Below are 113,126 nucleotides of genomic sequence, written 5' to 3' on the forward strand. Positions count from 1 at the left end.
AAATATTCCATGCTCATGGATTGGAAGAACAAATATTGTTAAAATATCTGTGGTACCCAAAGCAATCTATACATTCAATGCAATCCTTATCCAAATACCACCAGTATTTTTCACAGAGCTAGAACAAATAATCCTAAGATTTGTACAGAACCATAGAAGACTTTGAATAGCCAAAATAATCCTGAAAAAGAAAAGCAAAGCAGGAGGCATCACAATGCCAGACTTCAAGCCATATTACAAAGCTATAGTCATCAAGACAGTATGGTACTGGCACAAAAACAGACACATAAATCATTAGAAGAGAAGAGAAACCCAGAAATGGACCCACAACTATATGGTCAACTAATCTTTGACAAAGCAGGAAAGAATATCCAATTGAAAAAAGACAGTCTCTTCAACAGATGGTGTGGTGAAAACTGGACAGTGACATGCAGAAGAATGGAAATGGACCACTTTCTTACACCATACACAAATATAAATTTGAAATGGATGAAAGACCAAGATGTGAGACAGGAAATCAAATCAAAATCCTAGAGGAGAACACAGGCAGCAACCTCTATAACCTCAGCTGCAGGAACTTCTTGCTAGACACGTTGCCAGAGGCATGGGAGACAAAAGCAAAAACGAACTACTGGGACTTCATCAAGAGAAAAACTTCTGCGCAGCAAAGGAAACAACCAACAAAACTAAAAGGCAGCCTACGGAATGGGAGAAGATCTTTGCAATGACATATCTGATGAAGGGCTAGTATCCAAAATCTGAAAGGAACTTATCAAACTCAACACCCAAAATAACAAATAATCCAGTCAAGAAATGGACAGAAGACATGAACAGACACTTCTCCGAAGAAGACATACGAATGACTAACAGACACATGAAAAAGCTCTCAACACCACTGACCAGCAGGGAAATACAAATCAAAACCACAATGAGATACCACCTTACACCAGTTAGAACTGCTAAAATTAACTAGTCAGGAAACAACAAATGTTGGTGAGAATGTGGAAAAAGAGGAACCCTCTTACACTGTTGGTGGGAATGCAAGCTGGTACAGCCACTCTGGAAAACAATATGGAGGTTCTTCAAGTTAAAAATATAACTATCCTATAACCAGCAATTGCACTACTAGGTATTTATCCAAAGGATACACTCACAATGATTCAAAGGGGCACGTGAACCCCAGCGCTTATAGCAGTAATGTCCAGAATAACCAAAATGTGGAAGGAGCCTAGATGTCCATCAACAGGTGAATGGATAAAGAAGAGGTGATGTATACACACACACACACACACACACACACAGAGGAATATTACTCAGCCATGAAAAAGTAATGAAATTTTGCCCTTTGTGGATGGAGCTAGAGGGAATTATACTAAGCAAAAAAAGTCCGAGAAAGACAAATACCATACGATTTCACTCATATTGGGAATTTAAGAAACAAAACAGATGAAAATAGGGGCAGGGAAGGAAAAATAAAATAAGAGGAAAACAGAGGAGGCAAACCATAAGAGACTCTTAACTATAGGAAACAAACTGAGGGTTACTGGAGGGAGGGTGGGTGGGGAGAAGGGATAATTGGGTGATGAGCATTAAGGAGGGCACCTGATGTTATATGCAATTGATGAATCACTAAATTCCATCCCTGAAACTAATAATACACTATATATTAACAAAACTGAATTTAAATTAAAAAAATAAAAGAAACGTTGATAAAACCATAAGCTGTTCAACAGGCTAAATGGAAAACTATAGCCATTGGCTAGGCATACTTGCCACCTCATCTCTCTTATAGAGAAAATGAGTGATGTTGGTCTGGGGCACCTTCTTTCTGATAAGTCTTCCTTGGGTCCTCATAGCCACATCATTAGCTGGACTCAGGTAATGTGGTCCTTTTGTCCACTGGCACTCTATCCTAAGTGTGGAATCTACTCCACCCTCCCCCCTTTTTGTTTCTCACTGTGTATTTTAAATTTATTTAATAAACCATATGATTTGAGTATCTTAACTTGGTCTGTGAACCTTTCCAAGACATTTGGGATATCTTGCTGACAGTGTATTTAGAGGCCAACATTGCATCGAAGTAATTTCCCATACAAGATGCTGCAAAATATTAAAGTATTAACTACATAGCACAGAGCTTAGTAGTACAGGCTTTGGAACTCTGCCCTAGGGGTTAAATCCTGGATGTACCACTCACTGCTGTGTCACCTTGGACAAGTTACCTAGATTCATTCTGCCTCAGTTCCTAAATCTGTAGAACAGGAATAAGAGTACTAGCTCATAATTTACGAGGATGATAAACGAATACCACGAGTTTAGAACTGTGTCTGTCACGGTGTATGCTGTCATTGCAAATTGCAAATTGGATCTGGTTAGACAAAGCAATGGAATAAAATACAGAATCCAAAACCAGACACAAGTGTATATGATAATTGAGTATACAATAAGGATCTTCTCAAACTGGTGAAGGAAAATTATATGTGAGAGTAATCTGCTAAATGAAAGATTAATTCATACTGAAAACATATTAAATTTTTTGATGAACTAAAGAATTAAATGAAAAACCAAACTACAGAAACATTAGGAGAAAACGTAGGCATCATGGAGTAATCTACAGAATTATTGACATACCAACATATTCAGATTTTAAATAGCAAGACTGTAATAAGACCTACACTCAATATCAAGGGCATGGATAATTAATACATCAATCCACACAAGCAACAATACATGTTTCGGAGGAACACAGACAAATCCAAGGAAATACGCACGTGAAAAAACCCCCAGAATGACTGACCATAGAAAGTGCAGGAAAATTAAATCAAGGTAAAGGGGTGCTGAAAATGATCTATTAAAATTAAAAGGAAAATACACATTCAAATACTAAATATAAAAATTATTTAAATATAGTTATTTTAGTTTAATTTTTAAATATCTTTTTAACTTTCAGTAACTTTCAGTAAATATTTTTAAAATAAAAATTATTCATAATTACGGTGTTCAATATGTTTGCCAATGTAAATAATCAGTATTACCCTTCACATATGTAACGTGTAGATCAAGAAATATACAAATATAAGGGTCACATGAATTGTTTAATATTATATAATGCTCCTCAGCTGCCATGTGCAACAGATGTAAATATCACATGGAGCTATGAATGAAACATGAAGAAAAGTCAATGAATAGATGCTCAGCATTACCAGAAAAACTTCGTTATGTAAGCATCTTGCGCAGTTATTATACTTGGTGGAAGGATTGGACAGGTAACTTGTTTTCTTCTTTAAGCTAAGCACTTCCACCATTCATATTCTCCTACACATTGAAGATTTCATTACCTGTTTCCAGTCTTGGCAACAGCCCACTCACAGCCCTTCAGCAGAGTCAGATACAGTCATCTTTTGTTTTGAAGACAAATAGCAACCATAGTTCCATAGAAACTTGAAAGGTGTTAGCTGAGAGAGTGATGTTTAGAATTTAGGGCTAATGCGTTATTTTTTTTTAAGATTTTATTTATTTATTTTATTTATTATTTTTTATTTTGACTTATTATTATTTTGACAGTGATAGAGACAGCCAGAGAAAGGGGGAACACAAGCAGGAGGAGTGGGAGAGGAAGAAGCAGGCTCCCAGCAGAGGAGCCCGATGTGGGGCTCGATCCCAGAATGCCAGGATCACACCCTGAGCCAAAGGCAGACGCTTAAAGACTGAGCCACCCAGGCGCCCCTAATGGGTTATGTTTGCCAGCAATGAGCACTGGATCTTAAGATACAAAGCATCCATATACTTCTTAAAATGTGTATATATGTGTAATATATAATGTATTATATATGTATGTATGTATATATATTATGTAGGGTTATTCTATATATAAATATAGAATTGCCTATAATAGAAAACCTTACTGCCTGGGCTAAGTAAGTTTGGTTTTATGACCTTTCACCTCATCAGCTCAGGGCAGAGGAAAGAGAAAGATTGGTTACCAAAGAATGAGGCTTGGCTAAGTAGGAATGTATCAGGTTAAGGAAATAATAATTTCTGACAAGAAAGAAGGTATGTATTTGAGATAGCAGAACACAGTGTGAAGCCAGAAGGAGTGTGATAAACTGTGAAAGAAAAGAGACTGGAACGTCAGCAGGGAAACCCACTTCCGGTCCTTGGTTCTTGAATTTGGCCAAGAAAGAATTCAGAGCAAAACTCTCAGTAACCAAGAGTTTATTAGCAGCCAAAACAAATGGACACTTGAAAGGAAAGGAAGGAGGAACAGGCTATGAGACAGAGAGAGAGAGAGAGAGAGAGAAAGAGTGTGCAGAAGCCCCAAGTGTTGGCACTTCCACCTTCTTAGCTTCAGTTTCTTTCTTGTTCCATTTGTCCCACCCTTCCCTCCACCCCCTGTTTCTGTGTTTAGTCTCCTTGGGGTGCGCCATTTTGGATATGTCCCATCATACATTGTGAAGACAGGGGTGGAGGGCTGAGGGGTGGGGGGGTTGAAACTGCAATGTAAATGTATTATAAGGAAGCCATGGGTCCTTTGAGGACAGTGGGTACAGGGAGTGTGCTTAGGGATTTCTCTAGCTATTTGTGCTCTGGAGGTGGTTGGTGGGTTCCAGCTTTTTCATCATTTGGAAAAGCCCCTTTCCTGCTCATGTCTGGCTAGCTGCCTACTCTATCAAGAAGACTGGCAATTCAAAGACTGATGAAGAGCAAGTTTGGGAGATACTTTGGAAAAAAAAATGACTGTAGCCAGAAAGCAGAATTTTAAAATCTTACTTCTTGATGATGAAATAAATTTTATTGCAAATGAAGCTATATAATTTGGTAGGTGAAACAGTGTGGAAAATAATATGAAAATGTTGGGGTTCAGGAGCAAATGGTCCAGAAAGAATTCTTGAGGCATCTTTGGTGCAAAAAAAGGTGGTTTTATTGAAGCACAGGGACAAACCTGTGGGCAGAAAGAGCTGCACTGGGGTTACGAGGACTGGCTGATTATATACTTTCAAGTTGGGAGGGGGTTAGGGATAGCGTAAGTCTCTAAGGAATTTGGAAGCAAGGTTTCCAGGGCCTTGAGGGGCTAGCTATTGTTAGGAAAAGGTCATTTACTGCTGTCTAATAAAACCTTAGTCATGAGACCCTTCAAGTGTATATTGGTGGGCATATGCTTAGGGATGATTACCAACATATATCTTGGGGGGTAGGGATAAAAGAAGTTTCCAAAGGAATTTTTATATGTTAAAGTAGACTTACAGGGTCCTGGGAGGGGGGGCTAAGATTGTCTTTTGCCCTTAGCAAACTATTAACATTGAGGGCCACCTGGGTGCCTCAGTCGGTTAAGCATCTGCCTTTCGCTCAGCCCTGGGATTGCCCCGTATTGGGCTCCCTGCTCAGCAGGGAGCCTGCTTCTCCCTCTCCCTCTGCTGCTCCCTCTGCTTGTACTCTCTCACACTCTCTCTGTCAAATAAATAAATAAATAAATGAAATCTTTAAAAAAAAAAAAAGTATTAACATCGAGGCAGTTGAGTCCCTAGAGGAAGGTCACTCTGCCTTTTTCAAGGACTTGCAGTCCACTTGTGGTGTTCTCTTTTCAGTTCCAGATAAATATGCTATAAAAAGAAGAGTTTACTCTAGTAGCCTGGATCTGGATTATATATAGACCCAGCTGAGGATTTTTTTAAAATTTAAATTCAATTAGCCAACATACAGTATGTCATTAGTTTCAGATGTAGAGTTCAGTAATTCATCAGTTGCATATAACACCCAGTGCTCATCACATCTCCTGCCCTCCTTAATGCCCATCACCTGGCTACCCCATCCCCCTACCCACCTCCCCTCCACCAACCCTCAGTTTGTATCCTATAGTAAAGAGTCTCTAGTGGTTTGTCTTCCTGATTCTTCCCAGTTTTCCTGCCCTTCCCCCATGATCCTTGTGCTGTTTCTTACATTCCACATATGAGTGAAACCATATGATAATTGTCTTTCTCTGATTGACTTATTTCACTTAGCATAATATCCTCCAGTTCCATCCACGTCGATGTAAATGGTAAATATTCATCCTTTCTGATGGCTGAGTAATATTCCACTGTGTGTGTGTGTGTGTGTGTGTGTGTGTGTGTGTATATGGAGAGAGATATATACATATCTCTCTCTATATATATCTCACATCTATCTATCTATATCAAATCTTCAAAGCAGGAAATAATATCCAATGGAATGAAGACAGTCTCTTCAACAAATGGTGTTGGGAAAATTGGACAGCCACATGTAGAAGAATGAAACTGGACCATTTTCTTACACCATACACAAAGATAAATTTAAAAATGGATAAAAGACCTAGATGTGAAATAGGAATCCATCAAAATCCTAGAGGACAACATAGGAAGCAACCTTTTTGACCTCGGCCACAGGAATTTCTTGCTAGATATATCTCCAAAGGCAAAGGAAACAAAAGCAAAAATGAACTCTTAGGACTTCATCAAGATAAAAAGCTTCTGCACAGCAAAGAAAACAGTCAACAAAACTAAAAGACAACCTTTGGAATGGGAGAAGATATTGCAAATGACATATCAAATAAAGGGCTAGAATCCAAGGTCTATAAAGAACTTATCAAACTCAACACCCAGAAAACAAATAATCCAGTCAAGAAATGGGCAGAAGACATGAGCAGACATTTCTCCAAAGAAGACATACAAATGAACAACAGACACATGCAAAAATGCTCCACATCACTTGGCATCAGGGAATTACAGATCAAAACCACAATGAGATACCACCTCACGCCAGTTAGAATGGCTAAAATTAACAAGTCAGGAAGCAGCAACAAATGTTGGTGAGGATGTGGAGAAAGGGCAACCCTCTGACACTGTTGGTGGGAATGCAAGCTGGTAGTCCAGCCACTCTGGAAAACAGTATGGCGGTTCCTCTAGAAGTTAAAAATAGAGCTACCCTGCAAGCCAGCAATGGCACTACTAGTTATGCCCCCCAAAGTAACAAATGCAGTGACCAGAAGGGGCACCTGCACCCCAATGTTTATAATAGCAATATCCACAACAGCTGAGAATTTTAAACGGCGCTTGATCTCCCATCCAGAGGGAGCCTGGTTGCTCACCCCAAAAGCTGAAAAAGGGCCATCATAACCACACAGGTGCAGCTGCGCTGGTAGAAATTAATTTAGACGCCTCTCCACCTCTCCTTCCTACCCCCCACCTACTTTGCCTCAGGTGCCTCTCAGGGCTGTCCTGTGGAGACAAGGGGAGGGGTGGAGAGGGAAGCTGTAGACCCGTAGCCCCAACTTCAGTGTGCATTAGAATTGCCTGCTCAAACACGGAACGTGGGCCCCCAGAGTTTTAGATTCTGTAGGTCCGAAATGGGACAGAACATCTGCGTGTTGGTAAGGTTCACCTCCTCCACACTTCGTGGGCCACGGCTCCCAGCTGAGCGAAGTTTCTAGCTGTAGGGTAGGTAGGGTAACGGAAAATGGTCCTCCTCCAGGGTGTAGATTGGCCTTGGGAGGCATTCTCTACAGGGGGAAAGGGCAATTCCGTAGCTGTATCCTCAGCACCTGGGGGGGGGGGCTGCGGTTTGTGAACACGTGCTGAAGCGCCCAGACAGAGGAGCTGTGGTCGCTGTGGAGAGGAGGACACCCCTGCCCAATCCGGACCCTCGGGGATGAATCCCCTGCGGTGGCCCAGCGAGTGTGCCAGCGGCTGTGCTTCCCCCGCGCAGCGCCGGGCCTGGGAAGCGCGTCTGAGTGGGTGCCAGCCAAAGTAGAGGGGCGGAGGGGCAGGCGGCCCCGAGTCAGCCCTGGGGGTTAGCTGCGCAGGACGGCGGGGGCACGGATGGAAAGCTGTCCGCACGCTACTAACGGCACAACTGTCAGCCATCACGACTGATGGAGTCCCCGAAGGCCCGAGCCAGCCTCTGGATGACCAGACGGGAAGAGAGCGCCGCCCGAGTTCACTGCAACGCCCGCACTCGGCTCCGCGGTGCCGGGCTGCGGCCGCATAGGGGCCCCGCGGGGGCTGCGAGTCTGCGCACGGGGTGGGGGCTGGGGGTGGATCAGCGGAGGGGAGGGAGGGCGCAGGGGGAAGGATGGGCTTGGCTGGGGGTGGAGGCCGTTCTGCTGCGGAGGGGGGGCGGGTGTGGGGGAGGATTTTCCCCGGGCAAGGTGGGGAGCAGATCGGAGTGAGGCTGACCCGGGCGGGCTGTCTGCGGAGGGGGGCCGGGTGCGGGGGAGGATTTGCCCCGGGCGAGGTGGGGAGCAGGTCAGCGGAGAGTGAGGCTGACGGGGGTGGGGGAAGGGGGGTGGCCCACTGGGCGGGGGGCGGGCTGTCTGCAGTGGGGGCGGGCGCGGGGAGGTGGGAGGTTATGGCCTGCAGAGGCTACCCCGGGGCGGAGCGCAGAGCCGGCATGTTCCCGCTCTGTCCCCCGCCTGGCGGCGGCTCCCGGCCTAAGACTGCGAAGTTGGCGGAGGAGCAGTCCGGCGCAGGGTAAGGCGGGCTCTGGCCCGGGCGCCCGCCGGAGCCCCCATGCCCGCGACAGCCCCGGGACCTCTCCGCACCTCCCGCACTCCGGCCTCTCCCTGCTCTGGGCCCTCCCGGCAGCCCCGCGCCGTGTCAGCACAGAAGACCCCTCGGGTTTCCTCACTTTCTGGAATTTTTCTCTAGGCCCTTCGTTCAGGTTCCCCCGAGGTTCTGCTTTGTCCCTTCTGTCTTCTCCCCGGAAATCTCTGAGCGTCCTCTGATCTCAGTCGGTCTCCCAGGACTCTTCACGCCCACAGTGGGGAGCCGAGTGGTGCCCAGGGGGTCTGTCTGCTCTAATCCCTGGGCCCCATTCTGTTTTCCATCCTATTTCCCTACAGAAAACAGTTGCATTCTACCCTCCCAACTCTGCCTAAGGGGAATACTCATGAAGCCCACGGTAAAGCTGCAGCTTATGAAGGCGACGCAGGTGTTTTACTGATTTTGACAACTCCTGTATTCAGAAAACATTAGTTGAGCACTTGCTGTGATTCAGACGCTGCCCTGGGTAGCGAGGACACAGCTGGGCCCCCTGCAGAGTGCTTCCCCATCCCAGAAGCTGTGCAGCCCCGGGACTGTGCTAGGCCGCTCTGGTTCTGCCTACCTCAGACTCAGAACTTTTGATACAGGAAGGAAGGAGCACTTGCCTCCGGGTGAGCCGCATAAAGGAGATCACTGGCCATACAAACGCCGAGTGTGTTCTGGAAGCTAATTCGATGGTATCCTACAGTAGCAGAGAAGTAGAAAATTGGGGTGGGCATAGAAATTGGGACCGGGCTACAGAGAAAGTCCTTCTACATTCTAGCGAGTGTTCTCTGCTAAGCCGCAAATTATTAGGGCTCATTCCTTAGTAGTAAAAGGTCTCCCAAAAATTTCCCAGAGATTATTTTTTATTCTGTGAAATTTACTCGACTGAGTCTTGATCTTCTCTAACATGTAACTGGTGTCAGAAAACCGGGTTAACCAGCAAGTGGTTCTTCAGGGCAGCTGCCCTCCCTCCAATCTGTTGTGAATCCGGGTGGTGCGGAAGGCAAGGGACAGCTATGCCGAATCCTGCCACCAGGGAGGTCACCTCTCTGCTCCTCGCCCACCTCCACAGGCAAGGCCTCGCTCAGCTCCCACCTCCTTCTCTGCCTCCGGGGAGACTTTGGTTCTGTCTTCTTTGTTTAGCATGGTGACCTTCTTGCTGAGACCTGTGGGCATCCTGTACCTGTCTTCAGGGTTATTGGGAACAGCTCAGTTTGGAGGAGACCTCAAACCCAGGTATGTTTGGGAAGGGTTGAGAAGTTTATCTCTGCACTGGAGGTGTGCCTAGCGCCCCTGAAGGAAAGGCCTTTCTGATTTGCCCAAACTGTGTGCCACGTGGCTAATAACCTCTTTTCGACTTCCCACACCTTCTTTGCCCTTGCAGGATGAATCAAGTTTTCCTGACTCCCTCCCACATGATGAATCGCAAAGTGGGTCTGAATGTTGAAGGCTCAAGCTTCACACTAGATGGCTCTCCTTTCCTGATCATAGCAGGTACTATTCACTATTTCCGGGTGCCCAGGGAGTACTGGAGGGACCGCTTGATGAAGCTGAAGGCCTGTGGCTTCAACACTGTTACCACGTGAGTGCTGGCACCTAAGTAATTAGTTCAAGAATTTATCGTCTGAATTTCTAGCTCTGAGACTTTATTAGACCAGTCTACGGGTGACCCTTTTAGTACTTTCTTCATCATTCTTAGGACGTCTAAGATATCTCCAGAATATCCATCCTGTGAATAGAGCCTGCTCGATTGCTCTGAAAGGCCTCCCTCTAAACAGGGTCACTGTGGCCTGCATGCAAAAGTCTAGCTTTCAGAGGCAGTGGCCAGTACAGATGGTTGTAGGTCAGTGGTCCCCAAGTACTGAAGGAGTTCAGGCACAGCAAGCCTCTCTCCTCCTTGGAGATCCTCACTTGGCCATAGGAGTCATAACCCCAGATACTGTTCCAGAAAATTTTGTCCTTGGAGATAGCTTTCATTGAGAACCAGGCCTGGCAAGTAATAAAATTATCCTCTTCTACAAGCTGAAATTAACAAAAATTAGTAATTTCTTTTTAGGCTTCAAGGCTTGGAAAGTGCTTATCCATTACTGTTTTGATAATCAGTTTTAGCCGTGTTCTCTTTTTCAGTGGTTTGATTTTTAAAATATAGGTTTAGAAGAAATACATTTAATTGGAATTTGATTTGGTGAATGATGGGAGTGATATTTAAAAGCATTTACCCTCTAAACTGTCCTAATGCCCTTTACACATCACATTATTTCCCCCCTTTTTTCCTCTTTATTTTGTTCCCTTATATAGCAGTGACTCACACACATTGAAACGACAGTTGTGGCCTAAATAAGACAGCCACATTTTTGTTTGTTTTTAGCACTGTTGCTTAGAAAAGTAAAAAGTGTCACCCTTATTTCATAAACTATAAGACATTCTAAGTCTCTCAAAGAGGAAGACAACATTGTCTCAGAATGCGGGCAGCCTTATACATTGAATACATTTAGCATATAAAGACTACATTGTCTTTTAAAAAATTTTTATTTGAATTCAATTAGCCAACATATGGGACATCATAGTTTCAGATGTAGTGTTCAGTAATTCATCAGTTGCATATAACACCCAGTGCTCATCTCATCACGTGCCCTCCTTACTGCCCATTACCTGGCTACCCCATCACCCCACCCACCTGCCCTTCCACAACCCTCAGTTTGTTTCCCAGAGTTAAGAGTCTCTCATGGTTTGTCTTCCTCTCTGATTTCTTCCCATTCAGTTTTCCCTCCTTTCCCTTATGATCCTCTGCACTGTTTCTTATATTTCACATATGAGTGAAACCATATGATACTTGTCTTTCTCTGATTGGCTTACTTCACTTAGCATAATACCCTCAGTTCCATCCATGTCGATGTAAATGGTAAATATTCATCCTTTCTGATGACTGAGTAATATTCCATTGTATATATGAACCACATCTTCTTTATCCATTCTTCTGTTGAAGGACATCTCGGCTCCTTCCACAGTTCGACTATGCTGATATGAGCACTGGGGTGCAGGTGCCCCTTCGTTTCACTACATCTGTATCTTTGGGGTAAATACCTAGTAGTGCCATTGCTGGCTTGCAGGGTAGCTCTATTTTTAACTTCTAGAGAACCGCCATACTGTTTTCCAGAGTGGCTGGACATACCAGCTTGCATTCCCACCAACAGTGTCAGAGGGCTGCCCTTTCTCCACATCCTCACCAACATTTGTTGCTGCCTCCTGACTTGCTAATTTTAGCCATTCTAACTGGCATGAGGTGGTATCTCATTGTGGTTTTGATCTGTATTTCCCTGATGCCAAGTGATGTGGAGCATTTTTGCATGTGTCTGTCGTTCATTTGTATGTCTTCTTTGGAGAAATGTCTGCTCATGTCTTCTGCCCATTTCTTGACTGGATTATTTGTTTTCTGGGTGTTGAGTTTGATAAGTTCTTTATAAACCTTGGATTCTAGCCCTTTATTTGATATGTCATTTGCAAATATCTTCTCCCATTCCAAAGGTTGTCTTTTAGTTTTGTTGACTGTTTTCTTTGCTGTGCAGAAGCTTTTTATCTTGATGAAGTCCTAAGAGTTCATTTTTGCTTTTGTTTCCTTTGTCTTTGGAGACGTGTCTAGCAAGAAGTTCCTGCGGCTGAGGTTGAAGAGGTTGCTGCCTATGTTGTCCTCTAGGATTTTGATGGATTCCTATTTCACATCTAGGTCTTTCATCCATGTTTGAATTTATCTTTGTGTATGGTGTAGGAGAATGGCTCAGTTTCATTGACTGCATTGTCTTTTTTAAAAAAAAGTTACTAGAAACGAATCAGCTAGAGTCTTGCAGGGACAAACCTAGAGTCTGACAAAATCAGGTCTGCTGACTTTCAGGGAGGGGGTGAGCTCTACAGGAATGATGGAGGAGGAGAAGAGACTTTGCAAGGTTAGGCCCCAGGTGAAGGATTCGGAGGGAGTCTAAGAAAAGCAGGGACAACTTCTGGATAGCTTGTTGTTTCCAATGCAAGATTAGAAGAAGTGGGTTTAGCCAGGGTGGGGTGCTGGCATGAGGTGAAGGTAGTTTGGCAGTTAGGCCTCCCTAGAAGTAAATGGGTACAACTGAGAGGATCTGGGGGTGTCATCAGTGAGAAAGCAATAGTCACTCAAAGAGGTGACATTTTATAACTGCTACACTGCCTTGGGAGCAACAGTGTCTCTTATTAACTTTTCAGGTGGTTTTATTATTTTTTTTTTATTATCAATAATGATTTTTTATTATATTATGTTAGTCACCATACAGTACATCCCCGGTTTTCGATGTAAGGCTCGATGATTCATTAGTTGTGTATAACACCCAGTGCACCATGCAATATGTGCCCTCCTTACTACCCATCACCGGTCTATCCCATTCCCCCACCCCCCTCCCCTCTGTAGCCCTCAGTTTGTTTCTCAGAGTCCATAGTCTCTCATGTTTCATTCCCCCTTCTGATTACCCCCCCTTTCTTTATCCCTTTCTTCCCCTACTGATCATTCTAGTTCTTATGTTCCATAGATGAGAGAAATCATATGATAGTTGTCTTTCTCTGCTTGACTTATTTCACTAAGCATTATCTCCTCCAGTGCCGTCCATGTTGTAGCAAATGTTGAGAACTCATTCTTTCTGATTGCTGAGTAATATTCCATTGTATATATGGACCACAACTTCTTAATCCAGTCATCTGTTGCAGGGCATCTCGGCTCCTTCCACGATTTAGCTATTGTGGACATTGCTGCTATGAACATTGGGGTGCATATGGCCCTTCTCTTCACTACGTCTGTATCTTTGGGGTAAACACCCAGTAGTGCAATGGCTGGATCATAGGGTAGCTCAATTTTTAACTTTTTAAGGGACCTCCACACGGTTTTCCAGAGTGGCTGTACCAACTTGCATTCCCACCAACAATGTAGGAGGGATCCCCTTTCTCCACATCCTCTCCAACAATTGTTGTTTCTTGCCTTGTCTATTTTTGCCATTCTAACTGGCGTAAGGTGGTATCTCAGTGTGGTTTTGATTTGAATTTCCTTGATGGCTAATGATTTTGAACATTTTTTCATGTGTCTGTTAGCCATTTGTATGTCTTCATTGGAAAAGTGTCTGTTCATATCTTCTGCCCATTTTTTGATTTGTTTATTTGTTTCTCGTGTATTGAGTTTGAGAAGTTCTTTGTAGATCTTGGATACCAGTCCTTTATCTGTAGTGTCATTTGCAAATATCTTCTCCCATTCCGTGGGCTGCCTCTTAGTTTTTCTGACTGTTTCCTTGGCTGTGCAGAAACTTTTAATCTTGATGAAGTCCCATAAATTCATTTTATCTTTTGTTTCTCTTGCCTTTGGGGATGTGTCATGAAAAAGGTTGCTTTGGCTGATGTCGTAGAGGTTGCTGCCTATGTTCTCCTCTAGAATTTTGATGGATTCCTGTCTCACATCGAGGTCTTTCATCCATTTGGAGTTTATTTTTGTGTATGGTGTGAGATAGTGGTCAAGTTTCATTCTTTTGCATGTAGCTGTCCAATTTTCCCAGCACCATTTATTGAAGAGACTGTCTTTTTCCCACCGGATGTTTTTTCCTGCTTTATCAAATATTAGTTGCCCAAAGAGCTGAGGGTCCATTTCTGGGCTCTCTATTCTGTTCCATTGGTCTATGTGTCTGTTTTTGCGCCAGTACCATGCTGTCTTTGTGATCACAGCTTTGTAGTACAGCTCGAAATCCGGCATTGTGATGCCCCCAGCTTTGTTTTTCCTTTTCAACAGTTCCTTGGAGATTCGGGGTCTTTTCTGGTTCCATACAAATTTAAGGACTATTTGTTCCAGTTCTTTGAAAAACGTTCTCGGTATTTTGATCGGGATAGCATTGAAAGTGTAGATTGCTCTGGGTAGCATGGACATTTTAACTATGTTAATTCTTCCGATCCATGAGCATGGAATATCTTTCCATCTTTTTATGTCTTCCTCAATGTCTTTTAAGAGTGATTTATAGTTTCTAGAATAAAGGTCCTTTACGTCTCTGGTTAAGTTAATTCCAAGGTAACGTATGGTTTTTGGTGCTATTGTAAATGGGATGGATTCCCTGATTTCTCTTTCTTCGTTCTCGTTATTTGTGTACAGAAATGCGACTGATTTCTGAGCATTGATTTTGTATCCCGCCACGTTACTGAATTGCTCTATAACTTCTAATAGTTTGGGAGTGGCTTCTTTTGGGTTTTCCATATAGAGTATCATGTCGTCTGCGAAGAGAGACATTTTGACTTCTTCTTTGCCGATTTGAATACCTTTGATCCCTTTTTGTTGTCTGATTGCTGTTGCAAGGACTTCTAGTACTATGTTGAATAATAGTGGCGAGAGTGGGCATCCTTGTCGTGTTCCTGATCTTAAGGGAAAGGCTTCCAGCTTTTCCCCATTGAGAATAATATTTGCAGTAGGCTTTTCATAGATGGCTTTTATGAGATTGAGAAATGTACCTTCTATTCCTACACTCTGAAGGGTTTTAATCAGGAAAGGATGCTGTATTTTGTCAAATGCTTTTTTGGCATCGATTGAGAGGATCATATGGTTCCTGAGTCTTTTCTTGTTGATATGATCTATCACGCTGATTGATTTGCGAATATTGAACCACGCTTGCATCCCAGGTATGAATCCCACTTGATCGTGGTGGATAATCCTTTTAATGAACTGTTGGATTCTATTAGGAAGTATCTTGTTGAGGATTTTGGCGTCCATATTCATTAGGGAAATCGGTCTGTAATTCTCCTTTTTGAGGGGGTCTTTGCCTGGTTTGGGGATCAAGGTAATATTGGCCTCATAGAATGAGTTTGGTAGCTTTCCTTCTGTTTCTATTTTTTGAAATAGCTTTAGGAGAATAGGTATTATTTCTTCTTTGAATGTTTGGTAGAATTCCCCAGGAAAACCGTCCGGGCCTGGAGTTTTGTTATTTGGAAGGTTGTTTATCACTGACTCAATTTCTTCATAATTAATTGGCCTGTTTAAGGAATCAATTTCTTCCGGTTTCAATCTTGGTAGTTTATAGGTTTCCAGGAAGGATTCCATCTCTTCCAGATTGCTTAGTTTATTGGCATATAGCTGTTGATAAAAATTTCTAATAATCCTTCCAATTTCAATGGTGTTCGTCGTGACCTCTCCTTTTTCATTCATAATTTTAATAATCTGGGTCCTTTCTCTTTTCTTTTGGATAAGTCTTGCCAGTGGTCTGTCAATTTTATTGATTCTCTCCAAGAACCAGCTTCTAGTCCTGTTGATCTGCTCTACTGTACTTCTGGTTTCTGCTTGATTGATTTCAGCTTTAATTTTGGTCAACTGCTTCCTTGTGCGTGGATTAGGCCTGTCCCTCTGTTGCTGTTCCAGCTTCTTGAGGTGAGAATATAAAAACTGCATTTTAGATTTTTCTATTCTTTTGAGTGAGGCTTGGATGGCTATGTATTTCCCCCTTAGGACTGCCTTTGCAGTATCCCATAGGTTTTGGACTATTGTATTTTCATTCTCATTGGTCTCCATAAATTGTTTAATTTGATTTTTGATTTCCTGGTTTATCGAGTCATTCCTGAGCAGGATGGTTCTTAGTCTCCAAGTGTTTGAGTTTCTTCCAAATTTTTCCTTGTGGTTGAGTTCCAATTTCAGAGCGTTGTGGTCTGAGAATATGCAGGGGATAATTTCAATCTTTTGGTATCGGCTGAGACCTGTTTTGTGTCCCAGAACATGGTCTATTCTTGAAAATGTTCCATGGGCATTAGAATAGAATGAGTATTCTTTGGTTCTGGGGTGTAGTGTTCTATATATATCTAAGAGGTCCAACTCGTCGAGTATGGCATTCAAAGCCTTTGATTCTTTGCTTAGTTTTTGCCAGGGTGTTCTGTCTATTTCTGAGAGTGGAGTGTTGAGGTCCCCTACTATTAATGTATTTTTATCTATATGTCTCTTTATTCTGGTTAAGAGTTGGCTTGTGTATCTTGCTGCTCCCCTGTTGGGGGCATATATATTTATAATTGTCATATCCACTTGTTGAATACTTCCCTTAAGAATAATATAGTGCCCTTCTGCATCTCTAACTATAGTCTGTAGTTTAAAATCCAATTTATCTGATATGAGAATTGCTACCCCAGCTTTCTTTTGAGGTCCATTTGCGTGAAAGATGGTACTCCATCCCCTTACTCTCAGTCTGAATGCATCTTTGGGTTCGAAATGAGTCTCTTGTAGACAGCAAATGGATGGGTCATTTCTTTTTATCCAATCTGCAACCCTGTGGCGTTTGAAACCAGAATTTAAACCATTAATGTTCAGGCTGAGTACTGAGAGATATGCTTTTAATTCTGCCATGTTGTCAGTAAAGTCTTTGTTTGTATTGGCTGTGACTTTCTGTTTTGTATCACCCTTGGGGCCTTTTTACTTTTATAGAACCCCCCGTAATACCTCCTGTAGGGCTGGTTTCGTGGTTATGAAATTGGCTAGTGACTGTCGATTCTGAAATGTCTTTATTTCTCCATCAATTCTGAATGACAGCCTTGCTGGATAAAGGATCCTTGGCTGCATGTTTTTCTCTGAAAGAGCTTTAAAAATGCTCCCCCAACCCTTTCTCTCATTCCAGGTCTGTATAGACAGGTCTGATGTAATTCTGATGCCTTTGCCTTGGTACGTGAGAAATTTCTTTGCCCTGGCCGCTTTCAATACTGTTTCCTTGGATCTCATATTTGCGAATTGCACTATGACGTGACGTGGTGTAGGTCTGTCATGGTTGAGCTTGGGAGGGGTCCTCTCTGCCTCTTGGACACGAATTTTTGTTTCCCTTGCTAGATTAGGGAAGTTTTCAGCTACAATTTGTTCAAATATCTCTTCTAGACCTCTGTTTTTCTCCACCCCCTCGGGGATGCCGATGATTCTAACATTGGATTGTTTCGTTGAGTCAGTAATCTCCCGTAGCCAACATTCGTGGGCGTGGATTTTTTTAAGACCATCTTCTATTTTTATTTTTTCCTCTATTAACCCATCCTCCAATTCACTAACCCTTTCCTCCGCTTCCGTGACCCTGGCCGTCAGAGCCTCTAGTTTTGCCTGCATTTGGCTCATAGAATTTTTAATTTCTGTCAAATTCGCTCTCATTTCCGTCCTTAGGGATTGTATATTCTCAGTAATATTTTCCTGAATACTTTTTTCAAGTCTACTCATTATCTTGACCATTGTTACTCTGAATTCCATTTCTGATAATTTGGTTACATCCATATCCGTTACTTCTGTGGCAGAGGCCACTGACTCACTGTCTTTTCTTTGCTGGGGGGGGCTTCTCCTTCTTGTCATTCTGATGAAGAGAGGTTGCGGGGTTTCCAGAGCCCAAAATTATTGACTGGGTCCCAGGCCGTGCCCCTTGTTTTATAGGGATCTTAGAGATGTGGGCTTCTTCTTTAAAGATTTTATTTATTTACTTATCTGAGAGAGGGAGACAGACAGTCAGCAAGAACGAAACAGAAGCAGGGGAGTGAGAGAGGAAGAAGCAGGCTCCCAGTGGAGGAGCCCGATGAGGGACTCCTTTCCGGAACGCTGGGATCACGCCCTAAGCCGGAGACAGGCGCTCAATGACGGCGCCACCCAGGCGCCTCGGGTTGTGGGCTTCTTGATTTTTCAGCCTGCCTTCTGTGTTCTGGGGGAGGGGCCTGCCGCGCCGATACTCAGGCAACCCTGTTTGGTTAGAGTCTCCGTGTCCCCTGCGAGGGGGGATGGGGATGGGCACTCTCTGAGCCGGTATTTCCAGGCTTTTGTTCTCTGGCAGCTTTCCCTGGCGGCCGGCTATGCCTCTTCTGAGGGTCAGAGCAGCAGAGGCTGCATTGTCGCAGAACAGAGGGATTGCGGCCCGTTCTCCACTGATGTTCTGGCCACTTTAACTCTGTTACTGTTGGTGCTGCTCAACCCTGCGGCGTCCCGGGATGTGCGCACCAACTCGGCGACCCTGCCCTCACTTCCAGGGCCGGCGCGTCTCTGTCCTTTGTGTTTCTAATGCCGCCAGCCACCGGCCGCCCCGTCTCTGTCCTTTGTGTTTCTAATGCCGCCAGCCGCCAGCCGCCCCGCGCGCTCCCGGGTCTCCCGGTCTCAGTCTATGCCCGGTGAGCACACCTCGATTCCGGAGTTTCGTGAGAAGCCTGGTGGCGCGCGCACCCGGTTCAGGGTCTCAGTCTGCTGTTTCGCGGGTGCCGACCGGGAGTCCGCCCGCTCCCCCGTGCAGGTGGCCCGCCAGCCGCCAGCCGCCCCGCTCAAGCTCCGGGAGATCCCGGTCTCAGTCTGGATCCCGTGAGCACACCGGGATTCCGGTGTTCCGGGAGATGCCTGGTGGCGCGCGTTCACGGCTCACCGGTCTCAGTCCGCTCTCTCGCGGGTGCCCTCTGTGTGTCCGCCCGCTCCCTCGTGCAGGTGGCTGCCGCTTCCCGGCGCCCAAACGCGGCGGCTCCCTCCCCCTTCCGTTTATCTTCCGATATCCGTGCACGGTTTACAGCTCCCCTCTTGGTACCTCAATACTCAGCGCTGGAGATGTTCATTTGTAGAGACCCAGATGCATCATCCTGCGTCTCAGGCTGATTCCGTGGTTATATAGGCTGGTCTGGTACCTATCCAGCTCGACTCAGGGGACCGGCTGAAAAAGGGGTCCCCTACTCCTCCGCCATCTTAACTCCTCTCTCTCAGGTGGTTTTAATCTGTATTTACTTCCCAGTCTGAAAATGGCAGGACTGGTTTTTTGTTTTTTTTTTTTTCAATCAAGCTAATTTCCATCCTTGAAATCTTAAACAGGTTTTCAGTCATTACATATTTTCACTATGGATTCACAAAAACTTCACCTCAGTATCAGTAGATCTTGCCCAATGTTGGAGAATGCAATGATGAGTTTTATTTTCAGGTTATTATTGGTTACATTGTGTTATCCATTCATTCTTGTACTATTGTAACACATAATTATTTTAGCTTTCTGTTTTAGTTGTGTTTGTTTCCCCTTTTTCCAAATATGATAGTGGGTTTCTAGTTTTTTATTCTGTTTTAGTATCGGTTAGGCTAGGTTGCTTTCTCAGCCTTTTATTGCCTGTGTTAAAGAATTATTTGCTTTGCTATTTGTAAGCAATATTGCCTTCTTTTGGAATGATGGAGTGTCTATTTCCTTTCTTCTATTAGCTTGAGAGATACACACTTTTACTGGATGTTCAAGAGTTTATAACATTCATCTGTGATTTTTCAACAACTAATTCTTTCTTGTACTTTTACCCACTTTATAATGTAAAGACATTTGAATGTGTTGTCTCTAGTTATTTCTCTCTTAATGTGTATGCTATTATTATGTATTTTAATTCTAAATAACGAGACTCTCATTGCTGTTCTGGAACCTTTATTTCTGCATGAAGAACACACTTTTGAATTTTCTGTAGTGTAGATTTGCTGGTGACAAGGTTCTCAGCTTTTGTTTGTCTGAAAATGTCTTCATTTTCCGTTTGTTTGTGAGGACTGTTTTCACTAGTATAGAAATTATCAAACTTGGGGGGGGTCATAGGAACCCCTGATTTGTAGCTTGTTGATCAGAAATACAGGTGACAACCTGGGACTGGTATGTTAAACAGAGAAGTGAGGGAGACATCATGTGGGACTGAGCCCTTAACCTGTGGGGGCTGTGCTAACTGTAGGCAATTAGTGTTAGAATTGAATTAAATTGTAGGATACCTGGTTGGTATCTGCTGGGAATTGGAGAATTGCTTGGAGTGGAAAAACCTACGTATCTGGTGTCAGACTATTGTGGGACTAAAGTGAGACAAATTTTCCTTGATATTGACAATTCTTTTTTTCGCAGCACTTAAAAAATATTGTGCTACTTCCTTCTGGCCTCCATGGAATAGGGTTATCTTCCATGTCTCATAATTGACTGTAATTCCAGGTGGGGTTCCTCTATAAGTAATGCATCATTTCTCTCTGGCTGCTTTCAAGTTTTTTCTTTTATTTTTAGTTGTGGGTTTGTGTGTGTGTGTGTGTGTGTGTGTGTTTCAATAAAAAAAAAGACTTTAATTTTTAGAGTAAGTAGTTTTAGGTTCTTAACAAAATTAAGAGGAAGGCACAGAGATTTCCCATATAACACCACCCCCAACCCATGCCAGGACCTCCCTATCAATATCCCCCATCAGAATGGTTCATAAATTATAGTCAACAAACCTACATTGACACATCATTAATCACCCAAAGTCCATAGTTTACATTGCAGTTCACCCTTGGTGTTATATATTGTATGGGTTTGGACATGTATAATGACACATATCCAGCATTAATGACACCATGGAAAACTGTTTTACTGTCCTAAAAATCCTGCTCCACCTGTTTATCCTCGTTCTCCACTAACTCCTGGCCACCATTGATCTTTTTACTGTCTCCATAGTTTTGCCCTTTTCCAAAATGTCACGTAGTTGGAATCATATAGTATGTGGCCTTTTCAGATGGATTTCTTTCATTTAGTAATATGCATTTAATTTTCCTCTTACATATACTTTCAGGTTACCTTTTCAGTGCTGAATGATTTTCCATTGTATGGATGTACCATGTTTACTTATCCATGCACCTACCGAAGGACATCTTGGTTGCTTCTGCACTTGGGCAATTATGAATAAAGCTGCTGTACGTAATCTATGTGCAGGTTTTTGTGTGACCATGTTTTCAACTCATTTGGTAAATACTGAAGATTATAGGATAAAAATATGTTTAGTTTTGTAAGAAACTGCCAAACGGTCTTCTATTTTTTTTTTTTTATTTTAGTTATTTATTAGAGAGAGAGAGCACAAGCAGGGGAAGCCACAGGGAGACGGCGAGGGGAAGCAGGCTCCCTGCTCGGCAGGGAGCCCGATGTGGGGCTCGATCCCAGGACCCTGGGATCATGACCTGTGCGGAAAGCAGACTCAACCAACTGAGCCACCCAGGCGCCCGCATATTGTCTTCTAAACTGGCTATATCATTTTGCATTCCTACTATAAATGACAGAATGCATCAAAAAGAGAGTTCCTATTGCCTCATAGCCTTGACAGCATTTAAATTGCATTGTTATTCTCTTTTTGTTGAGGTTCAAGAGTTTTTGTATATTTTGGATAATAGTCCTTAATGAGACAAATCTTTTGCAAGGATTTTTCTCCCAGTCTGTGGCTTGTCTTCTTATTTTCTTGACAATGTCTTTTGCGCAGCATATGTTTTTGATTTTAATGAAGTTCAGCTTAATTATGCCATGCAATGTGCTTTTAGTGTTGTGCCTAAAATGTCATTGCCAAACCCAACGTTATCTAGATTTTCTTCTATGTTATCTTCTAGGAGGTTTATAGTTTTACACTTTACATTTAAGTTCATTTTTGTAAAGGGTGTCTAATCTATGTCTACATCATTTTGTGTATGTGTGTGTGTGTGTGTGTGTATGTCCTGTTGTTGCAGCACCATTTTTTAAAAAGACTATTTTTTTTTTTTACTGTATTGCCTTTGCTCCTTTGTCAAAAATAAGTGGACTGTATTTGTGTGCATATATTTCTATGCTCACTATTCTGTTTCCTTGATATACTTGTCTATTCTTTCATCAGAGCCACACTGTCTTGATTGCTGTAGCTTCATGGTGAATTTTGAAGTTGGAATGTGTTTGTCCAATTGTTCATTGCTCTTCTGTAGGAAAATGATTGACTTTTGTATATTAACCTTGTTTTCTGAAACCTCGCTATTGACCACTTAGTAGTTCCAAGAGGGTTTTTTTTTTTTTTTTTTGTCCTTTGAATTTTTTTTCAAAGATTTTATTTATCATTTATTTGTCAGAGAGAGAGAGAGAGAATGCACTCAAGCAGGGGGAGTGGCAGGCAGAGGGAGAAGCAGGCTCCCTGCTGACAAGGAGCCCACTACAGGACTTGATCCTAGGATCCTGGGATCACGACCTGAGCCAAAGGCAGCTGCTTAACCGACTAAACGCCCTGGTGTCCCTCTTCAATTTTTAAATAGACAAATAATGTCATCAGTGAACAAAGAAGGTTTTATGTTTTTCTTCCCAATCTGTATACTCTTTATTTAATTTCTTGTTTTATTGCATTAACTAGGCTTTCTGGTACAATGTTGAAAAGAGCTGAGATAAGGGACAACTTGCCTTGTCCCTAATCTTAGCAGGGAAGCTTCTGGTTTCTTATGATTAAGTTCCTTGGTATCTGTGGGTTTTCTATAGCTATTCTTTATGAAGTTGAGGCAGTTCTCTTTTCCTAGTTTACTGAGAATTTTTTATTATGAACGGGTGTTGGATTTTCTCAAATGCTTTTTATGCATCTATTGATAAAATTATGTGATTTTCTTTTTTAGCCAGTTGATGTGATTTATTATATGAATAATTATTCTATTCGGGTCTTCAATTGACTGGATGGGGCCTATCCCATTAGGGAGGGCAATCCACGTTACTCAGTCTACCAGTTCAAATGTTAATATTTTCCAGAAACACTCATATACTGTTTGACCAAGTGTCAGAGCACCTGATTGCCTGGTCAAGTCAACATGTAGAATTAACCATTACATTAGCTGTCTTTCACTCTAGGTTTTGGGGCAGCAGTTTTCGCTGTGACCTTTCTTCTCTGATGTATAAGAAGAGTTGTTGCTTTTCTTTTTTTTTTTTTTTTTAAGATTTTATTTATTTATTCGACAGAGATAGAGACAGCCAGCGAGAGAGGGAACACAAGCAGGGGGAGTGGGAGAGGAAGAAGCAGGCTCATAGCAGAAGAGCCTGATGTGGGGCTCGATCCCACAACGCCGGGATCACGCCCCGAGCCGAAGGCAGACGCTTAACCACTGTGCCACCCAGGCGCCCCGAGTTGTTGCTTTTCAATGGCTTCCAGCTTATCAGCTTTGTTCTTGTCGTGAGGATGGGAATGACAACTTCGAAGCTCTTTACCCCTTGGATCAGAAAGTGGAAGTCTGTGCATTAATGAAAAATTTGCTCACTTTTTCTTTTCCTCATTAAGAGGTTTGGCCCAAATTACCTACTACCTTTCTGGTAGTAAATATTCTCAATTCCTTTTTTCCCTGTTCTTCATCTTAGTTTTATTTTAAAGTAATATTTGATTAGAGTTTAACATGTGTTTAGTATATAAGGCTTTAGCTCGATAAATTTTGATAAAGTGAACATACTCCTGCAACCAACCCCCTAAACCTTGTAGTACACTGACATCTCAAAGGCTCCCCATCCCCCTTACAGTCCTGACCTCCCTCCAAAAGATAACTACCACTCATTGCTCTAACACATAGATTACCTTGGCCTGTTTGTGAACTTTATGTGAATGGAATCACACAATATGTACTCTGTTGTGTCTGATATCTTTTGTTCAAGATTATGTTTAGGGTCTTCATCCTTATTATCACATATTTTAGCTTGTTCATTCTCATAGCTGTATGGAATTCCATTGATAATCATACCAAAATGTATTTGTTTTGTCAGTAGACATTTAGATATTTTCAGTTTTTAGCTATTAGAGATAGTGAGGACATGAACAATCTTTTTCTTTTTAAAGATTTTATTTATTTGTTCGATAGAGAAAGACAGCCAGCGAGAGAGGGAACACAAGCAGGGGGAGTGGGAGAGGACGAAGCAGGCTCCCAGTGGAGGAGCCTGATGTGGGGCTTGATCCCAGAACGCCGGGATCACACCCTGAGCCGAAGGCAGACGCTTAACGACTGAGCCACCCAGGCGCCCCCAGGACGTGAACAATCTTGTACTTGTCTTTTGGTGAGAATATGTAAACATCTGTGTTGGATATACATCTAGGAATGAATATGATGGATAATAGTAAGTGCTCAAAAATTTCTGGATGACTTCTGTATATTTCTCTTTTTTTCAGTTATTATATTAACTAGAAAATGAGTTTACTTTGATTTGACATATATTACACAGCAGGCATCTAGGTGTATGTTTAGTTTTAGTAAATAATGTAAACTCATCTTCCATGGATTCCAAAGACATTCCAAAGTCAGTGGCATTATGTAAATACACCTTGTTTTGCAACCATCTCCTCTGTCAATATCCAGAACCTTTTCATTATCCTCTATTAAAAAATAACTTCTCATTCTTTTCTCCCTTCATTCCCTGGTAACACTGTTCTACTTTCTATCTCTGTGAATTTGACTTTTTTAGGTACCTCATCTACATGGAATCATATAATATTTGTTCTCTTATGTCTGGCTTATTTCACTTAGCGCAATGTGCAAGGTTCATTTATGTTATAGCATGTGTCAGATATCATTCCTTTCTAAGGTTGAATAATATTCCAGGGTACGTATACCCTATATTTTGTTTATCCATTCATCTATGGATAGGCATTTGGGTTATTTCTGCCTTTTGGCTATTGTGAACAGTGCTGCTATGAACATCGGTGTATAAGTATCTACTTTGGTTCCTGATTTCAGTTCTTTTGTGTATGTACCCAGAAGTGGAATTGCTGGCTCAAATTGTAATTCTATTTTAGATTATTTGAGTATTGCTCATGTTTTTTACGGGATCTGCACTGTTTTACATTCCTACCAGCAATGCACAGCATTCCATCCCAGTGATGTGGAATGGAATGATTTGGATTTGCATTTTCCCTAAAGACTAATGGTGCTGAGCATCTTTTCATGTATTTATTGGCCCTTTACATATCTTTTTTGAAGAAATAGCTATTCACATACTTATCTTTTGCCCCTTTTTGAATTGGGTAGTTACTGTTGAGTTGTAGAAATTCTTCATATATTCTGAATAGTTATACCTTATCAGCTATGTGATTGCAAATATTTTCTTCTGTGAATTATACTCTGTTGAAAGTGTCCTTTGATGCACAAAAGTTTTAAATTTTTGTGAATTTCAATTTGTCTATTTTTCTTTTTCTTGCCTGTATCTTCATTGTCATATCCAAGAAATTATTGCCATATCCGATGTCATGAAGCTTTCCCCCAAAGATTTTTTTCTCAGATTTTTATAGTTTTAGTTCCCAGACTGTGAATTTTTTGAGAGTAGGAATTTTTTTCTGTCTGTTTTGATGATCTTTGGTGCTCATAATAGTACCTGGAACATAGTAAGTGCTCAAAAATTTCTGGATGACTTCTGTATATTTCTCTTTTTCAGTTATTATATTAACTAGAAAATGAGTTTACTTTGATTTGACATATATTACACAGCAGGCATCTTGGAATTTTATTCTTACATTTGAGAAAATAATGCACTAAAACCATCATGATTCCAACCTATAATCCAGTTAATTAACACGTCCATCACCTCACATATTTATCTTGTTTTGTTTTGGTGAGAACACTTACTTCCTACTCCCTTAACAAATTTCAGTTACACAATATTATCAACTATCGTTACCATGTTATACATAGACTTTGTTCATCTTATAATTGAAAGTTTGTATCCTTCTACCAGTCTCTCCCCATTTCTCCCACCCCTCATGCCCTGGAAGCCACCATTGTATTCTGTTTCTATGAGCTCATTTTTTTTTTTTTAAGATTTTATTTATTTATTTGAGAGAGAGAGATTGAGAGAATGAGTGGGAGGAGGGGCAGAGGGAGAAGCAGACTCCCTGTGGAACAGGGAGCCCAATGTGGGACTTGATCCCAGGACCCTGGGATCATGACTTGAGCTGAAGGCAGTTGCTTAACCGACCGAGCCACCCAGGTGCCCCATTCTTTTTTAATATGCCACATATAAGTGATACCATATGGTATTTGTCTTTTGCTGTCTGGCTTACTTCACTTAGCATAATGCCCTCCAGATTCATTGATGTTGTCACAAATGACAGGATTTCTTTCTTTTTTTTTAAGGCTAAAAATTGTTCCTGTGTATGTGAGTATGTGTGTATATCACATTTTCTCAATCCATTTATCTGTCATCAGACACTCCTTGGTTATTGTGAATAATGCTACTATGAACATGGGAGTACAGATATTTCTTTGAGGTAATGATTTCATTTCCTTTGGATGTATACCCAGAATAGGATTGCTGAATCATAGAGTAGCTCTATTTTTAATTTCTGGAGGAACCTGCATACTGTTTTCCGTGGTGGCTGAACCAACTTATATTTCCACCAACAGTGCCACAAGTATTCCTTTTTTTTCCACATTCTTGTCTTTTTGGTGATAGACACCCTAACAGCTGTGAGGCAGTATCTCGTTGTGGTTTTGATTTGCATTTTTCTGATGATTGAGGATACTGAGTACCCTTTCATGTACCTCTTGTACATTTGTACATCTTCTTTGGAAAAAATGTTTGTACAGGTTCTTCGCCTATTTTTTAATTGGATTATTTGTTTTTTTGCTCTCGAGTTGTATGAGTTCCTTGTATATTTTGGATGTTAATCCCTAATCATATTTGCAAATTTCATTAGATTTGCAGGTTTGCAAATATATTCTTCCATTCCACAGGTTGTCTTTTCATCATGTTGCTGGTTTCGATAACTATGTAGACCTTTTAAGTTGAAGTAGTCCCTCTTGTTTATTTTTTTTGCTTTTGTTGCCTTGGCTTTTGGTGTCAAATTCAAAAAATTATTGCCAAGGTTGATGTCAAGGAACTTACCCTTGTTTTTTCCTAGGACCTCTATGGTTTCACATCTTAACATTTATGTCTTTCATCTATTTTGAGTTGATTTTTGTGTGGTGTAAGATAGAGGGCAAGTTCATTCATTTGCATATGGCTGTCTAGCTTTCCCGACAGCATTTATTGCAGAGACTTTCCTTACCTCATTGTATATTCTTGACTATTTTGTCTAAGTTAATTGACTATATGGGCATGCGTTTATTTCTGGGCTCTCTATACTGTTCCATTGACCCTTATGACTGTTCTTGTTCCAATTCTATTCTGCTGTGATTGCTACAACTTTGTAGTAGTTTGACATCAGGAATTGTGATGCCTCCAGCTTTGTTCTTTCTCAAGATTACTTTGGCTATTCAATGTCTTTTGTAGTTTCATACAAATTTTAGGATTTTTTTTTTTTTTTCTGGAAAAATGCCATTGTAGCTTTGATAGAGATTGCACTGAATCTGTAGATTGCTTTGGTTGGTGTGGGCATTTTAACAATATTAATTCTTCCAGTCCTAGAGTATGGAATATCTTTTCATTTATTTATGTTGTTTAATTTCTACATGTTTGTGAATTTTCCAGTTTTTTTTTTAATCGATTTCTAGTTTTGTACCATTGTGATCAGAAAAGATGCTTGGTATGATTTCATTCTTCTTAAATTTATTAAGACTTGTTTTGTGGCCTAACATGTGATCTATCCTGGAGAATGCTCCACGTGCACCTGAGAAGAATGCGTTTCTGCTGCTGTTGGATGGAATGTCCTATATATGTCTAATAGCCTCATCTGGTCTAATGTGTGGTTCAAGTCCAGTATTTCCGTATTGGTTTTATGTTTGGATGATCTATCCATTGTTGAAAGTGTGGTATTGAATTAAATCATTTTTTAAGGATCCTGGATTTGTTTCCAAAGTTTTTATGTAAAATTCTATATCTAAATTCTTAAATTCCTAATTTGCTCCCTTTTTTCTAGACATGTAAAGCTATCACTATGGAGTTTTACAACGGTATACTTCCGTTTCACCCTTCTCATCCTTTGTGCTGTGCTGTGTCATGTGCTTTGTTTTGTATAAGCTACAAAATTCATAATACATTGTTATTTTTCTGCTTTGAACATCTAGTTATATTTGAAAGGAAATTGAAGTGATAAAATATGTTTTTTATTTACCACGTATTTACCATTTTTAGTACTCTTCAGTTCCTTTGTATAGATTGTAATTTCCACGTGGTATTTCCTTCTGTGAAAGAACTTCCTTTAACATTTCTTATAGTGGAAGTCTGTTAGTAATGAATTCTCTTAGCTTTTGTTTTTTTGAAAAGTTGATTTTTTCATCTTCTGTTTTGAGGGATAATTTCCCTGAGTGTAGGTAGAATTCTAGGTTGACATGGTTTAATTGTGTTTTTGTTTTTTAATTTCAGTATCTAAAAATGTTTCTTCATTGTTTTTGTTTTTTAATTTCAGTATCTAAAAACGTTTCTTCATTGTCTCCTGACCTGCACATTATCTGATGACAAATCTGCTGTACTTCTTATCATCCCCCCCCCCGCCCCCCCCCCCGCCCCCGCAACCCCTGGCTTTTTTTACTTGTAAGATTTTTCTCTCTTTCATGGGTTTTCAGCAATCTGATTCCAATGTGCTATGGTGTAGATCTTGTTTTAAAATTCTACTTGAGGTTCATTGAAAGTCTTGAATCTGTAGGTTTATAGTTTTCATTGAATTTGGTAAAACTGTGACTCTATTTCTACTACTATTTTTGCCTCCCCCTTTTTTTTCCCCAGGAGTCCAATTCCACATATGGTAGACTTCTTGATAAGAAACCATGTATCACTGATCCTGTGTTCATTTTTATTTTTAGTTGTCTTTTCTGTTTTCCATTTTGGATAGTTTCTTTTGTTCTGACCATTTATTCTGTTGTGTATACTCTGCTGTTAGTCTCAGCCAATATATTTTTCATTTGCTGCTGTTAATAGTATCCAGAGTATTTTTTATTGCAGATGCTATATTTTTAAAATTGAGAAGTTCCATTTGAGTCTTTTTTATATCTTCTACTTTCCTCACCACAGTTATGCATTCCTTTACTTATTAAAGATATGGTAAATATTTGTTATACCTTTTTAGTATTTTTTTTCCTGCTAGTTTCATCCTAGATGTCATTTCTGAGTTTGTTTCTTTTGCTTGATTTTTTTTTTCTGCTTTGTGTCACATTTTCCTGTGTTTTGCCTGCCTAGGAATTTTCTTAATGGATCCTGGGTGTTGTGAATCTTGTATTGTTGATTGCTGGATTTCATTTTATTCATCTAAAGGGAACTGTATAATCTAGTTCTATAAACTTTTCAGCTCTTTCTGGTTTCTGTTTTATGGCTAATGGTTTTTCTTTTTTGCCATTATAGATATGGATTTACATTTTTCATATGTTCTCAGTAGTATTTCAGAAAAGAAATTTGTGGTTGACCCCAGAGGGTGTTACATATGTATCTGTCTTATCTGAAGTTCAGCATCAAGGAACAATATTATCTGGTTGGATCCGCCCTGGGCATTTGAAGGAGGAAATTTTTAAGCTAATACAAAGTTCACTCACACACAGAGGCTTGGCTATTGAAATCTTCAATTTCCTTCACAGTCGAGATAGCCCAGGTGCTATATTAAAACTGGAGGAATCAATATGGAATAAGGGCAAATAAGGGAAAAGATTTTTATATTTCTCTTTTTTCCATTGCAGGCATATTCCCTGGAACCTTCATGAGCCAAGAAAAGGCTGGTTTTATTTTACTGCAAACCTGGATTTCATGTATGTCTTAATGCTGAAGTTGCTTTTTTCTATGGCTTGAAGACAGGGTTTAGACTCTGTGGGATCAGATGAACAAAGGCCCATTACCTTCTGTTTGGGAAATCGTCAAGAAGCTCTGATCTTCTGTTCCCTGGATTGAAGCCCCCTTGAGCAGTGTATCTGTTATTTGCAATAGAGCCTAGACCTTAGTATCTATGGTGCATTTTACTTACAGTGTGGTTTAGGAAGTCTGCATCTTGAGTGCTGCGGTTTTAATCTATTGTGAAAAACCATGCTGTCTCAGTTATAAGAGGACATTTCTGGGCTATAGTTTACAAGGTTTCTAAGGTATGGCACAGACTATAGATGGTCCCCAACTTACAACGTTTTGACTTACAGTGTTTTAACTTTATGATGGTGTAAAAGTGATATGCATTGAGTAGAAACTGTACTTCAAATTTTGAAGTTTGGTCTTTTTTTTAAGGCTAACAATATGTTGTACTATACACTCTTATGATACAGGACAGCAGCAGCTAGCTGTAGTTCCCAGTCAGCCTTGCAATCATGAGGGTAAATAGTGAAATACTTACAACCATTCTGTACGTATACAACCATTCTGTTTTTCATTTGGAGTGTAGTAGTCAATAAATTACATGAGATATTCAACACATTATTATAAAATCGGCTTTGTGTTAGATGATTTTGCCCAGGTGCAGGCTGATGTAAGTGTTCCGAGCACATTGTAGGTTAAGCTAAGCTATGATGTTCAGCAGGTTATGTGTACTAAATGCATTTTTTACTTACAATATTTTCAACTTATGATGGGTTTATTGGGATGTAACCCCATCTTAAGCTCAGGAAGATCTATAATTGTTTATTCAAAAATATATATTAACTATCTGCTAGAGTTCAGAAATTGTCTTTGGTGCAGGAGATGGACAGATAATATACTTCATACTGTCAAGACTTAAGGATTCTCTATAGAGAGGGAGACAAAAAAGATACTCCCTAAAACACACAACTCAAACTATGGGAACAGATCAGGGAAGACAACAGTGAAGTTATAGCTGAAGGAAATTAAAATGTTGAGCAGGAGTTTGCTTGAGGAGGCTGAGTGGTATTTTAGGCAGAGGGTCCAGCAAGGGCAAAGTCAGAGATGTGAGAGAACAATTTTAATTTAGTTTAGGTGATGTTAGCTGCTGTAACAAGTAAGCCTCAATGTCTTTAGCAATAAAGGTTTATTTTCATTTAAATAAAATTTAAAATAGGTATTCCTGGTAAGCATTATGTCTCTCTTCCAAGAAATAATTGAGAGATTCAGGGTCTTTCTATCTGTGGCTTCACCATCTTCATCACACAGCTTCCAGGCTGCTACTCTTATCTGCATCAAGTCAGCAAGTGGAAGAGAGAGCAGGGAGAATCTTTTTAGGAAATTGGAACACATTGCCCCTGTTCACATTCTGTTGGCTTGAAGTCAGTCACATAGCAACGCCTCAATGTGTGGGAGGCTGGGAAATGTAGTCCAGCTGTGTGCCCAGGAAGAAAAGGCAATGGTCTTGGTGATTGACTTTCTGTCATACGTTATATATTCTAGGAACTTCAAATAATGCTGTCTGGTTCTCCTATTAGTTTAAGTAGAGAAAATGCCAAAAAATAAAGCTGAATAGATAGTAGACCACGTCTTGCCTTTGTATTTACTGTGTTTCACAATTTGGAATCTTTTCTGAAGTCATTGGGAGTCATTTGAAGAATTTTAATTTGGCAAGTTTGTGCATTTAGAAAGATTGTTCCAGCAGTATTTTAAAGAGGCAGAATAATATAGGAGTTGATATTTCATTTCTGGAAGCTCTCTGCCTGATTGTACTTTTAGTTCTTCCATTTACTGAAAATATGACCTTTAGGAAGCTCTGACTTGTTTAAGCTTTTATTTCCTTATCAGTAAAATGGACACAATATTGATACTTATCTCACTGAATTGTCAAATAAAGTAATAGTCTTAAAGAAGACTGTAGTGCTTGATGCTGATACAAGGTAAAAATTAACTCCTATTTTTGCTGTTGATAATGATTATTGATGTGACTGGAGAAGCACTGGAAGGAGGTAAGAAGAAGGAAGGAAAGCAGTCAGAAAACCACTGTAATAACTCCAGTGTGAAATGATGAGTTCTATAATAAATGTGGTAGAACTAGAAATTAAGAGGAGTTTCATGTTTGAAAACATTAAGTCGGAGGAATAAGCATGATTTGGTGACGACTAAAAGTAGGAGACACAGAAGAAGGAGGAACAAGATTTGTAAGAGTCTGCCTTAGCACGGCTTTCTGGCACAGTGGTGCCCGTTACATGGGGAGGAATGGGCTTCTGGACTTTCTCTTCCTGTCTTGTTTTCTAGCACCTTGAATGAGCCCCTTCGTTATTGAGTGTAGGGCTCCTTGTGCCCCTGGTTCATGTCACCTACGAGGACTTTTGTGGACCAGGCTGGGAGTTCTACCCATTCTAACCTCAGAAGAGACCTCAGGGAGCTGAAGAGTAGTGATTCCAGTTCTCAGCCTGAATAATAAATGTTCCTTATTGCTTCACTTCCCAGGGCTTTTATAGCCATGGCTTCGGATGTGGGGCTGTGGGTCATTCTGTGTCCAGGCCCCTATATCGGTAGCGACTTAGACCTTGGAGGCTTACCCAGGTAAGTTGTTATCTGAGGCCCCTGGCCATGACTCCATATGGGCCCCTAGCACATTCAAATGCAAGTTAGAGCAAAGGGTTTTGCTGGTTTTCTGTGTACATTTTTAAACTATACTGCTTTCCCATTTAATGACATAGAAAATGAACTTTGGTTATTATATAGTATGTGTTTGTTTTACATAAACCTCCATCTCATTTCTGCAGTGTAAATAATATAGAGTACTTTTTTTTATTTTAGTAAAAGCTTGTGGCTGCCACTTAAACAATACCTTTGTAAGTTCTAGTTTTTGTGATGGAGGTACAAATAGTAAGAAATTGGGTCAATTATCTCTTTTTGAAGAGGGGTTTTCCCTTTTTAGCTTCCAGTCATTTTTTACTATAGTAAAATACACATAACATATTTACCATTTGGAAGTGTACAGTTTTGTGGCAATTAAGTACATCAAAAATGCTGAACAACCATCACCATTCTCTAGCGCCAGACTTTTTTGCCACCCAAAAAGGAAGTCCTATGCCCAGTCTTCTCCCATTATTCCTTCCCCCAGCCCCTGGCAACCACCAGTTTGCTTTCGGACCCTGTTGGTGTGCCTATTCTGTATATTTCACATGAATGGAATTATAGAATATGTGACCTTTCGTAACTGGCTTCTTTGCTTAGCATTATGTTTTCAAAGTTCACCCATGTTGTAGCATACAGTTCTTCATTCCCCTTTTATGGCTAAATAATACTCCGTCAAAGAGGATTTTTTAAAAACTTTAAAACAGCTTTATAAAAGTCTCACTCCAGACTAGGGGTTGGCAAACCTTTTCTGTAAAAGGCCAGATAATATTTTCAGCTTTGAGAGCCACGTACACTGTCTGTTGTGACTACTCAATCCTGCTCTTGTAGCATGAACACAGCTGCGACAATATGTAAATAAATGGGCGTGGCTGTGTTCCAATAGAACTTTATTTACAGAAACGGACAATGGCTCTGATTTGGCCTGTGGGCTGCAGTTTGATGACTCTGCTCCGGCTCATTTCCTCATTACACAACTCTGATGTGTATTTTGAGGAAAGAGGTGGTGGCTAAGGTGCTGAGCTATTTGCAACTAGAATGCAGATTGCTTTTTTTAGAGATGGATTAAGATCTCACAATATACTGTTCCAGTGTGGCTGTCCTTGTTTTCCAGCCTCATGCTTGAGTATTTCTTATTGCTGTTTCCTACCCCAAGAATGATTCCTACCTTTTCAATCCTAGCTGGTTACTCCGGGATCCAAAAATGAAGCTGCGAACAACTTACAGGGGCTTCACTAAAGCAGTGAATCTCTATTTTGATAAGATAATTCCCAAGATAGTTCAACTCCAGGTAAATCCAAATTCCCCATTCCTATGACCAAGGGAAGTCATTGCCTCAATTGATTTCCTGGTTAGGGCTAGCCTATTTTCTATCACACAGAAGCAGGAAGTGTATATAGCAGCTCGTTCCAATTCCTTATTTAAGAAATATTAGGTTTTTATTACCTTGCTTTTGTGCCTGTTTCCTACTTGCTGCCCACCAGGAAGCCTTTTCTCTGGCAGCGGACTGAAAATTGCACTCTGTATATTTTTGTTTTCTCTTCTCCGTTGTATCTTTGCCCTCAGTCACCATAAATGGGAAATTAATGATAGTCCTTAAAATGTCTTAATTTGGCTGCTAAAGGTAGCTACTTGTCAGCCCTTCACACATAATAGATTAGATGGGTGACCTTAGGTCAGCGATTTTGTAGAAGTTGCAATTTATTTGTTTTTTAACATCCCTCCACCATAATAAAACCATGGTGCCAAATATAATCATTGTTTAGTGCTACTATATTTCAAAAATGGTTGGAAAATATTTAAAGGACTATATAATAGATAGAAAATGAGCAGAAGGAGTGAACACAAATATAACATCTATTAGGTATCAAGCTTTCTGTGAAGCAATCAGCATTTACCTAGCATATTTCACTGCCATAGTAATCATTTGAAGGAGATGTTATCATAGATTGAATGGAGGCAATGGCAAACTTGTCTGTGGGTAGGAGAGGGCTTCACAGAGTGTGAATTTGAATTTACTAAGGAGAGTTGGTTCCTAACATTGTGAGTATCTCAGAGTTAATCAGACTCAGGAAAGCTGTTAAAACCACTAAGTGACTGAAGAGTGTGAATCAGTGTGTCATTTGGGGGATGTAGTGATTATCCTTTACAAAGATTAGAGCTGTGCTGTCCAGTATAGTAGCCATAGCCACATGTGGTTATTTAAACTTAAATAAATCAAAGAAAATTAAAAATTTGTTTCTTCCTTTACAGTAGACACATTTTTAGTGCTCAGTAGGCATGTGTGGATGGTTGCTACCATATTGAACAATGCAAACACAGAATATTTTCATCATCAGAAAGTTCCGCTTGACAGCATTGAATTAGAGTACTCAGCCCACTCCAGATCAGACCTGTCAGTCTTGAAACTCCTGGAAAACTAAATTAATAATCAGAACCTTGCTTAGCGAGCAGAAAAACAGGGTCTGAGGAGGTTGGGAGGCCTCAAAAGCATTTTATCATGGCGTTATGAATCAGTACTTGCAACTGAGTAGCTGCTTTTTAGAACTTTCAGTTGTATCAGTCTGGTTCTGAGTCTCTTGCTAACCCCAGTACTGTCAATTTCTGGATCTTCCCTCTTTGCATATATATTCTCTAATCTGCTAGATTCATAATTGGATGGATGGGAAAGGGAAAGAGAGAAGCAGGTTTTGAATAAGTTTTTCAATGTCAGCAGAGGGTGACATTTAAAGGTTTGAGAAACACTTTTTTGGGCCTTTTGTCCTCTTTTTTCCCTATCAGGATACAATGCAGTCAGTTATTCCTTGCTTGCTAAAAATTCTCCCATTTCAACTCTTTCCACCCAGTTGCTCCTGAGCCACGTTGAACACAGGTTTTGATGTGCAAACACTTCAGTGGCACTTAGACATAGTCCTGAGTGTTGTCCAGATTCTTACTTGCATGGTTGGTACGGAGTTTAATTCTTAGAAGTCAACACTATTTCTGTTTCTATATGCTGGGAGTAGTACCTCGTGCTTGCCCACGTATCTCCAAGATTAGGTTGAGGAGGTGCCAAAGTGGCACGATGAAGCTTGACTAGGGTGTGGTAGGTGCAAGATATGAAGAGGAAATATATTGGCTGGACTGGAGAGAATTTTAAAGATAGGAGATGACTGAGCATGTTACCATCAATAGATAGGAGTCAGTAGGGATGGGAAATGTGAAGATATTTGCAAGAGGGCATAATTAGGAGAGCAGAAGGGGATGTGATTCAGCACAAAGTTGGGATTAATAGAGAACTATGAGAAACATCAACATTTAAAAGGTGGGTAGGGCAAGAGGAGCTCACAAAAGAAACTGAAGAGTAGTGACCAGGGAGGCAGGCTAGAAACTAGGAGACAGCAATAGGAGACCACAGAAGAGAGGTTTTCAAGAAGGAGAAGGTAGCCAAGGATGTCAAATCTTGCTCAGAGAGGCAGTAAATTTGGATTGAAATTTATCATTTGAACTTAACAGAAGGTAATGTTAATCATGTAGGTGGAATGGAAAGAATAGAAATGAGTAAAAGAGTAAATGAGAGAATAAGAAGTCAAGTGTTAGTACAGGAATATTTCAGAGTTTGTCCATGAAGGTGAAGAGGGCAAGACAGTGGAAGGGGAAGTGGTCCAGGCAAGTTATTTTTAACAGAGGACTTTGAGTCAATTTAAATGATGATGGGGAGGGTTTAGTAAAGAAGGAGATGATGATACAGAAGACAGAAGGGTAGTCCAAAAAGAGTGAAGTTCCTGAGAAGTGGGAAGGAGGTGAGACGACTCTTAGGATGAGAGACACTTGACTCATTTAACTGGTGCTAAGGTAGAAAGGATGGAAGTGGAGGTTTGAAGCGTCATGCTTAATGCATTGAATCAGGAGGGAAAAAGGTAGGAGTCCATTAATAAGGAGTACTAGAAAAGGTAGGATTCTAGAAGAAATTGACTGCTGACTGTAGAGTGAGAGAAATTGTCTGAACTATAGTGTAACTTGGAGGTGAGTTTTGGAATATGTTATTTTTATGGCACTCTAAATATGTATGTACAACAGCAAATAGAGAAAATACAGCCTTTCCCATCAGTAACTTCACTCTCAAACTCTGGTCTCCTTGATCCTCAGTATGGAAAGGGAGGCCCCATCATTGCTCTGCAGGTTGAGAATGAATATGGTTCATATCATCAGGATAAAAGATACATGCCATATATTAAAAAGGTAAGTGCTCCTTTAACTTTCCTCCATATTTACATATTTATTTTCTCAGTTTGTTAGTTTGTGGAGCAAACATATCCCAAATAGCTGTAGCTTGCATGATACCATGGGATATAAAGATAAATTAGGTCCAGTTTAATTTTTTCATGCATTTGCATCCTAGAGAGGAGACAAGAAACTACCTACACAACTCTCATGTAAGGCAAAGAATGATGTTAAAATATTTTTCCTTTCTGTGAACATCACAGCTCTCTTTTGGTTGGTGTTTGTATAATACATCTTTTCTATCCTTTTACTTTCAGTTATTCTGGATTCATATGCTTAAGGAACATACCTTGTAAGCAGTATATAATTAGAGTTTGTTTTTGTTAATTCGTTATGAAGATTCTTGTCTTTTAAATGAGGTATTTGGCTTATTTACATTTAATATAATTACTGACAGTGGCATTTAAATCTACCATCCTGTTACTTTCTTTCTATTTGTCCTACTTGTCCTATGGTCCTTTTTCTTTTCTTTTTTTTTTCTTCTTTTGGATTGACTATTTTTCTTTTTTTTATTATTCCATTTTCTCCTGTGTTAGCTTGTTAAACAGTTTTTACTTCTCTTTTAGTATTGGCCATAGAGACTACTATTCGTCCGGGAACTATTAATGTCTAATATAAATTAGTGTGTTTGCCAGTTCCAAGGCAAAGAAAGCACCTGAGAATAGTTTAATTGCCTTTTCCTCTTTTCTTTTCTCAGTACTGTTGTTATTTCTTTTAATGCTATGTGTATTTTCGACCCACAAGATATTATTTTTATTATTGTATGGAGTCATTTAGATTTATGCACATAATTCACTTTTTGTTGCTCTTCTCTCCTCTCTAAGCATTCTCTCTCTTATCATTTCCTCTGCCTAAAGAACACCTATTTGTATTTTCTTTGTTGCAGGTATGCTATTAACAAATTCTCTCACCTTTTGTTTGCCTGAAAATGTGCCTAGCTCATCATCATTTTGAAGGATATTTGTACTTTATTTAGAATTCTAGGTTGGCAATCATTTTCTTTGCTGATTCTCTAGTGTACATTGTTTTTATGAAGAAGTTAAGTATTGATAAGATTATTGTTCCTTTGAAGGTAAAATGTATTTTTCTTCTTGTTCCTTTTAAGATTTATTTTTTGGTTTTCTCAACTTCACGAAGATTTGGCTAGGTGTGGTTTTCTTTCTGCTCTTATTCTGCTTACATTTGTTTGCACCCTTTATTATGTGGCTTGAAGTCTTCATTGGTTTTGGAAAATCTTCAGCAACTGTCAGCACCATTTTTTTCTCTCCTCTCCTCTAGGACTTCTGTTATACAAAATTAGATATTTTCATCATATCTGTTTTGCTCTTTTCTGGATGATTTTTTCTAAGATATCTTGTAATCTATGAATTTTCTCTGCAGCTTTGTCTAATTTGATGTTAAACCTAGGTTTAGTTTCAGATATAGTGATTTTTAGCTCTAGAATTTTCATTTGATTCTTTTCTATGGTTTCCTTTTTTTGGCCAAAATTTTTCCATTTAAAAAAAATTCCTTGAACATATTAATTATAATTATTTCAAAGCTATGTTTAAGAAACCTAATGTCTAATTTCCTATGTATCTGTTCTGTTGTTTGTTTTTCTCATGGTTTCAGTAAAGTAATATCTTTTGGTATACCTAATAATTTTTCAATCCAATTTATTTATGAAAACATGACTGAAATCATTTGAAGCTATTCATATGGGTTTATTTTTGCTTCCAGAAGGTAGTTGAAATGATTTGGAGCTGGGCTTTAATTATTATGAGAGCAAGTCGGATTCTTGTTCACCTTCTCTCCTAGGGGATAGCGCTTTGGGTCCCAGCTGAAAGCCTAGAATTGTTATGGCCCCTCCTCTACTTTGGCAGTCTATGAACTGCAATTTCTTTCCCCACATCTCATAAATTGCTGGGTAATCTACTCAGCTTTTCAGCCTCTCAGCTGATGCTTGGGGAATCAGACAATGTCTCAAGGAAAAATATGAGGCGTGCTGTATTCACCTCTCTAGGCTGCCTACCTCTCTGAAACCTGACTCCTCAAGTCCTGCCTTGATATATCTAGTATCTTCAAGTTAAAAAAAATTTTTTTTTGTCCAGTTCATCTAGTTGCTATTAGCAGGATGGTTAGTCTGAAACAAAATAGCCCACTGTCCTGGAAGTGGAACCTATTGCTATCCCTGTGAGTAGTGGTCCATGAATCCCGGTTAACACCCTTTTCATTATCAAGTGTTCTAATTTAGATGAAAAGTTATATGGTCACCTACCAATAGGCCCTATTGCTTGCTGGGACTAAAGGGGTGAAACATTGTGTCTCATTGGACCTATGGTAGTGGAAGATTGACTGTAATTAATATATGACATGCTGTCTCCTCTCACTCGTTCTGTTCACCTCTCAGCCTTCGCTGTTTTACAGAAGAGTTCAGGAGAAGCAAACCACCTTCTCATACCCAACAAGCAGCCCTAGGATAATTGCAGGAATAGTTTCACCTTCAGGATATTGTCACCCACAGACCCTGGAAGGCATACCTTTGGCTTTTCTCAGTATTCATGGTCATAGTCTCAGTATTTGACCTTTCAAGTAGATAAGTTTCTTAGCCTCTTCTGTCTTTCTTTGATTTAGACTCTCTTGGATTTATTTTTATTTAGAGACATTAAAGTCTCATGCAGCAACAAGTGTGACCATAAGGATGGACTAAACAAAAATTTACCTGCGCTTGCCATAGACCAAAGGAAAACCAGCAGTGTGTGTGTTTCCTAGTCCATCCTGTGAATTAGGTCCACGGCATGTGGTTAATTCGAGCATGAGTGTGGAGGACGGGGTTTGTCTTAAATTCTTTGATGCACTAGACAAAATCTGGGATTCAGGCCCTTAGGGGAAAGCACTTGTATTAAGGTGAATGCAAACAGTCCCACTGCCTCTTCCTTTAGGTCTGATATTTTAATTGTCAGTCTGGCCTTTCTGAGTGTGGCTGAGGCAGGGATGATGTTTTTTGTTCTAATTTACTAACTTACAAGTAGTTGGATGGGGGAATTAGAGCTTTTTCTCCATTCCTCAGCTTCATTCCAGTGTTTTTATCACCATCATTTTTTTCTAGAGAGAAGCCATTCCATGGGACCAGGGACAGTTCATTTACCTTACCAAATTTCTCCATAGGCCCTGATCACAAGAGGAATCAAGGTGCTGCTTATGACTGCTGATGATGGAGCAGAACTGACAAGAGGCCACTTAAAACGGGGTACAATTTCTCTTTATTTCCTGTACTAGTGAAGTCTGAAACAGAACAGTAGTCCTTCTGATGCTTTATTTTTCCCCATAGTTTTCTTTGTAAAGATTTTATTTATTTGAGAGAGAGAGAGAGCATGAGAGCATGCACACCCACAAATGGGGGATGGGCAGAAGAGGGAGTGGGAGAAGCAGGTTCCCCACTGAGCACGGAGCCTGACAGGGGGCCTGATCCCTGGGACCCCGAGATCACAACCTGAGCTGAAGTCGGATGCTTAACAGACTGAGCCACCCAGGTGCCCTGAGGCCCCATAGTTTTTAGGAAAAAGTGGTGGGGCTGAGTTAAGGAACCGGTCCTTACCTTGCTACCCCACCAGCTGTTACCCTAGAGCACCAACAATGCTGAACGCTTGCTCCATCCTTTCCAGTCCTCTGGGCCTGGCTGGGACCAGAGTAAAGACTATCTTTGTCATTGCCAAATGGCCATGACTGAACAACAGGAAGTGGAGGCAGTGTCAGAGAAATAGTACTGTCGTGGACCGAGCCCCAGGAGCTCAGGGGATAAATAAGTTTGGGGAATAAGCATAGTAGGGAAACATGGAATAGAATTATAAGGAAGAAATATGGATTGGTATTTTGGAAAATGGAAAAAGGCAATGTGCAGACAAATAGAACCGGAGAACAGTGCTATTTGCAGTCCTTTCACCCAAACAGCTTGTCAGGCATGTTCTCCTCCCATCTTTTGGCATCTTTCATCTCGTAGGAGAGGCAGGACAGTGTTCTGAATTAGAAGTCATGAGATCTATAGTCAAGTTTTAGGTCTTAGGCTATTCATCTCTCTGGGCTGAGTTTCTTCATTTGGCTTTCATTTATTCATCAGCATAATGTGATTTTATCTTAACTGCCCTTATTGTCTGCGTCATTCGTTGTAAATGCTAAGTGAAGGGACGTATGGGAAAGCACTTTGTATGGAGCAGGTTTGGACCCACATGCAGGATCCTATCTTTATTATTAACCACAGTCAATAAAGTGTTAATGAGAACTACCTGTGAGGTGTATGTGCAGAAGGTGTGGAGGCCCAGGTCTTCATCCTGTGTCTGGGAGTATCTTCTGTCTCTGCTCAACCGTGCTGGTAGGAGGACCTTATACACAGTGTCTCCTTTTCCTCCACAGTACTTTCCACTGTCCACATGAAGCATATAAAGAAAGCAACTTATGATACACTCTTATCCATTCAGGTAAGGACATTCCAGAGATGGCATATGTTTTGATTCTTGCTTACGCTAGGATCTCTAGCTCATTTTGGGGGGAAGTTCTTTAGTTCAGTTAAGACTTTGATCTGTTATGCCCTTGAAATGCCTGCTCTAGGGGGTGTGGGGTGTAACTAAATCAAGTTCAAATGCTTACAATGCCTGGCCCGTAGCCCCTTAGAAGGATACAGAATGAGAAACGTGGCACACTAGCAGGGCAGCATCAGTAGGAATCCTCACAGCAGTCCAGGGGCTATGCCCTACCCCAAGTGACGCTCAGGTTTTAAGGAATGGGAACCATCCTTGCAGAGAAGCCTCAGTCTCAGGGGAGGAGCCAACCAGTGTCCTTTGTCACAGCTTTATAGGTATAGATTCCAGGTCTGCGGAAGGGAACTCTTGGTTTCAAGATACACTGCATGCAGAAAGCTAGACCTATACGAGGAATTTATGTTATCATTGGTAGTTCTCCAGTCCAGATCTGATTTGCTTATCAGAGGTCATCTTAATCATAGCAATCTACCTGATAACGTGGATAACAGTCTGCCTTTATCTGGTTTTCAGGTAGACCTGAAGTTAGTTTGCATGGGCAAAGAGAGAGATTTTGTTAACCCTTTACTCATAGCCCCATTCACCTGTAACTACTTATGATCCAGTGAGAAAGACAGGGAATGTAAATAAATGCAAGATAGGAAGTGCTAATTGCCATAAAACTGTTAGTGGGTAACTGGAGATCAGAGGGTGGCACTGGTTTCTACCCCTAGCTGAGATCCATGCATACATGTTTCATTTTTCACAGGACTGAAATATATAGTATTAGGAGCAAAAGAAGAATATGTTAATTACCATCAATATAAAATAATGTCTGGAATTCTAAAAACTGTTAAATCCCTGATTCTCTTCCCCTGTGGTCTGAGACAACACTAACATTTAGATAAAAGTATAAAGGGAGATGTATCCAGCCTTATAATGACTGGGCCAACATCAGGAAGTAGTACAGGTAGCTCAGAGCTGTGCAGGGATTGGGGTGAGTGCATTCCAAGAGAATATGAAGAGAGACTAATTCCCAGGGCAAAATAAACACTCCGATAGATGCTAACATTATGATAATGGAGGAAGAAGGGAGGGGGGGAGCAATAAAACCAGCAGAGTCTAGAGTTAAAAGTGATATGCTGTCTATAATTAGCAAAGTTCTGAAAATAAGGTCATTTGTTTATTTATTGGGTCAGTCAGGTAAGTGTTTTTAGCATCTACTATGTACCAGTTAGGTACTTTTCCAGGCATTGTGTATAAAGCAGTGAACGAAATCTATAAAAGTGAAACTTTTAGAGTTTATATTTTAGTGGTAAGAGACAATGAATAAATAAAAATAAAAATAGAGTATGGGTTAGTAACAAAAGCTAGAAAAACATAATATTTATATACACAGCTTTTTTATGTTTATTTCTTATATCACCATGTTAGAAACTATTAATCTTATTCTCATTTTGCGGATGAGGAAAGATGACTTAGGTTAAATTACTGATTTGAGATCATAGGTGGACAGTCAGATCATGCAATAGAATAACCCAGACTTAAACCTTCTGCTTCCAAATCCCATGCTCTTCTCACTTTCTTATATCATTAACCATTTTAAATTCCTTTGGTGGTGAGAGAATGATTTGATACAATATAGGAGCAATCACAGGAATTGAATAGTGAAAATGAGTACCCATAGCTTTAGAAGGGTCATTGTAATTTGTTTCTAGTACATTTCTTACGTGAGAAAGTGAACATGAGAGAAACAGAATTCTTAGGACAGATGTAACTGGATATGGGGAGAAAGCAGAGCTTTTGAACCCCTATTTTGTTTTTGTGTTCTCAAAGAGATTCCTATCCAAACTGGTCAAGGTGGAGCCTACATACTTAAGGGGGAGCTCAAGCTTGAAGTGCATGAGAAGTTAGACATTTCAAATTTAGATCAGAATGAACACGTTATTTTGAGTGGGTACCTTGTGCCAGATCCTGTGCTAGGCTCTGGATACATACTGGTGACGAAAAAGATATCTTCTTTGTCCTTGCGGAGGACTTTCCAGGATTGTTCAATGAGTATGGGGGCTCTGTTGTTCGCTTTGCTCTGACCGATCCTCTTCTGAGGGAAGGTACCAGAAGCTGTGCTTGTCGAAGGTCTAGATGAGACAGTGTGGGAAAGGAGGGGCTCATCCACCAAATGATGGGATCTGCTGTATCACAGTAGGCCGAAGTCAGCACACAGGAATCATAAAGTCCCTGCATTAAAACCAGCAGCAAAAACAGCAACAAAGCTGAAAGAACAAATGCAGATAGGAAGAGATCCATCCTAATGGCAGTTCATGTGCAAGAGATTGAGGATGCTTTTGATGGCAGCCTTAACCTAAATCAAATCTGTGACATCTACTGCCAATAGTTTTGAAGACTTGGGTTTTATTACGATGAGTGACATTACCACATTTCTTCATACTGGTAGGAGCACAATTAAAGTGTTTGTTTTTGTGATTCTGCTCCGGCCATTTTGTCTTAGGGGGTATTATAACAAAGTGCAATGCTTCCAGGAAACATAATTTAGGATTTCTCTAAAAATAAATGAAAGGAATTGAGAGTTTAGTTTGGAGTTGACCAAGGTGGTGACACAGGAGACTCCTGAACTCCCTTCCTCCCACACATACCCCAAATGTACAGCCACCCACAGCAATTCCCTCTGAAATAGTCCAGAAACTAGCTGAGTGACTCTACTTATTGTGAGAATGAAAAAATATCCACATCAAAATAGGTGAGAAAGCCTGAGACACGTTCTAACCATAAACATCACCCCCTAATATACTGTCACAATCGAGAGGGAACCCTCAGCTCCTAGCTACTCCCTGAGGAGTGGAGGAATGGGACCCCACCTCTAGCTCCCCAGCTTCGAAGACTCCCACTGGAGGTATGGTATTCCAAACACCTAGCTCTGAAAACTGTGCCCATGAGACCCACAAGACTATTAAAAAAAAAAATTGTAGTGGCCTCATGAACACTAATCATGACTGTCCCCCCAGGGCTCAGCACAGAGGGAAAGGCAAAATCATCCATGTCCCAGTCTATCTATGCCCAAAGAAGTATATCTGCAACTTTAAAAGTTGCTGCCTGAGGGCCAGGCTTCTAATTTAGGAGGCAACGAGAGGCTGGCTTCAATCTTTCCAGTCCTGGGAAGCTGGCAGACACATTTCACACCTTCTTTCAGTTCACTCCAATAATAAAACCAAGTCCCCAGCATCTCCCTGGTTAGAACTTGTGCACATATCTGGTGCCTAGCTTTTGCAGTAGTGACCTGAGAAACAGACTGCTGGATCACCTGGTTCTAATAGCCAATGGCACCTGTATTCATGAGTATTACAGTATCTTAGCAAAGAGAGAGTCCTTAACAAGCACAGAAGCATCTCCTCCCCACGCTGTGGCTGTATATACCTGGGCCCAGCACAGGCGAAGCAAGCTAAAATGCTCATCTCCCAGTTTCTCCCTGGAAGGAGCTTAACAACATACTTTCCTTGCTGGTGCCTGAGAGTCCCGCCTCTAATCAGTCTGCATCTAGTAAGCTGATTGTTATCCTCTCCTTTGAGACACTGTCAGCTCTTAGCACATGCTCAACAAAGAAGACAGCTTAGAAAATCACAAAAGTTTGAGAGACAGCTAGGAACTTGGGCTGGGCTAATCAACAAGGCTCATCTCGTGCATGAGATCATTCTGTCAAGATGGGGAGAGATGGCTGTTTTATCTAATACACAGAAATTAACAGAGTCAAATAAAATAAAATAAAAAACCCACAGAGGAATAAGTTCCAAACAAAAGAAGAAGAAACTCCAGAAGCAGATCTTAATGAAATGTAAATAAGTGCTTTGCCTTATAGAGAGTTCAAAATAATCATCATAGAGGTACTTACTGAGGTCAGGAGTGCAATGCATATGCAAAGTGAGAATTTAAACAAAGAAATAGAAAATATAAAAAAGTACCAAACAGAAACTATAGAGCTGAAGAATATAATAATTGAACTGAAAAATCCAGTAGAGGGGCTCAACAGTAGAGTTGATGAAGTGGAAAAAATAATCTGCAAACTCAAAGACAGGGTGGTAGAATTCATCCAATCATAAGAGGAAAAAAAAAAAGAATGGAAAAACGTGTGCTGATAGCTTAGGGGATTTATGGGGCACCATATGGGACAAATCAAACAGATGAATATACACATTATAGAGATCCTGGAAGGAGAAGAGAAAAGGGAGCATAAGGCTTATTCAAAGAAATTGATGACTGAAAACTTACCTAGCTTAAGGAATGAAACAGACATCCAGATCCAGGAAGCCCAGAGAGTGCCAAATAAAATTAATCCAAAGAGACTTACACTGGGACACAGCAATATTAATTTGTCAAAAGGTAAAGACAAGGAGAAAATCTTAAAAACAGCAAGAAAGAAGCAACTTGTTACCTATAAGGGAACCCACATAAGGCTACCACAGATTTTTTTTTTTAAATTTTAAAATTCAGTTTAATTAGCATATACTCTATTATTTGTTTCAGAGCTAGAATTCAATGATTCATTAGTTGCATACAATACCCAGTTCTCATTACTGCAAATGCTCTCCTTATTGCCCATCACTTAGTTACCCCATCCCCCCACTCACCTCCCGTCTAGCAATCCTCATTTGTTCCCTATACTTAAAAGTCTCTTATGGTTTGCCTCCCTCTCTCATTTTATTTATCCTTCCCTTCCCCATGTTCATTTGTTTTGTTTCGTATATGAGTGAAATCATATGATATCTGCCTTTCTCTGACTGACTTATTTCACTTAGCATAATACCCTCTAGTTCCATCCACTTTGCTGCAAATGGTGAGATTTCATTCTTTTTTTTTTAAGATTTTATTTTATTTATTTGACACAGAGAGAGAGAGCCAGCGAGAGAGGCAACACAAGCAGGGGGAGTGGGAGAGGAAGAAGCAGGCTCCCAGCAGAGCAGGGAGCCCGATGCGGGGCTCAATCCCAGGACCCTGGGATCACGCCCTGAGCCAAAGGCAGATGCCACCCAGGTGCCCCAGATTTCATTCTTTTTGATGGCTGAGTAATATTCCATTATGTATATATGCATTTATAGCATATCTTCTTTATCTGTTTGTCTGTGTTGTCAGTTGATGGACTTCTGGGCTCTTTCCATATTTTGGCTATTGTGAACATTGCTGCTATAAACATTGGGGCGTAAGTGCCCCTTCGAATCACTATGGTTGGATCCTTTGGATAAATACCTGGTAGGGGAATTACTGGGTCATGGGGTAGCTCTATTTTTAAATTTTTGAGGACCCTCCATTACTGTTTTCCAGAGTGGCTGCACCAGTTTGCATTCCCACCAACAGTGTAAGAGGGTTCCCCTTTCTCTACATCCTCGCCAACATCTGTTGTTTCCTGACATGTTAATTTTAGCCATTCTGACCAGTGTGAGGTGGTATCTCATTATGGTATTGCTTTGTATTTTCCTGACGACAAGCGATTTTGAGTATTTTTTCATGTGTCTGTTGGTCATTTTTATGTCTTCTTTGAAGAAATGTCTGTTCATGTCTTCTGTCCATTTCTTGACCAGATTTTTTATTTTTTTGGGGGGGTGTTGAGTTAGGTAAATTCTTTATAGATTGTGGATACTAGCCTTTTATCTGATAAGATATTTGCAAATATCTTCTCCCATTCTGTAGGTTGTCTTTTGGTTTTGGCAACTGTTTCCTTTGCTGTGCAAAAGCTTTTAATCTTGTTGAAATCCCAATAGTTCATTTTTGCTTCTGTTTCCCTTGCCTTTGGAGATGTGTCTAGCAAGAAGTTGCTGTGGCCAAGGTCAAAGAGGTTGCTGCCTGTGTTCTCCTCTAGGATTTTGATGGATTCCTATATCACATTTAGGTCTTTCATCCATTTTGAGTTTATTTTTGTGAATGGTGTAAGAAAGTGGTCCAGTTTCATTCTCCTGCATGTCACTGTCCAGTATTCCCAACACCATCTGTTGAAGAGACTTGTCTTTTTTCCATGGGATATTCTTTCCTGCACTGTCAAAGATTAGTTGAGGGTCCATTTCTGAGTTCTCTGTTCTGTTCTATTGAGCTATGTATCTGTTTTTATGCCAGTGCCATACTGTTTTGATGATTACAGTTTTGTAATACAGCTTGAAGTCCAGAATTTTGATGCTTCCAGCTTTGGTTTTCTTTTTCAACATTCCTTTGGGTATTCAGGGTCTTTTCTGGTTCTGTAGAAATTTCAGGATTGTTTGTTTCAGCTCTGTGATAAAAGCTGATGGTATTTTGATAGGGATTTATTGAATGTGTAACTGCTTTGGGTAGCATAGACATTTTAACAATATTTGTTCTTTCAACCCATGAGCATAGAATGTTTTTCCATTTCCTTGTGTCTTCCTCAATTTCTTTCATAAGTGTTCTGTAGTTTTCAGACCATAGATCCTTTACATCTTTGGTTAGGTTTACTCCTAGGTATCTTATGGGTTTTGGTGCAATTGTAAATGGGATTGATTCCTTGATTTTTCTTTCTTCTGCCTCATTGTTAGTGTATGGAAATGCAACTGACTTCTGTGCATTGATTTTATATCCTGCCACTTTGCTGAATTCCTGTATCCGTTCCAGCAATTTTTTGGTAGAGCCTTTTGAGCTTTCTACATAGAGTATCATGTTGTTTGTGAAGAGTGAGAGTTTTACTTACTCTTTGCTGATTTGGATGCAGTTTATTTCTTTTTGTTGTCTGATTGCTGAGGCTAGGACTTTCAATATTATGTTGAACAACAGTGGTGAGAGTGGACATCCTTGTGTTCCTGACCTTAGGGGAAAAGCTCTCAGTCTTTTCCTATTGAGGATGATATTCACTGTGGGATTTTCGTATATGGCTTTTATGATATTGAGGTATGTTCCTTATATCCCTACACTGTAGGATGCTGTATTTTGTCAAATGCTTTTTCTGCATCTGTTGTGAGGATCATTAGATTCTCATCCTTTCTTTTATTAATGTGCTGTATTACACCGATTGATTTGCAGATCTTCAACCACCCTTGCAGCTCAGGAATAAATTCCACTTGGTCGTGGTGATTAATCCTTTGAATGTACTGTTGGATCCTATTAGTGAGTAGCTTGGTGAGAATTTTTTTAAATCCATGTTCATCAGTGATAGGTCTATAATTCTCCTTTTAATGGGGTCTTTGTCTGGTTTTGGCATCAAGGTAATGCTGGCTTCATAGAAGGAGTTTAGAAGATTTCTTTCCATTTCTATTTTTTGAAATAGATTTAGAAGAATAGGTATTAATTCTTCTTTAAATGTTTGGTAGAATTCTGCTGGGAGGCCATCTGGCCCCCTGGATTCTTGTTTTTTGGGAGATTTTTGATTACTGATTCAATTTCTTTGCTGGTTATTGGTCTGTTCAGGTTTTCTATTTCTTCCTGTTTCAGTTTTGGTAGCTTATATGTTTCTAGGAATTTATCCATTTCTTCCAGACCGCTTAATTTCTTGACATATAATTGTTCATAATATTCCCTTATAATCATTTGTATTTCTGTGGTATTGGTTGAGATCTCTCCCCTTTCATTCATGGTTATGTTTATTTGGGTCTTTTCTCTTTTCTTTTTGATAAATCTGGCTAGGGGTTTATCGATTTTATTAATTCTTTCAAAGAACCAGTTCTTAGTTTCATTGTTCTGTTCTACTCTGTTTTTTTTTTATTTCTATACTTTTGATTTTTGTTCTAATCTTTATTATTTCTCTTCTTCTCCTGAATTTAGGCTTTATTTGTTGTTCTTTTTCCAGCTCCTTTAGGTGTAAGTTTAGGTTGTGTATTTGAGACTTTTCTTATTTCTTGAGAAAGGCTTGTATTGCTATATACCTCCCTCCGAGGACCACTTTTGCTGCATCCCAAAGGTTCTGAACTGTTGTGCTTTCATTTTCATTTGCTCCCATGTATTTATTTTATGTCATTTTTTTATTTATTTATTTATTTATTTATTTATAAAGATTTTATTTATTTATTTGACAGAGAGAAAGAGCGCAAGCAGGGGGAGCAACAGGCAGAGGGAGAGGGAGAAGCAGACTCCCACTGAGCAGGGAGCCCAATGTGGGGCTCGATCTCAGGACCCTGGGATCATGACCTGAGCCAAAGGCAGACGTTTAATGACTGAGCCACCCATGTGCCCCTCCCATGTATTTTTTTTTTTTTTAAGATTTTACTTTATTTATTTGACAGAAAGAGAGAGCCAGCGAGAGAGGCAACACAAGCAGGGGGAGTGGGAGAGGAAGAAGCAGGTTCCCAGTGGAGGAGCCTGATGTGGGGCTCGATCCCAGAATGCTGGGATCACACCCTGAGCCAAAGGCAGACGCTTAACGACTGAGCCACCCAGACGCCCCTCCTCCCATGTATTTTTTAAACTTCTCTTTACATTTCCTAGTTGACCCATTCATTCTTTCATAGAATGCTCTTTAACCTCCATGTATTTGTGGTCCTTCCAAACGTTTTCTTGTAGGTGGCTTCAAGTTTTAAAATTTTGTGTTCTAAAAATATGCATGAAATAATGCCAATCTTTTTTGTACCAGTTGAGACCTGATTTGTGCCCCAGTATGTGATCTGTTCTGGAGAATGTTCCATATGCCCTCAAGAAGAATGGATTCTTCTGAATGCTCTGAATGCTCTGAATATATCTGTGAAGTCCATCTGGTCCAGTGTGTCTTTCAAAGCCCTTATTTCCTTGATCTTCTGCTTAGATGATCTTTCCATTGCTATGAGTGGAGTGTTAAAGTCCCCTACTATTATTGCATTATTATCAATGTGTTTCTTTAATTTTATTATTAATTGGTTTATATATTTGGATACTCCCAAGCTGGGGGCATAAATATTTACAGTTGTTAGATCTTGTTGGATAGACCCTTTTGTTATTATGTAGTGTCCTTCTTCATCTCTTAGTACAGTCTTTGGTTTAAAATCTAGTTTTTCTGATATAAGAATGGCTACTTCAGTTTTCTTTTGATGTCCTTTGGCATGTTAAATGGTTCTCCACCCCCTTACTTTCCATCTGGAGGTGTCTGGGTCTAAAAGAGTCTCTTGTAAACAGCATATCTGTGGGTCCTTCTTTTTTTTTGTCTTTATCCATTCTGATCCCTATGTCTTTTGATTGGAGCATTTAGTCCATTTACATTCAGAGTAATTATTGAAAGATATGATTTTAGTGTCATTATATTACCTGTAAAGTCACTATTCCTGTAGATTGTCTCTGTTCCTTTTTGATCTTTGTTACTTTTGGGCCCTCTCTTCACTGAAAGGATCCCTTTTAATATTTCTTATAGGCCTGGTTTAGTGTTCATGAATTGCTTTAGTTTTTGTTTGTCCTGGAAACTCTTTATCTCTCCTTCTATTTTGAATGACAATTTTTCTGGATGAAGTATTCTTGGATGCATATTTTTCCCATTTGGCATGTTGAATATATCATGCCAGTCCTTTCTGGCCTGCCAGGTCTCTGTGGACAGGTCTGCTGCCAGCCCTATGTTTCTACCCTTGTAGTTTAAGGACCTCTTGCCCCAAGCTGCTTTCAAGATTCTTTTTTTTTTTTTTTTTAGATTTTATTTATTTATTTGACAGAGACAGGCCAGCGAGAGAGGGAACACAAGCAGGGGGAGTGGGAGAGGAAGAAGCAGGCTCCTAGTGGAGGAGCCTGATGTGGGGCTCGATCCCAGAACACTGGGATCACGCCCTGAGCCGAAGGCAGACGCTTAACCGCTGTGCCACCCAGGCGCCCCGGCTTTCAAGATTCTTGCTTTGGCTTTGAAATTATCAGGTTTCACTATAATATGTCCTTGTGTTGACGTATTTTTATTCATTTTAAGGGGGGGATCTCTGTGCTTCCTGGACTTGAATGCCTGTTTCCTTCACCAGATTAGGGAAGTTTTCAGCTATAATTTGTTCAAATAAACCTCTGTCCCTTTCTCCTGCTCTTCATCTTCTGGGACCCCTATTATCAGGATATTATTTTGTTTTATGGCATGCCTGAGTTCTCGAAGTCTCCCTTCATAATCCAGTAGTTGTCTTTTTCTCTTCTTTTCAGCTTCCTTATTTTCCATCATTTTGTCTTCTATATCACTGACTCTCTCTTCTGCCTCATTTATCCTCACTGCTAAAGCCTCCATCTGTGACTGTATCTTGGTAATAGCATTTTTAGTTTCAGCCTGGTTAGATTTTAGTTCTTTTATTTCTACAGTAAGGGATTCTCTAGTGTCTTCTATGCTTCTTTCAAGCCCAGCTAGTATCTTTATAATTGTTGTTATAATTTGTAGGTCAGACATTTTACTTATCTCCATATTGATTAAATCCCTGGCAGTGAGTATTACCTCCTGTTCTTTTTTTTGGAGTGAATTGTTGCCCTTGTAAAGATGCCCCTGCCAGGTACAGAGGGAGCAGGGTTGAGTGTAGGGACTCCAGCCTCCAATGGAGGTGCTGTGTTTCTTTCTGAAGTCTGACTGTGCTGGTGGTGGGAGAGAGGGGTGTGGAGGAGTAAGACTATGGGGTCACCCTGCTGTCTTGTCCCTGGGGAGTGGAACTCACAGCTACCACTGCTCAGGAAGCCCCGTCAGAAAAGCAAAGAATCTTCTGTGTCCTAGGTTTTCATCAGTTCCTTGTCTTTAACCTGTCTGTGCCTGGGCCATCAGCATGTACGGAGCCATAGATCTCCTGGATTTTATCTCCAGTCAGTGGCTGGGTTTCAAGACTCCAAGTTTTAAAGGGCTTGGTAAGTTGTGGGCTCACTCCTGTCCCTTGGAGGAGAAGTTCAGGGTATGCACAGCACCATCCTATCCCTGAAAAGCCATTGCACAGTATGTACGCAGAGGCTAGAATTTATTGTAATGCTCAGCAAAAAGCTGGAGCCAGGTTATCGGCCATCTGCACTTGGCTCAGTCCCCTACTCCCCTCTGTCCCAGAGAAGCCATTGCAGAGCCTTGAATCTGTTGTGGCAGACAGCAATGAGCGGTGGCCAGGTTATCTGCAATCTGCTCCTGTCTCTGCTTTCTGCTTAGTTCTGTTGAAGAAAAGCAGCCACACAGAGGTTTAAATCTATTCTGACTCACAGCAAAAAGTTAAGAAGCTTTCTGCCCTCTGCAAGCACCTCTGACCCTGCTTTTGAGCATGGCTGGCCTTTTATCCTTGGAGAGACAAAAAAATGCTCTTCCAAATGCCCTTGAGGAAGGGGTGTGATCTCTCACTGTGCGACCTGGGAGATCTGCTCATCAAGGCTTATTGTGTAGTCCCTACCTGCTGGGTTCTTTCCCAATTTCTCTCTTCCTGACTTTGCTCCATGAAAAGGGTTCCCCTCCCTTCATGGCTACGCGGCTTTCCTCTCCCCCAATTCATGGTTCCAAACCTTGCTTCTGCCACGTTCTCTCCCTCCAACTGTGCAGATTTTTTCCTAAATCCTTAGATCATCTTCCTAGTTGTTCAAAATAGTTGAATGTTAATCTAGCTGTATTTGAAGGGCAAGGCAAGTTCAGGGTCCCTCTACTACTCCGCCATCTTAACTCTGCCCCCTCCTATGGCTATCACAGTTTATTCAGCAGAAATCTTGTAGGCCAGAAGGAAATGGGGTGATATATTCAAAGTGCTGAAAGAAAAAAACCACCAACCCAGAATACCCTACCCAGTGAAGGTGTCCTTCAGAATTGAAGGAGCAGTGGAGTTTACCAGACGGATAAAGCTAAAGGAGTTCATCACAACAGACTAGCCTCACAAAAAAATGTTAAAAGGAGTTATTTAAGCTGAAGGAAACAGTAAGTTAATTAATTAGTGACAGAAAAAGCTTATTTGTAACAGGAAGATATATAAAAGTATAAAACTCACTAGTAAAGGTAAATGTATAGTTAAATTTAGAGAATACTCTAATGTCATGGGTAAATCACTTTTAACTTTAGTATGAAGGTTATAAGACAAAAGTATTAAAAATAATTAACTACAATAATTTTTTAATGATACACTAGTAAAAAGAGGTAAATTGTGACATCAAAAATATAAAAGATAAGGAGAGGGTTAAAAACGTAGAGTATATGTTTAAAGTTAACCTGTTATTAATAGAATAGACTGCTATCAATATGAGATGTTTTTATGTAAGCCTCATGGTAACCACAAAACAAAATCCTGTAGTAGATATACGAAAAATAAAGAGAAAAGAATCAAAGCATACCAGTATAGAAAAATCATCAAACTACAAAGGAAGGGATCAAGAGAGGAACAAAGGAATTATAAAACAAACAGAAAGGCATTAACATAATACCTATCAATAATTACTTTCAATTTAAAATGGACTAAATCCTCTAATCAAAAGACACAGAGTGGTTGAATAGATTAAAAAAAAAAAAAGATCCAGCCATCTGTTGGCTACAAGAGACCTCAGCTTTGAGGACACACACAGACTGAAATTGAAGGGATGGAGAAAGCTATTCCATGCAAACAAAAGCCAAAACAAGTAAAATAAATCAAGGGGTAGCTATACTTATAGCAGACAAAATAGACCAAGACAAACTCTGTACCAACAGTCATAGAAAGTCTTTATATGATGACAAAGGGATCAATTCATCAAAAGAATATAACAATTATAAATATTATGCACCCAACATAGGAGCCCCTAAATATATAAAGCAAATAGTAATAGATCTGAACAGAGAAATAGACAACAAAACAATGATAGCAGGGGTCTTACATACCTCAGTTCCAACAGCGGACAGATCATCTAGATAGATACTAAATAAGGAAGCATGGGACTTAAATTATACGTTAGACCAGATGGACCTACAGAATGTATACAGAAATTCCCATCAACAGCAGAATGCACGTGCTTCTCAAGTATGCATGGAACATTCTCCAGAATAGACCATATGTTAGGCCACACAACATGTCTTAATAAATTTAAGAAGATTGAAATTGTGTTTTCCAACCACAATGGTATGAAACTAGAAATCAATTACAAGGAAAAAACTGGAAAATTCACAAATATATGGAGATTAAACAACATGCTCCTGAACAACCAATTGGTCAAATAAATGAAAAAAGAAATTTAAAAAGATCTTGAGGCAAATGAAAATGGAAACACAACATCTCAAACTTATGCAGCAAAAGCAGTTCTAAGAGGGAAGTTTATAGTGATAAATGCAAACATTAAGAAAAAAGATCTCAAATCAACAACATAACTGTTTACCTTAAGGAACTAGATAAAGGGCAAACTAAGCTCAAAGTTAGTAGAAAGAAGGCAATAACAAAGATCAGAGCAGAAATAAATTAAATAGAGACTAGAAAGACAACAGGAAAGATCAATGAAACCAAGTTTTTTTAAAAAAAGATGAAATTGACAAATATTGAACTATACTACGAAAAAAAGAGATCAGACTCAGTAAAAAAAAAAAGTTTTAAGTGAAGGAGTAGAATTACAACTGATACCACAGAAATATAAAGGATCATAGTTTCTACTAGTATGGACAATTATATGCCAAGAAATTAGACCACCTAGAAGAAATAGATAAATTCCTGGAAACATACAGCCATACATACCCACATGCAAAATAATGAAACTAACTTCTATCATATGTCATACACAAAAATCAACCCAAAATGGATCAGAGACTTGAACATAAGATCTGAAGCCACAAAACTCCCGGAGGAAAGCATAGGCATAAGTTTCTGGATATTTATCTTGGTAATAGTGTTTTGCATTTGATACCAAAAGCAGAAATAAACAACTGGGGGACTATATCAGACTAAAAAGTTTCTGCACAGCAAAGGAAACCAGCAATAAAATGAAAAGGCAACCTATGGAAATGGGGGGAAATATTTGCAAACCACATATCTGATAACAGGTTAATATCCAAAATCTATAAAATCTTGTACAACTCCATAGCAAAATAAGAAACCCCAAGTAACCCAACTGAAAAATGGGCAAAGGGCCTCCATGTGCATTTTTCTAAAGAAGACCTACAGATGTCCAACAGGTAGATGAAAAGCTGCTCAGTATCCCTAATCATCAGGGAAAGGCAAATCAAAACCACAATGAGATATCCCCTCACTCCTGTTAGGATGTCAGGAGGTAACAAATGCTGGCTGGATGTGGAGAAAAGAAAACCCTCGTATACTGTTGGTAGAGATGTAAACTGGTACAACCACTATGGAAAACAGTATAGAGGTTCATAAAGAAATTAAAAATAGAACTGCCATATGATCTAGAAGTCTTATTTCTGGGTATATATGTAAAGGAAATGAAATAATTATCCTGAAGAGATATCTGTACTCCTATGTTCATAGCAGCATTATTCACAATAGCGAAGGTATGGGAACAGCCTAAGTGTGTGATAATGGATGAATAAAGAAAATGTGATTGTTTTATATGTGTATATATAATGTATATGTACTTCAGTAATGTGTATATATAAAAATGTGATTGTTATATATATATATATATATATATATATATATATATATATATATATATGTAATATTCCATGGTGTGTATATGTATATATGTGTATATATATCTTGCCATTTACGACATGGATAGATCTAGGGGGTATAATGCTAAGTAAAATTAGAGAAAGACAAATACCATATGATATCACTCATGTGGAATTTAAGGAACAAAGCAAATGAACAAACAAAGGAAAAAAGAGACAACACTCTTCAATACAGGTTTGTTCAACCCACAGTTGCCAGAGGGGAGGTGACTGGGGAGGATGGGTGGAATAGGTGAAGGGAATTAAGCATGCAGGATGAGCAGTGAGAAATGTGTGGAATTGTTGGTCATTATATTGTACACCTGAAACTAATAGAACACTCTGTTAATTATATTTGAATAAAAACAAAACATGATTCTGGGATTCAGGAATTCTTATTTAATGGGATTCAACATTTTTCGCATTCATTTGTTGAATATTTTTAGTGCTTCCCCTGGGCCAGGCGCTTCTTTACTGGACCTCTGATCTGGTCACTGAAGGGAATGAAGAGATTCTATTGTTCCAGAAAGGAAAATGTGGCGATGACAGTTGATTTCACCAAAGCCTGAGGGAGAAGTCCATTGAAACTCCAAGAGGAATAAGAGACCAGGGAAATGATCTGAGAATGGAGAGTAGAGCTCAGAGTTTGTGAACAGTGAGGGGATCCTCTGAATCATAAGGGGGGTTTGTGAGAACTGGACCTCACAGTTCCCTCCTAAACAGTGCAAGGCTTCTGAACTGTACCGAACTTTACTAAATTGACACTTCATTTTTTCTCAGGGCCGTAGCCCCATACTGATGATGGTGTATACAGCAAGCTCTTTGGATGGATGGGGCACTGCCCGCCAATCTGTGGATTCACACTGTGAGTACTTCTTAGATTCTTTCTCAGGAGAATAGATGACAGAGATGGCACTGGCCTGTTTTTTTTTCCCCTGCCTGTTAGAGTACTTAGAGTACTGGATTTAGGGGACAAAGCTAAATGGACACCCCAGAGGTGATTGTAATTAAAATTGAAATTTTAGCAGTGTTTCCACTCTGATTATATTTTATCGAGGCTATTAAAGCAATTAGAGTGAGTTGTTCTAACAGATGGGACAATTCAATGAAAGCGTGTTGGGTGGAAGAAGTGTTCTCTGGTCCCAGACTATCTGCCACATCCTTCCAGGAGAGCTGATAAAGATCGTTAAAATGAGGTTTGAAAGTACATGTTCCTGGTACCATGATTTTAGGTTACTAAAGAGGTTACTAAGAAATTACTAAAAAGTTACTAAGTGCTCCAGAAACACTGAGCTGGACATCTATTTACCAAAGACTAAGATGCATAAACAAATGTTTAATGCATGCAGTTTGAACATTCCACAAAGGGCTATTACTTCTCTCAAACTTTTATTTTTCCCCCATTTCTCCTTTTCTTCCTACCTCTGTGCAGTGTTAATGAGAGATGTGCGTGAAATGTTCAACATGAGTTTCTCCCTCAACTTCTACATGTTTCATGGTGGCACCAACTTTGGCTTCATGGGTGGATCTGCGTCTTTGGACCATTACCTCCCTATGGTCACAAGCTATGGCAAGTACTTGTCCCCCACAGCTGTCTCCACCCTAGGCCTCCCCACCATTTGAGCCTGGAGCTTCCTAGGGTGGGTCTCTGGGAACAATCTCTGGGATTGTTAATCTGTTTTGCCTTTAACAAATGTTGGAGATTGAAGGTTTGATGTTTATTCCTCTTGACTGTACTAGAATTTATCCACCACTAGAATCTAGGCTGTCTGGGACTTTGCATGCCGAAGCCTTGGTAGCTTAATCTTACCTTTCCACTGTGCAGACCCTTATTCTTAGAAGGTCACTGTAAAACCAGTTACTTTGATCTCTTGATTACACCAGAGCATTGGTTAATGGGTCTTCCCCAAGTCTATAACTCCACTGAGAGACCAGGTGAAAAGTCAAGGGTGAAAGAAAGAAAAAGAGAAAGAAAGGGAGAAAGAGAGGTGGGGGAGGGAGGGAGGAAGGAAGGGAGGAATGGAGGGAGGGAGGGAGGGAGGGAGGGAGGAATTTAATTAGAAATTGAATAGAAAGTAGAAACCACTGGATTGGAGTAGCCTTGGGCTCTCAACCAGGACTTATTAGATATCCGGGGACTGGTGTTACTTGCCTTCAGTTGAAAGCCCTGCAAAGTATGGCAGATGTCTCCTGGTTTGGACTAATTGAGGTGTGGTCTCTTCTTCTCTAATGCCAAAATTTTTTCCTTCCAAAGCTTCTGTATTAAGGATCCTTTTGATCAGTACTAAGCTCTCATGCCTTCCTTTGCTGAAGTTGGAGATTTCTTGGGGAAAGTGACAAATTTCTTATGTTTTTCAGACTACGGGGCACTGCTGAAAGAGAACGGAGAACATACAACTGAGTACCTCACATATCAGGAGTTTTTTAGCTCTTCTTTGGGTACCTAGCAACAATCTCAATCTGAATAATAACTCAGCCTCTCAACTGATCTCTGTCCTGTGAAGAGGGGATTGAGGGAATGGGTAAAAATGTACTTTTTGGGAGATACCCAGTTTGTTCCAGTTTATTTTATCATTAGGCACTGGGAATTCAAATATGCACAAAATATAGGGCCCACCCTCTAGGTTCCCAGCATCTAGGGCCATGTTGCCTAGTCTTAGCTGGGCATCAGAATCCTCTGCAGAACTTTTAAAAGCCAGAGGTGCCAGGCCCATCCCAGAGCTGTTAGAAAAGTATGTCTTGGTTGCAGTGGGGAGGAAGGGGCAGAATCTGAGCATATGTATTTTCCCATTGGACTTTAGGAGATTCCGATGAGCTGCCAGGGTTGAGAACTACTGGTCCAGCAGTGGGATACGATGTGCCGCCTCCTTTTCCCAGACAGCAGGGCATCCTGCCTCAGAGCCTATAGATATGAGAGGAGCCCCACTCAGTTATTGCCTACCTTAGGATTCTTCCTGGCATTAGGAAAGCATGTCCTGTGACTGACTGGGCCCTTCATCCTTGGTGGTTTTGGGTGGTTCCCTTAAATGGGGTTGGAGGAGGATCTTGGAATGGCCCAATCTGCTCTGTTTTCCTTGCAGGGATTCCCAAACCTCCCCACCCAGCTTCTATACCTATGGCTGTATATAAGTCAGTGGTAACAGCATACTGCATACCGCTGTGGGATGTCATATCCTACTTGGAGGAGGTAAGCATGTCCTGGGTGTAAAAGCATGGGATAGCCTTTGGACAGAAGAGAAAGAAGGGAAAGCCTTAGCTCAAAGAATAGGGGGTAAATTACTGGGAAGCCAAAAGCAATTCTTAGTTGTCTTAATTCCTTCTAATTTTTTGTTTGTTTGTTTGTTTTAGTGTCATTCATTTTAGGTGTAACTTTTAAAGGTAGCACGTGGTTGGAATTTGGTTCTGGGTACAATCTGAGGTTTATCTTTCAACAGAGAAATTACTCTATTAATGATCCAGAATTATATCTGACTTAAACGTTGTTTCAACATTTTGTTTATTTATTTATTTATTTATTTATTTATTTATTTATTTATTTATTTATAATAATTTTTTATTATGTTATGTTAGTCACCATACAGTACATCCTTAGTTTTTGATGTAGTGTTCCATGCTTCATTATGTTTCAACATTTTAATCAAGGTTTATACAATGCTTCCTTCTTTTGGTGAATGAACTGTATTTTCTTTAATTTCTCTGTTTTAGAAGCAGCATGTACTTTATTCAGAGCTAACTAGTGATTACTTTCAGGTTTTTTGTTTTGTTTTGTTTTTTGTTTTTGGGTTTGTTGTTGTTTTTGTGTTCGTTACAGAGGTAGAATTTAGTGATTTATCATTTGCAGATAATACCCGGTGCTCATTGTATCAAGTGTTCTCCTTAAAGCTCATCAGCCAATTATCCCATCCCTCTCACACCTCTCCCCCCCAGCAACCCTGTTTGTTTCCTAGAGTTCAACATCTCTTATGATTTGCCCCCTCTCAATTTTCATCTTATTTTTCCTTCCCTTCCCCTATGTTCATCTGTTTTGTTTCTTAAATTCCACATGAGTAAAATCATATGGTATTTGTCTTTCTTTGACTAACTTATTTCACTTAGCACAATACTCTCTAGTTCCATCCACGTCATTGCAAATAGCAAGATTTCATTCTTTTGATGGCTGAGTAATATTCCTGCGTGTGCGGGCATGCATATGTGTGTGTGTGTGAGTGTATACCACCTCTTCTTTATCCATTCATCTGTTGATGGACATCTGGGCTCTTTCCATAGTTTGGCTCTTATGGATGTTACTGCTATAAATATTGGGCTACATGTGCCCCATAGTGGCTGCATCAGTTTGCGTTCCCACCAACAGTGTAAAAGGGCTCCCCTTTCTCTACATCCTTGCCAATATCTGTTTCCTGACTTGTTAATTTTAGCCATTCTGACTGGTGTGAGGTCGTATCTCATTGTCCTTTTGATTTGTATTTCCCTGATGCCAAGTGATGTGGAACATTTTTTCATGTGTCTTTTAACCATTTATATGTCTTCTTGGGAGAAATGTCTGTTCATGTCTTCTGCCCATTTCTTGACTGGATTATTTGTTTTTTTGGGGGTGTTGAGTTTGATAAGTTCTTTATAGATTTTAGATACTAGCCCTTTATCTGATAAGACATTTGCAAATATCTTCTACCATTCCAAAGGTTTTACAATTCAGAATAAGAAACCTAGAATAAGAATTCAGAAATATTGAAAAAATTTAAATGTAAAGAAACAGTGTAAACATTCCAGGATACTGGAAAAATCTTTCAATAGCATAGCCAAGAAGAGATCCCCTGCCTTCTGAAGATGGTTAGAATGAGGGCACGCTGACTAGATCTAGGGCAATGATTTTTAAACCTTTGGTTTAGTGGAGGGACTCTTTCTTCAAACTCACTTCAAATGTTCGGTACATAAAGCATGCACTGGGTAATCAGGAGTGGTCGTTCTGAGGCTCTATACTTGCATCCTAAGGATCAGTCATCCTTTCTTTAGGGTAGCACATATTAGGATGACCCATGTGCCAGTTCTGACTTACCTCTAGGGTGTGAAGGAACATAGTTTGAAAACCATTGGTATAGAGGAAAACCTATGTAGTTATTCACACAATACTTAGTTAACATTAATATTTGGGGAACTGTATTATCAAGGTATTGTTTTGGAGAAACTTCCAGTCTAATGGGGAGGAGAGGTGAGTAGAGATTAAGGGGTTGTAGGTCCTATGGTAAAGGAATGAAGGCAGCACAGCACTGTTAAGGGAACATAGTGTTGTGCTGAAAGAGCGTAAGTTCTGGAGTCAAGACTGGGTTTGAATCTTTGCTCCAGCATTTACCTTGGGATGGTCATTTAACCTCATTGTAAGTTTCCTTATCCGGAAAATGAGGCTAATAATTGCATTTACCTCATAGAATTGTGGTGTGGATTAAGCCCCTAGTATTTGAACCTGACACACGCAAGTGCTAGCTGCTATGTTATTATTTAGAGATACGCTCAGCATGCTGGACGGTCACAGGATCCAATATTATATCCCAGTTGAGGTAATTTTGAGATCCAGTGGATGAAGAGGAGCTTAATGAGATGAACAGTGGGGTAGAATGGGGGAGGGAAAGGAATTTGAGGCATAGTGGAAACCATTTGTAAAGACATGGAAGGAAATGCATGTTTCGGGAACTGCAAACAGGACTGCAATGAAAAGTGTTTGTGGGGGAGTGCCAAGTAAGGGACCAGGCACCCCATGTCGGGGGGCCTTTGTGGTTTTGTTTTAAATGTTTTCTTATGGAATTTTGAAGACATGAACAAATGGCACAGAGAAAAGTAGTGAACCCCTATGTGTTCAACATGCAGCCTCAATTTTATGAATATATGGCTAATACTGTTTCATTTATACCCATACCTTCTCTTCCTCTCCTCTTCTTAAGATTATTTTAAAGCAGATCCAAGACATCATGTAATTTTAGCTATAAATAGTTTAATATATATCTGAAAAAATAAGAACTCTTTTAAAAACACAACTACAAAATCATTATCATCCAAGATGATGATGATGATGATGATAGTAGTAATAATAATAATCCTTTCGTCAGTGATTTCCTGGGAAATATTTAGTAACAGGCTCTCTAGAAGAAAAAACTCTGATTAGTAGTGTTTGCCAGTTCCTGTGGTATAAATACTCGCACCATGGCTAATTCCAAGCCTCTGGCACGACGACACTGAATACAGAGGTAAAATACAGGGTTGGGTAGAGATGCGCATCGTTGGCGCTCATGAGCTGGCATAGACTGTATGTAGCACACCACTGCTGAAAATCCTAAAATATCCAGTGTTCAGATTTTCTCAACTATCTCATAACTTTTTTTAGCACTGATTTGTTAATATCAGGATCCAAACGAGGTTATTCACACATTGCATTTAGTTGATATGCCTCTTAAATCTCTTTTAATCTCTAGATTTTTTTCCTTTTTATTACATTTCTTTGTTGAAGAAGCAGGATTATTTGTACAATCGAATCCCCTACATCCTGGGTTTTGCTAATTAGATCCCATGTATCTGGGAACATATCTTTTGCTTGATGAGATTTAAGTTGGTGCTTTTTTAAAAGAAAATGTTTGCAAGTATATTTCATAGGTGGTGCTGCTATATTTTTTATGCATTATATCTCAGGCACATAATGGCTGGTCATTTCTGTTTTCATAATTGGTCAATGGGTTCAGAAGTAGTTAGCCCAGTCTATGCATGATCAATTTTCCCATTAGCCTTTTACCTAATGGTTTTAGCACTCATTGACACTTATTACCTATATCCAATATTTCATTAAGGCTTTCAAAATAGTATCATTCTTATTCAGTCATTCCTTCCTCATTTATACAGTTGAATTCTTCTATGTAGAAGAACTTTCCTTTACTATTGTCTTGTCACCTTAATATACAGTTTGTAAAGAAAAGTTAGGACAAAATATCAAGATTTTCTTTTATCAGATAATGAATTTATTCCTGGATATCCTCCAAAGGTGGCCAATGAGTTGTTTTGCTGTTGTCTTTATTTGAGTATAAACTCATGATTTCAAAAATTTTTATTTTCAATTGAAGTATGGTTGACATATAATATTATATAAGTTTCAGGTGTATAAGATACTGATTGGAAAATTATATGCATTACAAAATGCTCAGCACAATAAGTAGAGTTATTGTCTGTTACCATACAAAGTTATTACAGTATTGCTGCCTGTATTCCCTATGCAGTACTTTTTATCCCTGTGACTTATTTATTATATATGTGGAATTTTGTACCTCTTAATGCCCTTCACCTATTTTCCCCAGCCCTTCCACCCCCTGCCATCTGACAACCACCAATTTGTTCTCTGTATTTATGAGTCTGTCTCTGTTTGTTTGCTTTGTTTTTCAGATTCCATATAAAAATGAAATCACATGGTATTTGTCTTTCTTTGATTGACTTATTTCACTTAGCATAATACTCTCTAGGTCCATCCATGTTGTTGTGAATGACAAGATTTTATTCTTTTTATGGCTGAGTAATATTCCATTATATATATATATATATATGCCACACATAATATCATTATGCGCACACACACACACACACACACACACCACAACTTCTTTAGTCATTCGTCTGTCAGTGAACACATATTGCTTCCATATCTTAACTATTATAAATAATGTTACAGTATACTTAGGGGCACATATATCTTCTCAAAATAGTGTTTTTATTTTATTTCCTTTGGGTAAATACCCAATGGTGGAATTATTGGGTCATATGGTATTTCTATTTTTAATTTTTCGAGGAAGCTCCGTACTGCTTTCCACACCGGCTGCACCAGATTACATTCCCACCAACAGTGCACGAGGCTTCCTTTTCCACCACATCCTCACCAACACTTGCTATTTCTTAGCTTTTTGTTGTTAGCCGTTCTGACTGCTATGAGGTGACATCTCATTGTGGTTTTCATTTGCACGTCCCTGGTGATTAATGACGTTTAGCATCTTTTCATGTGTGTATTGGCCATCTGTATTTCTTCTTTGGAAAAATGTCTATTTAGATCCTCTGCCCATTTTTACATTGAATTATTTGGTTTTGATGATTGTACAGGTTCTTTATATATTTTGGATATTAACCCCTTGTCAGATTTATCATTTGCAAATATCTTCTCCCAACCAGTATGTTGTCTTCTCATTTTGTTGAGGGTTTCCTATATAGAAGCTTTTTAGTTTGCTATAGTCCCGATTGTTTAGTTTTCCTTTTGCTTCCCTTGCCTGGGGAGACAGATCCAGAGAAATATTGTTAAGGCTGATGTCCAAGGGTTTACAGCCTCTGTTTTCTTTTAGGGGTGTTATAGTTTCAGGTCCTACATTTAGGTATTTAATCAACACAGTTTGAGTTTATTTTCACATGGGGTATAAGAAAGCGGTCCAGTTTCATTCTTTTCCATGTAGCTGTTGAGTTTCCTGAACACTGTTTATTGAAGAGACTCTTCCCCATTGTATATTCTTGTCTCTTTTGCCGTAGATTAATTGGCTCTCTCCTCCCCAGTGCAGAAGTTGCTTTGGAGGGGCACTCGTGTCGGCCAGGGCTGCCCAGCAGGTGTGGGGGGCAGCTGTCACTCTGGGGGAACTCTGGTCTCTGGACTCTGGCTGTAGTGTGGGACCTGCTTTGGAAGGGTGCCTGCCAGAGCCGGTCCATAGGAGAATGCCAGGGTGGGTCAAGCGGTGCTAGCAACGTAGATGGATAATGTTAGAAATGGCTCCACAAGAGTCGGGCTAGCTAGGCTATAGGAGAGCAAGAAAAATGGCTCCTACCAGCACTTCCATTCCAGGAGAAAACTTGTACAGATCCCTGCCCCTCAGGCACATGTGATACAGCATTCTGGCTCTATAAGGGTAGATACTTGGTTCCCTATAGACCTTTAATTCTCCTGCAGTTAGGCCCTGCTGATTTTCAAAGCCAGACTTCTTCCTGGTACAGGTCTCTAGGACCAGGGGTGTCTGCTATGGGGCTTGATCCCCTCACTCCTCAGGGATGACCTCTGTGCCTGGAATCCTCTTCCTGTTTTTGAGTTGCTATGCCGGGGGCTTGATTCCATTGCGTCTTGCACCTTTCACCCCTCTCAATGTGGCCTCTCTTGATGTCCCTAGCTGTGGAATGTCAGTTTTGCCAGTCTTCGTGTCATTTTCAGAGTGAAGTGCACAATGTGCAGTTGTAGCCTCGATGTGTCTGTAGGAGGAGTTGAGGTCAGAATCCTTTTCTGACACCATCTCCCCAAGATCTTCCTGAAAACTCACACTTTTTTTTTTTTTTTAACACAATTAACATGTTTCAGCCCTGGTGCAGTCGTGCCTTTTGATATTCAAATTGTCCCATCTCCTTTAAGTTGGCCCCTGTGTCCTCTTGTCCTCTGGACATGAGTCCTGTAGCTTTTGATATCTTCTTTGTCCTCCAGAATGTTTCAGGCTATGTGGCTCCACAGACTTGGAATCATGTATTTCTCCAAGGCAGTCTAAAAGGTCGTGTGTGTGTGTGTGTGTGTGTGTGTGTGTGTGTGCGCGCACATGCGCGCATTAAAGATTTTACTTATTTATTTGAGAGCCGGGGTGGGGGAGGGGGGAGTAAAACATGGGTTGGGGGAGGGCAGAGGGCAAAGCAGGCTCCCTGCTGAGCAGGAAGCCAGATGCAGGGCTCGATCCCAGGACCTTGGGACCATGACCTGAACCAAAGGCAGATGCTTAATCCACTGAGCCATCCAGGCGTCCCAGGCCATGCTTTTATGCTAAGAAATTTGAACATTTCCCTGAAAGTTGTGGGAAGCTATTTTAAAGCATGGCTTGGGAATCAGGTGACCAGCTTTGCCTCAACAGGATTTCTTTGGTAGCTGTATGGGGGATGGAATAGAGTGGGACCATGCTAGAACACTGAAAATGAATAAAAATCTACTGCAGTTGAGCTTAGATAATGGGGGTGAAGGAGGATTGGTGAAACAGATATTTAGAGTCAGACTGTGCTTTAGGTCAGTGTTAGATAGGCAGACTCATGAATAGTCACAGTCAGACCATGGCTTAGGATGATTTCTCTTACTGTATGAAGGAACAAGAAGAGAAGACCAAGGATAGACAGAATCTGGCACACCTGGCATGGAGTTCCTGAAATCAGGAGTCTAGTCTAGTCTGTATCATAAGTTGATGAGCAAGTTAACAGATATTCCCTTTCCTTGATTTCAGCTTTTCTATCTGAAAATTAAGAATACATTACTGTCTAGCACATGCAGAGAAATATGAAGTTGGTTTGGAAAACTAAAAAGGGCATTTAAGCATGATTATCATTATATATTCCTTTTTTATACTCCTGTCCTCAAGACTCTCAGGGCAATTCCTTTGGAGGAGTGGGCTTTGGGTGTGGATTTCTGAAATTTGTCTCTCCAACCTGAACATTCAGCCTGGTTTTTGTTCCTGTCGCTGCCACAGCCCATCAGCTCTGTCAAACCGATCTGCATGGAAAATCTGTCTGTGAACCAGGGGAACGGTCAGTCCTCTGGATACATACTTTATGAGACCGTGATCACCAACAGTGGCCTCCTTACCACAAGGGGTCATCTTCAAGACCGAGGTCAGGTAAGGGACAGTGGATGGGTCCCAGTGGCACTTCTCTGCTAGTAAAACCCAGTGGTGTTGCTGAGGTGACTGTCTAAATGATAGTCAAATCTTTTTCACCTTCAAAAAATCATCACTGTCTCTTAACCTTTGTCCCTTCAGTGAAATGTTTGATATGTAAGCCACGGTTGTGTGTCGTAGGTCCGAGGTTTGTAGTAGTTCCCAGGAAGGGGGGTATTCATTGAACCCTTATGGGAGTGGATGGAGTTCCTTAAAGGAGACTCGGAAGGAGCTTCAGAAGTCCCTGTACTTCCTGCACGTTAATCCCTACATTTACACAGCACACAACAATGCACTGCTCTCATTTAATTCTCAAAACACTCATCTAAGATGTTTATTACAAATGAGAAAACCTCAGAGAAGTTAAATGACTTTCAGAGAATATTTGATGAGAAAGCAGCAGAGCCGAGGGTAAAGGCTTCATCATCTCACTCCAAGTGAAGTTTCCGCAGGTCTTGGTGAAATTCTCCTGCTAAGAACCCTCTCTGTGCTCTCTGTGTCATTTGCTTCCAAAGTTTCAGGCACTCCTGACGGGAACTCCAGCCCTCCCCTCTTATCCTGAGCTGCAGACCCAGATTCCTTGTTTGCTGAACATTTTTCTTCCCTTAGTTGTATGTTCTACTGGCTTCTCACACTCATCATGTCCAAAACCAAATTGGCTTCCTAAAAAAACCTCATCCTGTGCTCCTTGTAGCGGTTCATGGACTTGCAGCCTCCCCACCTGAAGATGCCGCTCCCCTCATCCTCTCTTTACACCTCGTTCTCAGCTGGCCCATGCTTGCTGCAGTAATTCTCAGTGGGTCTTCTCTCAAACTCCATGCCGCCATGGCCTTAGACGTGCCTTTGTATCTTGCCTCTACCACTGCTAGAAGCCTCGTAACTCATCTTCCTTTTTCAGGTAGCTCACCTTTCCCCTCCTCCTTGATAAATCCCTCCCTCATAGTGCCGCCAGTTTCCTTCCCAAGGTAGAATTGTGAGTGTGCCACTTCCCCTGTCTACAGTCTTCCATCGATTTTCATCATGTTCACCAGATAGCCTGGACTTGGCCTTGGACCAGAACTTGTCACTCCCTTCCCTGTGCTTCCGTGGTATTCTTTTTTTTTTTTTTAAGATTTTTTTATTAATTTATTTAACAGAGAGAGAGACAGCCAGCGAGAGAGGGAACACAAGCAGGGGGAGTGGGAGAGGAAGAAGCAGGCTCATAGCGGAGGAGCCTGATGTGGGGCTCGATCCCATAACGCCAGGATCACGCCCTGAGCCGAAGGCAGACGCTTAACCGCTGTGCCACCCAGGTGCCCCGCTTCTGTGGTATTCTGTTCACAGTTCCATGTTAGCTCTTGTGGAGTAGCCTAATAATTTCTCAGTGTCACTCTCCGAGTTCCTCAGTGGCTGGGGTTATGTTTTAAGCTTGGGGACCCCTGACCCAAGCCATTCAGTAGGTGTTCCACAAATGGTTATAGAGTATATAAGCCTTGTAATTAGACTCTAAATAGCTTTAAATATGAATTCTGTGTTTTGTATAGTATTAATAACTGGATCCGTTACGGGAGCAAACCCATGCAGGCAAGGCAGGCGGATGCCTCCTGCACCTGGAGCCCCATCTTCCCTGTGGCCATCACTTCTTTCACAATATCCATTCATTCTCTACCTTCCTTTTCCCCTCATTCCCTGCAGGTTTTTTACATTTCATTCTTTCCCTCCTTGCCCTACAGTACAGCCAGGCCCAGATTTGGTATCAGGACATCCTTCTCCGGACGTTGCCTCACACATCTCATGACTGTACTGCTTTGAAGATGTTGTATTTTCGTGGACTCACAGTCAGCTTGTAATATTCTAGGAGACAGAGTTAATCATCCCCCTAGAACTTGCCTTTGCTTTGCTTTCCCAACAACCGTTTTATCCCTTTTCTTATGGGGACCCGATGGTGCTCCCCTCTTTCTTTGGCAGGTGTTTTTGGATGAGGAATTTTTAGGGGTCCTGGACCATTTCACTCATCAGCTGGCTATTCCCAGGAAAACGGTAGGTAATCCAGTGTTGATGGATAATACTTCGGCGCCCAGGCTTGACTGTAAGCGTGGCCTGGCACTGTGATAGCTTATTTTCTCCTCCCACTGTTCTTTGGAACGTTCCTTGCATAAGAGCCCAACAGGGACGCAGTAGAGCTGTATGCGTTTCTAAGGTATAGGTGTATAAGCTTTGGGTGAGCAGAACTTCAACATGCTGGCTATTTGCTGCTCAAAAAACTCCAGGTTTGTCCCTGCCTCAATAATTTCTCGTGAAATGTTTGAGTGACTGTTTTCTGAAAGGCCTAGGATGGGGTGGGGGTGAGGGTGGGGTGAGTAGAAAGAGCAGGAGCCCAAGGGTTTACTTGACCCAGAGCCGAATGTCTGCAGGCGTCTGAGGCCCGCTGTCTGTCAGTCACTCTGCTTAGTTTCGGAGGAGACTTAAGATGTCTCCAGAAAAGTTCCCTGAGTGGTACCCTCTGTGGCTCGTCTGTCTTGGACAGGTCTACAATGTTTACCCGACACTGAGGATCCTGGTGGAGAATCAAGGCCGCCTTGCCTATGGGAAGGACATCAATAAGGAGAGAAAAGGTAGGCCTCCTTCCTCCCAAGGGTGGAGAAGTTTGAGATCTTGAGGCACCAAATCCCTGTCACTCTTATCCTAGGCTGAGGACAGTCATGGCCAAGTGTACGGTTTGGTAGACAGCAGGATATCTTGGCCAGCGAGATAGGCATGTATAGAAACTATGATAAAGTCTTGCTTTCATGGGAAAGGATGATGGTGCCTTCTCTCAAGTGTGTTCTCTAAGGACCAAGCCAGAGCACTGCCTTTCCTCTTCCAGGAGGGTTTTGAAAAAAGCTGTAGAAAAAGAGGGTTAGAATCCCTCCCTGGGAACTTTTATTTTTCCTTCTCTGGAGCTCAGTGCCTGTGTCTTGCCCACCCCCTGCCCCCGGGCTCCTGGGCACAGAGTCACACCTACCTTCCTTCCCCTGCTCCAAGTGCTTTGACCTAGCTGGGAGTTAAAGGTTGTCTGAACTGCTGTTCTGGCCGACCTGGCAGGAAGTGCAGTGACTTTTGCACTGTTAATGTGGGAGATACAGGCACACTCTAAGACGTGTACGTGTGTAACAGAAGGAAGAATTTAGGTAAGATTTTGCAGAAACCTCCCATCTGATAAGGACAGGAAAGCATCCTCCCTCGGGGGAGGCCACAGCCTGTTTACCTCTCTGTGTTCACATCCCTGCTTGCCTTCTTCATGTTCCCTTTATTCCCTCTTTCACAGGTTTAATTGGGGATATCTATCTGAACAATTCTCCTTTAAGAGAATTTAAAATCTACAGCCTGGATATGAAAACTAAATTTCTAAAAAGGTGGGTGCCAGACCATTGACTCAAGGGGATTGATCAAAGATGGTTCCGATTTAGAGATGGAAAGAAGCTCAGAGACCATCCAGACTAACGTCCTTAGTTTTCAGAGAGGTGAGATCCACAGTGTTGAAGGAAATGACCCCAACTTTCATAGTTGTCTGGGGCACAGGGGTGACCATCCCCTCATTCACCCAACTCCTGGTCTGCTGATTTGTTTGTTTTTTTCTGCGTCATGCCCCCTTAGGGGCATGTGTCTGTGTTATAAGAGGGATGCCAGGCTTGGGCAAAAAGGAGACCTACCTCAAAAGTCACAACTGACACACAAAGAAGGGTATGACCTTTCCATTGGTGTTTGATTCCCTCTTAGGGACCTTCCTAACATCTGGAAACCAGCCTTATTCAAACATCAGGGCCCTGCCTTCTTCCTTGGTATTCTGAGAATGGGTAATGACCCCAGAGACACCTTCATAAAAATGGAGGTTAGTGATATTTCTCCCCTGCCTATCCCCCCTGCCCCCATCTTAAAAGGATATTTGAGAACAAGCTCCTTGGTGCATGGGCCTTGTCCTGTGAAAGGAAATGTAAGCTCCCTGGGACATCAGGGACTTCAGCCACTCCACAGCTATCTGGAGTCTGCCCCTTCCCTGGTGTTGACAAGGGTGGGGGTGGAAGCTTAACAAGTGCAACAGAGACATAAGTAGTATGTTCTAGTGGGGGCAGCTGTAGGATCTACTGCATGAAGAGTTTAGTGAGTGTGATCCACGTGTCCCCAGACGTAATCTAAGACACTGAGGTCCTCAACCCCTTTAGAACACACATCCGATCTGTGGTGGGGATGTTGAGATTTTAATGCACATGTACAGCCATCCCAGAATTCTACAACTAAAACTATGTTTTGGGGCCAGGGTGTTTTGGTGAATGCCTGATGGCCCATGGAAATACCCTTCCCTGATTTGGGACAGATGAGTTAGAAATCAGTACCTTCCTCCTTGAGGCCCGGGTGTTGAGCCAACCCCAGGCCAGGGGCAATAGCATAGATCTGTCCAGGTAACCTTCCGTTAAGGCCATGTGTGGCAATTCACTCCATGTAGGTGTGTCTATGACTATGATCAGGTGCGTTTATGGGGGGGCGGTGTGTGCGTGCGTGTGTCTTCACCCTAGTGTTATTACATCTTGAACTCGGGTCTTGAATCCTTCATTCTGATCTTTTTCAGGGCTGGACAAAAGGTGTAATATTCATCAATGGACAAAATCTGGGACGCTACTGGAATGTAGGTCCCCAGGAGACCCTCTACCTTCCAGGACCCTGGCTTCATCCTGGATCAAATGAGGTAAGCTGGCCCCTATACCTCCCTCATCCCAGCCCACTTCATTTGGCCTTTGCCTTGCAGAGTCAGAACTTGAATCTCGGGGCGCCTGGGTGGCACAGCGGTTAAGCGTCTGCCTTCGGCTCAGGGCGTGATCCTGGCGTTATGGGATCGAGCCCCACATCAGGCTCCTCCGCTATGAGCCTGCTTCTTCCTCTCCCACTCCCCCTGCTTGTGTTCCCTCTCTCGCTGGCTGTCTCTATCTCTGTCAAATAAATAAATAAAATCTTTAAAAAAATAAAAAATAAAAAAATAAAAAAATAAAAAATAAAAAAGAACTTGACTCTCATGCTCACCCATCTCCTTCTTCTCCACAGATCATTGTGTTTGAGGAATTTAAATCTGGCCTGGAGATCCACTTCACAAACACGTCTCATCTAGGTATGGTATTCTGGAGGGTAAACTTGTAGCATCTGAGACAATCCTTCTGGGTCTTTCTAGCTGGGCTAGAGATACAGAAGGCAGAATGTACTATCTCCCAGAAATCTGAGCACTTCCTCACTGCCTTTGCTTGATAGCCTGGTTTTCTCTTATACCTGGCACAGCTCTACTCCTCACCTCCCATTTCCGAATGACTTGACTAACTCACCCCTCTAACAGCCTTCACCCAATTCCTTGGGCCTCCCTTTCTTCCAGACATTTCCACTGTGCTCTCTGGATCCCTCCCTCATTGTAAACCAAGGTCCCAACATTTTCCTCTTCTTGCCTTTTCTGAAATATGTCTCCTGCTGCTCTCTCTTGTGCTGCCATGTTTGATCATTCCAAGGCGTGTTTCCTAGTACCGTTTCTCAGGTTGCCAAAGCAAGGGACTGCATGGCCCAGTCACCACAGGTGAGAAGGTTGCAGGCTCTGTGCCTGCCCACGGTGGATGAGTGGTGTCTGTGCACCCAGCCTCCTTGATCCTTGTGTTGGTAGCAGGATCCAGATATCCTTTTGGAGAATCACCCTTGCTCCCTTCATTAGAGTCTTGGTGGGACTGATAATCACGCTGCCCTTTCTTCCCACCTGCAACTTGTCCTTCCCTGCCAGGGGTGGGCCTGTGATGTACGATAGACAAATCAGACTTTCTTTTCCAGGATACTGAATCTCGAGTGTTGTGACATAACATAGGAAATTGATTGAGATGAGTCGCTTCAACAGTGGGGCTGTGAGTAACCTACCCATCCTGATGCCTCGGTTGCCAGAACTACCATGGCTTCTCCACTTAGCCAACCCCTGCTTTGGGTTTACCATCCACTTCCTAATTTGCCAGTGCATTCCTCTTTTGGCATAGGTTAGCTAACCTGTTTCTGACGTGCATAACAAAATAGGCCTACTTCGTGCATACCCTTTGTCATATTGCTATAATAAAGGCCGTTTGGCCACCAAATAAAATGCTGAAAAAATGAGATGCTCAGAATACTTGACCCCACAAATGTAAATTTGAAGCAAAAGTGATCCTTTGAAGAAATCAAATAAAATGTAAACATTTATGCATTTCATATACTTTGTGTTTTCAATGTATTATAAAAAAAAAAGTATTTTCCTTCCACCCTTCCGTGCTATTTCATACCCCCCACTGGCTCTTCCGTAGTCAGGGGAAAGCCCTGCTTCTCTGAGACTCATGACAACCAACTGCCTGGTCTGGTGCCTCCTTACCACCTTATTATTCTTTACCCACCTCCTGACTCCCAGCTTTGGTACCTGACAGGCAGCTCTTCTTGAGTCCATGTTGCACTCCCAGTCCTCTGGGTGCTGCACGCCTTCTGAGCCACAGTGAGAGCACAGGGAGCCATTTAAGTGTGGCAGATGCATCCGCTGCCTGGGCAGGTAGAGGGCAGATCTGGGGAGCTTCACTTTCTAAAGCTGCTGCAAATTTCAGCATGGTAAAAATGGGCCCTGGGGACCGCTGACAGGCTTCTGGGAAGCTTGGGAGAGTGGGTCACCATGAAGGTGAGTTGGCACTGCATCGAGGGCTGTTGAGACTTCCAAGCCAAGACCAAAAGGAATCACAGCCAGCTTTGAGGCCAGTTGTACAAGAGGCTGAATTCCTCCCAGCATCAAGATCCTGAGTCCTCTCTTCGCATCTGCAAATGCCAGGGGACCAGCAGCACCCATGTGGACCAGGACTTCCATAGCCCAAGGAGGTGGGAGAGCACGAGCTCCCTGCTTGGTGCTTCCTTCACTTTCCACTCCACTGTTATGTCTCTCAGTCCAAACCTGCCAAGAAGGAAAGTGCAAGCTGGCAGCATGGCTTCTTTCCTCTATCTCTTGTTTCCCCTCCCATCATCACCCAGACCCGGAAAGTATCAGTGGTCCTGTATCATAGCCTCTGATTCCATAGAGCACAGGCCTTAGTGTGGGCATCACCCGGAGGACTCGTTAAAACATGCATTGTTGGGCTCCATTCCCAGAATTTCTAGTTCAGTAGATCTGGGGTGGGACCTGAGGGTTTGCATTTCTACCAAGTCCCAGGTGATGCCAATATTGCTGGTCTGAGGACCACACTTTGCGCACCTTTGCAATAGAGCAGTGTCTCAACCTGTCTCAACACTGTTACTCTTTTGGGTCAGAGAAATCTGTGTGGCAGGGGCTCCCTGAGTATTGCGGGATGTTGAACAGCATCCTTGGTCTCCATGCACTAGATGCTGATAGCACAACCCCCTTAGTTATGACAACCAAAATCCCTCCGGGTGAGAAACACCGCCACAGAGCATACCAGTTGTCCGAGTAAGAAGTGATACTTTCCCTACCTTATGGGAAGACACTAGGAGTTGGGAGCCTTGGGAATCAATATTTTTTAAATAAAAGGCGAAGATGACACAATTTAGGAAATCTTCTTTCAACACAATAGTCTATGACTCTGTTTTCCTTCTGCATAATCGTAGTTCTGAATGACAGAAACAGCTTATTCTTTCTTTTTTGTACTACTTTTGAAAGAAATTCTAATACTCTCAAAGATAAATGGATTCCTAGGGTAACCTGGGGTTAAAGTCCTATATGAGGTAGACTGAAAAGAAAAATCGCATTACATTTTTACAATTACTCCCTTTACATCTCTAGACAAACGAGCACAATATGGCGTGATGCTAAAAAGGTACAGCTCATTGCTGGTGTCTGGTCTTCATGATTCCTTAGGGTCCCAGGTAATACACACAACACTCAGGCCAAATATTCTTACCTAATCCATGCTGTCCTACTGGAAGAAGCTTTAAGGGCGATTTAATGTTTTTTTTCTCCCCCAGATAACCAAGTGTTAGTACCTTGGGTGAAGTACCAGGTTAATTAATAGCCTAAATGCAATTTCTCTACCCAGGTGAGTTGCAGTGTGAATATTTGTCCTTCTTTAATTGTTGTGTATTCAGGGTCAATCAGTGTTAGGCACAGACATACTTAAGCAAAATTTAGTGACAATGAATATTTTCACCTAGATTCTGCCCAAAAGCTCAAATAGGAGGATTAAGTGCGGGTTGAAGAGGTTGAATGCTGACAGAGGAGTCTGTCCTCTCCTGTATCATACAGATGTCTTTTGTATAGTAGGCGGTATTTTCATCCATAGGCTTCTTACGCTTACAACCTTAGGAACACAAGTCTACCTGGGAAGGGAGTGGAGAACCTGAAACCATTCTGTAATCTGCTAAATGCTTAGCTGGTTTCTAGAAGTCCTTTCTCTCTCTCTCTCTCTCTCTCTCTCTCAGCAACCTAAATTTATACAGAAAATATGAGCTCTGCTCAGTTTTTGACAAATCCGTGGAAGGAGAGAAAGTTCATCAACTTGTGGGCCTGGAAAGTCTTTATGTTTGTTACCCTCTGTAAACTTGCTGTCCCGCAGGCGATACCTTGCTCTCCACTGCTATGCCGTGTAATACCATCGCGGGCACAGACATCCGCAGCCAGGCCCAGCCCCTCCCTGCCACCTAAAGTCCAGCTGATAACTGACTCCCCATCCCCAGCTTACTAACATTTGGATGAGCAAAGGTCTCACTCGTTTTGACTGACCAGGAGAAATCCTGAGTGGCAGCCCTCCGAATTCTGAAGATACTACAAAACCAACCCAATAGAGAGCCTTGTATTCCGGAGACAGTAGTGGTAGTTTCATTTGTCACCTAACCATCAGAGCACCATCCTCTGAAGTCACTTTAGTAGCTGTTGCCCCTAGACTAGGTGACATGGCTGTGCAGCACAGACTAGAAGGAAGGCTCCTCAGGGAGACAGGACAGGCAGCGGTCCCCACAGGAGCTGGGTACATCTTCACTCGATTACACTGCTTGCAGTAAGAGTCCTTTCAGGGAAAGCAGGGCATTTCCTCTTGATACTTGGCTTACTGAAACCCATGGAAAGGAAGAGTGACCCCGCATCTTCTGGAAAGAAGAGATTATGTCAAATAACAAGTCTAGAATCCCAATAGAGTTAAGAAAGGGGCCTAATGCTCTTGACCTGTATAAGATAGTGGTTCTCCACTCTCGGTGTGTGTCACCTAACCTGGAGAGCTAATAAAAAATAGAGTGGTCCACGCTTACCGAAGTAGCATGAAGCCTGCACCTCACAGTCTTACCAAGTTCCCCAGGTGACGCTGATAAACACCAAAACTTGAGAACATTGCTCTCGGGCACAAGGACACTAGGGCACTATGAAAAAAATCCAGCTTAACACAGATCTGCAACTGGAAAAAGGAGAAGTATTTTAATAGCCTTCACAGGCACTTAGTATGGAGATTTTTCTTTGGTAATACACCAAAATTTTACAAGTAGTTTCTTAAAGATTAGTAGAAATGTGGAATCTAAAATTATATAGATAAACTTCTTGAACTCAGTTACGTTAAAATCCATTGGTGTGACTTGGCATGGATCTTTCACTCAAGCATGATCTGGTAACGTCATGCATTGGTTCACAGAATTATGCCAATTTTCAAAATATTGACATATTTCATCATCCAATAGAAAAAATCCAGTCATTATTTTTTAATTTAAATTCAATAGCCAACATATTTAGTTTCAGATGTAGTGTTCAATAATTCATCAGTTGCATATAACATCCAGTGCTCATCACATCACATGCCCTCCTTAATGCCCATCACCTGGCTACCCCAACCCCCCACTCACCTCCCCTCCAGCAACCCTCAGTTTGCTTCCTATAGTTAAGAATCTCTCATGGTTTGTCCCCCTCTCTGATTTCTTCCCATTCTGTTTTCCCTCCCTTCCCCTATGATCCTCTGTGCTGTTTCTTATATTCCACATATGAGTGAAACCATATGAAAATTGAAAAAAAATCCACAGTCATTAATATCACCACCAATATCATAGGAAATGTCTTTCAAGATTTGAGGAGCTGTCAAGCTACTGGTGGTGGATACAAGTTTTCCAAAATACCAATTTTTAATTGAAAGCTCGAGGTTTTTTTCATTAGCAACAAGTACTATCAGTTGCTATCCTTCAGTGACAGGCTCACTTCATAATTTTTTTTCTCTTTCTCTTTTTAAATAAGTTTTATTGAACAAACATAACACAATATATAACATAACATAAAATCAATCCTTTTAAAGTGTAAAATTTAGTGGCTTTTTGTATATACAGAGCTGTGCATCCATCACTAGCATCCAGCTCTAGAACATTTTCATAGCCCCCATACCCATTAGCACCCACTCTCCAGTTCCTCCTTTGCCCAGCCCCTGGCAACCAGCCCTGTCTATCTCCAGGGATTTGTCTATTCTGGACATTTCATGTAAATAGAATCCTACAATCTGCAGTCTTTGTGGCTGCCTTCTTTCACTTACTATAATGTTTTCAAGGTTCATCCATGTTGTAGCATGTGTCAGAATTTCATTCATGGGGCACCTGGGTGGTGTAGTCAGTTAAGCATCTGACTCTTGATTTGAGCTCAGGTCATGATCTCAGAGTCCTGGGAGTGAGCCCCACATCAGGCTCTGTGTTCAGCATGGAGTCTCCTTGAGACTCTTTCTCTCCCTCCCTCTGTTCCTCCCCCTGCACTCACTCTCACACATGCTCTCTCTCTCTCAAATGAATGAATAAATCTTTAAAAAAAATTTCATTCATTATTTTGGTTGAAGAATATTCCATTGTATGGATAGACCACATTTTGTTTATCCTTTCATCGGTTGGTGGACATTTGAACTGTTTCCACTCTTGAGCTATTACAAATAGTGCCGCTCTGAACACTCACGTGCAAGTTTTTGTGTGGACATGTATTTTCGTTTCTCCTGGGTATTCCCCTAGGAGCAGCATTGCTGGGTCATACAGTAACTCTATGTTTCACATTTTGAGGAACTGACAAACTCTTTTCCAAGGTAGCTGTACCATTTTACAATCCCACCAGGAATATATGAGGGTCCCAATATCTTATTGTCCTCACTAACATCATTAGCTGTCATTTTGGTTTTAGCCATCCTTGTGATTGAGAAGTGGTACTTCAATGTGGTTTTGATTTGCACTTCACTAATGATGATATGATGATAATAAATGATAATGTGGAGCATTAATTTAATTCTGTATTTTTGGCCATTTGTTTACCTGCTTTGGAGGAATGTCTATTCAAATCTTTTCACATACCCTTAATCATTTTTAAAATATGGCTTATTTTTTAATTGCTGAGTTATGAGTTTTTGTATTTTAGATACAAGTCCCTTATCAGATATATGATTTACAAATATTTCCTCTCATTCTGGGGTTTCTTTTCATTTTCTTTTTCTTTCTTCTTCTTTTTTAAAAGATTTATTTATTTATTTTGGAGAGATAGAGTGTGCATACATGTGCACCTGGGGAGGGAGGTAGGAGGAAGAGGGAAAGAATCCCAAGCAGACTCAGTGCATAGCATGAGCTCAATGCAGGACTTAATCTCATGACCCATAAGATCATGACCTGAGCTGAAACCAAGAGTCAGACATTCAACTGACTGAGCCACCAGGTGCCCCTTCATTTTCCTGATAGTATCATCTGAAGCACCACATGTTTTAATTTTAATGAAGCCCAACATACCTATTTTTTTTCTTTTGTTGCTCATGCTTGATGTCATTTGTATCTAAGAAATTATTGCCTAACTCAAGGTTATAAAGAATTTAATTCTGTGCTTTCTAAGACCTTTGTAGTTTGAACTCTTAAACTTAGGTCTATGATACATTTTGAGTTAATTTTGGGGGTCCAACTTTATTCTTTTGCACAAGGATATCCATGTGTCTCCTCACCATTTGTTGAAATGACTGTTCTTCCCCATCAAATTGTCTTGGAACCTTTTCCAAAAATCAATTGACCATAAATGTATGAGTTTATTCCTGGACTGTCAGTTCTGTCCCATGCACTTTTATGTCTATCTTTAGGCCAGTACTTCACTGTCCTGATCACAGGAGCTTTGTGTTGTTTTAAAATCAGGAAATGTGAGTCTCCTAATTTTGTTATTTTCCAAACTTTTTTTTTGATATTCTGGTGGACACAAAGATTTTTAAATGCTTTATAGATGATTCCATTTTGCAGCTAGGTTTGAGAATCATTATTTCTAGTGGACACAAATTATCTAGATATTCTTGCCACCTTCATAAAACCCATCACTTATAAGTTTGTCAATTGTTTTATCTACACATTCTGATGGCTTCTATTTTTATTTATTTATTTTTTTTTTTTCATGATGTATTATCCTTTTTTTTTTTTTTAATGATTTTTTATTATATTATGTTAGTCACCATACAGTACATCCCCGGTTTCCGATGTAAGGCTCAATGATTCATTAGTTGTGTATAACACCCAGTGCACCATGCAATACGTGCCCTCCTTACTACCCATCACCGGTCTATCCCATTCCCCCACCTCCCTCCCCTCTGAAGTCCTCAGTTTGTTTCTCATAGTCCATAGTCTCTCATGTTTCATTCCCCCTTCTGATTACCCGCCTTTCTTTATCCCTTTCTTCCCCTACCGATCATCCTAGTTCTTATGTTGCATAGATGAGAGAAATCATATGATAGTTGTCTTTCTCTGCTTGACTTATTTCACTTAGCATTATCTCCTCCAGTGCCGTCCATGTTGTAACAAATGTTGAGAACTCGTTCTTTCTGATAGCTGAGTAATATTCCATTGTATATATGGACCACAACTTCTTAATCCAGTCATCTGTTGAAGGGCATCTCGGCTCCTTCCACAATTTAGCTATTGTGGACATTGCTGCTATGAACATTGGGGTGCATATGGCCCTTCTCTTCACTACGTCTGTATCTTTGGGGTAAATACCCAGTAGTGCAATGGCTGGATCATAGGGTAGCTCAATTTTTAACTTTTTAAGGGACCTCCACACTGTTTTCCAGAGTGGCTGTACCAATTTGCATTCCCACCAACAATGTAGGAGGGATCCCCTTTCTCCACATCCTCTCCAACAATTGTTGTTTCTTGCCTTGTCTATTTTTGCCATTCTAACTGGCGTAAGGTGGTATCTCAGTGTGGTTTTGATTTGAATTTCCCTGATGGCTAATGATTTTGAACATTTTTTCATGTGTCTGTTAGCCATTTGTATGTCTTCATTGGAAAAGTGTCTGTTCATATCTTCTGCCCATTTTTTGATTTGTTTATTTGTTTCTCGTGTATTGAGTTTGAGAAGTTCTTTGTAGATCTTGGATACCAGTCCTTTATCTGTAGTGTCATTTGCAAATATCTTCTCCCATTCCGTGGGCTGCCTCTTAGTTTTTCTGACTGTTTCCTTGGATGTGCAGAAACTTTTAATCTTGATGAAGTCCCATAAATTCATTTTATCTTTTGTTTCTCTTGCCTTTGAGGATGTGTCATGAAAAAGGTTGCTTTGGCCGATGTCGTAGAGGTTGTTGCCTATGTTCTCCTCTAGAATTTTGATGGATTCCTGTCTCACATCGAGGTCTTTCATCCATTTGGAGTTTATTTTTGTGTATGGTGTGAGATAGTGGTCAAGTTTCATTCTCTTGCATGTAGCTGTCCAATTTTCCCAGCACCATTTATTGAAGAGACTGTCTTTTTCCCACCGGATGTTTTTTCCTGCTTTATCAAATATTAGTTGCCCAAAGAGCTGAGGGTCCATTTCTGGGCTCTCTATTCTGTTCCATTGGTCTATGTGTCTGTTTTTGTGCCAGTACCATGCTGTCTTTGTGATCACAGCTTTGTAGTACAGCTCAAAATCCGGCATTGTGATGCCCCCAGCTTTGTTTTTCCTTTTCAACAGTTCCTTGGAGATTCGGGGTCTTTTCTGGTTCCATACAAATTTAAGGACTATTTGTTCCAGTTCTTTGAAAAATGTCCTTGGTATTTTGATCGGGATAGCATTGAAAGTGTAGATTGCTCTGGGTAGCATGGACATTTTAACTATGTTAATTCTTCTGATCCATGAGCATGGAATATCTTTCCATCTTTTTATGTCTTCCTCAATGTCTTTCAAGAGTGATTTATAGTTTCTAGAATATAGGTCCTTTACGTCTCTGGTTAAGTTAATTCCAAGGTAACGTATGGTTTTTGGTGCTATTGTAAATGGGATGGATTCCCTAATTTCTCTTTCTTCGGTCTCGTTATTCGTGTATAGAAATGCAACTGATTTCTGAGCATTGATTTTGTATCCTGCCACGTTACTGAATTGCTCTATAACTTCTAATAGTTTGGGAGTGGCTTCTTTTGGGTTTTCCATATAGAGTATCATGTCATCTGCAAAGAGAGACATTTTGACTTCTTCTTTGCCAATTTGAATACCTTTGATCCCTTTTTGTTGTCTGATTGCTGTTGCAAGGACTTCTAGTACTATGTTGAATAATAGTGGCGAGAGTGGGCATCCTTGTCGAGTTCCTGATCTTAAGGGAAAGGCTTCCAGCTTTTCCCCATTGAGAATAATATTTGCAGTAGGCTTTTCATAGATGGCTTTTATGAGATTGAGAAATGTACCTTCTATTCCTACACTCTGAAGGGTTTTAATCAGGAAAGGATGCTGTATTTTGTCAAATGCTTTTTCTGCATCGATTGAGAGGATCATATGGTTCCTGAGTCTTTTCTTGTTGATATGATCTATCACGCTGATTGATTTGCGAATATTGAACCACGCTTGCATCCCAGGTATGAATCCCACTTGATCATGATGGATAATCCTTTTAATGTACTGTTGGATTCTATTAGCACGTATCTTGTTGAGGATTTTGGCGTCCATATTCATTAGGGAAATCGGTCTGTAATTCTCCTTTTTGAGGGGGTCTTTGCCTGGTTTGGGGATCAAGGTAATATTGGCCTCATAGAATGAGTTTGGTAGCTTTCCTTCTTTTCTATTTTTTGAAATAGCTTTAGGAGAATAGGTATTATTTCTTCTTTGAATGTTTGGTAGAATTCCCCAGGAAAACCGTCCGGGCCTGGAGTTTTGTTATTTGGAAGGTTGTTTATCACTGACTCAATTTCTTCATAATTAATTGGCCTGTTTAAGGAATCAATTTCTTCCGGTTTCAATCTTGGTAGTTTATAGGTTTCCAGGAAGGATTCCATCTCTTCCAGATTGCTTAGTTTATTGGCATATAGCTGTTGATAAAAATTTCTAATAATCCTTCCAATTTCAATGGTGCTCGTTGTGACCTCTCCTTTTTCATTCATAATTTTAATAATCTGGGTCCTTTCTCTTTTCTTTTGGATAAGTCTTGCCAGTGGTCTGTCAATTTTATTGATTCTCTCCAAGAACCAGCTTCTAGTCCTGTTGATCTGCTCTACTGTACTTCTGGTTTCTGCTTGATTGATTTCAGCTCTAATTTTGGTCAACTGCTTCCTCGTGCGTGGATTAGGCCTGTCCCTCTGTTGTTGTTCTAGCTTCTTGAGGTGAGAATATAAAAACTGCATTTTAGATTTTTCTATTCTTTTGAGTGAGGCTTGGATGGCTATGTATTTCCCCCTTAGGACTGCCTTTGCAGTATCCCATAGGTTTTGGACTGTTGTATTTTCATTCTCATTGGTCTCCATAAATTGTTTAATTTGATTTTTGATTTCCTGGTTTATCGAGTCATTCCTGAGCAGAATGGTTCTTAGTCTCCAAGTGTTTGAGTTTCTTCCAAATTTTTCCTTGTGGTTGAGTTCCAATTTCAGAGCGTTGTGGTCTGAGAATATGCAGGGGATAATTTCAATCTTTTGGTATCGGTTGAGACCTGTTTTGTGTCCCAGAACATGGTCTATTCTTGAGAATGTTCCATGGGCATTAGAATAGAATGAGTATTCTTTGGTTCTGGGGTGTAGTGTTCTATATATATCTATGAGGTCCAACTTGTCGAGTATGACATTCAAAGCCTTTGATTCTTTGCTTAGTTTTTGCCAGGGTGTTCTGTCTATTTCTGATAGTGGAGTGTTGAGGTCCCCTACTATTAATGTATTTTTATTTATATGTCTCTTTATTCTGGTTAAGAGTTGGCTTGTGTATCTTGCTGCTCCCCTGTTGGGGGCATAGATATTTATAATTGTCATCCACTTGTTGAATACTTCCCTTAAGAATAATATAGTGCCCTTCTGCGTCTCTAACTATAGTCTGTAGTTTAAAATCCAATTTATCTGATATGAGAATTGCTACCCCAGCTTTCTTTTGAGGTCCATTTGCGTGAAAGATGGTACTCCATCCCCTTACTCTCAGTCTGAATGCATCTTTGGGTTTGAAATGAGTCTCTTGTAGACAGCAAATGGATGGGTCATTTCTTTTTATCCAATCTGCAACCCTGTGGCGTTTATGCGATGGTTCAAACCATTTACATTAAGACTGATTACTGAGAGATATGATTTTAATGTTGCCATGTTGCCAGTAAAGTCTTTGTTTGTATTGGCTGTGACTTTCTGTTCTGTATCACTCTTGGGGCCTTTTTACTTTTATAGAACCCCCTGTAATATCTCCTGTAGGGCTGGTTTCGTGGTTACAAAATTGGTTAGTGACTGGCGATTCTGAAATGTCTTTATTTCTCCATCAATTCTGAATGACAGCCTTGCTGGATAAAGGATCCTTGGCTGCATGTTTTTCTCTGAAAGAGCTTTAAAAATGCTCCCCCAACCCTTTCTCTCATTCCAGGTCTGTGTAGACAGGTCTGACGTAATTCTGATGCTTTTGCCTTGGTACGTGAGAAATTTCTTTGCCCTGGCCGCTTTCAATACTGTATCCTTGCATCTAATATTTGCGAATTGCACTATGACGTGACGTGGCGTAGGTTTGTCGTGGTTGAGCTTGCCTCTTGGACACGAATGTTTGTTTCCCTTGCTAGATTAGGGAAGTTTTCAGCTACAATTTGTTCAAATATCTCTTCTAGACCTCTGTTTTTCTCCACCCCCTCGGGGATGCTGATGATTCTAACATTGGATCGTTTCATTGAGTCAGTAATCTCCCGTAACCTACATTCATGGGCATGGATTTTTTTAAGACCATCTTCTATTTTCATTTTTTCCTCTATTAACCCATCCTCCAATTCACTAACCCGTTCCTCTGCTTCTGTGACCCTGGCCGTCAGAGCCTCTAGTTTTGCCTGCATTTGGCTCATAGAATTTTTAATTTCTGTCAGATTCGCTCTCATTTCTGTCCTTAGGGATTCTATATTCTCAGTAACCTTTTCGTTAATAGTTTTTTCAATTCTACTCATCATTTTGACTATTGTTACTCTGAATTCCATTTCTGATAATTTGGTTACATCCATATCCATTATTTCTGTGGCAGAGGCCACAGACTCACTGTCTTTTCTTTGCTGGGGGGGGCTTCTCCTTCTTGTCATTCTGATGAGGAGAGGTTGCGGGGTTGTCCAGAGCCCAAATTATTGACTGGGTCCCAGGCCGTGCCCCTTGTTTTATAGGGATCTTAGGGATGTGGGCTTCTTCTTTAAAGATTTTATTTATTTATTTATGTGGCAGCCAACCAGCGAGAGAGGGAACAGAAGCAGGGGAGTGGGAGAGGAAGAAGCAGGCTCCCAGCGGAGGAGCCCGATGAGGGACTCCTTTCCGGAACGCCGGGATCACGCCCTAAGCCGAAGGCAGGCGCTCAATGACTGCGCCACCCAGGCGCCCGGGTTGTGGGCTTCTTGATCTTTCAGCCTGCCTTCTGGGGGAGGGGCCTGCCGCGCCGATGCTCAGGCAACCCTGTTTGGGTAGAGTCTCCGTGTCCCCTGCGAGGGGGGATGGGGATGGGTACCCTGTGAGCCGGTATTTCCAGGCTTTTGTTCTCTGGCGGCTTTCCCTGGCGGTTTGCTGTGCCTCTTCTGAGAGTCAGAGCAGCAGCGGCCAAATTTCAGCCTCTGTCACGGAACAGAAGGATTGCGGCCCGTTCTCTACTAATGTTCTGGCCACTTTAACTCTGTTTCTGTTGGTGCTGCTCAACCCTGCAGCGTCCCGGGATGTGCGCCCCACACCCGGCGTCCCAGCCCTCACTTCCAGGGCCGGCGCATCTCTGTCCTTTGTGTTTCTAATGCCGCCAGCCGCCCGGCGCGCGCTCCCGGATCTCCTGGTCTCAGTCTGGATCCAGTGAGCGCACCGGGATTCCGGGGTTCCGCGAGATGCCTGGTGGCGCGCGCACCCGGCTCACGGTCTCAGTCTGCTCTTTTGCGGGTGCCGTCCGCGAGCCCCGCCCGCTCTCCCGTGCAGGTGGCTGCCGCTTCCCGGCGCCCCGAATGCGGCGGCTCCCTCCCCCTTCCGTTTATCTTCTGATATCTGTGCACAGTTTCATGGCTCCCCACTTCGTACCTCAATACTCAGCGCTGGAGATGTTCATTTGTAGAGATCCAGATGCGTCTTCCTGCGTCTCAGGCTGGTTCCGTGGTTGTTTAGGCTGGTCTGGTACCTATCCAGCTCGACTCAGGGGACCGGCTGAAAACGGTGTCTCCTACTCCTCCGCCATCTTAACTCCCCATGATGGCTTCTATTTTTAAATATCTTAATGCTTTATCTACAAATTCTGATGGCTTCTATTTTTTAATATCTTTTTTTTTTAAAGATTTTATTTATTTATTTGACAGAGAGAGAGAGAGAGACAGCCAGCGAGAGAGGGAACACAAGCAGGGGGAGTGGGAGAGGAAGAAGCAGGCTCCCAGCAGAGGAGCCTGATGTGGAGCTCGATCCCAGAACGCGGGGATCACGCCCTGAGCCGAAGGCAGACGCTTAACGACTGCGCTACCCAGGTGCCCTATTTTTTAATATCTTAATCTTATTTTCCTTTTTTTTTTTTTGTATTACTGGATTGGCTATAATGACAGCAAAAATTGTTGTCTATTCAATAGTTTTCCCCCTTTCTTCCTTGCTAACAGACCATGATTTTGTTGGAAGGCAACATGCCCCAGGTCATCAGATTTAACTCTCATCAATCAATATTATCTATAAATCTTCTACCAAATATCTTATGGAGAAATAGCCACATTAAATTCTGGAGAAACACAGGAGCTCCTCTATCACCATTTATCAACATTATGTTGGCAGTACTAGCCAACAAGACAACAAAAATAATATGTAGAAAAAAGGGTTGAAATATAAAATGCAGAATTGTAATTGGTCTTTATACAAAGCTCGAGAGAATCCATTGACAACCTATTAGAAATTAATAAGTTACTAGATTCAAGGCTGAAATATAAGAACTAATCAAGAGCCTACACACCAGCAAGCACCAATTATAGCATGTCATAGGAAAAAGATATTGTTCATGATAGCAACAGAAACTATAAACTTTCTGGAAATAAGTCTAACATAATGTGCAAGATCATTATGGAGAAAAATATAAACGTCAATTGAAATACATAAAAGAAGACGTTAATAAATAGATATAACATGTTTATGGATAGGAAGACTTAATATTATTAAAGTTTAATTAATGTACACTTAATGTAATTCCAACCCAAATCTCAAGAATTCATGGCATTTATCAGAGTAATTCTAAAATTCATACGGTCCAATAAGAAAGCAAGTTTCATTCTGGCACTTATTAAAATACATAGCAATAATTGCAAGCATTTATACAAGTGTTCATTAAATGCTAGGTACTGTTCTAAGAATTTTATATATACTACATTCACTAATAGGATCAGTCCTCATAAATGGGCCTATGTTGTAAGCGTGTTAATCACTAACAGAACCCACGTCCAGAAGCTTTGAATGAGGCCCAGAGCAAGAGAAGGCTGGCAGACAAATGCAGGGCACTTGGCAGTCGACAATAAGGAATTAATTGTATTTAGCTCCTTGTAAACATGTAATCAGTGTCTCCTATTGCTGCTCAAGACGTAACATGAGAGACTCCCAAGAAAGGGAAGGAACAGAACACCTCACAGACATGCTGATGGTGTCAAAATTTATGCTAGAGTTTTAATTTGTATTATGCTAAGGAGAAATTTTGTTCACAAGAATCCTAGAGAAACAGCAAATACTGAAACCAAAACCCCACAAATGCAAGAGAGCTGTCACTTGGCATATGCTTCCATTTGGATTGAAATTTCTGATGTTCCATTACTTTAAAAGCTTTGTAGGGCATCAAGGAACCCCTGACATAATTTAAAAGGTAGATAGTGAAGGGAAAGAAAACCTTCTTTTAGTGGTTCAGATGTTGAGTGAGCATTGTTAAGTGGGTGAGTCTTAAAATGGAAATACATCCATTTTGCTTTAAGAACTCTGAGCACAGAGGCATTCAAGCCTGTCATAGGAGCTTATAAATCTGGAACAAATGCTACCCAAGTATTAAAGAACCAGAATTAGGATCATGTGAAACTGGTTTGAGCAGGCTCGGGCAGACTTGTTTCCCCACATGCCCCGCAACTCCCTCCAGTACCCTCTGGGCCTTAAAGCTGCATCATCCTGACCCAATGACTGACATCCATTGGGTGACATTTTAGATAATCAGAGAGAAGAGAAAAGGAAGCTGCACTGTAGATGACTACAACTATAGGCCAGTAAGATAAATGAATGGAGTGTCTTTCAGCCTTGCGCATTCAGGGCAGTGGCCATTGAGGAAGTGGGGGAATAAAGATAGGCTTTCCATTTCTGGTCCTTAAGAAAGCATACTTCATTATAGCATTCCACAAACATTACATGGCACCTAAGCACAGCTGATTGAGAAAGGACGGGAATTGAATGAGGACAAAATCCAAGACGCAACTTCCTAAGGGACCATCTTAGGAAAAATCTTTGGGCTGTAGCCTGAAGAGACATTCTACAACCAATTAAAGATAAATAGCTGGTCCTTTAGCCACTAACTACAGAGGAAAAAGCCTCTTCGAAAAATTCTAGACATACATCTCACACTAGGTAATTTCGCTAATGCAACTATCATCAATCACTAGACAGATGGCCAAATTTCACTGGGACTCCTTACAGCCAAGAGCCTTGTAAGTAATCTAGGAGAGAATAATCCATCCCTTCCTCAGATCTCTGACTCCACAGAATTACAAGTATTTGTGGCCACTGCAGAGCCAATTGGAACCTTTGAAATAAGGCTCCACTGGCATTATCAGTCTCTGTGCTTTTGGGCTTGAGAATTTCTTCCTTTTTCTGAGAAGCTATGGAAGATGGATTGCCTAATAGAACAGTCATGACTATCTGACCCAGCATTTTCATCTTGAAATTGGTCCTCTCATGGGGCACCTGGGTGGCTCAGTCAGTTAAGCATCTGCCTTTGGCTCAGGTCATGGTCCCAGTATCTGGGGATGGAGCCCCGGGTTGGGTTCCTGCTCAGCGGGGAATCTGCTTCTCCCTCTGTCTCTGCCCTTTCCCCCCTCATGCTCTCTTCCTCTCTCTCAAATAAATAAATAAATAAATAAATAAATAAAATCTTTAAAAAAATGAAAATGGTCCTCTCATCACTGAATTTCCTTTTTCTAAATTTAAATTCAATTAGCCATAATATACTACATCATTAGTTTCAGATGTAGTGTTCAATAATTCATCAGTTGCATATAACACTCAGTGCTCATCTCATCACGTGCACTCTTTAATGTCCATCACTCGGTTGCCCCATCCGTCACCCACCTCCCCTTCAGCAACCCTCAGTTTGTTTCCCAGAGTCAACAGTCTCTCATGGTTTTTCTCCCTCCCTGATTTCTACCCATTCACTTTTCCCTCCCTTCCCCTATGATCTTCTGCACTATTTCTTATATTCCATATGTGAATGAAACCATATGATAATTGTCTTTCTCTGATTGACTTATTTCACTTAGCGTAATACCCTCCAGTTCCATCCATGTCGATGTAAATGGTAAGTATTCATCCTTTCTGATGGCTGAGGAATTTTCCATTGTATATATAAACCACATCTTCTTTATCCACTCATCTGTTGAAGGACATCTCAGCTCCTTCCACAATTTGACTATCGTGGACATTGCTGCTATGAACACTGGGGTGCAGGTGCCCCTTCATTTCATTACATCTGTATCTTTGGGATAAATACCTAGTAGTGCCACTGCTGGGTCATAGGGTACCTCTATTTTTAACTTCTTGAGGAACGTCCATACTGTTTTCCAAAGTGGCTGTAACAGCTTGCATTCCTACCAACAGTGTAAGAGCATTCACCTTTTCCTGCATCCTTGCCAACATCTGTTGTTTCCTGTCTTATTAATTTTAGCCATTCTAACTGGTGTGAGGTGGTATCTCATCGTGGTTTTGATTTGTATTTCAATAATGCTAAGTGATGTTGAACATTTTTTCATGTGTCTGTTGTTCATTTGTATGTCTTCTTTGGAGAAATGTCTGTTCATGTCTTCTGCCCATTTCTTGACTGGATTATTTGTTTTCTGGGTGTTGAGTTTGATAAATTCTTTATAGATCTTGGATACTAGCCCTTTATCTGATATGTCATTTGCAAATATCTTCTCCATTCCATAGGTTTTCTTATAGTTTTGTTGACTGCTTCCTTGGCTATGCCGAAGCTTTTAATTTTGATGAAGTCCCAAGAGTTCATTTTTGCTTTTGTCTTCTTTGCCTTTGGATATATGTCTAGCAAGAAGTTGCTGTGGTGGAGGTTGGGGAGGATGCTGCCTATGTTCTCTTCTAAGATTTTGATGGATTCCTGCCTCACATTTCAGACTTTCATCCATTTTGAGTTTATCTTTGTGAATGGTGTAAGAAAATGGTCCAGTTTCATTCTCCTGCATGGGGCTGTCCAATTTTCCCAGCACCACCTGTTTAAGAGACTGTCTGTTTTCCATTGGATATTTTTTTCCTACTTTGTCAAAGATTAGTTTACTATTGAGCCGAAGGGCCGTTTCTGGGTTATCTGTTCTGCAAATTGAGCTATATGTCTGTTTTTGTGCCAGCACCATGCTGTCTTGATGATCACAGCTTTGCAATATAGTTTGAAGTCAGGCATTGTGATGCCCCCTGCTTTGGTTTTCTTTTTCAACATTCCTCTGGCTACTCAGGGTCTTTTCTGGTTCCAGCTCTGTGAAAAATGTCCATGGTATTTTGATAGGGATTGCACTGAATGTGTAGATTGCTCTGGGTAGCATAGACATTTTAACAATATTTATTCTTCCAATCCATGAGCATGGGATGTTTTTCCATCTCTTTGTGTCTTCCTCAATTTCTTTCATAAGTGTTTTGTAGTTTTTAGAGTACAGATCCTTTACCTCTTTGGTTAGGTTTATTCTTAGGTATCTTATGGTTTTTGGTGCAATTGTAAATGGGATAGATTCCTTAATTTCTCTTTCTTCAGTCACATTGTAGTGTATAGATATGCAACTGATTTCTATGCATTGATTTTGTATCTTGCCATGTTGCTGAATTATTGTATGAGTTCTAACAATTTTGGGGTGGAGTCTTTTGGATTTTCCACATAAAGTATCATGTCACCCGCGAAGAGTGAGAGTTTGACTTCTTCTTTGCCAGTTTGAATGTCTTTTATTTCCTTTTGTTGCCTGATTGCTGAGGCTAGGACTTCTAGGACTATGTTGAACAATAGTGGTGAGAGTGGGCATCCCTGTTGTGTTCCTCACTTTAGGAGAAAAGCTCTCAGTTTTTAGCCATTGAGAATGATATTCACTGTGGGCTTTTCACAGATGGCTTTTATGATATTGAGGTATGTTCCCTCTATCCCTACACTTTGAAGAGTTTAAATCAAGGAAGGGTACTATATTTTGTCAAATGCTTTTTCTGCATCAATTGAGAAATCATATGGTTCTTGTCTTTTCTTTTATTAATGTGACCTATCATGTTGATTGATTTGTGAATATTAAGCCACCCTTGCAGCCCAGGAATAAATCCCACTTGGTCATGGTGAATAATCCTTTCAATGTACTGTTGGATCCTATTGGCTAGGATCTTGTGGAGTATTTTGGCCTCCATGTTCATTAGGGATATTGGTCAGTAATTCTCCTTTTTGGTGGGGTCTTTGTCTGGTTTTGGGACCAAGGTAATGCTGGCCTCATAGAATGACTATGGAAGTTTATCTTTTCTTTCTATTTTTTTGAAACAGCTTCAGGAGAATAGGTATTATTTCTTTTTTTAAATGCTTGGTAGCATTCCCCTGGGAAGCCATCTTGCCCTGGACTCTTGTTTTTTTTAAAGGTTTTTGATTACTGCTTCAATTTCCTTGCTGGTTATTGGTCTGTTCAGATTTTCTATTTCTTCCTGTTTCTGTTTTGATAGTTTGTACTTCTCCAGGAATGCATCCATTTCTTCCAGATTACCTAGTTTCTTGGCATATAGTTGCTCATAATATGTTCTTAAAATTGTCTGTATTTCCTTGGTGTTGGTCATGATCTCTCCCCTGTCATTCATGAGTTCATTAATTTGGGAACTTTCTCTTTTTGATAAGTCTGGCTAGAGGTTTATCAATGCTATTAATTCTTTCAAAGAACCAGCTTCAAGTTTCATTGATCTGTTCTACTGTTCTTCTGGTTTCTATTTCATTGATTTCTGCTCTAATCTTTATTATTTCTCTCCTCCTGCTTGGTTTAGACTTTATTTGCTGTTGTTTCCCCAGCTCCTTTAGGTGTAAGGTTAGCTTGTGTATTTGAGATTTTTCTAATTTTTTGAGAGAAGCTTGTATTGCAATGTACTTCCTTCTTAGACCAGCCTTTGCTGTATCCCAAAGGTTTTGAACTGATGTGTTTTCATTTTCATTTGTTTCCATGAATTTTTAAAATTCTTTAATTTCCTGGATGACCCATTTACTAGGATGCTCTTTAACCTCCAAGTGTTTCAGTTCCTTCCAAATTTCCTCTTGTGATTGAGTTCAAGTTTCAAAGCACCATGGTCTGAAAATATGCATGGAATAATCTCTATAATTTGGTATCTGTTGATACTTGATTTGTGACCCAGGATGTTATCTATACTGGAGAAAGTTCCATGTGCACTCAAGAAGAATGAGTATTCTGCTGTTTTAGGATGGAATGTTCTATATATATCTGTGAAGTCCATCCGGTCCAGTGTGTCATTCAAAGCCCTTGTTTCTTTGTTGATCTTCTGCTTAGATGATCTGTCCATTGCTGTGCATGGAGGTGTTAAAGTCCTCTACTATTCATGTATTATTATCAATGTGTTTCTTTACTTTGGTTATTAATTGGTTTATATAATTGGCTGCTCCCATATTGGGAGCTCTTGTTGTTAGAGCTTCTTGTTGGATAGACCCTTTAAGTATGATATACTGTCCCTCTTCATCTCTTATTATAGTCTTTGTTTTAAAATCTAATTTGTCTGATATGAGGATTGCTACCCCAGCTTTCTTTTGAGGTCTGTTGGCATGGCAAATGGTTCTCCATGCCCTCACTTTCAGTCTGGAGGTGTCTTTAGGTCTAAAATGAGTCTCTTATAGACAGCATATGGATGGGTCTTGCTTTTTTATCCAACCTGATATCCTGTGTCTTTTGATTGAAGCATTTAGCCCATTTATATTCAGAGTAACTATTGAAAGATACGAATTTAGTGCTTTGTATTGCTTGTCAAGTCCCCGTTTCTGTAGATTGTCTCTGTTTCTTTCTGGTCTATGTTACTCTTGGGCTCTCTCTTTGCTTACAAGATCTCCCTTAATATTTCTTGTAGGGCTGGCTTGGTGGTCACATATTATATCAGTTTCTGTTTGTCCTGGAAGCTCTTTATCTCTCCTTCCATTCTGAATGACAGCCTTGCTGGATAAAGTATTCTTGGCTGCATATTCTTCTCATTTAGTACCCTGAATACATCATGCCAGGCCTTTCTGGCCTGCCAAGTTTCTGTGGATAGGTCTGCTGTTAGTCTGATGTTCCTCCCTCTGTAAGTGAGCAGCCTCTTGTCTTGAGCTGCTCTCAGGCTTCTTTTTCTCTGAAATTTGCAAGCTTCACTATTATATGTCAGGGTGTTGATCTATTTTTATTGATTTTGGGAGAGGTCCTCTCTACTTCTTGGACCTGAATGCTTGTTTCCTTCCCCAGATTAGGGAAGTTCTCAGCTATGACTTGCTCAAATACACCTTCTGGCCCCCTCTCTCTCTCCACTCTCAGACACCCTAATAATTCTGACATTGGTAGGTTTCATGGCATCATTGATTCCTTGAAGCCTCTCTTCATGGGCTATTAGTTGTTTTTATCTCTTTTCCTCAACTTCCTTTCCATCAACCTGTCTTCTAGATCACTTACTTTCTCTTCTGCCTCATTCACCCTAGATGTTAGAACATCCAATTTAGACGGTATCTCCGTTATAGCATTTTTAATTTTGGCCTGATTAGATCTCATTTCTACACAAAGAGATTTTCTAGTGTCTTTTATGCTTTTTTCAAGCCCAGCTATTAACTTTGTAATTGTTATCCTGAATTCTATCTGTGACATGTTATTTATAACCATATTGATTAGATCTGTGGCAGAGAACATTACCTCTGATTCTTTCTTTTATTGTGAATTCTTCCTTGTAGTCATTTTGCCCAGAGAAAAATGGGTGAGTGAGTGAGCAGAATCAAAAATATCAACCATGACCCAAGCAAAATACACACTAGACAAATCTGAAGAGATCAGGAACCAAAACAGAAAAGCCAACAACAACAAAAGAGGGGTGTGTGTGAAAAGAGAATATAATGTCACAGGGTGGACAAAACAAGATGATCCACTTGTTCCTGAGTGAATTTTGGTCAGTTTGTTAGAAGACACCAAATCCCAAAATTGAAAAGAAAGCAAAACTTACATATATGCAAAAATAAAATTAAGTAGACTGAAAAGAGGCCATAAATGACGCATGTATCTATCAATTGTAGATGTAAAAAAAAAAGTTAAAAAGAGACTTAAAAACAAAGAGTTGAAAAATTAATGAACTAGTTGAAAAGGGAAAAGAGAAAAAAAATAGAAAATTTTAGACTCAAAGATAAACGAATCATGAAAAAAAATTCTTCAGTTCTATATACTACTTTTCCCTAGTACAGGAGTTTTACAGTTTTGTGGGATCCATAAACTCGTGCACCTGTTCTTCCAGTTGGTCTTCTGGGGGAGGGGCCTGCTGCGCTGCTTCTCAGGTGTCTTTGCCTGGGTGGAGTTGCAACACCCCTTGCCAGGGGGCTAGGCTCAGTGTAGGCGGGTCCTCTGTGTGGCTTTTGTTCCCTGAAGGCTTTCCATGCCTTATTAGAGGATCAAAATAAAAATGGCTGTGCCCCGATCTCCAGCCCCTGAGCTGAAAGATTGCAATCCCCCCCTCTTCAGTAAACCCTCTGGGACAAATGGTCTTCACTTTTGTCTGTTCCAAACTCCACAGACTCCTGCAGTGCATGCCCACAGCAATCCTCCGTGGGAGTCCAAGGGTCCTGAGTTACTGCCTTTTGTAGGGTCCTGGGTCTGAGAGCACTTATGGGATCATGTGCATACCCATTCTGCTGCTCCCAGGGGATAGTGGACAGTGTCCGAGTTCCAGTTTGCTGCTGGATGCCCAGGCAGAGAGCGGTCACCTGATCTGGCCAGCTCAAGGTTTCCAGTGACCCGAGCTGAGAGCCTCTTCCTGGACTTTCTGATGGTAACCAGTTTTCCTGCTCCACTGCTTTGGCATTCTACCTGCTCAGGCACCCCTGTTAGTTCTGACTCCTGGGGTCCTGAGACTGCACTGATTCACCTAGAATTCTGCCTGTTTCATCTCCCGAGCCCCTTTCAGGCAGGAATGTCTCTCACTGGAGCAGATTTCTAAGAGTTCTGATGTTGCCCTCCAGGGCTATATACTTTCTGGGAGGCAGCTTATGGAGGCTCCCTCCCCCCTCCATTTATCTTCTGATATCTCCCCTCAGATTCATTTCTCCACACCTCCTACCTTGCAAGAAACTGTTGCTTTTCTGCTTGTAGAGTTCCAGATATTTTATTCTTTTTTTTAAAAGATTTTATTTATTTATTCGACAGAGATAGAGACAGCCAGCGAGAGAGGGAACACAAGCAGGGGGAGTGGGAGAGGAAGAAGCAGGCTCATAGCGGAGGAGCCTGATGTGGGGCTCGATCCCATAACGCCGGGATCACGCCCTGAGCCGAAGGCAGACGCTTAACCGCTGTGCCACCCAGGCACCCCCAGATATTTTATTCTTACACCTCAGGCTGAATTCATGGGTGTTCAGAATGGTTTGATAGTTATCTAGCTAAATTCAAAGGATCAGATGAAACGAGGTCCCCTACTCTTCTGCCATCTTGCCTCCTCCTCCTCCTCCTAACTAAATTTCCATCTGTTGAAAAAAAATTCCAAAAAGTTCCATCGTGATATGAAATTGATACATCCTATTATGAGCTTGGCCCGAAAGACTAGTATCACCTTCGTATACAGGGGTCCTTCTACTCATTCCAAGTTACCCTTGCCTATTATATTACTGGATCTGGGTCTTGTCTATAAGATTTAACTCCTGAAAAGACAGCCTGGTTCACAGGTGAAATCGTTTGCCCCAAGGTGGAAATATCCACTAGAATTTGCAGCCATCTAACCTAGAGGTGATGAATTGCCAGTAGCTCCACAGCATTGAATGCTTTCACAGAAGGCTAAATTTCAAATGGTGTTCTTGGCTACAGAGCAAAGGCTGAATACCTTTACACAGACCAATGGACCAATAATAGTGTCTTAACTGTAATCTAGGACTGGATTATGAAATACCCCTCTATGGAAACAGATATAATTTACTAGGTACTGTCTTTATGTTACATGTGCATACAACAAAGCACATGTGCATGAAGCAACTCTATCTAAAGAAAGGCATCTGGTGATTCAAAGGGGCACATGCATCCCAATGTTTATAGCAGCAATGTCCACAATAGCCAAACTATGTAAAGAGCCCAGATGTCCATCAACAGATGAATGGATAAAGAAGATGTGTTATATACACACAATGGACTATTACTCAGCCATTAAAAAAAATGAAGAAATCTTGCCATTTGCAACCATGTGGATGGAGCTAGAGGGTATTATGCTAAAGGAAATAACTCAGAGAAAGACAAATACCATATGATTTCACTCATATGTGGAATTTAAGAAACAAAACAGATGAACATAGGGGAAAGGAAGGAAAAATAAGATAAAAATTGAGAGGGCAGCAAACCATAAGAGATGCTGAACTCTAGGAAACAAACAGGGTTGCTAGAGAGGAGGTGGGAGGGGGGAAGGGATAATTGGGTGATGGGCACTAAGGAGATTATTTGATGTAATGAGCACTGGGTGTTATATGCAACTGATGAATCACTAAATTCTACCTCTGAAACTAATGAAAGAAAGAAAGAGAAAGAAGAAAGAAAGAAAGAAAGAAAGAAAGAAAGAAAGAAAGAAAGAAAGAAAGAAAGAAAGAAGAAAGAAAGAAAGAAAGAAAGAAAGGGAAAGTTATTTGAACTGACAAAGCCAATCAAACATGTACAACCATCATCTCTATGAATGAAACCACTATAGAAGACTGGGATCTCCCAAAACAGTTCTTTTAACGTGTATGGGAGCTACCATTCTCTCCAAAGACAGCCTCCATGGAATCAGCTCACCTGGCTCTCATCAGTCATTTATGTGTCCCGTAGCCATACCACTCTATCCTTGGTTCACCAATTAGGTACCCAAAACTCAGAAGCTGGGGAAGTAGGAGAATTTGAGGGGAAAAGAACATTTCTCTTCCTTTTTTTTATGGCACAATACCCACCTCTTTTTTTCCCCTTTGTGCTAGTTCAGTCTCAGCAGACAGATGGATATAGATCACATTGTAGTTTCTTTTAATTCAGTGGATGGTCTGATAGTTCATATTGGTCAGAACAAAGACCCACCTGGAAAAACTTGAACTTGGACATTGACTGCCTCAGGATGTCCTCTGGCCACCTCCTTTGGCTTCTTTGGTCGCTTGTAATAACAGCATGGAGATGGTGGAACTCATTTGCTCTGGAAAAAAAGAAAACTGGCTTATTTTTAAGAGGGGATGATAAACTTTAATTGGTGGGGCATATGTAAATCAGAACTTGAAAAGTGGGATGGGACAAAGGTGGAGTGAAAAACTCTCTTTTCCTATTACAGAAATGGAACTAAGAGCCCCCAAGTAGCCTTCACTACTGTTCTAGGTAGTAATTCATCATTAAAACACTTCATGATGCTGGATATGTCACATTCATCTGTCCCAGACCATGGGATGTTATTGATGTCTTTCCTAGACAGAGTTGTGGAAACAGTGCACTATCAGTGAGAAATGGTAGAGATAGTAACTATATTTAACGAGCCCTCAAGGGCGTGGCAGTGGATTTTTAGGTAATAAATCTGAATGGCCCTGGAGTTTCCTGTTCTCCTAACGTGTCATTAGCTTAGCAGAAAGCTGGCTTAACAGGTCTGAGTTAGTTCAACAGAAGGCTCATATGAGCTGATATCAGGCTGAGATTTTTCTTTCTAGGAAGATCACTTCTTCAACCAGAGAACCTCCATTATCGTAGATGTTTCCTGCCATCCTGACCTATAAATATGTAGGACATTATAGGTTGGGGCCATGACACACCGTGGCCACTTGGCTTAAGCACTGGGATGATAAGAGCTGAGGGGAGGGAGAAATTGTATGCATTTTACTTCTTCACTGCTTGTACATTTGTCCCCAGTAATGCTTCTTGTGTTTATGTATCCTGTGGTGGTAATGGTGTGTGTCTGGGATTCCTTTGTACAACGTTTCCGAATATCCATTCTTCCATTCTTCCCGGTGGACAAAACTTAAGCTTCTCTGTGGGATCTATACCTTAGTAAAGGATAACTCCAATAGCTGGCAGTGCTCAATTCTAATTTTCTAAGCCAGCTATGCTAATCCTGTTGTGTTTGTCAGTGATTGGTGTGGAGGTGGGCCTATGCTCCTATAATGAATCACGAGACACGAGGGAAGTCTGCTGGACGACTTTCTCATTTTTAAAGAGATATACAATAGGGGCGCCTGGGTGGCTCAGTCGGTTGAGCGTCTGTCTTCAGTTCAGGTCATGATTCCAGGGTCCTGGGATCAAGCCCTGCATTGGGCTCCCTGCTCAGAGGGGAGCTTGCTCCTCCGTCTCCCTCTGCCTGCCACTCCCCCTGCTTGTGCTCTGTCTGTCAAATAAATGAATAAAATCTTAAAAAAAAAATAAAAAGAGATATACAAATAATTGTCAGTGCTGATGTGCCTGAGTCTGCATTCGATGCCTGAAGTCATCACAGCACTAGCTGGCTGGCATCCGAGGTTTGGGTCTCAAAGGGCAGCAGCAAAGATGAGAAAAGGTGAGATGAGTGTATCCCTGAATAACTGACCCTAGAATCATTCTCACGTAGATTTCTTGTTTTGAGAAAAAACAAAATATTATTGTAAAACAGTTGAATAAAAACTTTCTGTACTGATGCAGTACCTTTTATGTAAAATAATTTCCACTCTACTTCTAGTTTTCGGAAAGTATTATTTTTATTTTTTAATTTTTTTTAAAGATTTTATTTATTTATTAGACAGAGATAGAAACAGCCAGCGAGAGAGGGAACACAAGCAGGGGGAGTGGGAGAGGAAGAAGCAGGCTCATAGCGGAGGAGCCTGATGTGGGGCTCGATCCCATAACGCCAGGATCACGCCCTGAGCTGAAGGCAGAGGCTTAACCACTGTGCCACCCAGGCGCCCCGTCGGAAAGTATTATTTTTAATTTTATATGTGTGTTGAATGCTTTTCTGCATCTATTGAGATGATTAAATGGCATTTTCTTTTGATCTGTTAATGTGGTAAATTAAACAGATTTTTCCCCATGTTGGAAATGAGCAGCTACTTTGCTCAGATAAACCTGACTTAGTTATTATTGTTTAGGCTTGGATTTGCTACATGTACTTATAATTTCTGCACCTTTATTTATTAGTCATTCAGTATTATTTCATTTCATGGTTATTATTTTATTATTATTCATTAGTATTTCATTATATCATTTACTATGATTTTCTTTTCTTACATTCCGCTTGTTTAGCTGGTTTGCTGCATAAAATGGGCTTGGTAGATTTCTACCTTTTTCTATTATCTGGAATGACTTGGGTGAGATACAGCTCATCTATTTTTGTAAACATCTCCTGTAACCTTGTTTGGGCTTGTAGTCTCGCTGCCTCTGAAACAGACCCTGGTGTGCAGGGCATCTATCAGGAGTGCTTGGGATCAATACCTGCCCCCACTCACGCACAGCCAGCAGTGGAAAACTTCAGGACATCTGTCCTCCCAGAATACAGAGAAAAGCAGGGAATATCCACTTCCCATGTGTGGTCTGGCTCCATAAAGCTCCCAATGTTGATGTGTAGCATACCCAATTTCATTCCGTTCTAAGTATTTAAAAAGATGTATTCTTGGGGAGCTGGGTGGCTCAGTCATTAAGCGTCTGCCTTCGGCTCAGGTCATGATGCCAGGGTCCTGGGATCGAGCCCTGCATGAGGCTCCCTGCTCATTGGGAAGCCTACTTCTTCCTCTCCCACTCTCCCTGCTTGTGTTCCCTCTCTCTCTGTCTCTCTCTCTGTCAAATAAATAAAATCTTAAAAAAATATGTATTCTGATTTTTTAAAATTCATGGATGATTTTAATGTATGATTTTCATTTCCAAATGCATGCTTTTTAAATATTTTTTTAGAATACAAATAAAAGTTTATTGTACAAAATTGAGGCTTTCATAGTTCACTAAGGCTAAACAAAGACTAGGTTTTTTTTTTTTTTTGAAGATTTTATTTATTTATTTGACAGAGATAGAGACAGCCAGTGAGAGAGGGAACACAAGCAGGGGGAGTGGGAGAGGAAGAAGCAGGCTCATAGCAGAGGAGCCCGATGTGGGGCTCGATCCCCTAACGCCGGGATCACGCCCTGAGCCGAAGGCAGACGCTTAACCGCTGTGCCACCCAGGCGCCCCTAGACTAGGTATTTTTTTAATCATTCATAAAAATTTCACTTTTGTTCCCCTCCAACTATTAAAATGGCCTGACCAAATGTTATTAAAACAAACGCTGTAAATAACATCAAGTCCTTTAAAGACAACTATCCCATAGGTTATATCTTGGCATAGGTGATCTTCATGGCATGGGATAGCGTGATTTTAAATCCCTGTAAAGCATCCCTTGCAGTTTTAGTCTTTCCATCATTTTCATTTTTTTTTATTTATTTATTTGACAGACAGCCAGTGAGAGAGGGAACACAAGCAGGGGGAGTGGGAGAGAAAGAAGCAGGCTCTCAGTAGAGGAGCCTGATGCGGGGCTCGATCCCAGAACTCCGGGATCACGCCCTGAGCCGAAGGCAGACGCTTAACGACTGAGCCACCCAGGCGCCCCTTTCCATCATTTTCAAATTCAGCAAAAGCAATGTCATGCCTTGCAGGTACCAAACAATATCTACCATGTGGCTGAGCTGAGAAAACAGGGCATTAGGAATCTCTTCAATTCTTCTTTTTTAATTTTGTCATTCGTATTGTTGGTATAAACTGTATGATTTGGTCTGACATCCATGTTTTGGGTTAAACTGTTCAAATAGCCTGAGGCTTACACTGGTCTGGTATCTTATTTGTTTGTTTCTTTAATCCAAGTTTTTATTTAAATTCAAGTTAGTTAACATATAGTGTAGTATTGGTTTCAGGAGTAGAATTTAGTGATTCATCATTTACATGTAATACCCAGTGCTCCATGATATGATGAGTACTGGGTGTTACATGTAACTGATGACTCATTGAACACTACGTGTGAAACTAATGAAGTACTATATGTTGGCTAATTGAATTTAAATTAAAGAAAAATACCCAGGGCTCAATGCAATGAGTGGCCTTTAGCACACCCCCCCCCCACCTCCCCTGTAGCAACCCTGTTTGTTCTCTGTAGTTAAGAGTCTCTTATGGTTTGCCTCCCTCTCTGTTTTTATCTTATTTTATTTTTCCTTCCTTTCCCCTATGTTCATCTGTTTTGTTTCTTAAGTTCCACAAATGAGTGAAATCATACAGTATGTGTCTTTCTCTGATTGACTTATTTCACTTAGCATAATACCCTCTAGTTTCATCCACGTTGTTGCAGATGGCAAAATTTCATTTTTTTGATGGCTGAGTAATATTCCATTGCGTGTATATACATCTTCTTTATCTATTCATCTGTGGATGGACATGTGGGATCTTCCCATAATTTGGCTATTGTTCATAGTGCCGCTAGATACATATGGGTGCATGCACCTCTTCAAATCAGGATTTTTGTATTCTGTGGATAAATACCTAGTACTGCATTTGCTGGGTCATAGGGTAGCTCTATTTTTAACTTTTGGGGAACCTCCGTACTGTTTTCCAGAGTGGCTGCACCAGCTTGCATTCCCACCAACAGTGTAAGAGGGTTCCCCTTTCTCCATATCCTCGCCAACATCTGTTATTTCCTGAGTTGGTAGTCGGTTTTCTTAATCTTTTTGATGCTGATTTCCAATTTGGTGTTTGTGTATGGAACATACTTTTCATAAAATGTCAATTACTCGAAATTTTCTAACACATCATTGGAACCTAATATACAGTCAAATGTGGAAAAAATTTGTGTTTGTTGTGCCTGTAAGAAACTCTATATACCTATTGGCTTAAGCTTATTAAAAACATTATTCTATTTATTTATTTATTTTTGTCTGATTGAACTAAGTGTTTTCAGTGAGGTATGTATGTTAAAGTCCCCTATTTAACATTGACTTTGTCAATTTCTCATTGTAATTATGTTACTCTCTCTTTATGTATTTTGAGGTTACATTGTTAAATTTATACATGATCAGGATTGTTAGGTTTTCTTTGCAGATTTCCTTTACTTCACTTAAGTACTAGCATTCCTTAATGCTATTAAATCTGTTTGCCTTAAACCCTACTTTGTCATTTATTAAGGGTTACTCTATCCACTATTATCTGTATCTATTTTTTAATATATTTTTTCCTGAGATCAAATCCTTTCAGTGTATTCTGTCTGCTCTAATTTTATGTTTTTGTCCCCTTTGGCCTGGCCTAACAGCCACAGAACCAAATCCCACACATGATCCCTAGACTCCAGTTGATACCAGTTGGTAAGATCCTGACACTCTTTAATCTATAGGCCGTTTTCTCCTGGGCCAGGCCTTGCACTCTGCTAGTGGGCCATGGCAGGATGGGGGAAGGGCTGATTTAAGGGAAGGTTGGAGGGATTTATTCTCAGCTCCATCTGTGGCTGCTGGTGCCATGACTGGGTCCACTCATACTGTGCCAGCCTCCATCAAAGGCTTTCTCATTTCCTTCCCTTTCCTTTAAATTGTCTCTTCTCCACTTTTCTTGGGCTGTGTACCCATCCTGTCTACTTCAGTCTTTGTTGCCATGGGAACCAGTGCCCAGCCCCTGGATCTCCTCATGCCTGCCCTCCACCTGCACTCCATCCCATGCCTGTTACGGTGACAATTTGAGTAATCGTGCCACCCACCAACACCAAAGACACCCCATATCCCTCCACCAAGAAGGTTATCTACGTGTTTATTAAACATCTTTGTAACCTAGTCCCAAAACCTCATTTTAAGGGTTTATTATCTGAGGCTACTTCTGGTATCAATTATACTCTACCAGTTAGGTTTCCAGCAGAGAAGAGGGGTACACTCAGAAGGGGTGTGATTGAGGGGAGCTTTGTTAGGGGTGAAGGTAAAGAAAATCAGTGAGGGATAATGAAGTACTTTGGGGCTTGCTTGCACCAGCAGGAAATAGGGAAGCCACTGCCACCCGTAGGCCTGAGGGCCAGAGGGAGGGAGCTGCTAGCAGAGCTGGCAAGAACTGAAGCTGGGTCGAAACACTCCGTCTATAGTCTGTCCCTTGGCCTCCTGGAACTCCTGGATCTCACCGCTCTTAAGCTTGGGGCTCCCACAGGTTTCTCCTTTCTTCTGTGGGGATAGGTCCTCCTCATGGCCATTCTAAGTGGCTATGCTCTCTTACATAATCCCATTTGCTTTCTGTCTGTATGGGATTCCTGTTTTCTGAACCTCTGAGCTTTTTTCCCCTTTGCTTTTGAGTTTAGTTATACTCACTTATTGAAAATAAAATCTGTCTTCTTGATCATTTCCATCATCTGGTACAAGGGAAGAAGATTGTGGGTACATCCACGTAGCTAGAACTCTATGTACGTTACAGTAATAATGTCGAAATTTTCAAGTTTACAATCCCTTATCCATAATTCTGGCATTTACAAAATTGTGTGAAATCTTGTGTTCCCCCCCCCAAGTCATTTGGCAGCAAATCTTGATCCAACGTGAGTTCATTTGACAAAATTAACAAAATTAATTAACAAAACCTGTTATGAATTGACCTGACACTTTTTGTGTTTATTTAACCTCCTTAATACTAATGTTCAGATGTATCACTTCAGAAATACTAATATATTTCCCATAACTTCTATAAATTTATTCTGTTAAAATACCCCTTTTCTATGATTTCAGGTTGGTGCAGGTGGAGGAGTCGAGCAGGCTCACCTGGTACTTTGGGGATCCAGTTCCGGGATCTCCCACTTTGGGCAAATTGTTCAGACAAAGCATTCATTCTGCAGATAGAAAAGCAGGTCCTATTTGCACTGGTATCAGTTGGTTACTGTGAGGCAGAAGTGAGATAACAGCCTATTTTGTCTATGATTGAGCACAATGCTTGAAGCACAGTGAGCTCTCAAAACGTAGAAGCTGTTACTGTTACAATGATCTTTACTGCAAGCAACTCACGTTTGAAAGGGACTGTACTGTGCGCACTGCTCTGTAACTCGCTTTTTACATTAAACACTACTGGGACCTGGTTTCCATGCCATTAATTTGATTTTCGTGTTTTAATCGTTTTCTAGTGCAACCTCTACTGACCCCTATAATTGCATTTCTTCTGCTACCCCTGAGAAGTGCTCGCTGAAATTTGAATTTGCACACCTCTCTCTGTTCCAGACCTTAACTGACTCTTTCCAAGTGTCAAGTCTAAACTCCTAGTGTAGTCTGACCGCTCTGCTTCCGTAACCTCCGCTGTCAAGCCCATCACCTTCGGGTTCTGCTTTAGGAATTCCAAGGAACTGTATTTCTCTACTTCTGGAAAATTCCTTGTAATTTCTTGGCATTCTATTTTTACACATTTTGTTATGGCCTAAAAGTCCTTCCACACTTATACACCTGGAGAATTTCTCACCTTTCAAGAGCCCGTTCAAGTGAATAAACGCTTTCCTGACAGAATGAATCCCGTACTCCTCATAATGCCTTGTGTAGGGCTCTCTCCACTGTGGTGCTTGATACTGCGCGGGGACTTGAACTTCTCTTTGTATGATGATCACCTCATCAAGGCTCAAACACCCTGAGGGTAGGAAACATATCATGGGTCTTTGAGTCTAGCACAGAATCATCCAGGAAATGCACACACACACATTTTTGAACAAATAAAAAAATGTGATTATTTCTATATGTTGCACATACTTCACGAATTCTAAATTTCAGGAACTAAGGTGATTTCTTTTGAACATTATCTGTGTCCTCTGGTTAAAGGTAACCTTGGGGAGGACCTGTGCCAGATCTCATTTGTTACTGCTTCCTCATCGTCTCGTATGGTACCTAACACAACAACAGGTGGTGGAAAGTAGCAAATGGGACTAAATTTAACCATAAGGAGAAGCATCTCAGAGGATTGAGTAAAGTATCTCAAGTTGTGCATTTAGCCAGTTGAGGAGCTGAGGTTAGAACTCTGGTTTTCACATTCTGGGGATGTACTTTTTCTTCTCCTTGCAAATATCCTTTTTTCAGTTCCCAGCTCTGGGCTGACTTGCTGCGCTTCTGCTCTGTCACGTAGAGGTATTCAGTTCTTTACATATCTTCACGCAGCTTCTAGCATCAAAAGGGACTTTGTTTCTCTCTTTTTGGTCAACATAAATTTCTTTCAGATCAGGTTGCTTGCCGGGGTTTGTTTTTTGTAGTAGTCCCATCAAAGAGCTTTGGTAACATTTCTGTACTTGAAAAGCAGCCACAGCAAACTTGCAACACAATCTAGAGTCGCATGTTGGATTTATTCCCCCCACAGAGTCTGACTTCCACGTGGTCAGGGCTGCTCTGCAGGTTTCCAGATTGCCTGTGAAGAAAACAGTAGGGGATATGAATCTCCTTTGGTTTGTCTTTCCTTGTTTTCTCTGGATATATTTAAACTAGGAGGTGGGGAAGTTAAGGGGTAGGCGGGAAGAGGCCCCTCTATCTTCACTTTCTGCCTTTCTTCAAGCCAGGAACCTTGTGCTTGGGCAATCTTCCTCACAATCCCCAGGGCATTTTCTATTCTCTCCCACTCGATTTTCCCACCCACACACTTGCAGCATTCCTTTGACTTGTCTCCCTTATCTGGCCCCACCTTACCTCACTGAAACCTGAGATCAGTTTTACTTGTATATATCCTTAACCTCTGATTTATTTTGCCTCTTGACTGTATCATAGATCCCTTTTTAAAAGATTTTATTTATTTATTTGAGAGAGAGAGAGAGCAAGCGCAAGCAAGGGGAGAGGCAGAGGGAGAGGGAGAACCTCAAGCAGACTCCCTGCCGAGCGCAGACCCAAATGCAGGACTCAGTCTCAGGACCCTGAGATCATGATCTGAGCCAAAACCAAGAGTTAGATGCTTAACTGACTGAGCCACCCAGGCAGCCCTCACTTTTTTTTTTTTTAAACCAAAGGGAACTTTCTAGACCCCAATCCTACAGCTGTTCTACTTGAAAGGCCCCTTGGTGGAAAATCAAACTCCTTTACTATTTCACTCGTCAGTCTTTTTAGGGTCTATTGTTCAGGTCTTTCCTTGGATTGCAGTGATTTGTCTCTAGCTAGAATAGTTTCTCGATATACCATAGGTTAAGACTCTTTCTTAGAATGGCTGAACAGGAAATTGCTTCATTGGGAACAGCCAGTGGATATTTTCTTAACTTTGGGTGTATCTTTTTTATATTATTGGGAAGCCAGTTTATAGGTCATGCTTAAAAAATACTCCCTCAGCTCTTCAGTGACAGCATCTGGTCCTGAAACCTGTTCTTACCCTGGCCACAAGCACTTTTATGGGTTTCCCTGGGCTACACTCCCCACTTTTGATAATATGGATGCCAGTCCCATTTGTGGAGAAAGCTGCAGGTGTGTACTGGCTGCCACTGAGTTAAGTTTGGATTTTAAAATGCACGAACTTCAGATCACAGAATTAGTTATGGAGACATGTGAACTGATGGTTCTTTGTTTTACAGATATTTTTACTAATCTCACTGTCCCTAATAAAATTAGAGTACACATTCATTTTGGTGTAGAGAGACTTGGAAAACCAAGACAACTTGGACAACTCAATTCAAATAGTATTCCTATTAAGTCACACATGTTTTTTCCTTATGAAAGCATAGTTAACTTGCTTCACAAAGACCGATGACTTGTCTTTTTATCTTAAAGGATGGCCAGTCCTGTACTTTCACTTCTTGCTTCCAAAACTCATTCCCAAGACTCCAGAGGCTTTCCTCCTTCTCAGCCTACACTTCACACCTCAGGCTGTGAAGTATAATTTTTTCACATTAGGAGGACCCAGCTCTCCTCCTGCAGTTACCTAAATCATTTATGTAGTCAACAAGCACTTATTGAAGGTTTGTTATATGCCAGCAAGTTTTTTTAGGTGTTAGGGTCCAATAGTGAACTGGACACTCAGTCTCTGACCTCATAGAGCAGAAATTTGTGGTGTTAAAAAAGAGACAACAGTTCCCAAATGCAGTCACTTGTGCTAAGCCCATGTAACCAAACCAAAACTTAATACCTAACCTAATTGCAGTTTCAACCTCTCCCAGGAAGGTAATCTTAAACCAATAAATCTGGAATTTTCTGGTCAGCACTAGTGAGTTAATTCACCTGATAAACCCCTTCCATTCCCAAAAGAAAGATGAGTTAATCTGCTCTTTCCTTGTCCCTGCCCCCTTATGTCTATAAACGTCACCTGTTGTGTTCAGCTCTTCAGAGCTCTGTTCCATCTGCTATATGGGGTGCTGCCTGAGTCATGACTCATTGAATAAAGCCAATTAGATCTTGAAATTTATTCAGTTGAATTTTGTTTTTTGACAGTGGGAACTGAGTATCTTTTTTTTTTTTTAAGAGAGAGTGTGATTTTATTGAAACGTTTTAGCACAATGTTGGAGCATCTTAAATTCCTGTATTCTAAACCAACGTGAGCACTGTAAATAACATATTTCTGAATTCAGTTGACATCATATCTAAGGAAAGTCATAATATGATTGTCTAGTAGTACTAATAAACATATAATTTAAGTTGGAGGCTAAATAATTTTGGTATATTCACATTTCTCTGGCTGCCCTTTATGACTATACATTCTCCAAGTCTACCTCCATTCCACTGAGTTGGACAGGACCAACATATTTAGTGGATTCACTTAAAAGTCTTCACACCACTAGTAGCAAGGAATATGAAAGTTCTGGCATTAAGATACAGTCAATGTGTATCACACAATTACTTTACCAGGTTACAGTGTCATTCTTTCTCAAAAACCATTTGAAGATACAGCAAAATGCTAGTCTCTGCAACAACTAAAATGATATTTTCTAACTTCAATCCAAACTCTGATGTGGTAAAAATTGAAGTTTTAAAAATTGTTGTTCAGATTTGTTAATGGCTTAAATAGACTTGATTTTCCACCCGCAGAATTTAGATCAGAGAATTTATTCTCTACAAATTGTAAGATTCAACAGAAGGGAGAGATGGTTGCTTGTTCCCAGCCCTTCTCTTCTGGGGCTGAAGAAATCAACTGGTTGTCTACCAAAGCACACACAATAAAATTCACAGAGGTACTTCGCTTAGGAGAATGTGATCCAGACCATCTTACAAACAATGAATACTCAGTGAACTTCTCCCTCATGGTACTTTTGGGCCACTTTTTGAAAATTATCTTATTAGAGCAACTAATGTTTACTTATTTGTGTTTTTTCCACAGGCCTCTCCTACCCACATTTTTCACGTAACAGCTTTAGTTAAAATATCAGTTGCCTTGAGACTTGCTACTTCTGATTACAAAAAGCAAAAGAGCACAACCAAAATGAGTACATGTTTAAATGTGCGTTCAGCAGCACTCATATAAACTTGCCTTTTCATTTATGTTAAAAGCAAAATAACATCTTTATCTTGAAGAAAATCCAAAATATGAAATTATTGGAAAAAATGCAAAGTAAAAGCTATGGCTAAAAAATACAACGTAAAAAACAGGATAATAGGACATGGGCTACACTAAAGAACTGTCCACCTGGGATGGACAGAGAGCAGTATGAGTGTGACAGTGACTTTGGAGACTATATCTTAAAACACTTTCTAAATCAGATCTTCTGCCAAACATAACTTTGGAATTTTAGGACATAGCATATCAGGTGAGAGTTATGTAACCGGACCCAAGTTCATCTGTGTGATGTGCAGTAAAGCCAATCACTGAGACAGGGAATATGAAGCAAGGAAAGGGTTCATGCTAGAGGCAGCCAAATGAGACAGGAGACTAGCTTAAATCCAGCTCCCCAGCTGGGGTTAGAACAGGTTGTCATAACCACAGGGTTGGGATTACACACATATTGATGAAAGGGCAGGGAAACTTACGATTATGCATGAGGAGAGAGGAAGTATATGCATTGAACAAACACATATGTTACATCCCGTGTGTTCACTGTGGGGTGGAGATTTAAGACTAAAATGAGGCTGATTCGGCCACGACGTCAAAAAGTCATCTTCAGGACAAGGAGAGGAGCTCTGTGTGAGCTCCGAGAGCTGGTATAAACTGGATGGGGTCTTGGGCTCCTTGTCTTGGTAAGGTCTGCAGGGCCCGGCTTGTTTGCAGGCTGGAATCGTATCAGTGAGTTTCATTAGTGTCAGCCCAGGTCTCTGTGGAGACAGCCAGTGCATTTGTTGGTGGGGCCATTTTTACATGTCGTACTTCATGAACCACGACATGGGGTGTTCAAAGATAAACTGAGTCATATTAAAAATTTTTTAAGTTTATTTGAGCATCCAGTCTTTCAGAGAAAAAGAGACTCTGAGAAGCCGTACTGAATGAACAACTTTTAATAGGTTGAAAGGAGGGGGTTTAAGGACATTATACTGGCAAAAGGGTGGTTGCTTTATGCAAAATCACTTTCCTTTAGGGGATGGCAGGGGTCTGTTATGCAGATTATCTCACACGTGCTGAGCAGGTGATTGGCTGGTTTAAGATTCCATTTCTGGGAGAGCTGAAAGGGTAATTCCCAGTTTGGTGACAGGAGGCTTCACTTAAGCAACTCCATTTGGGGCCTGTTGTCTTGTTTGATATCTTTTAGCTTCAAAGAACAGGAACATTTGCATTTTTCTCTTTCATTTCCTTGTCAATTTGGAGTTACTTCCAAGAGGATAAGGGGAAACCACAGCCTTCGCTCTACCATTTAAACAATGGAAAGTCTCATTTTATTTGTTAATCCAATCTTTGCAATTGTTCTTTTCTTTTAGCATTTAGATTGACCTAAGATTTTGGATCTCTATTTGGTTTCCTCTTACTGCGCTGTACCCTGGAAGCTGCTTGCAAGCACTAAACTCATGAAATCATAGGCCTTCTCTTGCTGGCACCCCTTATCTCAGGAATCGCAGTCCCATGCGGCCTTCTGTCCAATGTCTGAAAAACATTGTTTTAAATATTTTTGTCTGGTCTGGTTTTCCAGCTGTTTAAGGCAAGAGGGTAAATCTGTTCCACGTTTAAATGTTACATGTTATACCTTGGTTGGATCAAGTTCTCCATCTAGATTTTATGATTATGGAAACTGCTCTAACTTTCATCTTATTTAAATGCCTAAATTTGGGGCGCCTGGGTGGCACAGTGGTTAAGCGTCTGCCTTCGGCTCAGGGCGTGATCCCGGTGTTATGGGATCGAGCCCCACATCAGGCTTCTCCACTGGGAGCCTGCTTCTTCCTCTCCCACTCCCCCTGCTTGTGTTCCCTCTCTCGCTGGCTGTCTCTCTCTCTCTGTCAAATGAATAAATAAAATCTTTAAAATAAATAAATAAATAAATGCCTAAATTTAATGAACGATAAATATGAGAAACTGAATAATATACAGTTTGCTATAGTAGGGGTAATTAACTAAGAGTGTTGGATTAATTTATAAAAATTTTCAGAAATTGGAAAAAATATATGAGAACCAGGCAAGAAGCCTGAATATTTCTTTAGAATATTAAGTAATAACTGTTAAGTAAGAGTCGTTTGATCAACATAATCAATGTAACATATACAATGTACTATAACATAATTTCTTAGCTATGATTTTAATGCTTCACATAGCAAAGTATTTTTACCCACAAAAACAAATACCATGACCCTTTATTATATTTAATGTTTTTCCTTGAAAGTATTAGAAGCAAGTGAGAGAACTATGTCTTATATTCATTATAGTTATTCTGTCCTAGTATTTTCCCACTAATACAAAGGCATTTGGCACATTTTCTATTACAGATTATTTCCACTTCTTATTTCTTAAGATCATTATAGCATTTTCTTCCTTCCATCTGACAACTTTTCCTCCTGAATACAATCCAAATAAGCCAAAAATCTATTTTCTTTTCTACAACCGAATACATGAATTTCAGTTTTGAGGCATTACCAGATAATATGACCTGTTCTAGCAGTTACGGCTTTAAATATTTTTATTATCCTTGCTTATATCTTACTTTTTAAATTTCTCTATGTAGGACCGTTCTTTCAAAATTGAAAGTGTGACATTGTGTACACATTTCTTTAAGGCTTAGGTTTCAGTATTAATACTCCAAATAAAATACCAAGTTGTCATTAAGAGTATGGACTCCCTTTCCCCATCCAGTGACACCTGCCTTGGTGTCAATAGGAAGAGCTTCCAGCAACAGCAGGGCCACTTTGGGGAGTCTCTCTCTCTTTGCAGTCCTGAGACACTCACTCCTCTGGTGTCCAAAGACACCAGGGTAGGCAGGGATGTAATCATAGCAGGGGATAGAGGGAAAGACCCAAGAACTTGAGAATTACAGAATTCCCAATCTGATTAGCAGAGAGCAAATAGGCCAAAATCATCATCATCATCATCATCATCATCATCATCAGAAACTCAGGGAGCTGTGGGAAAGTAACAAATAATAAAACACATCTAACATTTATATCATTGGAGTCTAAGAAGAGGAGAGAGAAAGTTGGGTTGAAAGAATTTTTGAAGCAATAATCGTTATCCACTCCAAGGAACATACCCCACAGGTTAAGGGCTCCGTCTCACATGAGTGTCCCCTACCTACCCCCATTTGATGCCAGTTCCAGGATGTCACTCGTATTTCTGATTGACTACAAATCCGTTTTTCGTAACTCCCTCCTCATGTTTGATAATTTGCTAGAACTGCTCACAGAACTCTGGGAACACTTAGGTTTGCCAGCTTATTATAATATTATAGAGGATGCAACTCAAAAACAGCCAGGTGGAAGACATGCGTAGGGCCAGATATGAGGAAGGAGCATGGAGCTTCCACACCTTCTCTGGGCTTACCACCCTCCCAGCACCTCTTCACAAGTTCATCAATGTGGAAGCTGTCTGAACCACTTCAGTTAGGGTTTTCATGGAGGCTTCATTGTATGGGCACAATTGATTAAATCATTGGCCATTGGTAATTAACTCAACAGATGCTGAAAGTTTCAACTCTCTAATCACGTGGTTCGGTACCCTGGCAACCAGTTTCCCATCCTGAGGGGCTTTCCAAAAGTTACTTCATTAACATAAATTCAGACATGCTTGAAAAAGGCTTGTTATGAATAACAAAAAAATAAATAAATAAATAGAGAGAGAGAGAGATCTTCTGATTCTGGAAATTCAAAGTACTTTAGGAGCTGTGTAGCAGGAACTGGGAATGAAGACCAAATGTATATTTCTCATTATATCACATAATATCACACACTGCAAATTCTATATCTGGCAAAAGTATGTTTCAGGAAGAAAATTAGGATAGCAATGTTATAAGAAATGAAGACAGGATCCAAGTATTTGACACAATGCAATAGCATTCATAATAAAAACTCTCAGCAGGGGCGCCTGGGTGGCACAGCGGTTAAGCGTCTGCCTTCGGCTCAGGGCATGATCCCGGCGTTATGGGATCGAGCCCCACATCGGGCTCCTTCGCTATGAGCCTGCTTCTTCCTCTCCCACTCCCCCTGCTTGTGTTCCCTCTCTCACTGGCTGTCTCTATCTCTGTCAAATAAACAAATAAAATCTTAAAAAAAAAAAAAACTCTCAGAGAATTAGGAATAGAGAAAACTACTTCAACTGGATAAACAACACATACACAAGCCCCACATACTTAATGGTGAAAGACTGAACATGTTTTATCTAAGTCTAGGAACAAAGCAAGGATGTCAGCTCTTACCATTCTTATTCGACATAGTACTAGAAATTCTAGCTGCCACAATTAGATAAGAAAAAGAAATAAAAGATATACAGATAGAAATAAAACTATTTGTAGATGACATGATTGCCTCTGTAGAAGATCCCAAGGAATTGGATTTTTAATTCCTAAAACAACCTTCTAGAATTAATAGGAGTGAGTTTACCACAGCCACAGAATCCAACCTCAATACAAGAAACCTAATGGCATTTCTAGATGCTGAGACTGAACGTGCTGAAACCAAACTTAAAAATATAATACCATTTAAAAATCACTCAAAAACAATTGCAACACTAAGATATAAACCTGGCAAAGCATGCATAGGATCTGTGTGGGAAAAAAAAATCACAAAATTCTGATTTAAAAAGTGGAAGAAGACCCAAAGAAATAGAGACACATAGCGTGTTCATGGATTTGAAGACTCGGATTTGAAGACTCAACATAGTAAAGATATCAAATCTCCACATTGGCTCTGTAGGTCAATTGCAATTCCTATCCAAATTTTAGCATGGCTTTTTGTAGAAAGAGACAAGCATATTCTACATTTTATATGGAAAGGCCCAAGCCCTAGAATAGTTTTTAAAACCTTGGCAAAGAAGAATAAAGGTTTGTAGCTGTTAAAACCAAATTTATAAAACAGGGTATATTGAGAGAAGTTAAATATCATGCTTCTGGGTAAGATGTAGAAAAACCCAAAAGTCCACTGCTTCCAACCTAAGAACGAGAAAAAAGATGGATAATCTACAGAGTTGCCGAAAAAAAAAAGTATACCTGTAATGAGTGAGACAAGAGAGGAAAACCCATAATATTTTCTAAAAAGCATAGTCTTGATTTCAACCTGATGCCACAGGCTTTGTTCTTTCAAATTGGAGAGAAAAAGCAAAGGCTTCAAAGAGAAAAATCAGACTTCTCTTCATTACAAGGACTTCAAATTCAGCAGATTCCAAGCTGGGTTCATCTCTATTCTCTTGTCTATTCAAACCTCTGCCACTTCCTGTGTTTCTCATCTCAATAAATGTCACCACCGTCTACCCCAGTCACTTAGGCTGAAACTCGGTGTTATCCTAGACTCCTCTCTATCATCTGCCTCATCCAATCACTTACCAAGAGCTACC

At 40.7% G+C, this 113,126-nt stretch overlaps 1 protein-coding gene across 2 annotated transcripts; it reads left to right on the top strand.

The window, feature by feature from the left end:
* Positions 1–8,358: 8,358 nt before the first annotated feature.
* Positions 8,359–72,786, top strand: LOC113259845 (beta-galactosidase-1-like protein 2). Of its 2 annotated transcripts, XM_057316832.1 has the most exons (21): positions 8,359–8,483; positions 9,684–9,776; positions 9,925–10,122; positions 29,860–29,928; positions 32,492–32,587; positions 33,827–33,935; positions 36,773–36,865; positions 40,055–40,136; positions 41,297–41,361; positions 56,675–56,759; positions 57,327–57,464; positions 58,253–58,333; positions 58,975–59,081; positions 66,382–66,528; positions 68,515–68,586; positions 69,074–69,161; positions 69,854–69,941; positions 70,306–70,417; positions 71,153–71,269; positions 71,623–71,686; positions 72,382–72,786. In XM_057316832.1, the coding sequence occupies exons 1-21, from the start codon at positions 8,362–8,364 to the stop codon at positions 72,387–72,389; spliced, it is 2,034 nt and encodes a 677-aa protein (XP_057172815.1). In that variant the 5' UTR covers positions 8,359–8,361; the 3' UTR covers positions 72,390–72,786. The 2 variants fall into 2 exon arrangements, with proteins under 2 accessions (XP_057172815.1, XP_057172814.1); XM_057316831.1 differs by having other exon boundaries at positions 71,623–72,786.
* Positions 72,787–113,126: the final 40,340 nt, after the last annotated feature.

This window comes from Ursus arctos, unplaced genomic scaffold, assembly GCF_023065955.2.
Source record: "Ursus arctos isolate Adak ecotype North America unplaced genomic scaffold, UrsArc2.0 scaffold_22, whole genome shotgun sequence".
NCBI lineage: Eukaryota > Metazoa > Chordata > Mammalia > Carnivora > Ursidae > Ursus > Ursus arctos.

Excerpts from the sequence above, each read along its gene's own strand:
- LOC113259845 (XM_057316831.1), top strand. The coding sequence starts at position 8,362 with ATGGCCTGCAGAGGCTACCCCGGGGCGGAGCGCAGAGCCGGCATGTTC. Across the intron at positions 56,760-57,326 it reads CCAATCTGTGGATTCACACT|TGTTAATGAGAGATGTGCGT; the intron begins GTGAGTACTTCT and ends ACCTCTGTGCAG. Across the intron at positions 71,270-71,622 it reads TTCATCCTGGATCAAATGAG|ATCATTGTGTTTGAGGAATT; the intron begins GTAAGCTGGCCC and ends TCTTCTCCACAG.